Genomic DNA, 138,079 nt, shown 5'->3' on the forward strand with positions numbered 1-138,079 from the left:
GCTCAACAGCTGGAATAGAGGTGTGATGGATGGATCCCAGCAAAGCGAGACAGTGGCACTGCCTCCAGCAGGGAGCGGCTGTGGCTGACGGCACCTTGGGCTCCCGGGAGAAGGACAGAGCTCAACAGCAGCTCTTTCCCCATCTCAGGAAAAGACAAGTGTTACAGCAGCCTGTCCAACCGACAGGGACTTCAGTAAGGAGGTGGTTCCTACTCACCCCAGCTCTTCCCACCCTGAATATTTAAAATGCCGCAGTAAAAAGCATCTGCCCTAATGAGAGAAATCACGTGAACATCCCTGGGCGGCTGACACGGCAGAACAGCTCAGCAGCAGCAGCTGAACTGACTCACACTGAAGCTGACCTCACACTGGCTGCTCCGCCAAGCCAGTTCTCCAAATTCAGTGCATCTGAGGAATTGGTGAAATTCCGTTTTGTGTAACAGGAAAAATGATATTTGAGAAGGTCTGGCTTGTGACATTTTCATACAGACGTGATTCCTGGTTTCCACACCACCTCTTAAAACCACACACACTCAGTAAGGAGACATTTATTCCATTATTTCTGTTTTCAAGTTTTTGGTACAAAGTTTATTTTCAGAAGTTCTCACATGATCCTTTCTTCTACCAGCGTCTTTAGGATTTTTCTATCTCTGATTTATTTTCTTTATCTGTTGAAGCAAAAGCAATAATTGCTACAGAAAGAAATAATGGCAGTATTACAAATATTTTACAGCAGCATCCATTCGTTTCTTTGCCTCAAAAAAATAACAAAAATAAATCCAAAGACAAGATCCATACAGCCACAAAGGCTTAGGTTTGTAATATCCAGAAGTATGCTGCGTTCCCATATACGAGTTGTACAAGTCCAGCACAACTTTCCAAGTTTGTGCAGAGCCTGATAAATAAGACACAGAAATATCAGTTACATTATACTGTTTCTAAGAACTTTTACTCTGTAAAATGTTTGGTCACTCAAAGCTATAAGCTTAATCACATATCAAAGAACACAGGCAATAGAGCCCATCTTACTAAAACATATAGTATTAGGCCAAACAAAATATAAGAGGACAAAATCTAGTGGTCACTGAAGCCTCTTCAAAAAAGGTTTAAAACAGAATGTTTCCATCATGTATCAGAATAAAAACGTACTGTATTAAAATTTGATTTTTTTTTTTAATTACAAGCTGTCTTTTAATCAGTCTTCTATTTACAGTGCAGAACTGCCAACTGCAGTAGTTTAACTTTGGCACAACACTAAGTTCCAATCCTTTTGAGTATTCAAGTCCTGTGTGTGTCCAAAAATTTTTCTTGGTTTCACGAAAGATTAGGCCCATTCACAGTTAACCAGTTATCTTGAAATTTTTCAAGAATTGCTTCCCCTTCACCACACTGGGCAGCTACAAAGGAAAGACATTGTAAGCTATTGCATCATTCAAAAGAAACTCTTCATTCTAAACAGTGACAGTATTGTTGCTTCCTTTAATATCACATACACCAGACAGATCACACAGACAGCTACATACTGGACACCTTTCTAAAAACCTTGCTGGTCGTTAGTGAATCATCTTCCTCATACTTCAAATACATAACAATGCATTAACTTAATTTCATTTCACATGTCAAACAGGACATTTAAATATATTGCAATATATTATAGAAAATTGCAAAGCGCCATCATTTCTGTAAACGAGACTGACACCTGTTAACTCTCCTGTGCACATGAAGAGCAGTACCTAGTGCCACATTTTCTGTACAATATAAAGCCTTCCCAGGTAGGGCAACTCATTTTAGTGCATTTCTGTACAGACTGTAAGCATACATGCAGATAGCCAACTATGCAGGGTTGGAAATACTTTTGTAAGCGGAAACTGGAAGATGGGGGAACATTCTGAAATCACAGCAGAGCTCTTGTGGTTGATCATTTCATAGCATAGATGAGGACTTGACTCTTCTGTCATTCTAGCAGATTCTTTTGGGACAGTTTCATGACAGGTATCTAGTACTGAATACACATAAGGAAATACTTTCATCATCTGGGACACAAATATTATGTGTCCCAACACATTCTAGGTTATGCACAGTCCAATGCTCACACAGTAACCTTATCTCTAAAATACTTGAGAAAACCCAAAGCATTTTTATGCCACAGTATTATAACCAAGGATCAGTTACTTTAGCCACCACTGTTGTGCTACCTGCTCTAAAAAAAAAGAAAAAAAAAAAAGCCTCATTTCCCAACAAGCATCAAGTTGGAAGCAGAGGTCAGTACCACTGCTGAGCACAACACAAAGATCAGTGCTGCAATCCTGTCAGAAGATCCCTCTCTGTAATGTCAGATGTCTGCAGTGCCAGCAGCTGCCTGCAAGTCAGGGTAAGTCAGTGGAGCTGGGGTGCAGTTCCTCTGAGCCACTCCAGGCATGCAGGATGAGCAGGTTTGCATTCCTTGCTGTGCTGACTACCTACAGTGTCTTGCCCCAGTGCAGACATCAACGTGCATCAGACAAATCCCACCTTAATTCATGAAAAGTGCTACAGAATGCTCAGTTATCCCTCTATATTTTATATCCCTCTATGTTGTGTGAGTTGGTTTTGCAACAACTGTTCACTGAAAAGGTGCAGATGCTCTTCACCACAGAAAGAGAAAAATCCCCAAGAACTCCAACCATTAAACTTGGAAATACTGGCTATAACCCACCTGTGCTTCAAAATATCCCTTTTTAGAAGTGGGGAAAAAATGCAGAAATTCGAGTTATTGTGTGTTAGTAGCCATTAAGGGGATTTTTCACTTTCTGTTGAAATTCTTATTTCAAAATATTTTCCTACAGAATTTTAACACATCAGCAAACCTCAAGTTACTTGACCTGATAAGTTTGTGTCATGCTTCTTGGTAAATCTACTTATCCTAGGATATCACAAACTGGATGGAGAATACAGATTTAACCCTGCACTGTTCAGTGTAGGGAACTGAATCCTCTACTAGCCCTTTCCATCTTTAATTTACACCATCATTCCAGGTATTATAAACAATTCTTAAAGTTCTACTGTTCTCTGGTCATTGATACTATCTCTCTATTACTACTAAATGCAAGCAAAATTGTTTTCAAAGCAAAAAATAAATTAAAGAAAATAGCTATATTTAATTGCACTCCAGTTTTGTGCCTTCAGGTTAGGGCAGGGATATTTAACACTACAGAAGCTTAAAGATTATCTTCTCTCCTTGGGAGATATGAATATAGACAGGTATTGGACTCAGGTGGAGGATGCAAATTGGTACGACCATATTTACAGAAGCAAATACTGACATCCAGCCTGAATACACAGTACTCCATTAAGTGCAAAAGGGAAAACACTCCCCACCTTAAACCACAGCCTGGTTACTCAGCAGCCAGAGATCAGTTGTCAGAGTTACTGCTGTGCTCTCATTTCAGAGGAAAACGGAGGAGGAGAATGTCTGCATCTTTGGGCTTTCTGGCCTACGGGGACCGTATACAGCCATGAATCACTTGGTACAGGATCCAGAAATCCTTCCTTTGCTCTGGAGAGGGGAAGGGAGTGCATTTGCCTGCCTCAAGCATTTCTTGGAGAGAAAAATAAAATCTGCTTTTGTTCAAGGTGAGCAAATCGTCCATTAGAAAATTATTTCATGTCATGTGTGGACACTGTATGAGTTTCCCAATAATCAAAGTTACAGTCAGTAACTCTGAATTATGAATTACAGTTCATAATGCAATGAAAAAGCAGTTTTCAACATGGTACCAGACAAGGTTAAAAAAGGCATGGCCTCACTTACTACAGTGTATTAGAGATAATACACTAAATTCTAATAATCAGGTACTAGGCATCTTTCCTTTTCTTTGCTTTCAGACAAAGTGATTTCTATGTGCTAAAAAGGAGTGACTGTAATAATTTACTCCTGTCAGAACAGAAGGAGTTAAACTTGTTTTGCTTATCAACTTCTAGAAAAGTAAATTCTGCAGGGCAAGCAAAACTCAGAGCCTTCAAGCTTTTGTGTTTTCCCTTCTGTTCACTTCTTCCAAGCCAGCACTGTTAGTTCATTCAAACCTCCAGGGGAATATAGGCCTGACTTTCCTTTTTCCAACACTAATTTGGGGCCATTGAGAGGTGATGCTGGGAAGAGAGCACTGTTTAAGATGGAACTGTGCTCCTTCAGTGCACTAGGAAGGAAGGGTGAAACATGCCATGAAGCAGGATGATACTGTGATGGTGGCTGTCCTCCCTGGCTGTAACACTGCTTTCTGTCTTTCAGCTCTTTCCCCTCTCCATTCTGGCACAGAATTATCTGTATTCTCTCTTTAGCTGAATTCCAGAGACAGCACAACTGGCATCATGAGAGCAGGCAGTCCTGGCAGAAACAGCAGATGAAGAGACATGCACTAGCTTAGCTCTAAAGGAACTGATGTTCACAACTGAATTCTGATGTAGTGGTTCCCAATGAAGACTGAGAAATCAGCCACCCAAAGGTAAGATCTAAGCAAGATCAGAGTTCCTCTGTCTCAGTGTCAGTGACAATCACTGAAGCCTGGCTCATAATGAGCTCAAACCTAAGAGGTGAAGCTCCACAGAAATACAGAAAACAATCCACAGGTTCATCTAGCCACAGTCCTTACCATGCAGGAAAATGAGTAAAGTCATGTGGACACTCACTCCTGGGCAGATGTACTTTCTTTCCCCTTCCTTTCCCAGTGCCAGCATAACTCAGTCCAAACAGCTTCCAAAACACCTTGGAAGTGTGTATAAACTATAGGAGGGAGCCAGGCTTGCAGGGGTGCACTGCTGATGAGCACAGAGGTGATCAGAATCATAATAAATTAGGACACTTGCTGATGTGTTTAAGTTCAGGGAGTTTCCTGGGTGTGACTGGCAGAATGAGAAGGTGCCACATCCTTTGCACCCACCAGGCCATCTCTGTTTCTCTTGGTGACTGTACAGTGCCCACAGCAGCCTAAGGGTGGCTGAGATGAATCTGGGCTAAACCACTGTTACCAGCAGCTTTGAGTTCCCACCAGCCACGACCACAAATCACAGGTACAGCTGACCACAGCACTTTCCAACACTTCCCCTGTCATTCCTGACACAGGAGGCCTCTGGAAGAAGTTTGCCTTTCTGCCTGTGCAAATATACACATGCTGTAAACATGAAACACACTGGTAATTAATGGACTCTTCAGCCAGAGATAACTGTCAGACTATGGGCAATAATGAATGCACACAACTTCTGTCTTCAGGCTGAACCCACCCAGATTTTCCTCATCCTTGGCACAACTGAAGGGCTTAAAATGTGCACGTAGCCCAACATGCTATGTGTAGACTCTGCATCTCTCATTAGCTGATCCACAGCACATGGTTTAATTTACATTTTATGTTCTGCAAAGAGATAATTTTCTCACTGGGCTGTAAATACTGGTATAACCAGTGGAATACATGGAACTTTAATATTTACAACAACCAAAAATCTGGCCCAGTGTGCATCAGCCACTGTCTCTGACCATTCAACTGAAAGAAGACCTCCAATCCAACTATATTTAGTCTGATAAACAATGTATTTCCTCTTCCTGTGTTTTTCAGACCAGATGTGCTAAGGCCTACCTTTGTAGCTGAGTGTTATTTAATAGAACACTGCCAAAGTGGAAAATATCCCAGTTCAATCACATAATTAACTTGGATCTTTGTATTTTCCCCCATTTTTTAAATACAGAATTCCTAGCTAAGCTAAATAAGTCTCTGCTAACAAAAATGGAGATATTTATTTGGACAAGCTGCTTGGTTGTTTTAGGTTTTTTTAAAGAAAATTAATTCTGGGTCAACTTCAAGGATTAAGGCAACTCCAGATTTTGCTTGCTAGAGGCATATTCCCAAGGATTTGGTTTAATATTTTTGGAAACTTAAAAATAGCATCTTTTCCTTCTAGCTTTGTTCTTTCCTACTCACAAGCACAGATTTTTGACCCTGTATTCCCAACAGAGCTTGAAGCTAGCATGAGTCTTTCTTGTATCTGCTGGCATCTACAACAGCACACTCTTACCATCATGCACACTATTACCACACAAATGGGGAGAGTCCCTCCCAACCCCATGCTGAAAAGGCCAGATCTTGATCTCTCCTGTACCACCTCACAAGCAGAGTCATAAACACTCCTGTGAAATCTGCTGACAACATGGGGTGGCTTCTGCCCCACTCCAAAGTTAAAATGAGGATTCTTGGCTATTCCTCTCTGGCAAGGCTGGCCACTTTGTGTCTCACCAACCTGAGCCTTGGAAGCCAGGGAATAGTTTCATCATCAAATTCATGACATATATCATAAGCTATTGCCTTTTTCTCCCCAGTAATCTTAAAACAGTAAGAAGAGGTAACCCAGTAAATAGCTTTCCTATGAAACATCCTCCTGGAGCTCAGGGAGCTTATTCAATCTGTGAGCAGAAGGGCAGCTACAAGAGCCCAGAGAGGAAGGTCTGGGAGGTTAACAACATTTTTTGTCAGACATTACTCCCTTTCTTACTTTAGCCTGGGCTTCACCCACAATCAGATATGAAAACCAGATCCAACATGGACTCCTCTGCTTCACAATATCATGACTAAAAGGGTTTTCTTGGTTTTTTTGAGTTATAACAGTCCAGAAGAAAGACTAATTCTAGAATTCTAGCATAGGTTCTTGGAGATGGGGAGACATTAGGTCTCATTTTCTCTGCACTAATCTGTCCTCATTAGTCATCAGATGCAGAAGCCTACAGAGAAGATGCTGTCAGATGTGCAAAAGGAGATTGCTAGTATCCATCAGTGCCAATGTAAAAGCAGACAATGCTGGTGACAGCAGCACCAATTCATCACCATCTTTTGACATCTAAATATAAAGTAACTTATCCCTAAAAATGCAGGCTGGCAGTAGCAAAAATACAAACTACTCTTCCTCAGAGCAACAGTTCTCTAGAATGCCAAACATCTGCCTAAACTAAACCTGCGTGAATTTGGCCCATTGTTTTAAGTTGCTAATTCAAACTGCAGTATAACTTCACAGTATTGAGACTAAATAGCTTTTTTAAAAAATTATTTTATACACACTTATTTAAGATGGGAATGTTTTATATCAGATTAAACTGCTTCTGGAGTTCAGTTCAGATGGATTAAACCACATCCAGAAATAGTGTGTTCACCCAGCAATCCTGTGAGCAATCAGCACAGTGTGAGTTCAATTAGGATGTCTTACAGTTAAACCTGCACACACATCATTCAACTGGGCTACCAGTGAAGAACAATTCAACACTAACGTGTTTGTAATTACTAAGCATCTAAAAGCCATATAGCTTCATTTTGTTTGTGAATTAAACACCATGTCATTGCCACAACTTACTTGAAAACCTTTCTTAATAGTACCAAGAGATGTTTTTCATCTCTGTATCTGTGTATTCTTACAAACCCCTAGGCACCTCTGAACAACTTTCAGGCAGTTTTTGTCTTTTGTTAACCTTAGACTCAGTGTCAGATTTCAAGAAATTCCTCTTTTTTTTTTTTAAAATATAGGTACTTATTTTACGATTTCCAACAAAGGAAAGAATGCACAAGGTAGAAGTGAGTGTTACTATTAACTGCATCGAGTCTGTCAGGCATTTAAATTAGATTGATGTGGGGATACACTGATTACACTGACAAAAAGCATCTTCTAGCATCAGACTCATTCAGTTAGCTCACAATTATCAACAAGGAACACTTCAGTCCAAGTTCTGTAAACCCAAAACACTCCAAAGATATGCAAAAGGTGCAGATATCACCTTATGTTCTGAAACCAATCAATCTTCACCCCTAGGTTCATTGGTTCCTTTTGTCACACTTTTCCCCTTCTCTTTTGTTTTCAACGCTTTCCTTAAGAAATAAACCCAGGCCTTGAAACCTTTCAGATGAAGTGATGTTTGCAAAAAGACATCTAATGTTTTTGTGTTTTCCTCCTTCACAAGCAGGCAATGTTCTCTTACAGCAACAACAACAACAAAAAAAGTGTCTGTGTTTTTTTTGGAATTAAACAACATAAGGCAATTAAATATTGAGAAGCAGTCAGGTGTATGATGAACATGAACCTTCCCATCGGTAGTGTGGAAAAGGAGCTGAACTTGATCTGGTTTGTAACCCCCTGTCCCAGGCCCGGCCTCAGGATGTTCATCTCTTGTAGCAACAAAGCAAACAGTTCTTGCCTGCACAGGTAGCATCTTGCCCATGTACTCTTCCATGTAGGTGGAAGGAAGATGCTGAGCAGCTGCTTGCTAAACTGAAGGCCATGAAAAATCATTTGGCTCTTCACCATAACATCAAACCTAATTCATAGGTTTTTGGCCCCCAAATTCCAAATTGTACATCAGTCTGTTTTCGAAAGTTTACGTTTAACATGTCTGGGGGGTTCCCAAGTATCACTATCATCTGTTTCTTCCTCATCCTCCTGATCATCCAGCATTTCATCTTCCTCCTCATTCTCATCAAACAGCTCTATTCCAAGTTCTAATCTTCTTTGCCTTTCTGCAAACCATTCTCTGACCTGCTCATATCCCATGTGAGATTTGGCTACCAGTTCATCAAGGTCTTGCTCATTAAGGAATTTGTGCTTCATGTAATAGTCCTTCAGGATTGCTGTTCCAGTTTTAAATTTTATGACAGAGACACCTCTGTCCCAGCAATTTAACCTCTTGCTTCCCCGAGGCCTCCCCCGAGGCCTCCCTCTCCCCCTCCCTTTTGGTCTTCCTCTCCCTCTCTTCCTTGCAAAGCCTTGGCCATTCAGGCTGTTTGCACTGGCACTCTGGTAATAGTAATACCATTTCAATCCACCATTTTTCCAGGCATAGCGAGTATCTCCAAACCAGCTCACAATTTCTGATCTTGGAAGCCCAGTTTCTTCTGCCAGCTTGTTGTATTCTTGTGGAGATGGCCACTGAGTACGGACAAAGGAACTTTTGAGCATGTGCAACTGCTCTGGTGATTTTTTGCCTATTTTGCTTGAAGTAGAACACCCTGATTTTGTTCCTGCTGCTCCATCTCCCACAGATGTTTCTCCAGATTCCTCTTTTGAGCTGCCAGCATTGCTTTCATTCATGTCAGCTCCCTCTTCCTTCAAGACATTTGATTTCCGTTTTTCTGCAAACCAGGCATCAATCTCTCTCCTGGTCAGTTTTGTTTGGGCTCTTAATCTATTCATCTCTTCTTCAGTAAGGACTGGGTTATTAAGAAAACTTGCTTGGAGGACTTGCAACTGTTCAGAAGTCTTCTCTTTGAATTTCTGTGGGGTGAAATCAGGAAAAGTACCCCAAGATGGCTTGCTCTGTGGAGTGACTCCTGTTGGAGATTCATTCATTTCATCACTTGAATCAATAACAATGGTGGCACATGAATCACTGTTAAGATGAATCCCATGATTATTCTTTGAGTTTCTCTGATTGTAGCGTGTATCACTGAACCACTTTTTGATCTCTCCTTTAGTGAGGCCTGTTATTTTCATAAGTCTAACAATTTCTGAGTCTTGAGGAAACTGGTTTTTAAGGTAGCTGACTTTCAATTCTGCCAGTTGTTCCTTAGTTTTTTTTGCTCGGATGCCAAAGGAGTCGGGATTCATCAGCGTGGATTCATTTTTGATTAGCTGAGGGGCTGGAATGGCAGCTACTTGTTTGGTTTCTGCAATAGGCTGAGCACTGTGAATCTGACTCTTCTGTAACTGAGTTTGGTTTGGGACTCCTGCTACAGTCAAAGCTATTGGGGCTGTTACTGGTAATGTATTTGTACCTGCAACTTGAGTGAGAACAAGTCCTGGCTGACCAACTATTTGGCATGTCTGTAAAATGGAAGGTAAACCATTGCTAGCGGCCGAAATGTGTGCTGGAATAACAGTAATGGTCTGGGGCACAGTATGCACTGTGCCATTAAATTGTTTCCTCCTTGCTTCCTCCACCTCCTCTGGCGTCCAGCTCACTCCGTGTTTCAGACGCTGAGCAGAAAACCAGATTTTAATCTGCTCTTCTGTGTACTTAGCTTGAGAGGAAAGAACAGTGATTTCTGACATGGTTGGATACGGGAATTTGTTGTAGGTGTTAAGCAAAAGAGGATTGTTATCCAAAGCAGTGTTATAGGCTGGAATGCTATTCACAGGTATTAGGACTTTGGGAATCAGGTTGGAGTTCTGTGGAGCTGTGACAGCTGTTATAACCTGCGCCACCCCAGGCTGAAGCACTGGTGCTGGGGTCACTACTGCCCCGGCCACATCTGCTGCACTGCACACAACTGAATGGCTTGGTTTGGGTTCAGAAACTGCCGCTGGGGGGTTTTCTACTACTTCTTCAGAGTTTGGCTCATTTTCAGTTCCCTTTTCTTCACCAGGAATGTCATCAACTACATTGTGGAAAACAGCAATACGTTTAGCCTCGGGTTTGCTTTTCATCATTTTCATGATAGGAGTTTTGCTAATGGAGATCCCTGATGAGGGGACCTCAGAAGAGTCAGCCTGTCCAGCATTTTCTTCTCTAACAAAACTCCCATCAAAAGTGAGATCATTTACTGTCTGTTCAAAGATTGTCTGGTTATTACGTTTCACCATAGTCAATTTAAAATTCTCCTCTCCAGGGTGGTGCTTCAAATTATGCTCTGAGAGGGCATCATATCTTTTGGTAAGGAAATTACATTCTAAACAAACGTAGGATGAATTTAACACTACGTTGGGGTGTTCTGAATCCACATGAAAGGTAAACATATTGAGATCTGGAGTCTGAAAAGTACAGTATTTACACTCATAACCACCTTCTACTTTATTTGTATTTTTCTTATTGTCTGAATCCACATACTCATGAGCATCCTCATCACTTGTCACACCCTCTGCTGTAGGGTTATCTGCTGGTGTGAGCACAGGTGGTCCTTCCTCCAAGTCTGACACCGTTTCTAGATCTGGATCCTGCTCATTGGCTAAGACCATGCAGGGTGTTGTTGATTTTCGTTTACTTGCCATGACTGTTACTGTGAAAATGATAACGACTGGTCAGATACAGATTAGCTTCAAGCTCTTCTTGATTAATAATAGTAATAATAAAATAATAATAATAATGGCTTTCGGTACTTCAAGTCAGTTCTTGTAAAGTCTCAACATTTCTCCCATTAGCAGCTTTTCTTTCGTAGTGCAATCAGATTAAAAATAGTTGAGGATGAGATGTTGAGACACTGTTTTAAAGTCCACATCCACCACCTGTAGTAAAGAAGAGACAGTGGAATTAGTTTAATTTAAATCATAATTTCTATTTTGCTACAAATTACAGTTTAATGTAATTCAGTCCTTTGGGGTTTAGTGTGCCACTGCTCATCCCCTGAAACCAGCAGACCCATTCCAAGAGATAACTGAAGCTATGATAAGAAAGGGAAAATCCAATCCACTTATTACAGACTGAGATTTGTTTCAGTTCATGTTAATACAGTGACAGACCTAAACAACAGGGTGGTATAAAACAGGTAACTTCCTGATTGTTTCCCTTGCTTCAGAAGCCTTTTTATTTGGCACAGTGCTGAGGTCACTCTTGCCCTTGGACTGCTTTCCCTCAGCTATGACAATGTCTCTCAGCTGTTCTGTGAGCTCAAGTCCTTCCCATCACAAACTTGAGCCCATATGACATATCCACTACTGGCTCTGTCATGTCTTTCATGTCACAGGCTGTGAAGTGTCCCAGAAAAGGCAGGTTTAGAGTATTTCTCTATTGCATTATACATGCAAGCACAATCATGTGCAAGACCTTTCTTCCATGTCTGAAAACAGGCAAAACAATGCCTTTTTAAGGCACTCTGACAGACAAAAGACAACTATCCTTTCTTCCTAGTTTCCCAAATGTCATTCTCCAATTGAAGACCAATCCCAAACCAATAAAAGTTGATTAGTAGCACTTGGCAATCAACTAAAATCTGTTTTCATGCCTCTATGCATGAACAGAGACGTGACCAATTGTGTCAGCTGTAACAGAGAGAGAAAAAGCATTAAAGACTGATATCCCAAGCAGAAGCCTTAGCTTCACATTTTTTCTTCAGGCAGAAGACCAAAGTGATCATCCCAGTTCACCCAGTGCTGCTCTGCAAGCTCTGTTTTTGAAACTGTGTGTCACCTTACTGCTTCATAAATATCCTCCTTGAATGTTTTTAACAGCCACCCTCTGCACTACATCTGTGACTACATCCAAAGTGCAGAGCCTCACATGATATGCTTTTTATGCCAAGGATATGGTTACATGGCATTAAGGACACTGAAAATGCTCAATTAATCTTGGGTAATCATCATTCCAGGATGACAATTATTTAATGGTACTGGAGTAGAAAGATATCCTTCTTCCACAAGTTAATAGTGGCAGTCTGTAAAACTGAGCACAGAAGTGCAAAAGATATTTATTTTCATGTATGTACAAAGTACCTATTGCAGGCCACCTCATTTCTCTTTGCAGAGAGAGAACCATGAAGCAAAGCTGAACAGATCCATTTGTCTCAGTGTCTCAAGGGACAGGAGGTAGAGCATTATTAACTGTGCTGCTTCTCTGTGGGGCTGGAGGGCTCTTGACAAAAGGGAAGACAACTGCCAAGACAACGTTGAGCAATGCTCTGGGGGAAGAGCTGGGTGGTATTACCTAATGTTTCTGCAATTTTGAGTAAAATTTCAGAAATGCCAGAAATGCCTATTTTAAAAAGCAACTTAACAGCTACTTTTGCTGGCTGAAGTTGTGTTTTGAGGAGTGACTGTGGTACTCTGTAGTACCTCATCCCTAGCACAGCACATAGGATCTCTGCACAGGGCAGTCTGAGTGAGCTTAGGTGCTTGCCAAGAGTCCCATTCTGGGATGGCCTGGAGTGCAAGTGAAAGCAACATTTGATCTGACATGCAATATTGAGGCATGCTGAAGGAAAGGCTGGAGATAAGGAATAAAATGGAAAACCTATTCAACAAATCAATAAATGTTCTTCTCCAGTCTCCTTGTGTACCCAACGGTGTTCACAGTGCCTGTAAGCCAAGGGGTCTCTGTGCAACTGCAGCACCTGCAGGCTTTTAGCTAAATCTCTATCACATCTCTGCTGTGCTGCAGTTTTGCTTATGGTGCCTAAGGAGATTATTGTGTCCCTCCTCTGTTTACCAAGATAGCAACACTTTTCTTTGATGCAAACAGGTCTCAGAAAACGAAAGCTCCATCTCTGTTCTTCTGACTACACTGTGTCATTTTTTTTAAAGGATGTTGTGATGTCAAAACCCTGTTTAACTCATGGCTATGAAGAGCTGTGAGATGCTGAAGAAAGTGAGATACCTGCAACCCTTCCCAACCTTCTTTCCTCTACTGACTTTACAGAAACCTCCATTCCCTCCTCCCTGAAGCTATATGTGATTATTCCACCTGTAGCACCCTGCTTGACGTTTTCTCTCAATTTAACAGGGGATTATGAAAACTCACATTTGAGCAGTTTATCCAACCAATTATGCATCATCCTTGGACTCTTCATTTCCTCTAAAATTCCTCTCCAGTTCTGCTTACAGGAATGTGTGGGACCTTGCCACATAGGTCAGCTTCAATAAGGTCTGCAACATTCTGCAGCACGACTCCAACAAAATGAAGTAACAGAGTGGTCTTGCCAAATCCACCTTTCTAGGGACCTTGTTACAATTCTTGAGGCTCTTACAGACTGTTTTTTATTAAGTTCTTCCTGTATTGAGCTGGGAATGAAGATCCCTCTAACTGACCTGAGACTCACTATGTGTTCTCCTCTGCTCAAGCATTTCCCCTGGTTAAGACTGGGCAGTCCTGTGCCAGTCTTGTGCTTGCCTGTCTCTAGGCCACTGAGACCTCCTCCCTCATGTTCCATGGATTCCTGAAGGTCATCACTTCAGTGAAAGGTTCTGCTTGTCCCTTACATACCTTAAAGTCAAATATATGACAAAATATTGCAAAAGATTTTATCTTTTTATTCCTCCTTGTGAAAACTGACATTGTATTGTGTAATTTGGTTTGCAATTAAATAATCCAGGTGTTTATTTTATGTCAAAAGCAGCATTTTTTAATGAAGGAATCTGAAGAAAAACTTTATTTACACTGCATCCCCTTCTGTAATTTCACCTCAGATTTTCACAGAATTGACATTCCTAGCAAATCAGCCCACAAAACAGATGTTTTTCTAGGAACATCAACCAGCAAGTGCAGGCATACTTTTTGAAAGTCCAGAATCTGATACTTAATCTTTCAGCAGGCAATTCCTCAGGACACTGTTCTTCAGAAACATGAACAGTTAGCAATCCCAATTAATGAATAATTATATTAAGACAGATTCATTCCAGAGTGGAATTCAACATTTGAAGTTGTTTAAAGTTGTCTTGATAGCAGATTTGTATGAAGACTTATATAAATATTTTCTAAATGGAGGCAGAAACCTTCTACCCATTTGATTACAGTTTGAGAAGGAAAAGACATAGAACTGACCACAGAAGACACACATGAAAGAACTTGCTTCCAGAAAAAAATTTGTACTCACTTTCTCCCTCCCTCCCCCAAACAGGAGCACCTGATGCAGCAAGAAAAAGAAATGAGTTGACATAAAATGTTCACTGTGTGTTCAGGGTGTATGCTTTCTGAAAAGGCATCGCTCCCTGTCTGCTGTATGACACTTCCATCCAGTGTACAGGAAAAGCATGCCAAAAAAATCCAGCCCCATGTAATGTGATTTTAAGGATATGCAGAGAGTGGCTCAGAAGATGAAGCAATAGAACCTGCTTCTAACTTTTAAATCCCTGGATTACAAATTGCTTGCCACTTCACACAGAAAATGCTGCCTTCTTAGAACCCATGACAATATGCAGTTGTTGATCTTTTGTTAGCCTCCTTCTACTACCCTTTACTCAGAGTAGATGAATCTATGTAAGAAACTATTCTGCAGAGCTCAGTGTAGGCTAATACACTCTGATCTGTGCTGCCTCTCAGGGAGAAGGGTGAAGGACTTTGTTGCAGTGCCATTTTCTTCACTTGTTCCTTATCTGCAAAGTTCAGAGAGCCTTACTGCTTATGACTCCAAAATAAAGCCAGATCTCTGTTAATCATGCAATATTTACATTTAATTCCTCTTTTAAAATAAGGGCTGGTACTAATCCAACATGGGAGTGAAACTTATCAAACTGATTTCAGCAGAAGTCCTCACGTATTACAAAGATAAGGCCCACTTAGGTCCTTGCTGCATTAGACTGGCAATGAGGGAGGCAAGTTCCAAAGGCTGCTGTAGTGCCCACGCAGAGCTGCAGGCTGTGCCAAAGCCAGAGCCGGGATGGAGCACTGGGAAGCTGACACAAAAGCAGGAGAGGCTGAAGGGAGCCTGCCACAGGACATGTGACTGGGCTTTCCCAGTTACCTCCTCTCAGTGCTGGTTTCAATGGGTAACAAACAGCTCCATCACAGTAAATGTCAGAATTCCATGCCAGAAGTGACCGCTCCATGACCGACATTCCCCTTCTCTGTTGCAGCACATTCTGCAGGTACCCCTGCACAGAGCACAGGAACCTGTGCCCCTGCTTTTGATACAGAAAGCCATAACCAGGTTCTGTGTCTGACTATATAAAGGTAATGACCAAACATCTCAGAAACCAGGGTACACTGACCAAGAGGCACCTTTAGCACGAATGGTGCATGTCTCTGCTCCTCAGTCACACAGACAGGTATTTTCTGTATGATACAGACAGGTATTTTCTGTGTGACACAGACCCCTTGGCAGCTACACTCATACAGGCAGACCTTGATTTTATTGACTGAAGTGCCCAATTCAAACTGTGAGCACTCAGTACTTCTAATGTCAGACATCTCTGCATGACTGTTTTTGAAAGTGAGTATCAGACTTGTGTAAATGCTTATCATACCCAATAAAATGGCAGCAGAGTCGGGGATTTTTTTTTTCTTTCCATAGTTACAGCTCTATTTTATTTTAATTGCTGTGCTGTTACATACAAAACAGAAAGGACGAAGAAATAAATTACTGACATGAAGACAAATTTTAATGTGTTCTGCATCGAATAAACATTTAATTCAACCCTCCAAATGTTTCGTGTTGGCTTTAAAAAAATAGAACAGTAAGAAATTATTAATTTTAAAAACTGTTTAACAAAAAAGTTTCTCCTTAAAACACCAAAACAAAAGGTTTTATTATAATGGGATTTCCTTCTTTAAAATCAAACAATCTAGCACACATACAACTTCACAAAATGCTCCTTTCAACTTCATTCTGCCTTTTTTTTTTTCTTCCAGATGAAAAATTTTTAGAGCCATTCCTTTTCCCAGGCCCTAGTCCAGTGCTGCAAGTACAAGCCTTTCCTTCGACTTCCTGGAGTTCGTGTCCCCTGACACCCTCAGCTCCTCCAGAGACCCAAGCTGCAGCCCTGCAGATGTCTCCTCACAGACAGCCCAGCTCATTCCTGAGTCATGGCTGGTGCTGAGCAGGAGCCCCCACGATTCTGAGGTGATTTCACAGCCCAGCACAGATTGTCTCGCTCTCCTCTCCCCTCTCCACCGATTCCAACCAACTGCACGAGCCCTCGTCACACTGGAAACCAGATTTCACACTGGCTGCTTTCTGCTTTCATTAATATTTGGCTGTCACCATTCAAAATGGAGTATTAGTAGTATTCTACCCTTAAAAAGTAGGACTGGGTCTCAGGGCTTACAGCTCCCAATGCTTTTGTACCTTCTGCTAGGCCAGGGGCATTTGCAGAAGCCCAAGGAGCAGCAGCAGGTTAAGGATGACCCTGATGCATGACAATACAAGAACCTAGATAGACAGAGAAGGAGGGTCCATTAAATATAGGTGGTTTAAAGCAGCCTGCAGATGTGCAGGACAGGAATAAAAGCATGATCAAGAGCAGGTGATAAAACATCCTGCAAATTCTACCTTGGATACAAAAAGGTAGTGATACATTATGACTAATAATTCTGCCTTTTTTTTTTTAACAGTGGAATGCACTTCTCAGACCTCAAGGCCAGATCCATGCCAAATTTCAAGTTCCTATGTCAAATCCCTGAGGCACAGAGCTGCTCAGAAAAAGAAAGATAATATGGCTTTTACATGGAGATTGCCTTTCTTCCTCTCCCTGCTTCCCTCCTCACTCTGTTAATTTTACTCTAGAACCAGCTAATGTTCCCCCAAAACTCAATGAACAGGGAATAAAAGCTGCCTCAAGACAGAAACAATGTGAAAATTTCTCATTCCATCTATTGTGAGAAACTGAAAACAGGGACTGGAGTGAACTGACCAGGTGACACTAATACACACTGCTACATGCTCCACACATGCATACACCAGAACACAGACCCATAATTTAAATAACTTGTAAAGGATCCCAAAATACTTGAAACAAATGTATAAACACAGTGTTTGTATGAACCAGTGTTTTATGAATGAGGAAAAAACAAGGACTTGGCAGTGTCAATTGAAAAGCAAAAAAGATCAACTCTACTGCATGAACCTATGTAATCCCATGTCAAGGTGAAGACTGCAAGGCACATTTTCAATGTTTCAACTGCTCTTTAGAATCTTCTCTACCACTTGGTCCACTATGAGCTTTTGCTCAAATGTTCTTGCTCAGAACCTTTCCTGTGTGCTTTGGATCCACCTGCTTGCTTCCTACCCCGTGTCCTCCTTAAAGCCCCCCCCAGCCTTGCAGGTCTGCTTCCACTTTGTGAGAAGGCCAAGGAGTGCAGAGTGCATGAAAACTCCTTTATGTTCAATGGCATGTGATTTGCATCTCCACTTTGGATGCAAAAATTTTTACTTCAGGTCTGGTATTTTATAAGGTTCTTTTTAAGGTGCTCCAGAATGTTTCCAGTATAATACAACAGCTTTACAATTGTAAACCAAATCACACAAGAACAGACACAATAAAGAATTGACCCACTCCCTACTGGCAGACTCCTCCATAGTGGAAAAATGCAGAAGAATCTGATGTCCATGCTTGCAAGCACAGCTGATTTTACAGAAGTTCTCCTGGATGCCATCCTCTGACCTGATCCAAGCAATGCTGGTCGTGGAACAACACATTCGGAAGTCAAAATACAACAGGTAAGCTCCTGTCTCTGTATTCAGAGTACCTGGTGTAAGTGCAAGTATTCTCAGTGCAGCACTAAATTACTGCCAGGACCAGGGTGAGACTATCAAGCTCACTCAGGCCTGTCTTTCCTTGCAACACCAACACACTCTGTGACTGCTGCAGATCCCTTTAGAGGCATAGTGATGGTGGAGCAACAGCACTTCAGCACTGGTGAGGAACTGTAACCAGTTGTCTGGAGAGTTTGTAAAAATCTGCTTGGGATTTTTAAGGAATTTCCATCCTTGCAAGTTTTAAAACTTGGCAAGACCCTGAACAACCCTACCTACCATCACAGATAACTTTGCTTTGAGCAGGATGCCTAACTAGATAATCTTCAAAAATCCCTTCTACTCTAATGCTTCTCCTCAGGATTTTGAGGTGTTCAAGCATATAACAAAGAAAAAAGAGGATAGTCCAAGCTGCCTGCATAAACACTCTCGGCAGGACTCAATTATCTAGCAAAATACCACTGTGTACCAAGTTAACCTTTATGAAAAGCAAAGCATTTTTATTTGCAACATTGATGTGACTCCACGCCCCTGCTGAGTACTGTACTGTACTCCTTAGATACTCCTGCTGATTTCTCTGGGAGATAATGTCTTATTCTGTGTGACAAGACCAATTCCCTCACCCCCACCCCATGCCCCTATCATTCATCCAGAGAGTTATAAACATTGTTTACTGCCTATCAGCCCAGTGACAAGAAAGGTAAAAGACAGGGGACTACAGAGGCTTTCAAGTGCAATATGTGGATTGGAAAGATGAATCTGAAGTACAGTCCCTGCAGAACTCTGAGAGGTGGCTGTGTACTCAGGTTACCACGGGGTAATGAAGAGTCAGCAGATCAGAACAAGGATCTCAGCCTGTGGCACAGGAACAGGAGGTCTGCAGTTCCAGCATTTCCCAGGCACCGCTGGACCTGGCGCCCGGCAGTCCCACGCTGCTCCCAGCTCACCTGAACAAAGGCCTTCAAAGCAGCAGCAGAAATCAACAAGTCTTTCACCAGCCTGGCTCCCTGTTCCACCGCTTCCCAGGCTAATTTCCTAAACTCTGACTGTGAACCTGACCTCTGTGACTTACTCTGTGCCAGACACGTGACCCCTCTCGTCACTCCCAGCGCCCTGGAGAGGACAATCCCCAGTTTGGGAGGCACTGGCTGAGGAAAGCTGGAGGCTGCACCTTCTGCTCTGCTGGAGCTGCCTGTCATGTGAACCACCCCTGCAGGAGAAACACAAACCTCCCATGTTCAGTCCTGGCATGGAGGTACGAGACAGGGTCACCCCAAATGGACTGCCCTCTTTCACTTTGTGTCTCTCAGTATAATGGTGGAAAATTAGCACAACATGATTTAAGTGGTAAATATGGAATTAACTAAAACACTGTACTTTAGTAGCTGTGGAGCTGCTTTTTTCTTTTTTGCATTAGATTTAAACACCATAAGAAAAACAGATTAGTTCTGTTTTAAAAAATACAGGTAGCTTAAAGCTGCATAAATATCCTAGGGTCAAAATCATACTCTCACTGATTTAAATGAGAATGAGCAGTAAAATTTTTAAAGGAATACTGTATGTGTTCATAACACATGTAAGAGGTAACAGAAAAGCCTAAAAAACATTACACAGCACAAAACAGCATGACAGATGGGGGGGAAGGAAGAGAAGAATCAGTATTATGTTTAAAACACCTATTATTTAGACTGTAAGTTTTAAACAGAAAGATTTTGTTAATTTACATTAATGTTTCAAGAACACACTGAACACATTCCCTCATATGAGAAACACCTATCTTATTTACTGACATTAAACCAGACATAATCATTAAAAGCACCAGTTACTGCTGGAAGTTCTGTTCTAATTGCAAACAGCTAAGTTTTTACTAATGGAATAAAAAAAACCAGTAGTATAATGGGTAGTTTTAGTTCATGTCATTACTTTTTTCCTTAACTAAGGTGGAAATTCTCAGTGAAAACACTGAATTATTGGCAGTTAACAACTAACCTTATACACAAAAGTTCACTTTGTAGACATCTGCACTGAGTGAAGGTAGAAATTATTTCCTGAATGACAGAAGTTCCTGCCTCAAACTTTAAAAAGCAGGACAGCTTTTGTTTCTGTAGAAGATCTCCGATTCAGGCTTAAGGATAAACTCTGCCAGGGCTAAAGTCTTAACAGACATGGATACACCATCATAGAAACAATAAATTTACTCTAGGGAGTACTAAAAAAGTACCATAATTTGTCTCACAAATCAGTAGGTTTAAAAAAAAAAAGGTCATGCTTAAATAAATGTACTCTTAGATATGCTACATATTTACAGTAGTTTAATAATACCAATGTTATGCCATTTAGGTGCATATTAAGTTAATATATAATTTTAATTTCCAAATCAAATGTATTTTAGACATAAATTTAGAAAAACAGGAACTAATCATTACCTGAAAAACAAGATATGCATAATTCACTGTTTTCTAGGAAAAGGACAGAAGTAAAACTTAATAATCTGAGTGTATGTATGTTGAGATAAAGTAACAATCCCTGATATAAATTATCCCTTTACAAAAAAATCTCTGCACACAACCACAGTATCAAACAATGAGAATCACTTGTCATTTACAAAGTTATCGAAAGCATAAATTCAACTCAAAATTAGGAGAAATTGTTTATATCAGGGTTCCCTACATTCAGATTCAAGGTATGATCAAATCACCTATTCCATTATTCTGGGTTCCATACATTAGAACTGGTTTTGAATTAATGCATTAGTTAAATAATACCTGAGTAAGACAGGGAAATACAAAGACAGGCCAGGAGAGGTAAGATGAACATGTCTGGTATCATTGTTAAATCAACCAAATCAGAAGAGCCCAGGATACTGGGGTGTGGTACTCAAAGAGAATGTTTATAAGAGTGTCCAAGTTTAGCATAGAAAATAGGCAGGCCCAGAAACCCCATGGGAATAAGATGCATCTGTTGTTGTAAGCAGCCCCAGAAAAATGTTACTGGTTCACTAGCCTGGGGCAAGCTTTTTCTTTTTTTCCCTATTTTCCTTTTTTGACAGCCAAGTACAATATTAGCTTGCTTTTTTTTTTTTTTGTCATCGTCAAGCTGAGGCTGGGTGAGAATATTTTGTGTCTAGACTAATAAATGTTTGTAAGGATTTTGCAAGACTGGTTTATGGGAATAGAACCCTCTTTTTGTTTTTCTGCTGGAAAAGCAGCATTAAAAACAAATGAGCACCATCATGCATTTGTTTTAAATTGCATATTAGAGCACTGCTATTTTGTGTGCAATCAATACATAATTTGGAAGAAAGATGCTTTTAAAATTCAAAGCTATCCCTGAGCAGCTAAGGTTCTCTTGGAAACTGAAGGAGGAGTCTGAAATTATTGTTCTTTTGTTTGCATCCCCCAGTGGGAACGGCAGCACACAACTAGAAACCACTGTGCTTTGAGGCTGCACGAATCATTAAGAATAAAGATCAATCCCCCGTCCATTTAAACATTAGATATTAAAACTGAATCTAGGACAAAGGTAAGCTAATCAGACTCCTTTTCAAGTTGTAATTGGGTTAAATATAATATCAAAGAGATTACATAAATCTTGGAACTCTCTCTATAGAAATGTAAAAAATATACTTATATTTTGCAAAACACAGCCTGTCTAGACTCCAATTACAAGCATCAACTCAAATCAGTGGAAATCACTGGGATATGCACGGACCAAAACCTACATTTTCTTTTTAATATTTGTTTCGGAGGGCGGGGTATCTCAAGATGAAATGGCTGACTGAGCTTTTTATTTCATTGCTTTGGATGGAAATGACTGAATCTTTGCACACAAAGTAGTGCTGAAGAAGCTGCTCTGGTGCAAAGCAATGTTCAGCCCTAACCCTCCCGTGAGCTCTCACCCTCAGCCTCTGTCTCTCGCCTGCTCTCTGCAGCAACAGGGCTTAAACATTGCCTGGCGAAGGAGAGGGCTCCTGTTCAGTAATTCACAGCCAGTAATTAGTATCTGTAATTGAGCATTACATCTGGAAATAGGATAGTCACTCATATAAAGCAGCACACAGCTGCAAATCCTAAACCTAGAGCTACCTTGTGCCCATATGCATCTGGCTTAAACTGCAGCCAAAGTATTCCCCACTCTTTGTCAGTGAATGTGGCATCAGGGTATGGTGCTCACACTGTCATCATCCATGCAAGTATCAATACTGGAAAGCTTTCAACACAAAGGAATCTGAATTTCAGTGTACAGAGTAATGTAAAACTTTTCCCTCTCTGGACTTTATGTACAATGATTAATATATCTTTCTAAGGGTGTGTGCTTGTGATTAATTCTTTACTATGTGTAGAAAGAGTAAACTTACTCTTCCAAACCACTCTTTTCTCCCATCTCTTCCCTCCTCTCCCCCTGAAGAAACAAACAGCTGATATTATCAAGGCCTTATATTTCCTATGGAGGAACCAAGAAAACAGAGAGCTTAAAAAAAAAAAAAAAAGCTACTTGTCAAGAATCAGAGTTAAAATGAATGATTTTGGACTGATAAACACCCAAAGTTGTAGGCATCTCACAAAAAACCTCACCAAAAGTAGTCTCTTTCATGCTAAATTACTGCTTTTAATGCAATAAAAAATTAGTTCTCTATTCACCAATTAATTCCTCCAAAAATTTAAGTAAAATGTATTAGTAAGTCAAATTTGAAAAACACTCATAAGGTACAAGTAGTGAAGCTGTGTGTGTTTGCATCATATTTAAGCAGATACCTAAATACCAGCAGGGACCTTGTATGGGCACCAATTCCTCAAACTGATCCATGAACAAAAACCCAAACTCCCATGACACTCTAAGTGTGGTGAGCCTTTTGTCAGACCAGATCCCCCTGAGAAGTGTGGAGGACACAGAACCATTAAGTATTCAACAGAGCAGACAAGGCTGAACATTGTGCAGTGCTGAACCCTCCAAAAATTCCACTGCATCTACACATGCATTTTACCTTGCTGAAAATCCTGCTGAGAAACAGAAACTCCTGAGCTTTCATGCCTGCTCCATCTAATTCACTTGGCAACTGCTGCCAAGTGCCCAACTCCTCTTCATACAACTTGGATTTGCAGAGCACTCTCAGCTTCCACTGATTTGCTGAGGGCATCTGATCCATGTATAAAAAGGCAGTATCTTTCTACTTTGAAGGTATTCTAAAGATTGACTAGAAATCTGGAGTCTTTGAGGAAGCACACAGCTGTAACTAACATTTTACTTCCAGTCTTCTACACTCAGTAGTTAATAACTCTTCTCTCCTGACTCCTTCCCCACTGCTTCCCCTTTACTCTTTTTCAGACATACAACATTCCTAGATCTCAACGAACATAATTACCAAGACAGAGCCTTACACCCATGCTCAGAGCCAGTAAGAGAGTTTTAAAATCAACAGTATTTTGACGTATAAACCAAGTTCTTCCATTGTAACTCAGGGAGGAAAGTAATCACATTAGTACCATTTTTGTGTACGTTAATCTATTTCATAGCTTTAAGAAAGGCAAGCTCAGAGACCTCTACCAAGATTGCCTTGGACTATACAAACATGCACTTCCATCTATGAAGTCCTTAGCACCTTTCTAAGCTAAAACAATGTTAAAATAATCCCAGTCCTAACCTATAAACAATGATTCAAACCATAAAATCTCTACCCATTCACAGAATTCACTGTGAGCTAACAGCTATTTTCCATCTAATAAACATGGTTTGAAGATGGGTTGAAAAAGGTGGAGCTTTTACCATAACCATCAGAAAGTTCAAAAGCTCATTTGTGTCCTTGTGTCTGGTGAGGTGCATTTGGTGCTCGCAGACTGACAGCAGGGCTGGCGTTACACACTCCTCATTACACAGCTCTGTCTGCCCCCTCCCTAAACACAACTGTCAGCCTTCAAGCCTTGAGCAATGCTTTCACACTGGGGTCCCCTCAAGGCATGTGAAGTTCCTCCAAATCCTAGAGAGACCATTAGACAAGGAAGGTGAGCAGCACACTGCAAAAGGCCACCAGAGAAAACCAAGGTGCATGCAGTGAGCCCAGAATACCAAAGTCACTTTCTTAAGTGGCTCCAAACACGATGCAGAAGCTGTTCTTTTGAAGTAGAATACAGAAAGTTCCTTTAGACCTGTCAGGCACAAGCAGAGATTATACTAAAGAAAGTTTGCAACATTAAGTTCTTTGCTACCTTTCAGATCTTTTAAGAAGTGCAAACAGCAGCAATATTGAAAGTTCTTTACAATTTTTTCCTGAAGGCTCTCCAATCACGCTTTAGTCATCAGCAATTTTCCTGTCTTCTGTGCTTTAGCACGACAATGTGTCTAATAATCTTAACGGTACAATAAGTGTAGGCTATGTTCTGCCCCTTCAGATTATACTCTTTTACAGTGAATTATACTGAACTCTAACATTTCCTATGATCTCAAAGCTCTTAAGAATAAAAGAGTGGTACACACCTTCTAACAAGTGACAATAGCCAACTTTTGCTCAGTTTGGGCTGATCTCTGAAGCTGGTTAGAAAGAATCCACTGGTAGTACAAGCACTGTTCTAAGAAATACATTACAGTTCACTGAACTCTGAAGGATATGATAAAGACCTGAGTGGACCCCCTGAAGTGCCATCCAGTTCCTTGACAGAAAGACCACAGAACTGGAAATGAACCATCAGTGAAAGTGGTGCAAGGCATAGAATTATGAAATGCCATCTGGTTGGTACAGGATAAGGAAATGTATCATTTTGGTGGCTTCCACCTCCACAGAAAAATAAAGAACTGTTTATGCAGCAAAATGGTTTGACTATTTGGGAAAGTCCTCAACTAGCCATGAAAATTAAAAAAACAAGAGAAAAAAGAGAAAAGATGAATTGGAATAAAAGAATAAAAGACAGTAAATTCGAATTAATAGAACTAATAATGCTGAAAACATAAGTAGTCACATGCCTTTAATGCCTAATTTGACAATATTAGAAACTTAAATAATAACAGAAAATTGTATTCTTAGAGGTGTATATTCAGCAAAGGTGACAGGACTGACAGGTAGTGGGGAGCTACACAAGTAGAACACTACACTCACTACTGCTGCCTATTTAGGAAATAGGAAGCAAACAAAAGGGAAAATGGGACTAAACTGAAAATTGCATCACTTGTTTACAAGTCCCTGACAACTCAGAAGCAAACCATCTTGGACATTTATGGATCAATGACCCTGCATCCAAAGCACAAGGAGAGGGAATATTGACCATTTACATACAGAAGAGAACAGCATGTCCATGCACTCAGATAAAAACATTCAGAACACTCCCTCATGCCATGACTCCACAAATGTTATCACACAGGATTTTAACTGATCATTCTGAACAATTTACAGCAAGCTCAGGATTTATAAAAATTAGAAAACATAAAAATTCTGAATTTGATACCATGAAATCTTTACTAGACCTCAGCTTGATGGTAAAGAGAAACTGATCCCCAAAATAAAGGTTAGCCATAGCCTAGCTGCATGTGATTGTCCCTCAGTTGTATTTATTATTCACAAACAAAAAAAATCCACAGGTAATGTGTACTTGGTTCTTTAAAAATTCCAGCTTTATAAAGCTGCAAAAAATCCTGAACTCAGACTTAAGGAAAGAATCTGACTTCAAGGATGAACGACTGTTTTTCAAATAAGACTCTTCTAAAGTTACATACAAACAAACGGGTCACCAATCAAAACTAGATGAAAAAGTTAACCCAAAATTTAAACCTTTCTCTCAGACTACTTATAAACAAATTGTGGGAAACCCAGGGGAAAATCTCAGCCACAGCAATAAGCTTAACTGAAATGCTACAGAGGGCCCAGTGAAGCAAGACACAAGAAACAGCCTTCTGGGTACATGAGGAACAAAAGGAATCCTAGCACTATTACAAAGTCCATTATTTGACAGAAATTCTTCAGTGTGGAGAATCTACAAAAGGGAGAACCGTTCAGCACATAGCTCTACGTCTCCAAAGGTAAGTATCATGACAAACTTTGTGATAAATATTGTCTATTCCTGTAATAAACAACAGTTATAAACAGCAGTTAAGGCTAGATATCAGGACACTGATCCAGCTAAAGCACTCACATCAAGAAAGGTGTTGCAAGAGACGAAATAATCCAGAACAGAGCCATAAGAAACATTAGGAAAGTAGGAAAGTAAGCCTCACAAAGGAAACCTCTACCTCAAAGTACTGTGTTTCCCCAAGCCAAGTTTGGGGACAATCATAGTAAATGTTATCCAAATATCAGAGCAGAGAGAGGGCTGTTCTGTCTAGCCAAGATACAAGAACCACTAGCCTACATTTAAAAGCAAATAATTTCAGTTATACAAAATGGCATCTACTTCTAATCCGCTCAGGGGAATTCATTTAACAGCACCAGCGGAATTGACTGCCTTGCTGGCAATGTTTAAAGAAAGTAACAAAAGGGTTTCTAAATTATGCATTTTGGCTCCAAGAGGTCTTAATTTAGGGCAGTCCTCTAGTCTACATCACACAGGTTGTTTTAAACAGGGTTTCTGTAAGTACTCACAAGCGTTCTTTTTTTTGGCATGAAATCCTTCTGAATCAAAACAAAAAACAAACCGCTGGTGAAAACCAACAGCAAAGCTTTTAAAATTCCCCTCTCATTCCTATGTTTGAGGGAATATTTGTTTTCTTGTACCAAGTTTCATAACAAAATCCACTTTTTATTTACACAATGCTTATATGCACTTTGAAATGCTTAATATACTCTCTGTATATGTCTTATTTTAAGAGTAAGTGGCACCTATGCCAGCTTGCAGACCAAGACATCTCAGACTTTGCTATTTTACATGACACTTTCTACACAGCAAACTTCCCCATCTTTCTATTTAACTATTTAACCTACCAAGCAGCTCAGAAATGAAGTGCAAGTACCTACCAGATAATAATCTCTACTGCAGATACTCAGACCCCTTTCAGAGATCCAGAACTGCCTCCATTACATGGTTTATTGAAGTTGGTGTTGGTTTCCAGTGCTGCACATCCTGGTATAGGGCAGAGCTGAGCATCAGAACGCACCCCAAAACCCAGGCACCCCCAGAGGAGTAAACCAGACATCGTCCCCAACTTTGCCTGCACATACACTGTACTGCTCCTTCATGCTCGCCCCCGCACCGCAACGCCACGGGATGCAAGATAACTCTGGAGCCAGAACTTCATGGCTCGCTGCCTGCCGTCAGTCTGTCAGTCTGTCAGTCCGTCCGTCCTCCGGAACGCCAGCGGTGACAGCGGGCAGGAACTCGCCGGCTCCTCCGGGCGCACCGGGATTGAACTTCTTGATTCTCCTTTCTGACTAACGAGTCAGACGGATTTTCCTCCGCCCTGAGGCGAGCAAAGCCCCGTGCAGGCTCCCGGTACGGGGTGGAGGAAGGAAGAAAGGGGAGAGGAGCTCGTCCTCGGCGGGGTTTGACCCCACTGTGGGTCGGGTCGGGTCGGGTCGGGGGGCACGCACAGTCCGCCTGCACGGGATGCCAGGGCTCTGCCTCCGCAGCCCGCCCGGAGCCCGCCGCCCTCGACGGGCGATGACCCCTGGCCGCGGGGGTAGCGCCTCCGCCAGACAATGGGGAGGCGGGAGGGCGCGGCCGCCCCACCGCGCCCACCCCGCGGGCTCCGTCCCCGCGGGGCCCGGCCCGCCCCCGCCGGCCGGGAGCCGCCCCCGCCCCGGGGCGGCAGCGCTGTCCCGTCCCTACCGGAGGAGCGCCCGGCCCGCTCCCGGGGGAGCGGGGGCGTGCGCAGGGCGCGCCTCTCCGGGCAGCGGGGTCACCCTCCCGCCTCCCGGCGCCGAGAGCCCCCCCGAGCGAGTCCCTACCTGCCGGCGCCGCTCCGCCTCGCCCCCTCAGCCCGCGCCGCCGCCCGCCCGCCGCCTGCGCTCACGGCCGCGCCGCCATCTTGCGCTTCACAAACTACTGCACTTCTTTCGGGGCGGGGGGGCGGCGGATGGGCCGGGAGCTCCCAACGCCGCGGCCGCCCGCGCCCTCGCCTCGCCCCGCGGCGCCCACTCGCATCCTCCCGGCGCGACGCTGCCCCGGGGCGGGAGCGCGGCGAGCGCGGACGGCGCGGCCACTGCCTCAGCCGCCCTGGCAGCGAGCGGGGGCGGAGCCGCTCCCGCCGCCCCGCCCGTCGGGCGGCGGACACCGGGCGCGGGGGCTGCCCCGGCACCGCAGCGCCGCAGCCCGGGGACACCGGCGGCTCCTGGGCGGCCCGGGCAGGAGCGGGGGTGGCGGGGTGGGAGCTCCGGGCAGCAGCCGCGCCCCCGCTGGCAAACTTCGGCTCCGCGCTCGGCCCTCCCGCCGCGGCCGGGACAGGCTGAGGGACAGCGTCGCCCCCAGCCCGGGAAGGGCTTTGCTGCCACTCCCGCCCGGAGCTGCCGCCGAGGGAGGGCACGGCCGCAGGTGAAGACAGAAGGAGCGGCTCTAACGAAAAAGACACTTCCCACACCTTGGGGTGTTGGGGTTTTTTTGTTAGTTAAAGAACTTGGAGAAAGGAGACCTCTCTCCCTTTACTACGTACAAAATCTTTTAATCAATATTTGGGTTTAACTCTCACTGCCCAGTTCTCAAAAATGTTGTTTCCCTACACTATTTTTCTCATCACTGTGTGCTATTTTGGGTCAGACGCTAAAACGTGACACTTTCCTCGAGAAAGAAAAAAGAAATATATGGGGAACGCTTAACTGTTCACAGGTGGACACAAAAGATGGAAGATTTACACAATTAGGAAGCTTTTTAAAAATCTGCCTAGGTACAGGACCCTGTCGCGCCTAGTGACAGGAAGACATGCTCAAAAGAAGAAGTTTTGATCCCAGGAATGTTTCTGGTTCCTCAATTCCACACTGTCAGTTTTCAAAACAGTGCACTTAGGAGATGCACTCAACAGGCTGCCTGCCCCGAGTCACATTGAAATTGGCAATGGCAGCCAAGAAGGAGATCAAGTTAAGGACATTAGTTCATTTATTACATTGCCAATGTCATAAACTGCATTAAAATGTAAATTTTCTTTTTTTTTTCTTCTCCTGATCTTGTCTTTGCTGTATAATCCATACACTGAGTGGAGAGGAAGCTGATCACATGCAGCTCTTATTTTAAAACCATAATATTTGTCCTTGTGTCTTAAATGCAAGATTATCAATGATCAAAATTGTTCTGTGATTAAAACAGAGCAGACAACCCACCACTAAAAAGAGATGAATTTTTTATTAATACCCACCAAACAATACAGAGAAAAAAAATCTACATAGCACATCAATGTTTGAACAAACACAGTAGAAGGACACAAAAAGAGACCACTACTGACAGAGGTAAGAAACCAAACACAAAGAAGGATTGCACAGCTTGGCATTCAGTATTGCCACACATTGTGTACATGAGGTGACAGAAGAAAAGAGTGAACGGTCATGCCACATATTTTATCATGATTTATATAAAATTTTATTTTCATATAGTTAAACTTTGTCTTAATTTTTAAATAACTATCAAATTAACAGATAAATTTTCTCTGCTGGTTTGAAGAGAAATACTTCTTCAAAACAGGGTACTGCTTTGCTTTACTTCAATATATTTATCACCAACAATATATTCACTTTTATGTAATAAACAGATATGATTCTTCCCAGGTGACTAGAAAACTATTTACAACTGAATTCAACTACAAGACATCTGATGAACTAACAATTTGTGTTAAAATTATTTTCTCCAGTATTAAGATTGTCTTTATTACAAGCATGATTAAACTTTACCTTAGAAAGTTACAGTAGTAAATCTTGCTTTGTTTCAAGTTAGGTTTCCTTTTAAAGAGAGGTACTGAAATTATCTATTCAGATCTGCTGAGTTCAAAAGGCAATCACAGCAGTATGTCACATTAAAATATACATATCTGGAAGGGAAATATCAAAGTCATTAAATGACTTTATTTGAACTTTCTTAATAAATTTTAAGATATATCTGTATAAATATATATGTAGACCTAGTATTTATTGAACAATGCAAAGAAAAAACAGCATGCAATAAAAAGAAAACATTAGAGTGTGTCAAGTATGCTGAAATCAAGTATCATGGATAACTGAAGGCTGTAATTTCTTTCTTCATTGCCTAAGAAGAAAAAAAGACAAATGAGGAGTCAGGAGACAAACTTAAGAACCCTTGTTTGCTAATTCATCAAAAGAAGCAAGAATGTGTGCACACAATTGTTAGCAATGACTATGCCAATGCATGTGCTACCACCATCACTGTTCTGTACTCACTGGCTCCAGCACATCCTTATGCACCCAAAATAGAGAGTAGGCTAGGAAAACTGCAGGGATCTGTATCAGGGGACTATGGATCAATGGTGCTTTCAGCAATTAGAGAGGAGACAGTTCCCAAAGAGCCACAGCTAAAAGCTGAACTGTTCTTTTCTGCACTCTGAATAAATAATTGGTAAAGTCTCTATTTTCATACAGTAGAACTTACTCCTGGACCAACTTGTGCAATCTCTCTGAATAGGAAATATTCTTTGGTCAAAGGTCAAAGAAGCAGAAAACAAAGAAATCAAGTTCTGTCACAAAAGCTCACAAGCACCAGGATAACAATCATGCTAAATCATGTAATTTATGATGGATGGGAGAAGGGTGCATTTTTCAGGAATGGCATCCCTGCATCCAAGTAACCCTCACTGTTGCACAATCAGAGCAAGAGCATCTAACTCTCTATCAGATGTGGAAGGAGAGATCAAGATGACCAGGATCCAAGAGAAGAGGCTTCCTGGCTTTTTTAAGGAAAACTGAGACGCATAAAAAAATTTTAGCTATTCTTATGCATGACCACCTGGAAGACAAATGGATTCAAGGACTTTGAAGATGAATATCCAACCTATCTAAATCAACTCAACATTGGGAATGTCAGACTGGGACCATGGGTTACTGTGGAGTATTTCTGCCAAGTTCTGACAACGTGCAAATCCTCTCCTTAGAGGAAGACATTACAGAATTTGACTTGTTAGCATTAAACCTTCATAGGCAGGAAGCTCCCATATATGAAATGAAAGATGCTTGAGCCATTCTAGCTAAAAAGGAAGTCTCTTCTTGTTATGCCTCATACTTAGTTTCTTTTCAGGAATGGAATAACTGCTATACAAGTGTTACCATGTGTGAGTGCCCACAAGAGGAGAACGAGGAAGTGACAGACTGAGAAAAGCCCCCTCCTTTCACAGCCCCCCCAGGACTGAAAAGGTACTGGAGCAGGAGTGGTGACAGACTGAGCTGAACTGCCTTGAGAGGGCTCTGGGGGGACCCATCATCTTCAAACCTTTTCCTGCTCAAACTGCCAGCAGCTAAGCCAACTGCAACAATAGTTTTGCAATATGGAGAAATGTCTTCCAGACTCTAATGAACAAATCTTGTAACACAGGCAACTAAGCAGCAATGAGTAATACTAAATAACCATGACATTCAGGGCACACGTACACATGCATAACACACACACCTGTAATAATGACAGAAAGTGCTACAAGACAAAAAAAATACCTTCACTAATTCGTTTTTGTTACCATCTTCCCGGTGCTGGTAAATGCACTGGCTAAGGACAGCATACAGTTTCTCCATGCGAAATATACTGACGTTCTCAGTTACCACGGCAATAGAATGCAGCACTTGCTGAAGAAAAAAATGGAAAGCAGAGTTCAGAATAGCACAAGATAAGCTGCAAACAGAAAAGGTAGGACAGGTGTATGGCCAACTTCCCATGTGAAACTTTTTAAATGCTGCCAAAGAAGTGACTGCATGCTCTTGTACATGTTCATTGAGTTCTAGGCCTAATATCAAGCAAATAAATGAAAAAACTCAAAACCCCAAACGAAAAAAACCAGCCCAAACAAAAACAAGCAGCTACAGTTTGGAAGGTCACCCAGCTTATTGTCTGCAAGTGAATTCCAAAGAGGCTCTCTAACACAAGCAGCAAGTTCCAGTGCCACCCCTGTTAAGGAGTCAAGTTTTCTAAAAGATGCATTTGATGACTGTAGCTCTGTCCTCACAGCTGAGACCTCTGTAAGGGCTCTGTGGTACCATCTCTGCAGTGGGCAGTACCTTCAGAGCACACACTGCTGGCAACCTGACTCCAGAGAAACCCATGTGCATTGCCTACACAGACATGAGCAACACCTTCCTCACAAGGAAGGGGAGGGGCAGGCACTGATCCATCTCTGCTCTTTGGTGACCACTGACAGGACCCGAGGGAACAGCATGGAGCTGGGTCAGGGGCAATTTAGGCTGGATATAAGGAAGAAGTTCTTCACCCAGAGGGTGGACAGGCTCCTCAGCAAAGTGGCTACAGCACCAAGCTTAACAGATCTCAAGAAACATTTAGACAATGTTCTCAAGCTCATGGCAGGATTGTTGGGGGTGCCCTGTGCAGGGCCAGGAGTTGGATTCTATCTTTCTAGGTCCCTTCCAACTCAGGATATCCTATCATTCTATGAACACAAACCCATAAAATTTGCTTGCTTAGGAAGCCTGTCTTGAAAAGTTAATTTCTCTCTTCTCATTTCATTTCTTATCATGGCAGGTAAACAGCAGCCCCCTCTGGTTTGATCCATCTCCAGGACCTCAACCTGGCAATTTCCTGAATTCTCCTCACTGCAACAACTCCAGAAAAAGGCCAGGTCCATCTATGCTCTCCAATTCATGCAAAGGAACTTCTTTGAGTCCCTGCAGCTAGGCACAATTTTGACCCTTTCACAAACTATATTGTAGGGTAACAACTTCTCTAGGGGACTGGAAAAACCTTGTAACACTGTACCCATATGAATGTAAAATTCTATCACTGGATTTTGAAAGTGTTTGAGAAGATATTAGTATTTTATCCAGAATGACCTTTAAGTCAACCTGCTAACTTCAAAGTCTTAAAGTCATCTCTGCTAAAAATCAATGTACTCTTTCAGTTCCTACTAAATGAAAACATGCAAACAGCAAGCCAAAACAACCCCCTAGTCCATCATAAAAACTGCCAAGACACTAATAACCAACAGCACTACCAGTTTGTCAGTGGGCTATTTTAAAATCTAACAAGCCCTTACATTAACAATAGGAGATAATCCAGTCTCCTAAAATTTTAGTTCACCAAAAGCAAGAACAGCAGCCTACGCTAGCTGTGAAAACAACAGTCATAGTCCATCATGGGCTGAATTATTTCACCAGCTATAGATCCCTCCCATACTTTGTCTGAATTGGCACTGGTTAACAACTGACTTAATTTACAACTCTGTATGTAGCAAGAAAATGTCCTACTTTGGTATTAACAAAATTAAAATTTAAACTTACTTTGAGCTCACAGTAATCCACAAACACTCTCTGTGTGCCAATTTTCACTGCCTTCCCAACACATCCCAGCTGTTTCTCTTCCACCTGAGAAGATCTTGCACGAGTCATACGGTGTACCCACAAATCTGGAACGACACAAATTTCTTAAGTCAGGATTTCTCTGAAACACAGTAAGAGTGAAGTACCCTGTACTTGGAGAAGGGAACCTCTCTGCAACAACAGAGACAACTCTTACGATTTTCCACTGATAAATGCTTGACACTTTTACCTCCTTTCTAGCAAAAATCTCTGCTCCATGAAAACTAGAGACTTGAACACAAAAAACCCCCAACACTAGACAAAAAGGCAGGGGAAAAAAACAGGGAAAAAAATCTGTTGCCATTACAGCACTGTGCTGTCAAACTCCAAAATAAGTTAAGTTAGAAAACACATCTTACACTGCAAACACAAGGACATAACTCTCCTATTCCACACATGACCCAGGGTGCACACTGTTTGAAGTACAGCTTTTTAACTTATGCTTCTTATTGCTGGAAAGATCCTCATGCAATAAAAGAAAGCCTATGTTTGTTTTTCAGTTAGGTACTATTTGAAAAATAAACTGCAGAATCAGAAACTCAGCACCTGCAGAAATACACGAGTTTGGCTGGCACAACTCAAGGGGCAGCACCACTATGCAAGAAACACTGTGCACCAATTTGAGAGACAACTGAGAACAGAAATCAGGCAGGCTAAAACCTGGCAGGTAGTGTAACCCTGCTGGGAGGAATAAGGGGGTGAATGACCTGTTTGATCTCTCACTTACCATCTGAACGTCCATCTTCAGAAGTTCCGGCTTTTTGACAATCTGGCATCTCACTCTGCTCTCTTAGGTCCGAATGTTCTCTCCTTTTTCCAGAAGGAGATTTGCCCACAAGGGGAACTCTCTCTCTTTCATTTTCTGTCCCATTTTTCTGTCGTTCTTGAAGTACATTTTCATGCTCTTCGATAGGAGTATCCTGAGAGGATGCAAATTCAGTGCAATCTGTGCCAGACTCTTCATTGCTCTCCACTTCATTTTGGTCTTCAGGAATTTTATTCTCTTTATTGAACTGAACATTCCTCTTTGCTGCAATACTTGAAGACTCCCTATTCCTTTTGCGTTTTCTTTTTGACCTCTCTATGAAGAGATACAAGCAAAAGTAATCCAAAACAATACCAAAACAAGAAGCATGCTCATCTTACTTGTCTGACAAGGAAAATGACCAAGGGAACTTAAATACCACTGCCCATCTCCCCAGACATGTGTCTAGAGAAAAAAATTGGTATTTATTAGAGTCAGTTAGCTACTAGATTTTAAAAGATCCAGCAACAGAATTTAATTCACAAAACCAACAGCTTCAAGAAGTTATCAAAACAGAAGTCTTACTTTAGACAGAAGTCTTCCTGCTAAGCAAGATTATTAAGTGACTTAGTCATCTAATATATGTGAACATAGAAACGTATTTGGAGATGAAACTTCAGAATCTGTAACCTTCACAAAAGTTAGAGACACATTGGGAAGAGCTGAAGAGGCACTTTAAAGGGAATATTTGCTGGAGAAAAAAATCCTCCATAGAGATTTACGGCTTATAAGCTTTCTGATTCAGTTACCCTTGTTCAATACAAACTTCTCATTTTCCCTTCCACAAAACCCCACCATCCTTTGTACTCACAGAGCACCACACCAGGCCTATGGGTCAAGTCAGTGGCAAAATTCCCAGATATGCCAGCAAGACCAGGATATGTCACATCATGTCATGTGTTTTAAGCCCTTTTTTCCCCCATGTCCTATTCATGGTAAAACTGAAGAAAATAATGATCTTTCCTTTACGTGTCTATGATTATTGCTTATGTGTCTATGATTATTGCTACCCTTTTTTTTAACCCTTTCCCCTTCAATTGGAAATCACAGGAATAGTTTAATGTTTGAGGGCAGGGAAGGGGAAAACAGTGTTGCATATAACTAAAAACTAGGTAAGCATTCAGAAACTGCCATGTACAACTTTTTTGACTTTAAGAGGTATCAATGTAGGAGCCATTAAATAGCAGTTGGGCCACCAAGGGCAGTGCCTTACAATGTCAACCAGCCATTGTACTTGGACTTTACAACCATACTGAATGAATGACCTCTGGATTTATCCCGAGTTTTGCAGCATATTAAAAAATGTAATGCCTCTGGCATGAAGAACCAGGCATCACAGGAACCTGTTAAGTCACAAGAACAGAGGCTTCAGCACCTTCTCCAAGAAAGCCTGAGTAAAACACAACTTGCCTTTAGAGCAGGGGGTACTGACATCCACAGGCACTGCTGGGATCTTCAGTTTTTCATTACACTTTGGATCTGTTTTCTTACACCCAGGAACAGAGTCCTCCTTTGGCATTACACAGAAGGAAGAAGAAGCACAGTCTGAACCTTGCAATAAAGAAGAGAGAGCAAAGAAGGGTGTCTTGCATGGCTGGTTACAAATACTGAGCTAAGTCTTTAATTCCTCAGTGCCAAAAACGTACCTCTCTGCTTACGAGATTCTTTGATTTCTTGGCAGCGTTGTTCGAAATCCTCATCCATTTCCTCCCTCACTATGGAATAGGCAGTGTCTCTCAAAGCACAGGCTCTGTGCCTGAGGAGGCGATCTGAAATTTTACAGTCACAACTGAGTGCTTTCTACCAGCCAATGAACCCCTTTATTTTGTTTACTTAGAAAGTTTTTTCTCTTGTCATAGGTAGGTTCTGAAAGGTTATCTCAGCCAATCTTTTCAGCATGACAACTGATAAATTAATTTATAAAGCAAAAGCAGTAGCTTCCATTCAACATATCTATCACAATTTCATGCCCAAATAAGTTTATTGTTGATACTGCAACATTCACAACCTGGCCAGAAATGCTCTCTGGGGATCTTTTAAATGATCTAATCCCACATCTACTGTGCACAAATGATACTTACCAACTTGTACATTTAAAATTTTTATCAATTAGTGATAAAACCACATCCTCACCTCCGGGATCTTTAGCTGGGTTGTACTCTAAAGCATTGCTACAGATTAGATCAATGTCTTTTAGAAAGTCTCTTGCAGTTGGGTACTGGTGCATGTCAATCTTGGAGAGAACTGTGGAGAGGTCCATGGGTTGTTTAATAACAGCATTGTAATCAGGTACCTACAAAGGAAATATACATGCTCAGACATTTAACACAGCACCCACCAAAAATAATTATTTTCATAAAGTCAAATAAAGGACTTCTTAAAAACCCCAATATGATGCATCCAAAGATGTGGAAATTACCCAATTAGCTTCTTGAAAACAGAAAGGCTATTTCAGCTGGTTTTGAAGAGACAGGCTAGAAGAGGGGAAAACAAAGAAGCAGGGAGGTGAGAAGAATGTGTGGGGCAGAGAAGGGAACCAGCATGCAGAGTGGAACTTGTTTCACTTCCTTTCAGAAAATAACAGCAAAAAAACATTTCTCTGTAAAGTGACCAGAAATTCTTTGGTTTTGGCAGCAAGGAAAAGGATGTAGGAATTGCACCTTTGAAGAACCTGTCCTGGGCACCTAGAATGAGATAGCTGGACCCAGAGGTGCCAATTTCTGTATTCTGACAATAGAAGGAGCCTAATGACTAGTGCAGATGAGGACATCTATGTTTGTTTAGATTATTCCGATCTGGAAATTACAAGGAAAGGAAAGAAGTCAGGGGACATGTGGGGAAACAGGACCTTGTGGAAATGCAAAGCTATCTCAAATTTCCAGTAGACTTGAAAGTATGTGCCCCAGCCTACACTTATTTAATGAACTAAATGAGAAGCATATGGGAGGAAGAAAAAAAAAAATCACACAGCCTTTATGGTTGATCTTATAGCAAGGAAAGCCCCGAGAATGGAGTCTGAAAATCTGACAAATTGCTGCTTTTACTCCTGTTCTTGCAGAAACTATAGACAGACAATGAAAGAGCTTTACACTTTATTAAAACAAGCCTGGAAGTACTGTTTATAATTACAGAGAAAAAGAGAGATCTCTCCTTTTTAGTGCTGTAATACACCTACATACCAAAGCCTTTTCACAAGCAAACTGTGTTGGCATTTGATATAATTGGCACTTGGACTAGATGATCTTTTTCGGAAGACCCTTCTAATGGAAATAATCTCAAGTTTTAAAGAGGTTTTAGAAGAAACACAGGGACTTCAGCAAACACTCAAATAACAGATATTTGAGTGACCCAGAGTCAAAAAAAGTAAAAGCAAAACAAAACTTCACTTCCCATATCCTGGAGATTCATAATACTATGATCCTAAAGACAAAGATAAACCTTCCTAGAAAGAACACACAAACACTGAGGAACACACACACAGAGAAATTGTGAATACACACAGGTATGATATTGCAGATCAACACTAAATTTACCTCCTGTGGGTCAACAGGCTTTGTGAATGCCCTGAAACGTCTGTCAATGACGAGTCTGTGAGTCACATCCCGCAGGTAAATCCTCAGTTCCCGCAGCGTGTCCTCCTCCTGCTCCTCCAGCTGTTTCAGTTCCTCCTCTGACAGCTGGCGAGGCTTTGGGGGCGGCGCTACAGGCAGCACTTCCAGTGGCTGCCGAGCTTAAATGGAAAACTTGAGTCAATTAATGGTACTCAAATACAAGCACATCAAAAATATTTGATAGAAAATTACCCCAAAGGAAACACTGTATTGTATTAGCTGTTAACTTACTGCTAGCAAAGTTTTATGTTTTGAATATCCTCACCTGGGTTGTTTTTTGATGCAGGAGGTTCAGCAGCTTGCTTCATAACTAAGTCCTCAAAAAAACTTCTTCTTTCAGCAGAGGTAGGCCACTGGATTTTGAAGACTTCTTCACAATCATTATTAAATAAAGCTTTTATCTAAAGCATGAGGAGAAAAGATATTTCAGATAAGGCCACGCACATTTTTTGTATTTTTTAATATTCTATTCCAAAAAGCTGAGTACCTTTCTAAACTAAACTGAGTACTCATCTGAGTAAGATAAGCTACGTAAAGTTGTCTTCTTGGCTTTAAAAAGCTTAATTTTCATAGAATGGCAAATTAAAACACCTGCTCTGAGGAATAAAACCATCTAGAGTTTAGGCTCCATGAAAAAAAGACGTGATAAACCACAGAGTGGACAGTCACCACTTCCAAGGTGGTTATTTTGTATTTACCTGCCTTCCTGTTCTTTAGCTCAAATCTTTATGGCAGCTATGGAGGGAATGGGCAAGGTTCAACATATAAGTGACAGCTTTTTGTTAAGCTGGCTTTTAAAATTCTTTTTTCAATTAATTTAAATGAAGTGTCTAAAGTTGCATATTTCCAGGTTGTACTCTGTTTTTCCATCTCTATTACCAAAGGGCATAGAAATAATTTCATTCCTTATTTTAGAAAGCATTTAACAACATCACAGTAAGTTTTGCTACCAAGGCAAAATAATCAGAGCATCATATTTGCGTTTTGAACACCTTCCTTTAACACTCTCTGATGTTTTTCTGAAATCCCAGTGCAGCTTGAGGGGACTGGGGAGGTAATTTTACCACCACAAGTGTCCAGAAAGCTCAGCAGGTAGTCGTACTGAATTTTGTTAAGGAATACAACTAAAAATTGATTTCGAAGTTACTTAAATGGAAGTTGGACTTTATCTTTCCAGTATGTCAAGTTTTCACCTACCAGATGTAAAAAGAAACTGAAATAATAATGAAATTATTGAAATTTGAAATTACATTCCATCAGTAACAGTGTGACCACTGTACTTTTTCAGTAAAAATAGCTTGCACTTTTCAGTAAAACAATCTTTTTCTATCTCAAGCACTGTATATGCTTCACTAAGCACACACCTCACCATCTTGCAGTCACCAAAATGACTGCCTGAAGCAAATTTATACATCTGTCTAATAAGCATCAGTGTATGAGAAGGGTGAAACGTTTGGGTTAAAGTCAATCTTTTTAATCAGAAAACACTTCAGACAAATGCTTTCACACCATTGTTTTGTCTAAGCAAATTTTAAGATACTTTTAAGAGTGTTTGGGTGCCTGAATAGTAACAGCATGAATTTGCTTTAGAGTGGTACAGTACTCCCATGCTTAAAGGAGTTATAAGCTAAACAAAAAAAAAGGAAGAGTAAAAGAAGTGTTGATAAATACCTCTTCTGGGAGATCTCCATGTTTCACATCAGTTGTTGCAAGGAGCAGAACCGGAGCAAACGTTGGAATGTTCTGCAGCAGTGTTGTAAAAACAGCTTTCACTGTAGGTCCAACAGTGTCCCACCACAAAGGGATTTGTGGCACATAAATGATGCTTGGTGCTGTTCTTTGAGCTTCTCGCATCAACTGGCAAAATGAAAGCTCAGGTAAGAAAACAACATCCTGTAGAACAGGATACTAAATAACTACACAAACTGTCTTATGAAATAGGAGTACATGAAGCTAAAGCATCAGGATAAATCAATAAATTCACTACTCCTTACAATAAGGTAAAATTTTCACTTTGATTCAAACATAGACATGGCTACACAGACAGAAACAGACTTGAATCTCTGCCCAATTTCAAAACTTCTTATGTGTAAGAGAACTCCTAAAGAGCCTCAGCACTCAGCCAATCTGGTGGTGCACCCAAAAAAAACACAACCAGTCCTTCAGCAAGATGTATTAGCCTGGAGAAATTGCCACACAAGTGCAACTACACCAATTTCAGTTCAGAGCACACACACAGACTCAAAGACCTATGTGAGAAGCCTGCTTACAATGCATAATTTCAAGCACATTTTGTAAGAGGTGACCATTCTTTTGTCTGCCTGAAGAGCTAAATCACAACTTCTTACTACCAAAGGATCCATCAGAGCAGATGATATGCTTTGGAAGAGCACGAGCCACTGCTTACAGATGGCACCTCAATCACGGGAGACAAAATGCATCTACTGCCAGAGGGAAGTGACAAATTTCTCTATGTGCCCTCTCAGATTAACAATATTCAGAGAGTTCCTGTCAAAAGGTGGGGAAGCACACATGCTATATCCAGGCAGTCACTACACAGGGTAGTTACTCATCCACAGATGCAACCATCACATAACAAAAGGAAAATTGCTCCTCCTGTGTGACAAACAAGCCATGGAATGTGTCTGTCCTTACTCCTACAGCTCTCCAATGCTGCTACTAAATTCTGTGAATTGTGAATTCTGTGAAGGAAAAAATATTTTAATACAGAAATGCCAAACAACAACATGTATTCCCTGCCTAAAACTAAAGAAGAAGGAAACCAGCACTAACCTGGTTATATTTAGTTTTCTTAGGAAAGGAAAGCACACCAGTGTAACAATCTTAGTGTTATATGAATTTTAACTTCTTTACTGCATGTACTGCAGTGCTGCAAGCTGTATATGTAAAAGAAGAAACCCTTTTCCCCCAAACCTTGACTGTCCTATGAATATAATAATAAACAGGGCTTCAGAAAAGTGCATGATGCCATCAGGCTGATGCAGAGCCATCTACTGAGAGCACAGAGGCTTAAGAAGCAATGAAAATTTCCAGGATCCAACACAGACCAGCAGGATTTTTTGCCACAGAGAGTGCTTTATTAGCAGCACCTCCCATCTTCCAGAGCTGCTAGCAACACTCTCACTGCTTCCTTTGAAAAGGAAAACATGACTATGTATACCAGCCTTATACAGTATCATTCCATCTAAAAAAAAAAGTGGATTTCCAGACAGAAGTAAACATAAAAGCCTATTCCAACCAATCCTCCTCCATTAACAATGAATTTTGCTTATTTCACAAGTTTACATACAGTTTATATTCAGTTTATGAGTCATACCAGATTAATGAGAAATAAGATACCTGTGCACATGTTTCTTCTGGGGATGTGATACTAACAAACAAAGCAGGCAGGTCTAGTGTATAAACAGGAAACTTCTCCAGGGCATGGATTACTGCAGGTGCCAGATGAAAAGCCTGCCCACACCCTGGATCTTCAACTAATAAGAACCGTGGCCTGAAAGATGTTGGCTGGCAACGAGGATTTCTACAACAGTAAGAAGAAAACAGGTTTAAAAACAAGTGATAAATAGGCACACAGATGTTGAAGGTTTTTTTTTTTTTTTGTAATTACACTCCCTGTTCCATGAAATAAGCTGGACTGATCAGGAAGACTATCAAAGCCTATTTTCTCAGGAATTGGTACCATGCCTCCACTAAGAAATCCTGCCAGGCCCCAGCATGTCTGCCATTCCTTTAGCTGGGCTAAGTAAGAGCTCTTAAATCCTTCAGGGAAGCTGCCCAGCAAAATATACACACCAAACTGGTCAGTGACCTGATACAGGCAGAACAATAACTCTCTCTTTTCCAAGCACAAACCAATCTGTGTCTCTTCACTCCATGTACACTACTATTTTCAATGGGTCTTGACTTTAGGTAACTGAGATCTCTACACCTGCCAAGTTTAGCTAAAATTTGGCTGTAGTGCCTGGAGATGGTGGTAAGGAAGAAGCATACCAACATTTCCAGGAAAAAGAATTAATGTGGTCAGTGAAACACATTAGCTGTATCTGAAGAAGCACACAATTGGATTGGTTAAATTACTTCTATGGTTTCCTCTCTGAATTGTCTATTAATTTACTAATCATCTTGTTTTATGAAGCATGAAACACTTGTGAAGAGGTTTGTGGGTTTTTCTACCTCAAGACTGTTGTACCTTTACTTGCTGAAGTCAAAGATTTTAGAAGAATAACTGATCCAACAGTGACAACAATAATCTACTGCTTCAGCTGTTGATTTACACAACTTCCACAATAAAACATCTTGTTAAACGATTAACAAACTCTGTAGGTTAAAGGTACAAAATGCAGATGTTATTTTTCTCAGTTTTAACAAGTTATTTCTCAATTTGATTTCTCATTTAACAATCTTGGAAGGCAGGAGGGAAGAAGATGGCTACACAATTCCTAAGGGTTCTTTTAAGCTAAAAGAGCAGACAGCACATTTTTTGGGTCTTGAACCTTTGGATTAAATCAACATGTTCTGATAATCTGTGGATCACTGACTTAGGCAAATAGGGCAGGGCCAGTCAGTTTGATGGGCCAGGGCAGTTTATTCAGTCAGAACATTTGTATCCAGGTGGATTTCACATTTCCTTCTTGCAAATAGTGACCAACCCCCACACACCCATCACTCCCTCATCCAGCACCCCTCACAAGAAAACAGTTTACAGACCCAGCCATCTTAAAAATGTAAACATAAAGGGGACAAACAAAACCTGTTTAAAGTGAGGAATTCTGCCTTTCCACGATCAGGTACTTTCTGAGTTGGATTCTCTTCAAAGATTGATGGTGATTCCTCTTCACTGTCAATCACATCATTTCCTAAAATAGGATTTAAAGATGAGAACTTTGTTGACTTTCCTGAATAGTTCAAATCTCACTCTTGCATTAATACACCTTTGAAATCAGTGCAGGAAATTATTCTCTTCTATTTTGTTTGAGAACATACACTGAATGCTATTTTCTGAAGGGTTAATTCTACCACAGATGTAAGGAGATTGCACAGCTTCTACAAAGCTGTCCTATGTCCCACAGTTTGCATCAGGTTTCCCTGTTGACAAAAACTTGGGAGTTTTTTTTCCCCTTGGAATAAATTTGATTAGGAGCAATGTCTGTACTTCCTAGACACCTGAAAAACCCAATGAGGCCATTGCTTTTTGAAACAGGTTCTCCTACCAGATGTGAGGAATGTAGTGAATGTAATGACCATAGACTTCCATTTGTCCAGAACTAGTCAGAGTACAAAGACCCACACAACTTCTAAGTAAGGCTTCTTGAAGATCACAAAAGGTCGATAATGGGAGGTGGGCAACAGAGAGGGGGTGCAATTATCCATCTCCCAGCCCCAGTGCTGTCATTGTGTTGGTGGGTCTCTGCCTCTGTTTCATCAGCACAAACAATCCCAACTCTACCAGGAGTGATACTGGGAGAACATTCTCCAGAGATTAGCACACTAACTAACTATTCACAGACCTCCATTAATCAAGAGAGAGTGTATCAATATTGATTTGTTCTCACCAACTGACTAAATCTGATTAAGGCTGATGCAGTGAGGAGCATGAGCTCACCTGTTCTATGGAAGACAAGCCCTAAAATACAACTAAAACACTGTGTATTTCAAGTCACTCACAGCTGCCATCCAGCACTCTGCACATCCAGGCTATAAAAGTGAACTGTCATTATGGCTAAGGGGTTTATGTGTGTTATTGCATGTATCGGGAGCTTTTGCATTGGCAGAATTTTAAACACGTTGATGTTGTTATACCTTGCTGTTGGTGTTTCTTCAGTGCAAGCTCTGCGTGGGGAAATACTCTCTGTAAGGCTTGTAAAATTCTTTCCAATGTGTTTTTTAACAGTGGTTTTAAAATAGGTGAGAGTGCTCGTCCAGGTGAAGCCACAGCCCTCTGTGAAGCTGGAACAGTCTTCTGCATGGCCATGACAAAATCCTTTGCTGTTATTTTAATGGAAGCAATGTCCAACTGCAGCTTCTCACTCCTTTCATAGATCTGAGGATAGCGGCGCCGCAAAGCGCAGAGAGCAGCTTCAGCACATAAGGCTTTAATATCAGCACCACAGTACCCTATGAACAAAACAAGAATCAAATGTTGTCATGATCAGGAAACACCAAAGTCAAGGCCAAGAATACTAAAGTGCAACAATGAAAGACTTTGCATGCAGCCAAAAATTAACAGGGTAAGAGATAATTTAAAGAATTACTGCGCTGCAGAGAAGTTTTGATATGTGCCTCACAGCCTGATAGCTTGCACTAAGAAGCAGCCCCCTAGTCAAAACTTTACTCCTGGGAAAGAGGGCCTAAACCCATTCAGTATTCTGAGAAAAAAGAAAACTGAAAGCAGCATCTGTCTTGGTTTGCTCCCAATACATGCCAGATGCATCACTGCCTCGCTCTACAGCAAGGCACAAGAGTCAAGTACTGCCTGGAACAAGCTCTGGACTCAGCCATGCAGAGCCTACAGTGTTTTCAAACTCACCAACACACTTCTCAGCCAGCTCTTCAAGAAACTTGTCCAATGGCTTCAGGGTCCAGTCTCGTGTGTGAATTTTGAAAATCTCTTTTCTTGCCTGAAAACAAAACACTTGCATTTCAGTTTGCCCTAAATTTTCTCTTAAAACAACCACAACACAAAACCCCCAAAACTCTCACACTAATACAAATACTTTTCTTATCTGCTAAACTCTATTTTAAGGGTCAGTTAATATGCTGTTTTTTCAAGCAGGAAATTTCCTAGTTCTAAATTTGTTATATTAAAATCTTGCTGGGGGGCTGCAATGAAGTAAGGCAATTTACATCTTCCATCAAAAAGTGAGTTTTCACAAGTGTGAGATCCAGAAGAAAAGACTGTAGTAAAAAACACCAAACTTGACTTTAAACAGATTTTTTACAGAAAATTCTCTCAAATTCAGCAAAATTTCATGGTTGCAGTCTCATTAGTTCATCAAATTTGCTCTTCTGACAGCTCCTGCAAGGAAAACAGTCCTAGCACTCCATTCCCAGTTGCTGCTGTTACTATCAAGTAGAACAATAATTATGACTGAAATTACTGTCACTCATTCAGAAAATGTAAAATGTTGCCTATCCCAATCTCTGATCTTAGCAGGATTTTCATTGAATTATTTTGTGGCACATGGACTAACTATGGCAGATTTCTAAAATTCTTCCACAGTGGGGAAGAGTGTATTAGATCTGTTTTATGGCACCTCCTCTCCTGTTCCTAACAGCAGATAAAAACTGGAGAAAAATGTTTGTGTTAAATGCACTGTTTAGTGCACTTTTACCAGCATTCAATTCAGCACTTTCCAGAAAGTGCTAAGAATAGTGACAGCCAGAAAGAAAACAAAAAATGCATTCCAGTTTTGCTTGCTACCTCCACCCACAATATTTTTTTTCATTGCCTTTGTCATTGAACTAGAAGCTTCCCTAGCCCTGCACCTGCGCAGTGACTTCACATTTTTGTCCAAGTCCCTATTACTGAGTCCCTATTACTGAGTAAGAACACCAGTTCCTAACATACTTAATTGGTTCCAGCACCAGCCTGGATAAAAGCTTTTGCTACTAAAAAAGAATTCTTGTCTGCACACCATTTCTTTCAACTTCACAATGCTACAGCAGTTCTTCTTAACTAATTCATAAAGTAATTTTTAAACATTTCGGTGAGTAGCAGCACCCCATCTTCTTCAGTGGTTGCAGAGAAACCAAAACTAATAATTAGAGGACTAACTACCTATTACAATCATCTTAATGATATAGTCAATGCTAGGTCTGCCCTCCACAGTACAGCACAGTCTCTCCAGTGAGCCCTCTTTTGTCCAAGCAGTACAATACTGAGGAGACTTTCACTGCTCCACAATCCTGCTGTGTTGCAGGGGTTTGTTACAAAGATGGACTCTGCCACATTAAGCACTGAGGTTGAGGTGAAGTTGAAGTTCTGACCTCTTTGTTTGGCAAGCTGAAGAGAAACTCTCGATCAAAGCGTCCCGGTCTTCGTAAAGCAGGATCTATAGAATCCAGCCTGTTGGTGGCTCCAATTACCACCACCTCTCCTCTGCTGTCTAAGCCATCCATAAGTGCCAGAAGTGTTGATACAACAGAGCTAAGAGAAGAATACAGTTTTTACTCAGCAGTTAATTTTCTTCAGTTCCACACCATCACCAATGCTCACTCAAAGGACAAGCTCTTTTTGATAAAATGCTGACTAGAAAAAGACAAATCATTTTAAAATATAACAAAAGAGATAAGGTAGCACAGACCTTGTGGTGGTACCAAGTTTAGTGAATTGCTTTTAATTACTATTTAAAGATTATCTGAAATTAAGTAGTATTGAATTCCTAATTTTCAGGATAAATGAATGTGTCACATCAAGTTAAATAGGTTGTGGTGTTCTTTTCACAGAGATCAAGCAGCTTCCATGTTGACAGAAAACATGCCCTACCTATGAACTTGGTCTTGTTTACTGGAGCGTACAGGAGCAAGACCATCAATCTCATCAAAGAAAATAATTGAAGGTCGCATCTGGTAGGCCTACAGAGAAAACACAGGAATATTGACATCAGGAAAACAGCACTGTTTGGAGGAGAAATGCACAAACAACACTGTGGCTGCAAAGTCACTGGAAGCAGATTTTTCAGACCAGCATCAGGGATTTCTAGTCATTGATCTAAATTAGTGAAGTGTTGTGAGTAACAGAAGGCAGGAACATAGGTCAACCCACTGAGATGGGTGACAGGAAACAAATCACACCACTGGTTTTTACAGCTAATTGGCAACCATCAAGAACAGAGCCTGGACTTAATTGTATTACAGGCTCTGGAAGCAACCTTTGTTACCAATTTCAAAATAACCATGCTTTCAGCCCACATTTGTTTCCTTCTGATTAAAAGTCACCACTTCTTGAAACGTTTTTTGCAGCTGTTTGGATTTTTCTTTCCTGAGGCAAGAAGTTGGGGTTGTGTGTTTCTTTGCAAGGCTCTCTTGACTGCTTTACTAACTAACTTTTCCTAATTGCTCTCAAGACTTCCAGCCTCTAAAAATGTTACTAAAAAATGAAACACTGACAATCCCCCTTCAATGGAAGGAGTTGAGAAAAAAAAATAATTGCTAGACCACAGAAAATTAGTTACAACTCAGACAGAACATAATGTACGTTTCAACTGTACCTGATCGAATAACAAACGAAGCTGTCGTTCTGATTCCCCAACCCATTTACTGAGGCAGTCAGCACCTTTTCTCATAAAAAAGGCTACTCTCCTGTCACCTTGGCTACATTCATTAGCAAGTGCACGAGCAACCAATGTCTTTCCAGTCCCTGGTGGGCCATAGAAAAGACAGCCTCTGCAATTAAAAAAAAAATTGACATAAGAAAAATATCATAGAAAAGTATCTGTGACCACCCTCATCCCTGAAGCACACAATTGTTCTCTCTTAAACAAAGCTCTCTTCATTGTTTGTTATACTTTTATACCAGTAACTTTTAAAGTTACTGAAGACAAAGAACCTTAAGTCCTATTTCAATATAACATGACTGAGTGTTGATGGCCTAGAATAAATAAATCTAACAATTAAATCTCTAATAATTTCATTTCATAACACAGAACCCATTCAGCTGTGTAAAAAGTGGACAGGTGTATTTTCAGCCCAAGCACAGCCAGCACTGCAAGGTTCTAGTTACAAGTCCACACAACTGTAAAGCTGATACTGGAACTCTTGAAAAAAGAGTTGGTGGGACAGACAATTGGACTTCCCCCAAACAAAACTGCAGTTGACTACCACTTACAGGCTGATCAAGTCCACTTACATGTAGAACTCAAAACGCCTCCACCATCCCCTTTTTGAAGGCAAGACACTCTTAAGACAGTCTCACCACACTGCAAATCTTTGAACCTATGTGTATGCTGGATTCTATCCTTTTTTAAAAAGTTTTTTTTTTCTACTGCTAAAAGAACCCAAAAGCATCAACACTTAAAATTCTGAAGCATGGAAACATAACAATACTTCAGAGTTGAATATTTTCCTGAAAACAGGTGAATTAGAATTTACAGTTTTAAATGGCAACCCTTACCTTGGAGGTTGAATTTTGAACCTCTCAAAGACTTCTGGATACAGCAATGGAAAAACAACCATCTCTTTTAAAGCAGAAATGTGGTCAGCAAGACCACCAACACCATCAAATCGTACCTAAAGATGGAGACAACAGAACACATTTTAGATGTTAAAGCTGCAACCTCGATAAAGTTCCATCAGAAATTAGATGTCAGCAAAAAGGAAACATTCATGCCAATTTTCAAACTGCTTGAAAGAAAACTGTAAGCCAAGGAAGTTACAAACAGCTCATTACTGTGCTGTCTATAAGGTTTCATAATTACTGAAGATGTCTCAGTGAGACAATGAAGTAAGAACACTTACTGAACAATCTATTTGCACTGGATCAACATCAGCCAGACTCGCTCCAACTTTCATGCGGTCTTTGTGAACTCCCTTTAAGTCACTTTTCCGAAAGTTGACAGGAAGAGACCTGATTGGAATTAAGGAGAAAAAGAAAGGTGCTTTCTAACTTACAATGTGGATTTTTGATTTTCTAATAATAGCAAGTGAATGCAGAAGATCTTATAAATGAGTAGAAACTTTCTGAATTATTAAATATTCCTTTCAGCTGTTTTATGTTTAATGTCTGTGAGTAAAGAAAGGAAAATGGTCACTCCAGACATTAAACTGAGTTAATTATTTAAACAGCTCTCAGTACTTATAAATACACATGCCAGTCAACAGATCCTATGTAGGAATACAAGCTTAAAACAAGATATTCCTTGTTTGCAGACCTTGGGCTGACAGTGATTCATGTGAGGAAGAAAACTGCTCCTCCTGACCCCCAGACACACTGATACTTTTCAAATACTTTTAATTCCTATATTCAAGAAGTTACAGCCCAAGCTGATACTTATTTCAGTTGGTTTTAACATTATAAAGGCTGCCTATCACTGCCAGTCCTTCCCAAGGCCCAGGAACCTGTGTGCCAATAGACTACTCTGAAAGACATCTGAGACATCAGGCTGAAAACATAGCTGTTAGACTGTTACTAAAATAGTTTTTCTAGAGCATTTCTTAAGAAACCAAATCCCCATCATTTCCTTTATTTATAACATCCCCTGTTATAGTGGGTTTCTCTCTGAATCAGCTACTGTAAAGCCACAGGAGCAGCAGAATTTTACATTAAGAAATTTCATCAGTGTTGCTACCTCCCCATCCCACCTAGAAATCAAATTGCTTATTAAAATCCATTCTAAAAATCCAGTTGTACAGAGTCCAGTTACAGTTGCATCAACAGACAGGATCACCAGAATTCAGAAACTGAACAAGATTAAGATGGTAACACTACACAGTTAGGAAGACAAAGTCCTCCCAAGTAGTCTCCTTCCTCCCCAGATCTCCAATTGCATTAACCTTCTTATATTTCTGTTCTTCCTCTGCCTCTCAAAATCCTCTTCATCATCAGATGAGGAAGAGGAATCACTGCTAGGGACTGTGTGTCTTCGTCTGCAAACATTCAAACAAACAATAAAAAAATTAAAATAAACAGTAAGTAATATCAAAATTGAAATGAACACTGTCTGTTTACTTTGAGATATAGTAAATTTCCAGATTATTGTACTTCTTATGAATCTGATTCCAAACTACATTACGTGATTTCCCTAGTGACAGCAAAATTTCATTTTTATTAGGAAGGTAAAATGTTGAACCAGTGTGCAAAGAAATTTCTTAAGCAAGTTACTCTTTTTGTCCACATGCTCTCACCCACAAATCAAGTGTCACTTAGCACTTTGTATCTACTCTGTGAAACACCAACCTCTTAATTTCAAAATCAGGTTTCATAACTCCCTCCTTCCATAACTGCCTAATTTCAAGGATGCTAAATAAAGCACTCCTATCTAGCAAGGAATGGCATTCAACACTTGCAGGATGCTAAACCTATTTGTCATTACTATTGAAATTTGTAATTTAGAATTTCACTTATCATTTTTCTTGCTTTAAGTATAGTTTCATACAGAAACTGGAACTGATTCCAGAGAGAAACCAGAATCAGTACCTGAGTGATTAAAAAAAATTCATTAAAACTTCCATCTTCTCTCTAATTAAATTGGTTTTCGTTTTAAGAAAATTATTTGCAACCTTCAAGATAAAACAGTCTGAGATTTTCAGAGGGAGATTTTGGCTTCAATTCCAGAACAAATTAATTCAGTTATACAATCTCAGCCATAACTCTCATCATCACCACAAAAACTTCATTTTCTAATAAAATCTAATGGCCAATGAAACAGATGGGTTTTCCTCCAATATTTGCTTCCTTTATTCCCTCAGACTACCACAGCAATAACCATACTGTTAATATCTAATTACCAAGAGTCCAAAAACCCTTGAAAGTAGTATTCAGTCATGTGACTGACAGCACTACTGAGAAAGAATTATCACTAACCAAACTCATACCTGTTAGTTCCCTTGCATGAATGTCTCTGTCTGACAGGTGAAGACCTGTCTGAAAAATACATCTTACGTGGTCTTGGTTCTGTTCAAAGTAAAAAAAATTGGGACAATGTTACAAACAAGTTTAAGAGAAAGCAGGATACTAAAAGAGGCAGAGAATGGGAAGTGTATCACCCATCTCTAAGTTCTAGGGAAGTTTCAAGGGTGGGGAGGAAGAGGTTGTTTTTTAAAATCAGTGCACAATAAAAGCAAAAACACACACACCTGAGTTTTAAGAACTGAAAACCACAAGAGTAAGGTCATCAAGTCTGTTTGCTTGCTATTCTTTCAAGGATACACAGGTAGAATTTTTATTGAAAAATAACAGTAAGGATGCCAAAAAGCAAAGAAATAGAATGTGCCGAGGATATATGCATTTAACAAAATTGCAGGTAAGATATTTGAATAGAAGTTGAGCGTGTGTACGTACTTTCATTCTTAAAAAACCCCATAATACTCTCACTTCCATGCAAGAAATTAATTCTTAAGAGAAGTTGTGCCTATAACCTACTTTGCAATGGAGCTTGATAGCGCTCGACAGTTTTCCTCTGCCGAAAGGAGTAACGCTTTCGATTGTCTTCACCATCGTCTTCTTTGGCTTCACTTTCCTCTGAGGAACCCCCTGCACATCAACATGACATTGCACTGCTTAAGTACTGTTGCAAATTATATTAAATTCAAAATGCACTATGCCCACAACCTTTCCTGCTGTAAGAGCTTTGGACAAACAACTTTTCTTTTCCTCTGAAAACCTATTTTGAGCTCACTATAGTACAGCCTTAGAGTCTGTGCCTGTGGCTTGTAATGTCAGTAGCAGCACAAATTCTTTTCAATAGATGAAAAATACCCAGTAGTTCATCCCATCTCAATTATTTAAGACAAAGCTTTTGGCTAGAGCATAGTCAAGAAAACTTAAAACAGACTTATCCAACAATGCTACCTTGATTATCAGCTATTTCTTCATCAGTCCTTTCCATATCAAGGCTTTCCTTAAAAAAAAAAAAAAAAAACCAAAAACCATGTAAGACAAATCACAAATAAGCACAAAACCTGTGGGCATATTTGGTGCCTATACAGTATCATTATCAAGGCATTTCATATACACAGAAGATTTAATTGTTGTACAGCAAGAGAGAACAGGAACATCATTCTGGAACCCGGGATTAATAAGATTAATAATAGGGGTTTCCACTCCAAAATAGGAATGCAGATCTAAACAAAAAAAAAAAAATCTATGAAAGCAGGCTATGACAACGTTTAGAAAACAAAGTGACTGCCATTCAAAAGGATAGCAGACTAACTTAATTTAATAAAGCAAAACTAAGAGAGAAGAAATATGATCGCTATCATTAAATCATGAGTTCCTCTTGGGGAAGGGAAATCATCTCCCTATGTTAAACACCCTACTTATACAAAACCAGCAAAATAAATTAGTATCTACTTCTTCTGTGTCGTGGAACTCCTCCAGGTCTCCCATCCTTCGCCGTCTACGCATCTTCTCCATGTCATCCATTTTTTGCAAGACTGCTTCTGCAGTACTAAAATACAAAGTTGACATATGAAAGCAAAAATAGGCAAGTACAGAAAAAGCCCATTTAGAACTGCACACATAACCATCATATTTTAATACAGTGTGCACAATGCAAGGCACTGACACTTAGCCAAATTTTTCAATGCTACTTAAAAATTAGGTCAAATGTTTACTTTTTTATAGAGAAACTTAACAAATGTATGAGTATATGCAAACAAACATTGTTTTCAGGCTTATTTTTCCCCTCTTGATGATCACAGTAAAAAAACCCAATTATTTCAGTAGTTGGAAAAAAGAATTCTGAATATCACAGTAAAGTAACAAAGAAATTATGGCAGTTTTTCATAGCACTTAGGTTGCTCTGCATGATAGCACTGAGTCACTTAGTTCACAGCCTTCTTCAGACAACAGATTGCTTCTCTACACTGCTATTTAAATTTCACATTGATTTTCAATGACTACTTATGCTAGACACAACATCTTACTGCTGTTACACTTTGCAAACCTTTCAGAAAACAAATTTGAGTTTGGGCTTCACCAAGGGAATTAAGCCACAAACAGGCAGAAACACTTGGATTGCCTCACTTTGCCAGTATCCAACTTTTCTTAGTATCTTAAGTTAAATCTACTAAAAGTCACAATGTAAACTGATTGTTTTGGTTCACAACATACAAACCTACCCAGCCCATACATATCAGACCAGGTGGCTCAAAGCCCCAGCCTGACCTTGAACACTTCCAGGGAGGGGGCATTCACAGCTACTCCAGGCAACCTATTAAAGTGCCTCAGCACCCTCACAGTAAATAATTTCTTCCTAACATCTGATCACTCAGATATAGCACATACATAGCAGCTCATAGGAAGTCTCAGCCTGACCAGTGAATGCAAATAGCTCTTGCTGCCAGGAAAAACAATACCTTTTCCTGCTGTCACTAGGAGAGAGTCCCTAGCCAATATTTTGCCATAGTACAAAGGGTTGCTAATAAGGCTCATGGTAGTAGCTTTGCAAGATGGTGAGAAAAACCTCCTTACTTTGTTATAAGTTTGTCAAACAGAACAGATTCATTTGTAGTGGCGTAACGGCTTTGCCGAAGCCTGCAGCTGCGGCGAACCTCCAGATCCCCGTTCTCCTCGTGGACTTGCTCTGCAGCTTTTGCATCAGCTCTGGTCTTCAGTGTTCTGGACACTAAAATGCAATAATACATAAAACTTTCTGCGGTGGAAAATATGTCAGCCCCTTTATTTCACTCTTGCTCTAGGAAAATATAAAAGCCCCACCTTTTATTTTAAACATTTAAACACCGAATTGAAAGTTATTTTTGTGATCACAGCATTCAACTTAAAGTACTTCTGCTTAAACTACATATTTAGAAGTCTGATTTGTAGAGCAGCTTTTTAGTAGACTGGAAAGCCAAGCTAATGAAAACAAACATCCAGCTTTTGTTCCATGTAGGAGGCAAATTTATTCCAGTTAGCTCTCTCAGGGAAAGTGAAAACAACAAATGCCTTCCTCCAAGGTGTTTTCCCTCTATTCATGTAAAATTGTATCTGATAGTTTCTTTCTAAAAATTGCTTATGTTTAAGGTCTGTTCCAAAGATGCCTGGTTTTGTTACACTAAGCATGCATCATTTTCATTTTCTGCACCATGACACAAAAACCCTAGAAGACAAGAAATGCCTCAGGATAAACTCCCAAATATAAAGAACTCAAAACCACACAAACTAAAGCAAGAACTTTGCTTGCTTTGAAAGAGATCTGCCCAATATTGACCAGATAGCATCCTCTGCTATGAGTTCATTATAACTGTTAAAAAAGGTCAGTGAGAGAGTAACAGATGTATCACCATGTCTTTTTAAACACAGGTTGGTTTGATCACATCACCACCAACTATAAAACTAATTTTGAGCTCTGTAAATAATAATTTACATTGCCCAAGAGGAACTTGAGTTGCTACACACAAAGTGCATTTTGGGTCCCTTCCCACGTTCAGCCTGTAGCTGGGACAATACTGCCTGGAGCTAAAGGATTTTCCTGGCTGCCACAAAGTGGCCTCACAGCACCAAGCCTGCTTGTGTACTCAACATGGCAAGCTGGTTCAAAGGTGAAATGCTCAACTTCAGGGACACCTTCCCCATGCCAGTGAGCATCTCATGACTGAATTACTTTATAACTGACTTGTGTACAGTACTGCAACATCCCCTCCTGTAAAGGTAACCAGTTCTGCAGATCCCAGAAAATCAGACACAAAGAAACATGAGCTAAGGAACAGACTCTTTAAGGCCTAAAAATTCAGGAATTCACAGTGCATTCTTCCCAAGCCTGAAAGGAATGAATAGCATCTCCTCCTATTTGCACCCACTTCTTTTCATAAAACTCACTGGAAATTCCTTTCTTTGTTATATCTATTCTCACAATTTCAGGTGATTTTGGCTGATGAGTTCAGAACTTTTTGGGGCCAAGTTAAATGGACAAAGTGACAAATGCAATCCTTCTCAGAAATCTGGCTAAAAAGGAATCCTAAGGGATTATCACTACTTACCTTCTTTATAGTCTTCCTTTTTTGGGCCTGATTTTGGCTTTGGCAACTGTCTACATTAAGAAAGAGAAGAGAAGAAAGGAGAACAGAATTACATTAGAAGTATTGTACAATAGTATTGAATCACATTGCATTGCACATTTCCCCCTCAGCACTGGGGAACTTTAATCTGGTGCTCCATGTCATGCAAAGAAAAGCCTGTAGACTCCAGGGAAGATTTGGATCCTGAGTGTGCTGTGTACCATATGCACACAGCTCTCTAAGGACAGATTATCTCCCAGCATGCTCATCTTGATGTCTCAACAGGGCAGGTAATATCTCAGTAACCAAGTGAAGGAGATATCTCAAAGGACCTGGGAGGAGATACATGCCTTCTGTGGAAGCAGAACACTTTCACTAAAAAGAGTGTTTCTAGTTCTAAGACACTGGCACATTATTAACACAGTCACATTCCCTTGTGGGTTTTTAGCTGTACATTTATCATGATGTGACTCAATGTGCATGCTTTCACTTTTGCTTTTCATTCTATGACTTCAATAGAGATTGAACACCTAGAAATACAATACCTTGAAAAGTGGCGATTGACATTTTCACTTAAGATTTCCATGCTTTTGTCAAAGCTCGACTCTGAGCAGCGTTGCATGTTTTTTCTCATCGATCTTAAACAGTGTCCATTGAAACATTCAATGTTGCCAGAGGAAAATTTCTAGGAAAAGAAGGAAGGATGTATTTATCTGAACCACCTATTCCCTCATTTGATCAAGTTTAGTCTGTTACACTCCTGATTCAATAGAGTTGCAACCAATGGCAGGGAAGCCTCGAACCACTTCTGCACTAAGAAGCAGCTCTGATGAAAAAACCACACCAGACTTCAAAGAAAAAAACTGAAATCTTTTATTTCAAAATGGGTTCAGTGACCCCAATAACCAAAATCTCACCTGTAATGTGCAATTGTTCCACCCCTTTGGGAAGAGCCAAAAATTACACTGCTTTGGGGGTTTGGGACAAAAACCAACAACAACCAAACAAATAAGCAAAACAATAGAGAGGAAAGCCCCTCTGCTTGCTTTGGATCAGCTGATGGACTGTGTCACTCCTTGTCCCTGAAGGAACACCTTTAGGCGAGGTCTGTCCTCCCAACTGTCTTGGAACAGACCTGGGAATATTTACTCAGATCTATTGCTAATAGATCTCTGTCACTATTCCTTTGGTAACAGCACATATGAACACCCTGTAGCTGGTGCATTTACCACCAGCAATTGAGAATCTACTTTCCTTTCACTTCAATTACCTGCACTATTTGTGAATCTGAATCCTCTAGGTTCCTACAGAACTCAGCCAGGCAGGCAGTGTCCAATGGGCTATGGACAGAACTTAGGCCCAGCTGCACCCAGCTCTTCTGATCTCTGAGGAGCAGCTGGAACCTAAGGGGGTTCATTTTCTGCTAGATTTCTATATATTTAATGCAACAGAAAAATTCCTAGTACTGGGATTAAAATCTTTTTGGAAGAGTTTTCCTCCTGTCTCTGTTCCATTTATAATGACATTCAGAGGGATATAAAAAGACTTCCTTCCAGAGGGCAGCATTTATCCACAGAAAACCAAAGGGAACTCAGGATACAGTTCTTCATGGATGTTCATCTTGTTCACATTGGTGTTTCTGCAAGGAGGATGCTATTGACTTTTACTGTGTGAGGAAAGCTGCAATGACCACGGGAAGCACTTGCTCCATTTACAACCCAAGGTCTCACTGCAAGTATGCCAAACTAAATCTCATACTAAGAAGGGCAGAAACCAGACTGGATTACTCTACTCACACTGATGTTACCAAGAGGTAACTCCACTGACTGATGGAGATGATGAGTGAAGAAGGACCATAAGGATGTCGAGAGGTTATGCAGGGAGAAAATTACAAGGGCTACAGCCCAAACAGAATTTAATGTGACTACTGCCATAAAAGATGACACAAAATATTTTTACAAATATCTCAGCAAGAAAAGGAAGACTAAAGAGAATCACCATCCTTCACTTGATGCACAGGCAAATATATGACAATGGATAAGGAAAAGGCAGAAGTACTTTGCCTCAGTCTTCAACAGTGAGACCAGCAGTCCTCATGGTACCCAGACAGGGACAGAGAGCAGAATGAAGCCCCCATAAGCCAGGAGGAAACAGCCAGTGACCTGCTACACCACTTGACACCCACACTTCTACAGACCCCAGCTGGCAGAGGAGCTTGCCAACTCACTTTCATAGAACCATTAAGGCTGGAAAAGAACTCCAAGATCGAGTCCAACCTTTGAATGATTATCACCAAGTGCCACATCCAGTTATTTCTTGAACACTTCCAGGGGTGGTGACTCCACACTTCCCTGCACAGCCTGTTCCAAGACTTAACCACTCTTTTTGTGAAAAATTTCTTCCTGATGTCCAACCTGAACCTTCCCTGGTGCAGCCAGAGGCTACATCCTCTTGGCCTGTCACAGGTTACCTGAGACAAGAGGATGATCACCTACAACCTCCTTTCAGGTAGTTGTTGAGGGTGATAAGGTCTTCCCTGAGTCTCCTTTTCTCCAAGTTAAACGCCCCCAGCTCCCTCATCTTCTCCTCACATTACTTACTTTCTAGACCTTTCCCAGCTCTGCTGTCTTTATCAGGACACATCCTAACACCTCAATATCTTTCTTGTCATGAGAGGCCAGCACTAGACACAGGATTCAAGGTGTGGCCTCACCATTGCTGAGCACAGCAATCACTGCCATGGTCCTGCTGGCCCCATTGTTTCTTATACAGGTCAGAATGCCCAGACAAAAAAGGGAACTCTGGAGCACACTGCCCTCAAATACAGGTCACAAGAAGAAACTTGATCAGCTTTGGGAATTATAACCCTATAACTACGGTTATAGACCTGGAGATACACAGCTTCCAAAGGGACAGCAGCCAATTGGATCTCACTGGGACACTCACTCATGAAACTTACTGGGACTGGAAACCTGGAAGAGAATAAACCAAGCAGATGTTTGTTTACCTTAGATCTCCTGTTGTATGGTTCTTACAGTCTATGGATGAAATGAGCTGTATAACTAAAGATAAACCATATGCTGATATCAGAAAAAAAAAGCAAAAGCTGCCACCACCACGTCCTTGCACATCAACAAGACAGGAAAGAGGCATCAGGACTTGAACATGAAGCTAGCACCAGTTCTCATGATCTCTGTCAGATGGAGCAATTCTACATTATCTCTACAGATAAAACCCCCAGGAGAGCCCAGCATCCTACAAATGAGGTGATGAGCTCATGCTCAATGCACAGGAAAAAGGAAGGGAAAAAACCCCCAAAAAACAAACAAACCCAAACCAAAGAATAACCTTGCAACCAGTTTCATAGCAATGATTCTGCTTTGGTTTCAGGAACGACTTTACATTTAGCTTCCTCATTCCTGTTTTCCACACGGAGAACACATGCCAGCAGGATTATCTGCCTAATGCTTCACAGCCTTCCCTCCTGAGCAAAGGCTGAACTAGCCCCCAACAACCATTTCTAGTGGAGACTGCAAAAACAAAGCAGTGATCTTTAAGAAGATTCCATGACTCTTTGTAAGGGGGGTAAAAAACCCACCACTGCAAGAACTTTTCCCTTTTCAGTTCAGTAGTCTTGAATATAATAGCACAAAATATAAAAATATAAAATTAATTCATACAACTGAGACTCCTGAAAGACTGCTGCTGGAAGGAAACAGAGTCTTTGAGAAGCATCACTCCAGGGCAGGGTGCTCCTGAAGAACAGACCACTTCTGAGTGGGACCTGGTCTGCCTTTATTTGTCACAGAAATGCAAGACAGCCTGCAGAGTAGAGCCTGACTTGGAAATAGCAGAGGAAAGTTTTAGTTTTTCGAAAGCTATGTTAAAAACAATGGAAAGTGTAATGATTCAGTTATTACAGCTGCAATGCTGAGATGCAGAGAGCACAGACCACTTGGTATTTATCCTTTACCATCGTCCAAGTTCTCTCTCTTCTATTAGGGCAGATCAAGATTATAGAAAGCTCAAGTTACATTTTCACCGGTTTAGGTTATGCACTTTAATTAAGTACAAATGAACCCTGATTTCTACACGTTTTCTTTTTTAGAGCATGCAAAATACTATTTGGATACACTTGACTAAGGAGTATTTAGCAGGCCCTTCGGAGCAAGCAGAACGCCCTCAGAGGTCCCATATATTTGGTGTCGCGCCGGTTTTGATGCATTTTTGTCATCTAAACAGAGAGCGCTCCATAAGCATTACTGCAACTAAAGCAAAGAGCTGTCTAAGACCTCCTCAAGGTAACTTTTTCAGATAAGGAACTGAACCAAAATAAACGGGCATGGCGAATGTCATACAACACACCAAACCATGAGGCTATGCAGGTTTGTATTCCCAAAGGCCGGCTCTCAGGTCGCTGCCACGGCTCCAGGACCAGGGCTTGTGCCGAGCCCCCTTTAGCGGGGGGCGGCCGGGAGCGGAGGGCGGACCGGCTGCTTCCTCACACACCCCCAACCGCCGCCGCCTGCCCCAAAACCTCGATTCTCCCCTCTTTTTCTCCTCCACGGAACACCACTCGGCAGCGCTTTCTGCGCTCCTCCCAGCGGCTCCCGGCCAGCCCCGGCTCCCCCCGCCGCCTCTCCGGGCCCGCAGCCCAGCGCTGCCCGCCAGGCCGTGCTCACCCCACCCCCACCCGCCACTCACGGCCTCCTCGGCTCTCCTGGCGCCCCTGGACACCGCGGCCTTGGCGGACCCGGAGCGCGTCCATACGCGGTGGCTTCTGAGCGCGGGGGACTCCAGGGAGATGAACTCGGAGCTGGAGTCCAGGAGGTCGAAGGGGGGCCGCCGGCAGCGGCTGTCGCGGGCAGCCATGCGGGGCGGGCGGGCAGCGCTGCTCCGCAGGACCACCATGGCGAGGGGGACGCGGCCCCGCGCCCGCCGGCCGCGCGCGCCGCCCGGATCCCTCCGCCGCGCTCCCTCCCTCGCGCTCCGCTCGCCCCTGCGGCCGCTACTCGCTACTCCCAGCCCGCGCGCGCTGCGGAAGGGCACGCGGCGCACTGCGGCTCCGCGCGCCGCAGACGTTTGGCGCCCAAAACTCGGAGCGCTGCGCCGGCGGCGCGGGGCGGGGCTGGGTTCGCTCGCGGCTCCGCCCCGTCCTGTCCCGCCCGCCCGCCAGCCAGAGGGGTCCCTGCGCTGCCCGCCGCCGCCCCGGCCGTACCCGCGCAGTGCCCGCGCCCAGCCGGGATGGCCGCGGCTTCCTCGGGGACGGCATAGCGGCTGCTCCCGCCGGGCCCAGCGCTTCCTGCGCCGCCCTCAGCCCCGCTCAGACCGGCCATGGCGCGGCCCGAGGCTGGTTATGAGGCGGCGGTGCCGCCCCGCCCCGCCTGCACCTACACCAGCTGCTACTGGTAAGGGAGACGGGGACGGGCGGGCCGGTGCTCCTCGCACCGCCGTGAGGCGCCGGGACAGCCGGGGCCACCGCGGGAATGGTGCGGCTGCGGGCTGGTCACAATCTTGGGCTCGAGAAATGAAGTTGGAGGAAAACAAAATAAATAACCGATTTTGTGTTTTGCAGCGAAGAAAATGTTTGGAAGCTTTGTGACTACATCAGGAGTCAGGATCGGTACCCTTTAGAAGAATTTTACGCTGTTTTCATATCCAATGATAAGAGGATGGTGAGTCAATGGGATATGATCAGAGACAGCTGTGGAAGGGCTCGGGCCTTCAGACCGCAGCCCAGTGTAGGTGAGAATGGTCCCAGCCCAGTGTTGGGGAGTGAGCCTTTAGCCCAGCCCGTAGGTGAGATTCAGTCCAAACCCGTCCTGTAGCTCGCTTTGGCTCAGAGGTGTGCCAGCCACACCACGTGGGATCTTTTAATTATGCACTGCATTCAGGACGGTGGAATGAGACATGGTGGCCCTGTGAGCTGTGGGAGTAATTCTGGCTGTAATCTGTCAATTTAGGAGAATAGTTGTCTTTGTAAACTGTAATATACTGTAAGGCTGGAGAAGACCTCTAAGACTATCAAGTCCAACTGCTAACCTGACACCACTATGTTCACTACTAAACCATATCCTCAAGTCTTTTGGATCATTCCAGGGATGGTGATTCCATCACACTTCTTTTTAATGTGGCCCAGAATAGTATCTCCAATTTCATCCTCCTGAGAGATAAACTAGAAAAAACTTTCTTACTGCAGTACAGATGTAAGCTGAGGAAACGGATAGGTTAGCAAAAAAAACCAACCAGTTTACCTGCAATTAATCTGTATTAATCTGAAAGATTTTATTCAATTCAGGTTCATATTTAACTTTCAGATTCCACTCTGGAAGCAGAAATCTGGACATGGAGATGAGCCTGTTGTCTGGGTAAGGCATTCATTACTCTCAGTAATTTTGAGTGTGTGCCTCTGTAGTTGATAGCTGCAGGATCACACATGGACATGTAACAATCTGTTCCATCTGAACATAAAGGAACACTTTCTCCTCTGAGGGTGATGGAGCACTGGAGCAGGTTGCTCAGAGGGGTTGTGGAATCTCCATCCTTGGAGATTTTTAGAAGCTATCCAGACACTGTCCTGGGCAGTTGGCTTTAGGATAGTCTTATTGAGCAACAGGTTGGACCAGATGACCTTTTAAAGTCCCTTCCAACTCCACACATTGCATAGTATTGCATTAATATTTATAATTCTTTTACAACACATTTATAAATAGCCTAAATCTAGTGCTCATTTGCACCATCCCTCATAAATTAATAGCAGGACAGTCAGTAAAACCTATAGGTGATAAGTCTTAATTACAGTAAGAATGCATAATAGATTTGTGAAAATTGTTATCTGGGTATTGAGGCTGCCAGCTCTGTAGTGTTCTAGGTAGATGACTGTACTTGTAAGAAGTAGATGGATGAACATATTTATGCCAGAGGATAGAAGAGTGTTAGTTATGTGTGTATTCAGGTGTCAGCAGTTAAACTGACCCATAAACAGTGGCTTTGAAATGTCATTTGATCAGTTAATGTAGTTCAGTAATTGCTGATGCAGAATTCCTTGGTATCATTATAGGGTCCTTTCAGTTATCTGGCACAGAAAAAACTATTTCTTGTGGCAGTTTCTGTTTCTGAAATTCTGCAGAGTAATCTGCAAACTTGTGAAGTTTTCTGATTTCTGAATCATTCACTTTCTTCCAAAGTATTGGTAGCTTTATGGTGCAAAAAAAAAAAAAAAAGTTTGGTTTAAAAAGAGATCCAAGTGCTACAGAGAAGACCTAAAAGGGAATAGCAGAGTCAGGAAAGGCCATGGCAGAATGTGGATTTCTCCTAAAAATTCATAGATTCAAAGGTCTTTTAACTTTGACATTTTAATGGATCATAGGCTGTATAAAGCTTGTAAACTAATTTTTCTTATGCTCTCTAATAGGTTTTTCTAAATATTGTTGAATCTAGTTGTGTATGTATATTGGTCTGGTGAAGTAGATTGCCCAAATCTTTTTCATACAAATGTCTTTGTGGTTTTAATATTGAAAGTGTCAAAAGACATTGCTCAACCCTTTTTGTGAGTGGATTCAATATAAATTTAAGTAATTTGTTAAGGGCTACCTTCAATTTAGTTTTGGAAAACAGCAGTGCACATACCTGACATATAATGTCAGTAATTGCAGTGTCCTCAAATCTCCTCCTGTGTTTCTTACAAGGTAAGGAGTAAAACTGCACTGCATAACCCCTTGATAAAATAAGTAGTTGCCTTGAAAAAGTGTGATGTAGATATCTTTGCCAGCTTCAAGAGCTGCTAGAGGAAATTGTCTCACTCCTGTGGTCCTCCTGATCTGAGCTGTTTGCTGGTTTTTCAGTGGTGTGCTGGTTTTTCAGGTGCTTCTGGCAGCTGAACACTCGACACTCAAATTCACAGACCGTGTTACTGCAACAGGTACAAAATCTCTTATTAGAAGAGATCACTAGGTAAATTTAATGTTAACCTATCATTTTATCTTGTGAGTTTATTTATGACTGAGTCTAATAAAAAGTGATAACCGAGCAACTTTTGTGGTTTGGTGTGGAACATGAGAGAGATTTTCTGTTTTCTTAGGAGTAGTGTAAACTTTAGTTTGCTGTCTTGGCTTAAATCAAAGGAGGCTGCAAAGAAATGGGGAGAATAGCAAGGTTTCTGGAAGAGCAGATGGGCAAGATAGACATTAGGAAATCTCTCTCCTGTTGCCAGAAATGTTACAGGCTTAATTTTCAAGGACAGCAAGCAGGCTTTAAAAACTGGATCTGAACTTATGCTTTTAGAAAGATTTTTTTTTTTTTTTCATTCTCTTTGCCAATTTCTTATTAATTGCTGTTGAACTAATGGCAATTCCCCTTCTTCCCAGGACTACCATGTTATTCTACTTCATCTTTCCAGCCGGGAGCAGAACTTCATTTATGATCTTGACACAGTGTTGCCATTTCCCTGTCCTTTTGATGTGTACAGTGTGGAGGCCTTCAGGTTGGATGACAGCCTTCGGCCAGAGTTTCACAGGTGATGACATGAAATAGAAAGACTATGGATGTTATTTCATGAAATCAAAGTTGAAGTTCTCTTTGTGTATGCATAGTGACAGAGGTTTCTTTACTATACTTCAGTAAAATAAATGCACTGTGTTACTTTTCTAAAGCTTTTTACTTTAGTCATCAAAAGCCCTTTTCTTTCCTACTGTAGCTTCATGTTAACAACTTGGCCCAAAGTTTCTGGTTTGTGTATTTAAAAACATTAGTGTTCCTTGATGAGAGGAAAGTACTCTTATTCTGAGCGATTATTGCAGTATTGTGTACATGCATCTTTTAATACAATTTTGCATTGTGTTTTTAGGAAAATCAGAATGATTCGAGCAGATTTGTACTTGAAGACATTTGCTTCAGACAGATCTCACATGAAGGATGCAAATGGGAAATGGCAGAAACCTCCTCCTCCATACCCTTGCATTGAAACTGCAGGTGAGCTCCCAGGACTCCTTCCTGCTTACAGTGCTGAATGAAGTAGTCCAGGATGCACATGGGAAATAAATAACTTCTATAACATTTGTCCAGCCAGTTTATCACTTCATATGGGAAAAAAATAGGGCTGTGAAGCATTTGGCACTCTCTTTTTTGAACACATAGTCTAACATCCCTTCTGGCCTTTACTGGTATCAAACATTAGTTACTGATATTCACAAACTGAGCAGAGGGTGGAGGTAAGTAATACTATTACAGCAGGGAACTGAAGCAGACAGGCCAAATAACTTGCTTAGGGATCACAAAATTTTTTAGTGATTTCACACAGTGATTATACCACACTCTAGCACACAGATCCCATTCTGGCAAAGTAGTGTTGGCAGGAGGAAGTTTTCACTCTGCTCAGTGTGGTGGGTTTGTCTGCATGAAATGTTTGAAGTTTCTGTACCAGGTGAATGGACCCCAGGATATTTTAAGTCATTGGCAAGTTCTTCCTAAGCCTTAAGCCTTGTGTAAGTGATTACCTCTCTCTGCCTGGCCCAGAGGCTGACTTGCTACCTATTCTGTAGAGCTGCTTAAAGCATTCTTATCACACAGCACTTCAGCTTATTCTAATCATCTGTTTTGCAAGCTGAGTAACATTTGCCATGTGTGTGTTTGTTTATACTCTCATTTTCTTCCAAGGAAAGCATGGTGACATTTTGCCTTGAAAGAGTTTGAAAGAGTTTTCATGTTACTGCTCTGCATGTTTGGTTTTGTTGATTTTTAATAATGCAGTACTGCTATGTGTTTATGTTAGAGAAGGGAGGGTCAATGAAACATAGCTCTGTCTTTAGGTCCAGATGGTTTTAAGTTGCTGGCAAATTAATTCTCAGTCTTTGCTTTGGCTTCTAAGGAAGCTTGGTGTTTCACATGAGAGTAGAAATGAATTATGGGAGTGAGCAGGAACACAGATGTAGTCTTTGTTATGAGGCTTTAGGTGTTTTCTAGACAATCCAGGTTATGAAGCACCTTGAATTCTAGCTCTTGGTTATTATTTTCAGCAGTTTTATGCACAGGTATTGTAGAGAGTGTAGGATTCCTGAACTACAGTGAATGGTTCTCTGTTAGCTGGAGCCTTGTAGGTGCTGAGAACTTTTTTGTCTGTGGAAACCTTGTTGTTTTGATAGCTGAGAGCTAATGAAAGCATGAGAAGTATAGATGAGGTCAGACCAGGAAAGCAAAAAATTCTATTCAAATCAAAAGAGTAAAAAAACCATTACTTGTGGGTAGTGGGTTACATAATGACTCAGTTGCAGATGTGTCCATGTATCTCTAGCTGGAATACATGACTCCATAGCTGCAAGCCCTGTAACTCTCCCCTTGCCTGTTGTGTCTGGCTGAGCTTTACCTCACTGGTGAGCAGCAGCCATGGGTCTCAGCCAGCCTCCAGATTCTCAGTGGTGCTGGTAGATAGTGAAGGATATGTACCTCTTACTTCCTCCTATGCTTTCATTCTTTGCTCTATACTTTGCCATGCTGAATGAAATGTCTGTTGGCTATCCAGTCCAACATCTGCCCAAAAGAGGTATTCCTCAGGGCTCTGTCCAGTCTGGTCTTCAACACCTCCTGAGATGGTGATTCCACCACTTTGTGGACAGTGTTCCAATGTTTGACCACTGGTAAACAACCAATGAATAAAAAATCCTAGTATATAATATGAATTTCAGATGTTCCAACTTGCATTTTTCATTTCTTGTCCTGTTGCCAGGCTCCTCCAAGAAGACTCTGGCTCCACTCTCCTACCTCTGATCAGGTAGATGTAGGGAGTAGTAATGTCTCCCCTTTGTCTTCTCTTTTTAAGACTGAAGAGACCCAGTTCTCTGAGCCTCTCCTTGAATAAATGTTGTCCTGCACCAAACAACTTGATTTTCCTCTTCTGGGCCTATTCCAGTGTGTCCATATTTTGGAGGGTTTTTTTTGGGCTGAGCTCCAAATGGACACAGCACTGTGCTGATGTGCTCTGGTCTCCTGTTCAGTTGGCTGAAAGAAACTTGTTACCTTGTACCCACTGAAGGTAAAAAGTCATTCACTAGGGAGCTTCAAGCTCTGAGTCAAAACAGGACTAGATTGTCTCAGATCTAGGACGTCCAGTTCAAGTTTTGGTTCATTTAGTACCAGTTCCTCCAGCTTTACTCTTTGTCTTCCCTTTGTATTCACTGAGATACTTTGTAATGATGTGTGCTTCAATGTGCACAGTGCTGTGAGTCTGTGAGGAGTCTGGGTCCAACTGTAATGTCTCAGCACAGTTTTATCAGGCATAAAGCTGCCTTATTTTTAACTTGATGTGAAACTGGGTGGCAGACCTTTTGTTATCATAAAAGAGCCTGGGGTATTAATGTTCGTGTCCATGCCAAATTCCATTGCAGATAACTTTTTTCTCCCTGCCGTTTCACTTTGATAGACCAGTCTGCTTTCCGTGTTGATTTGTGTTTGCGTAAGATTAAATTACTTGTATATTTCATGTTAGAGGTGACTGCAATATAATGGCTGACAGAACTGACCCCATATTGTTTTAATACCAATTTATTTGTGAGACAAATTTCTGTCAGAGCAAGTTTGTTTTGCTTTTTGGGTTGTTTTTTTTTTTTTTTTTTTTTTGCTGTTATTTAGAATAACCAAATTCCTAAGCTTTTGAGAAGATGCAAGGTTTTTATATTCCTTCTGTTTCTTATTTGTGTTCTTTGATGTTCGTGGCAGTTTGACCCTGCCTGGATGCCAGGTGCCCACCAAAGTTGCTCAGTCACTCTCACCCACAGCTGTACAGAGGAGAGAAAATGCAATGAAAACTCATGAGCTGAGATAAGGATGGGGGGACATCACTCACCAATTACTGTCATGGGCAAAACAGACTTGACTTAGGGAAATTAGTTCAATTTATTACCAGTCAAAATCAGAGCAGGATAATGAGGAGCAGAACAAATCCTAAAAACACCTTTCCTTCACCCCTCCCTCTTTACCAGTCTTAGCTTTATTCCCAATTCTCTACCTCCTCCCTCCCCCCTCAGTGGGGAATGGTGGTCACAGTTCATCACAGGTTGTTTCTGCCACTGCTGCTCAGGGACAGAAGTCCTTCCCTTGCTCCAGTGTGGGGTTCCTCTCATGCAGTTCTTCATGAACTTCTCCGATGTGAGTCCATCCCATGGGCTGCAGATCTTCATGAACTGCTCCAGTGTGGCTCCCTTTCCCCAGGATGCAGTCCTTCAGGAACAGGCTGTTCCTGCATGGGTCCCCCACAGGGTCACAAGTCCTGCCACCTCTCTCCATAGGTCTGCAGGTTCCTGCCAGCAGCCTCCTCCAGCATGGGCTTCCCACAGGGGTCACAGCCTCCTTTGGGCACCCACCTGCTCCAGCCTGAGGCTCCTCCATGGGCTGCAGGGGCACAGCTGCCTCACCATCATCTTCACCATGGGCTGCAGGGGAATACCTGCTCTGGTGCCTGGAGCACCTCCTGCCCCTTGTCCTTCACTGACCTTGGTGTCTGCAGAGTTGTTTCTCCCACGTATTCTCACTCCTCTCTGGCCACAATTACTTCTGTGCAATAGCTTTTTTAAATTTCTTAAAGGAAGAGGTACTACAGCAATCACTGATGGGTTCAGCCTTTGCCAGAGGTGGGTCTATCCTGGAGCTGGCTGGCACTGGCTCTGTTGGACATGGGGGAAGCTTCTAGAGGAGCCAGTCCTACAGCCCTCCCCTGCTACCAAAACCTTTTGTAGTTGAATTGAGCAATCTTGATCATTAACAAATGAAGCATTTTTCTCCTACTAGTATCTCAAAGGGAATAAATCTTAAACTGTATTTGTCCTGCTCATGGGGTTGCAAAATAAATCATCAAAAATAAGCTTACACGGAGTCATAAATTCCAGTCTATGCCTAAAAAAATTGAAGCTGGCATAAGGTGATTTTTAAAAGCATTTCTCTAAAAGACAAACAGCTCCAGTCCAATCAATAAAACAACACTAAAAAAAACCCCAAACCCTCTCAGACTCCTCAGTATCTCCTCAGAACTCACATGCTAAGCATTAGCCTCTTGGATCTGGCTCTTCTCTAGCTGTTTCCCAGAGTTAGGCCTCTGTGTATTTTACTGGCATTGCTCTGGCCTCTGTTCTGCTCTGCTGCCATGGATTGCAGGAGGGGCTGGCCAGCCTAATTGGCTGCACCAGCTTTCTCACCCTGCCCTGTCCTCAAAGCTGCTCTGCTGGAATAAACATACCTGAGCTGCAGAGCATTCCCCTGGTCCCACCTGTTTGCCAGTGACCTCCTGTTGAAAAAAACAGGATATTTTGTTAAAATAATAAAAAAACGAGATTTGGTGAACAGATTCATTATTCTAGAGCTGGTGAGCCCAACCTTTGGTTTTCTTTTAAATCTTCTTTCCACAAATTAATGAGTTCTGATTCTGTTTAGTTTATGACTTAGGATGAGATCAGCCCTCCTTACTGCAAGCCTGTGTAAAATGCAGCTTGCACAGTGTATTTCAAAATTACTCCAGACAGATGGTTGTGTGGCTTATGTGCAAATGTTAGCAGCAGCTCTAACACTGAAAATCACTGGTTTGAATTTCAGTTCTCCCAAGGTGTTCAGTAACACACTTGCTGGATTGATTTGTAAAAGCTTTTTGTTCTTTTTATTATTAATAAAATTCCTGGTAGTCAATAATGATGAGATTTTACTTGGTTTTTAAATTTATTTTGAAGAGCATGAATAGGACAGCTGAGAAATTCTGGAGACGCTGTGTATCAAACATACATGTAACAGGAAATCTCTCAGACAGAGACCCAGCAGCTGTCTGCAGTTGCTTTCTGTATCTCCTCTCTGAAATGGCAGCAGGATCCTAGTGAAAGTGAAAAGGCACTGATAGGGATACCAGCAGCTCCTATGCACTTCATGGAACCTTCTGCTGCTCTCATTTGAGACTAAGACTCCAGTCTCTAAAGTTAGGTCCTTACTTTGTAAGCTTTTGTGGAAGTAATGAATCAAGTAAGATAGATACAATAAAGACACAACTGGCAAGAAGCATTTAAATTGCCAGAGTGGCTTGTTGAAGTTACACCACTTTCTGCAAAATATAAAGTGGTAAGTTGTGTTTTACAGCCAGGATGGTTTGCACAGTCAGTTTTATCTTAAGGGTGGAGACAGCAGCCCCCCAGCTGAGAGTGGGAAGAGTCCTTCTGACTTATCTCCCTGCTCAGACGAGGGAGGAGGATCTGAAGAGAGCTGTAAACACCTACACAAGTGTGTGAAGAGTCCAGCTTTCGTTTAGTTGCCCCCAAGGTTTTAGGCATCAGCAGAACTGATCTTGGAGGCTTTGTTCCAGACTTCCCTTCCCTGCTTCCAGCAGCCCTTGGGCAGCTGTTGTTACACTGAGTTAGTCCAAGGTCTGTGAGCCAAGCTGAGGCTTGGCTTAAACGCTGCTTTCTAACTATTGTTGGCAGAAGCCACAAGTATCATGGCTAACAATGCCTGAGATAGTGAGTGGCCTTTTATTTGCTTGGGGTAAAAGTGGCAGACGTGATTTAAACAAAAATAAAGTTATGCAGGAATCCCAAAATGGGCCAGACTGGTCTCATTTGGGGGGGTTGTGTGTAACAAAGTTTGGTCAAAGAGGAAGATGGAGCTGTAGACATTGCACAAATGCAAGCTAGTATAGCAGTCACAGCACCTGAGGGGGACTGCAAGGGTAATGTAAATCTTAAAATAAAATAATTCTGTTGCTGTTGGTCTTGTAAAAATGTTGTAGGATACATGCTCTGTGCTTTTGTGGAGAGACCATCTCCATCTTGGTTTGCCAGCTGTAGCATCCAGGTGTATCTTTTTAAAATTCTGATGTTTGTCATTCTTATCTGCTTCGGGAAGAGGACTTTGTGGTATTCTCGTGCATTTTTGCCGAGCTGTTTCCTAACGCTCTAAGGTCTAACACGGCATGCACGGCGTTCAGATAGGAAAGAGCAGCATAGAGGGGCTGTTATTACACGAATAAAACGGGAGAGGTCTCACTAAGGTTTTCCCTACGGACACCTCCCGTGCTGCTCCAGTGCCATCTACCGACAGGTTCTTAGGCCGTCGCTTTTCGCAGGAATGGACTTGTTTGCTTTGGTAAAACAATCTGCCACAATCCTTCCGAAGTTAGAGAAAATTTCATTTCCTGCAGGCATTGTGGCAGCAACTTCCAAGTTGCGAACAGCAGCTGTGTTTGTAACTACTGGAACAATCTCCTTTGGACTGCTTTCCCATTCACAGAACAGTTTTATGAATTGTTTTAGTATGCTCAATTCACATAAAGCAGAGAATTATTTATTTATTTATTTATTTATTTATTTAATCTTAACATATATGAAGAATCACATTAATTTTGAAAAAGCATCTGGGGGGAAAAGAGCAGTTTGAAACTGGAAAACAGATTTAACAGTGGGTAACAGATTTAACAGATTTAACAGTGGGTAACAGCTCCAGCAAGCAAGAGCTGTTACCCACTACTAATTTGTTCTTGAGCTATGACAGCAAATTGCTGAGCTTGTGCTATTTTAAATTCCCACATAGGCAGAAAGGATCCCTGTTCTGCCAGACTCACTTCAGCAGTAGGAGCATGCTTGGCTGGACATAAGGATTTTCTGTATACAGAGTTCAAACAGGTTAGCAAGAAAAGATTTAGGGGCCATACCTCAGAAAGGGTGAAAGCTGGGATTAGGCAAATCACAAAGCTGTGCTTTAGTGTAGATGTGGTGCAAACAGAGGCCTTCAGGGGCTGGATTATGCCTGGCACTCCTGGGTCTGGGGTTCCTGAATATCATCTTCCTTTCCTTGCTTACACTGTCCATAATGGTAAGCCTAGTTAGACAAGCATTTTGCAGCTGAAGCAAATTCCATCCTTTGGATTTTATAATCTATTCATTAGAGCCTCCTCTTGTTTGATTCTTTATCCTTAAATGCATACATTAATCATCCCTGGTAAAGTAAATACTTATTACAGTGGGAGAGCTGTTAATAGTAAATCTGTAAAGTAAAAGTGTAACAGTGGCTTTACCATTCTGTTCCTTAAACTCATTCTCAGCCAGTTTTCTTTAATGGTCATTTTAAAAGATTATTTGTGCACATCATTGGTAAGAAGTCAAAACAACAAGCCCACAGATGTTTGTTATCAGAACTGAACCTCTGATCAGCATGGTTCTGAGTCAACAAAGCTTGTACCAGGCCAACTCTGGAAAAAGGATGTATAAGGCACCTAAACCCAAAACTGCACACCAGCACTTTTCCAGTGAGCTCTCTGGGATCCATGAATGGGACAGAATGGTTTCCACCCCTCCTGCAGGAAACAGAGCAGATTAAATCCTGGCAAAGAGCAGTCATCATTACTTTTCTCTTGAAACCCTGCCAGTTAAACTTTTCCCCCTGACTTAACTCTGTCATTCAGGATTCACAAAAAATAAATATTTGCTTCCAGCCTAGTTTGTGCTCCTCTTCACCTGAGCATCCCTCTAGGCTGGGACTGGCTTAGGTCATACATCTCCTCCTCTCTGCATATTCTGGCCCTGCAGTGGGCCCGTGTTCAGTGAGGAAAAAGTTCAGGGCTGGAGGGAAGATAAATGCTGTAATCTGGAGAGTAACAAACTGCAGGTTTTCCAAGGGACCAATCACTTCTGAGAGACAATGAGCAACTTGCAGTTCTGACTGCTGCTGTCAGCTCCGTGCTCAGTGCAAAAAGTGACTCCATTGACTTTGGTTCAGAACTTAAATGGGTGAATAATATCTCCCCTGCTTTTGAGTCAACCCATTTGTGTGAATGCAGGAAGACTGCATTGCACTTCCCTGTGTTGGTTGTTGTTTGCACTCCAGTTCTCTGACACTACTTGACCCTTCTCGGCTGCTGTTGTAGGGAAAAATCTTACCCACACATGCTGGTTTCTAGTGACTTACTGGATGCTTACTGATCCTGTAATGTGATTATTGCCTTGGGCAGAGAGGGGAATGGGGGCAAAAGTGATGTTTCAGAGACTGGAAATTGATGTTTCTGTACCACCATACAATTTGCAGAATCTTGCTGGAGTGAACAGAACTGTTGAAGAAGGGTTTGGAATGTTTTTTTGAAAGATGTGTACCTGTGCTACAGAACCTGCATCTGGAACTCAAATATTTCCATTTTCTGGTCCTTTTTTAGATTCCAAGATGAACTTGGATGATTTCATCAGTATGAATCCCGAAGTGGGATGGGGCTCAGTGTTCTCCCTTTCAGACTTCGTGCATCGATTTGGCAGTCAGACTGATTACAGCTATTCCTTGGAAGGACAGTAAAGTGAGCAAAGTTCCTCTGGTTCTGAGTGGATATGTTTTGTTTTGCTGCTCTTACATTGTATTTATGGTTTACATTTCTGTACATGCAGTAGGTATTTGGAAAAATAGAACACCCAGACAGAAATATCATGAACTGAATAAAAATCTTTATTTTAATTATGTAAGAATGCACTTAGTTTTTAATGTCAAATCAAAGGCAGACATGCCACCATAAGCATATTGCTTTTCCAGCTACTGTGCTGAAACTGAAAAGAGCTGCATATTTGGAAAAATATGTGCATAAAATACTGAATATTGTAGCCTAAATTGCTACATGTTGTCACATTTTAAAAGTGAGATATGGTTTTCTTCATGTTTTGATTGCTGTCAATTATAGACAGTGCAGCTCAGTTTCCTCACTAGCTTTACTGATTAGTCCATGTTTAGCAGAAGTGTAAAGGGAAAATTGATTTAGTAGTTCAGTTGTGAACTTCCATGCACTGTGTAAAACCAGGTAAGTATCCAGGTTTCTGTGCTGTGCCAGAGGAGAATTAAATCCTTCCATTTCAGTGAAATGTTCCAGTGCTGACAGTTCCTGGAAGATGCAGTTGCTATTTTTTGCTTGTCCTGCTGGCTGTGCATTCTCACCTGCTCCCATTTTCTTGCATTTGGTGTTTGTTTGGCCTTGTGGTAATTCAGGGTAATTCTGACAGAAAGAAGGAAGTTTTGTTGAGGGTTTTTTTTTTTGCTTCTTGGTTCCTTGAGCTGGCCTGCCTTGAGGTCAGACAGCTGCTCCTGCTGGTGTAAGGAAATCAGCAGGGCCATATGGCTGGGGGGAAGGGAGTGAGAAAGCCTCCCTGTTCAGGGCTGTCTGCTGCTGAATATCCTCAGAGGTGATACCAAGCTGCATCCCTGCAGGCATCCCAGGAAAGCCATCGTGCTGACTGAGGGTTTCTCACACTTCTTAGAAGAGTGCACTAAACATGGAATTGCAGAAACAGGCTAAAATGAGGTCTTTAATTCTCAGTTTTGGACCTATTCTACTTTATACTCTAGCACATCACAGGCTCACAGACTGGTAGAAGAATACTGGTTAGAAGGGTCAGGCAGTCCCTGGTCCAATCTCCTGTTCAAATCGCTCAGACCAGGTTGCTCAGGGCTTTAGCCAGTCAGGCCTTGGAAACCTACTGGGATTGAGACTACAGTAAACATTTGTGATATATTTCATTCCTGTGAAGAAAAGCACAATGAAGATTTTAAGGGGTCATTTTATTTGTAAGTAAAGAAAAATATCGAAACTTGTAAGAATCTTGTATGCATTACCTAGGTTTATTGTTACATACATAGTGTATTACATGGGCTAGTTAGGAGTTGTTAGCAGTTGTTGTGACACTCCCCTCTGGAGTGGGACAGTTCATCTGCAGTTTCTGTCACTCTGAATCAGCATCACCAGAAGAAACTGAGTTGAAACTTGGGATTCCTGATAAACTGGTGCATGAACCCTCCCAAGAGGGAACAGCTGGATTTATATATACTCCTTTGTAAAAGGTCTGATGTATCCATGTTTGGATGAAATGGCAGCTCTTGATGCTGATGTTGCAGGCACACTGGGGAATGCAGATGTTGGTGCTGACTGGTTCTGAGTGATGCTAAGGCTGGTTGTGCCACTGCAGAGCAGCAGCAGTTTGCTGGGTTAGACACAGCAGAGGTGAGAATGCCAAGATCCTCGTTTCAGATGAACAGGTTGTGTTAAGCACTTCTTTCCCTTCAAGTGGTTGAGTCTCATAGACACAGAGTTCCTGTGCATTGCTCAACAGGCCCTTTAAGTTGTTACAGAACATGAGGTTCTCATCCCTCCCTACTTGAGTGTGTCATTTGATTTAACCTCAGCTGGTTTCCGGTGCATGAAATCTGTGACACACTCCCTTTAGTGGGGGTCAAGACACAAGAGCCTGCCTGGTTTAATCTAGTTTCAGCATCAAGGCTGTAAAGAAGAACAGTCACAACCATTATTCAGACTATGCAAGTTTAAAAAAAACCAACGTGAAGAGTTAGTCCTTTTTCTCTGTAATCATTCTGAACGGGTGCTTAATTTTACATGTAGCAGGCTGGGTGTGTGTGATTATAGCTTTTCTATAATTAACCATGGCTCTTGTAAAAAGTTGTCATTCCAGAGGGATCAGTAGAAGCCAGAGAATTATTTAATTCAGTGCTGAGGATGGTGATAGTGTGGTGCTGTCTCTCTAGCCCTTCAAGTCTGAGGGCATTTCATCACCTTGCAGGTGGGCATGATATCAGAAGGAAAGAATTTGGGAATATATCAAGTGCTCATTTAGAGCCCAAAATACAAAGAAAATCTTCTCACTTCACTGTAATTATCAGAAACCAGCTCTTTTCTGGTGTTGATTAGTCCTAGTGTCCCATCAGAGGGACTAAGTGACTTTCCTCCCCTCTTTGGTCCTTTCTCCAGGTAACCCTGACTGGAGTTAGTCAAATAGTTCTGACTATTTTGTGGAATTTGCTGTGTTTAACCTCTCCTTTCAACACATATTTGATGAATGAGGTGGCTCCACCAGTGTGGCTTCCCCACTGAACACTACAGTAAGTTGCAGACAGCAAAGCAAAGTTTGCTGAGAACCACTTTGCCATGTACCTGCAGAAGTACAAGCAAAGACCTTCCAGTGTAAATCTGATGGCAAGGAGGCAACTTCATTGCCAGACATCACTAATTGTCAGCTCTGTGACCAGTGATGTATCTAAACAGTTCATGCTGCAGTGATAGGTTCATGTGTGGGGTACATTGTATGGCAGAGCACAGCTGCTGCTCCTCAGGTGCAGCTCCAGGCTGGCCAGTGCAGCCACCCAGCTGAGGTGGTGCTGAGGGAGGGCCTCACTCCTTGATGCAGGGGAACTGGGCTCGTGCCACTGAGAGACAGGAAATAACAGGAAAGCATTGGTGGCTGATTGTCTGGGGTGCACTGGCACAACAGGATCAGCCTGTGCTCACTTACACTCCATGCTGTCCATAGCCCTTGAGACTTTGAATCTTTACTGTGTCCAGATGCTTTCCCACTGCGTCCAGGACAAAGATGTGCTGCTTATGCACTTTCAGTACAGTGATTTCCTAGTGCATCTTACCTTCCCATTCCCTTTCAGCCTTCTTTGCTTTGTCCTTTTCCATAGTGATGTCTTTCTTTTGTCCAGTTATTACAGTTTTTATGAGCTTAGAGCCGTAACCGGTGGCTTTTTGAACTGGATGATCCTTGAGTAAGGCATTGAAGAAAGCAAGGGGAAAACCTCCTGCTCTCAGGTGAGTTACTCACAATCCCATGGTCTCCCAACTTCTGTATTCTGTTGATCACTGGAAATGCTCTAAGCCTTTTATTTCTAGACATCATAGGGTGAGACTCTGATAGCCTTGTAATGGGGGCATATCCCATCTCCCAGGTGGTTCCTCCCATCTCCAGCAGGCTATTGCAGCAGCACAAGATGGAACACCCACATCTTTCCTGCCTTTTTCTGTTCTTTGCTGCTGCTTTTTACCTAAGAATATAGTTTATTTGATAAATAACCTCTTTTATTCAGCTGTTTGTGGCTTTTAGAAAAACAGACACTTTTTTCTGGCACGCATTTCTTTGGTCAGTGCATTCTTGCAAACTTGTATGTGACCAGGTCTGTCTTGAGAAAATCCCATTTCTTGGTTGGCCAGCAGAGAGAGCAGTCAGCCTTCAGTGGAAGTGCAGGTTGGGACACTGACAGAGGTGGTCCCTGCACACTCAGCCCTGCCAGTAGCTGTTACAGTTAGAAATGAATCATTCTGACAGCATTGCAGAGGTGATCTATACTTGCAAGGTTGTGGCTGAAGGCTGAGGTATTGCCCTCAGCTGCCTGAGCCTGTCATGGCAGTGCAAGCCCATCCTGCACACCAGGGGCTGTATGGCAGCATTGTCACACCATGTGCCAGTTCGGGGGACCCGGTCAGCAGATCCCCAAATATATCTGGTCACACTTCCTACCAAAACAGGCCTGTAACACCTTGGGATGTCAGATCAATTGATTAGCTATCAGTTTATATTTAGATACCTGGGGATGCTGCAATCTGACCTGGGCTATTCAGGAAGCAAAGGGGCAATGGGGTGCATTTGTATGAATCAAATTCCAGGATGAGAGCCTTGGTCAGGGCATTTTGACATGTGTGGCCTCCTCTCCTCCTACCCTCATTGTCCAGCCAGAGCCTCATGCATGCTCTGAAGCACCATTGATCTCCAAGCTTCTACTGTAAAATGTCCATCTCTGGCTGGTCAGGTTTTCCTTGTTACAACAAGTTTGATCCAAATTTTCTCATTTTTCACGTTTTTTCCCCCTACCTTTTTAGGAAACAAGGATTGTAGACTAAATGACTTGAGAAAACTGTACCAGGGAGTAAGAATGAGGTGTGAAAATACCACCATGTCCCTTCAGTAGTCCCAGCTACCTTGCACTGGGTGTCTTGCAGAACCGTTACTGAGATACTGTCCCTGACCCAGGTGGTGGCTGTCCCCCACACCTGGCATGAGCCACAGTGCTGGAGGGGAGGACCTGCAGAGCTTCACTTCACATGTCACCCAGCAGAGCAGATGGGTCCAGCTTTGGTGGGCTTGCCCTCCTATGACACTTTGGATTCTCAGGCTTGGAGAATCTCATCTCCTCTCGAGGTGAAACCTGCCCGGACATCTGTCTCTCTTCAGGTAATTACCTTCTCAGAAATTTGAGGGAGAGAATGCTCGTGATTGTCTTCTGCCTTCTGGCTTCCTCCTTATGCAGGACTTAGCCCAGTTGAGGCCAAGGTTAATGGAGCACACCCGAGGAGGGAATGTCTGGAGACATCTGCCCAGGTTTGTGTGCACTTCCCCGTGGAGCTCACCTCTTTTTCTTTATGATCATGGAGTCAGAAGTGAAGCACTCTATACAAATGCAGCCTTTCAGCCAGTTAAATGCAGCTGCAGTAGTTCTGGAAAATCTCTTCAGTTTGACCTAAGATAAACAAATATGGTTGTTTAAGTATCCTCAACGTTTCCTTATGCTTACAGTAGGAAATACTTTGGATCCTGAGGGCAGTTAAAACAAATCTTACTTAGTTATCTAAGGCCTCTGGCAAGTCCCTGAGTTTCTGAGCGAGCTAAGCCACTTCCTAGGCATGAGGTGTACCAAGCTTCATTTTATAGTCATAAAAATAAGCATTAAGGACCTGGGCTGTGAACTGCCACTCACAATGTCCAACTGAAGTGACATTATTCACCTGATACTTGTGACGAATGTCTGCTTCCTGCTCTGGAAGATGAGCAGGATGTTTCCAGTGAGCTGGATTCCTGACATTATATTACTTAAAAGCAGGAAATGCTCATTTTGCTTGGTTCAGCATCATACCAGCCTTCCCATGCAAGGCTATATCTGGAACCCAAACACTGCAATAAGGCAGGAATCATTATATGTTATTTTTTTTCAAACAGCCTACACAGTAAGAAGATGGTAGTTATCTCAGCCTTCCCTTCTTTTTAGTATGCAATTGTGGTGGCGTGCTTCCCCCTGTCTCAGCCTGGCTGCTGAAATGGCAGCACACCAGCTCCACGCTTGGAGCCATCCCGAGAAAATGTTCTGCTGTGGCTTTTAACCATTAAGCTGTAAAGCTCCTGCTGCTTCCACCATTCTAACTGCTGGGGTGAAGCAAGGCTTGCCAGTCCTTGTTTACAGCAAGTGTAATCAGTTCCACTATTTATACTGTACTCATCACAGAGCACTTTGCTGTATGAAATGGTCACAGTTATATTTATACCAGTACAAAAACAAAGGCGTCACAAATCGAGGCGGCGACATTTAGAGTAATTTTTCCTTGCTGTGTGACAATGTTTCTTTGGCAATTCAAACTTCTTTCAGGCAGAAAATGGGAAGAAAATACAGCCCACTGTAAGTCAGGAGCCCACCAGCACACCATCTGCACTTGTGTTTTTGTCTTGAAGGAAATGAAGGAAATGCAACTATTTAGTCATGTAACCTCTACCAGTTGCTACCTCGGTACGAATATGCAGGGCTGCCAGCAAACTCTGTGGAGTTGTGTTAGTACAGCTAAAAGCAGAGTTCAATCTGCTTTGCCAGAAGTACTAAAAATACCTTTTAATATGCTACAGTGTGAGTCTGGCCAGAGTTGTTTTCAAATGCATTGTCCATGGAGTTCCCATAAAGTAAACAGAGATCAATATGCTCGGTCCTGAGATGCAAAATAACCAGTGCTGTGGGGCCCAGCTGTTCTCCTTGCTGGTGTCACCAGCAGGGTGCTCCCCCTGCCTTGCTCCCAGCAGGAGGCTGAGATTTCCAGTGCCCTGCCTGCCATATTTGTCAGAGATCCTTTGCAGGGTAGATTGTTTACTTGTCATTCTCACTTAACTTATTTGATACTTATTAAATAAAACACCCCAGGTTAGGTGCTTTTGAGATCTGAAAGACTAAGTGAGGGACTGTTGCCAGCAAGGAAGACCCGCTCACATTCCCAGCCTCTCCTGCTTGCCAGCCTTTCCATGCTCTCATGGTGCATGGAGGTCAGATCCACACACAGAGGCAAAACTGCAGCCTCCTCTGAGCTGGTGCTGTGTGAGCAGGGGCACCCTTCCGAGACACAGAGCCTGATGGAACCTTTCTGCCAGTGTTCTCTGTGGCCCTATTGCCTTGAACTGCTGTGGACATCCAGGGCTGTGGAACGGCTCAGCCTGGTCCTGGCCACATGGGTGCAGGTCCCAGCCCTTGCCAGGGACCACGGGGTCCCCTCTGCTCACTGCCTGCAGGGGCAATGCAGACAGTGGAGGTTGCAAGACATTACCACCCTACTAATGATCACAGAATCATAGAATGGTTTGGGTTGGAAGGGACTTTAAATCATCTAATCCCTACCCCCCTGCTGTGGGAGAGACACATTCCACTAGACCAGGTTGCTCAGACCCCCATCCAACCTGGCAAGGATGCTTGCTGGGCTTACAGACATCTTCAGAAATGGGGATTATTTGTGGTCATTCAAAAAGTAAATGCCCTGGCTTAGCACAGAGTCCAAAACATCACATGTGGAGACTGCCCAGTGCTGAGGAGCTCTGAAGCCTGACACGTGACAGAAGTACACGTGTGGGTCCAACAGAGGTGTCACCAACTTCACTTGGTTCTCCTCTGAGCTGGAATTGTTGTGTCTCACAGTCAGGTCATCTGCCTGGCCTGCACACTGGAGGAGAGCCTGCTCCCAAATACTGTTACAGCTGCTCCTTGCTGCTGCTTAATGCCATTGGGAGCTCCAGGGCTATGGCCACTGGCACATGGCTGGATTAGCAAGTGGAAGCTTTGTTTTGAGTTTTCTGTAATAAAATACCATGCTGCTGGGGCACACAGCCTAGCTAGGGTTTCACTGCCCACTTAAGAAAATGAGGGCAAAGGGTGATTAAATATTAAGTGGGATGCAGGATCTCAGTGCATGCAGTTCATGTGGTAACCTGAGGATGGGCTGAGGTAAATGTGGATTCCTAGATGCCTGAGAGGGTACTACAGCAACCCATCCTGGCCAGCAAGAGGAGCTTTGGGGTTTGTCCATCCGTCTCCAGAGCCAGCAGACCTCAGGGGTGACCGGTGTGGCCATGGAGAGACACCAAAATGAGGATCCTTGGAATACCTGTATCCTCTTCTATTTAGCTTTCCACCTCTTCTGTAAATCAAACACCATTTCTGGCAGCAGTAGACTGTCAAGCAGGTTACACTGACATCAAGCAGAAGATACTAATGAAAAAAACCAGAAAAGACATTAGTGATTAATGCAGAAACTCCCTCCCAGCCCCCACTCCAGGATGAGCCATGTCCTAAAGCCTCTCCTTCAAGCAAAGCTACTGCTGACAATAAGTTATTGACCTTCCTTACCCTGCAGAGCGAGACTTCTGAAAGGCAGCTTTTACTCTGTGTGTCCATCTGCATGCACGTGCCCCTGGGCCTCCCCAAGCACACAGAGGTACAGACAGCTCCTTCCACAGCAGCTCATTTGGCAGTGGGTGCTGGCTCCTGAGCTTGCTTTGGCATTAGCAATGGGCAACATTGAATTATTTCCTCACCACTCCCCTTAGCAGCTGGCTGTTCTTGGGGAGGATCCACACCTTGGCTGCTGCTGCCCGGTCAGGTGCAAGTGCTGGAAGGCCTCCTGCTCCACCCCCTCCCTCCCTGGCACAAGCCTGGGCAAGTAAATCTGCATAAATGGAGGCTCTTTCCTTGCTGAGACCCTTAGGCCAACATTCTACAGCTCTTCTAGTGAGTTTAACTTCCATAATCCCCCTTACCCCACACCCCCTTGGAAACACTTAAAGATTTTTTTTCTGATATAAGCTGTGCCAAAGCTTGGTTCCTCTATGAAGACAAACTGGCAGTGGAAACATTGACAGCTATACAGGGAAATATTGTATTGCTTAAAGAACTTTATTTAGACTGCTCCATTGCGGGGACAGTTGTTTGCTGGTTGGGTTGGTATTTTTTTTTCCACTTTGGACGGTGCTAAAGACGCCATAAAATTAACTACACTATTATTCCAATGATTTGTACACAGCACGTTCATGTGCCTTCAAAATTAAAAGGAATCATGATAAAACTAAGCAAATAAATAGTCTGGAGAGGACTAATCCCTTTCCTCCATGCTCTCAGCAGCCACCAAAGGCAGCGGGATCCCAGGAGGGCAGGAATGGCAGAGCCCAGGCTGAGCGGCGCAGAGGATCCTTGGGAAGGCTTTGTTGCTCTGCTCTAGGGATATTCATGTTCCTGGCCAGCTGACAGCACATCAGCGAACGTAAACATCTGGCTCCAGCAGAGCCATGGACGAGGGAGGCAAAGCTGTGCTGTGCACACCATGAGAAGGGTCCCTGCGGCAGCTCCGGCTGCTCACAGCCCGCAGGGAGGAGTGGGCAGGGGCAGGGACACAGGGAGATGCCATCCAAGAGGGACAGTGCTCCTGCAGCAGAGCAGGCACGGACACAGGGAGATGCCATTGGGGAGGGACAGCGCTCCTGCAGCAGAGCAGGCACGGGCACAGGGAGATGCCATTGGGGAGGGACAGCAGTTCTGCAGCAGAGCAGGCAGGGGCACAGGGAGATGCCATCCAGGAGGGACAGCGCTCCTGCAGCAGAGCAGGCAGGGGCACAGGGAGATGCCATTGGGGAGGGACAGTGCTCCTGCAGCAGAGCGGGCACGGGCAGGGGCACAGGGAGATGCCATCCAGGAGGGACAGTGCTCCTGCAGCAGAGCAGGCACGGGCAGGGACACAGGGAGATGCCATCCAAGAGGGACAGCACTCCTGCAGCAGAGCAGGCACGGGCAGGGACACAGGGAGATGCCATCCAAGAGGGACAGCACTCCTGCAGCAGAGCAGGCACAGGCAGGGACACAGGGAGATGCCATCCAGGATGGACAGCAGTTCTGCAGCAGAGCAGGCAGGGACACAGGGAGATGCCATCCAGGATGGACAGCAGTTCTGCAGCAGAGCAGGCACGGGCACAGGGAGATGCCATTGGGGAGAGACAGCGCTCCTGCAGCAGAGTGGGCACGGGCAGGGGCACAGGGAGATGCCACTGGGGAGGGACAGCAGTTCTGCAGCAGAGCAGGCAGGGGCACAGGGAGATGCCATTGGGGAGGGACAGCGCTCCTGCAGCAGAGCAGGCACTTGCTCGATGCTTCTGCAGCCTCCCGGGTCCAGGGAGGGTTAAGAAACCACATGAGGGGGCCGGGGAAAGCGCTCAGAGCCTCTGGAAGACGCTGGCAGCGCCGCTCTTGACCGCGGTGTGTTCTGCATTGAACAGTGGCAAATTTGCAGGGAATGGGATAATAAGGGGGTAAGGAGCACCCCGGCCAGCTGTCCACACTGGTTCAGCCATAATTCATGCTCTGGGTTCATTACAGCAAATTTTTAAAGCTTTACCCTTACATGCTCAGCCACTGCAGTATCCCTGTGCTGCTGCTCGGGGCCAATGAGACTTTGGGCTCTTACTTTCCTCAAGGGCCAAGCAAGGGAATTTTGCATTTTTTCGGCGTCTAATCAAAAAAACAAAAAATAACTTCGTAAATCTTCAAAAATACCATGAGGCCTTGGGCTGCCTGAGGAGAAGGGGTGCAAGGTGCTGTTATACCCAGGGGTGTTGCAGAGCTCTCTGCCTGGCTCAGGGTGCTGCAGGATGTTGTGTAGTGGCTGCTCTCTTGCAGCTGCACATGTGCTGGTGCATGTGTGTGAAATGGGCTAACTTGGCTTTTCCTTCTGAATGTTCAGCATAAGCAGGGAATAATAAAATGCAATTTTTCCACAGGGACCAGAGGAAACAAATTACTGCTCGGGTGTAGCTGAGGGCAGAGTCTGGTGCATTATTTTCTGTGTAATAATTCCCACAAGGCCCTGTGGAAACCCAGCTTTTTTTTTTTTCTTCTCATTTTTCTACTTCCTTAAACTTTCCAAAATACTCTGCTGTAACATATTTTCCTCAGTCACATGTGTCAGTGAGGAGAGAAAAGGTTAAATTCTCCTTTCCTACTATAATGTAATTCATTTCCTGTTTTTCACAACTGTCTAGACACAGATCTAACGAGCATTAACCCTGAATCCCACCATTGGGTTAAAAATAGAGGCTTTAAATATAAAAAGTGTGTGGTAAAAGTAAGATTGTAGGTTTCTACCTACCACCAGGAGACAATGTTTTTGAATGAGAACCATTTAATTAGCTATAAGTAACAAAAAAAAATTACTTCAGTTTCAGAGGTTTAAAAAGGCTCCTGGTTGCTTTATATATACCAGCAGTAACACAGGCCCTGCTGAGCTGTGGCATGGACAGGTTGATTCCCCCTCAGGAGTTATATTTGTCTGGATTTACACCTCCAGCTATATTAAAAAAAGAAAGAATAAATTCCACTTCAGTCGGAGAGCTATAAAAAGATTGGGAGAAAGTAATTTAAGAGAGGACCAATACTGAAAACCTTGGTCAGCTTCTGGTGGGAGACCCATAGGCAAAATGTGCCCCAAACTCCAGGGGAAAAAGTGATGGGTCTGGTACCAAGAGACAGCTCCTACTGAGAAAGCAAGGCCACAGAGTGCTGGGTCCCAGGCTGGCACAGCACTGGAATTCCTGCAGCCACGACCAGGCCAGAGGGGCTCCAGCAGCTTAGACTGGATCATGTTTGGGCTGGAGGCTGGCCCCAGGCTGAGCCAGGCAATTGGCCCCCGTGGGTGTGCAGCCTCCTCTGACACTTCCCACCAGCTGGGCTGCCACACTGGAGTGGGAGGAAGGAGAGAAAGAGGTTTCTGGCTTGGAGCATGAGCTAAATCCCTCACAAAAGTGAGTTTTGCTTGTGGAGGGAAAGCAAGAAAAAGCAAAACTGTAGCCCACCCCAGCTTGGCACAGGGTGCAGACAGGGAGTGAGGCAGCTTCTTGGCTGACAGTTTATTACACACACCTTTCACATCAAAGATTACCCACAGAGACATCATATTTTATGAATTTTAAGAATAAAAATAAATGCTGGTAAGAATTAGTTTAACTCAATGCTTAAAAGCCTTGCTAAAATAAGTCAAAATTCCTGGTGTGTTGTGACAAGGAGGAACTCGCATTTCCTGCACTGACTGCGTTTCTCTGTCTACAAACACAAGTCCCATGGGGTGGTTTGTTTATTTATCCTGTGAAGCTGGGAGTGGGTGTCTTTCCTGTCCCACCACCCATCTCCAGCCTCTGCATGAAAGCAGCAGCACCATCAGGACCTCTGGACTGGACCTGGCACCTCAGCTGCAACCTGTGTGTGCTGCTGTCTGTGTTCAAGGTCTATACTGACCAGAACTGAAATTATCCAAGGAAAACATATTAAAAAGACATTTGCTTGTTTTCAACTAAAAAGTGCAGTATGCTGTGCATCAAGAATGGTGAGGAGTGAACTAGTGTCCTTCCAGCCTAGGGAAGGCCTTTGAACCAACATGAGTTATTTATAGAGCCTTTTAGAAAACAGCTCTTTCAAAGTTCTGCAATTTTGATCACAAGAAAAGCTCAGGTTTTGTCAAAAATAAAGCGATCCCCTACATGGCTCACTGGGGTTCATGCCTGTAAAGCAAAGAAGTAGAAATGAGGATTAGGGAAAGCTGGGGCAAAGCAGAGTCACAATTTTAATATTCATTGTATAAGAGGTTTTCAAAATGTTTTTTGGCTGAACTTCTTTTATTAGGCTCTAAGACAGGCAGTGAGGGCACTCCAAGGAAGTGTACAGGGTGACTTGTTACCATTGATCAAGGTAACAAGTAACAAACCCTCATCCAGGTTTCAGGATGCCTCTCCCTCTATCCCTGATTGCACCTAAAAGGGTGGAGGTGGTAGCAGCAATAACATAAAAATGGGGCCCAACATACTCCTAAAAAGGTCTAGTATTCCTCTTAAAGGACTTAGTCTTTGCACATTTAGTCTATTAAAATAAGTAGAGCTGGCTATTAAAAAAACATTGAATCAGAACTATGTCTTAACAAGAGCTTTCTCTTGTTTAAAAGGCTTTGTGATCTTGTCCCATACTATGTTTCCAGAGACTTGTGTCTGGGGGGTGCAACCCTCTAACTGCAGATCTGAGCCACAGCCTCTCTACAGAGACTTAGGAAACCACTCAAACATACCTTATATGACAGTGCAAATGACACTGAAAACAAAACATCTGCATTTTGTGCTTATTTCCATAGCTGGCCGAGCTTTCATGAGACAAGTAATCCTGTTTTATCATAACTTCTGTTCCAACCAGAGGCACGTTTCATTTGCCTTCTCAACTGCTTTTCCCCAACTCATTAGGAGTCACTTCAGTGGGCTCCTACTCACATTCCCTCTGAGCAAGAGCCTGGGCCAGGCTGTTTGCAGTTCTGACACTAACAAGATGCAATCCTTCCCCACCCCCCAAAAAAGATTTAAAAATAATCACTCAAGCGATATGACTGGAAAAACCCCAGTATTTTATAAGCCATAAGGTGGAGCTGAAGGTCTCAGATCAGTGTGAGCACTGCTGATCTCTTTTGGGGCAGGAATCACTCCTGTGCTGTGGGCACAGAATCATGAGCACAAGGCTCCCTGTGAGCACGGGTTCTGTTGGAAGCCAGGGCTCATTTCCCTTTGAGACAGGATGAAGCAATAGCTCTATCTGGGATCTCTTACTGTGACAACGAGCCAAGTTCTGGATGTTCCTGCAGAACAGTCTTTGCTTACAGTCATCAGGAGCTCAAGGCTGATAAGGTCACCACCTTGGAAGCAATGAGACAACCAACTCTGTGGTTCACATTGTTTGAACATTTATTGCAATTCAGTGTCAAAAATGTTTTACAAAAATACTGTCTGCACAGAACAGCTATAAAAATCAGTTGAACATGCAAGGAAAGAGGAAAAAAGTGTGCAAATTTATAATGGAAGGATTTTAACCACACAATAATATTAAACAGAAGTCTAATATAAGGGATGCCTTTCACTTCATATCATCTCTAGTTAAAACTTCAAGGAAAAATAAAACAGAACACACGCTCTCTTCCATATATAAGTATTTATAATTACTGTAGATTAGTTCCTAAAGATGAGCATATTTTCTATTTCAAATTAAAATGTTCTCTTGGTAGCTGACATGTTAGCATTCTGTGCAGCACAGGATGGCTAAAGAAAGGCAAATTCCACCCTCAGTTGCCCTCCCAGGAGGAGAACCACAACACTTGGTCAATAGAGAGGGAATTTCTCTGGTGTCAAGAGTATCTATATACTTCAGACTGCATGTATCAAGGACAAGATGGATTTATTCTCCTGCAAAGCTGATTTGCTACTAACAAAATCACTGGAGGAAGACATTGGATAGAAATTAGGTGCTGGTAAAGACTCAGAGCCAGCAGCCACAGACTGACAGCTGTGTGGAAGGGCTGACCACAGCTTCAGAGCCTGGAACCAGGATCACCACAACCAAAGAGCTGAGAAAGCAGCACAAGCAGAACACCAGAGTCCCAACCCTTGAAGGAGGGAGTGAGTCTGTACCAGCCTGATCAGCCATCAGCTCCACAGGCTTGTGTAAACAGGCCAGCTACAAGAGGGACATTTTAATTTAAAGCTATGTCTTTCTGGCAAGGTGCTGATCTACAGAGAAGATGTGCAACACATTTGTAAGGACAACCGCAGAGGACAACGCTGCTTTGCTGTACCAAGCAGGAGATCAGTGTGAAAAAGCACATCTGGTTTGTTTGCTACACAATAGGATTTGAAATGCTCCTGCTCTAAATGAAATTCTAGCAACTAAGGGCCAAGGAATTTTCTAGGCAAGAAAAGCTGGTTTAGTACCTGTGTATGTTCTAAAAGGTGACAACTTCCCAAAAGTAATTGAAGTCAAACAGAAATGGGAATACAAACAGTTTAAACCTGGGGCAAAGAAAAACAATATAAAATATATTCCCATATACAGAAAGTGGCAGGGTGCAATTAAATGTTTACATACAAAGCAATGTCTTCAGAGCAATATGCATTTTCCTAATCACTTTACATAATTAAGGATCTAGCAACTCCCACAGTTAAAAAAAAAAGAAACCCAAAAAACTTAAGAGGAGGTACACACACTTTATGATCAAACTTCAGCATACCATAGTTAGTGTAAATGGCTTAAGGTATGTACAGCTGAAATCGTGCCTCTTGAAATGGCCACCACATCAAAAACTGGCCTCTTCTGGAAAGCTGAAACAGATCTCCAGGATCTCTCCCTTCCTAAGCCTCCTTCCCTTGCATGGATCTATTTTTCCTCTTCAGAGCAACATGTTCTATGCTGTTGCACTAGTTAATACATCCTCTAAAGACAATGAGATTTCCCTGGAGATGTTGGCAAGAGAAAACCCCAAAGAGAGGAAAAGCTCTCCTTTTCTAGTATAAGAACTGATGCATATCTAATGGAAATGCATCAACTAACTGGAAAGTGAAATGCCATTTGAAAAGAACATTCCATTTCCAAAATACAAGCAAAAGTCTGTTTTTCCCTTCACAACAGCTTTGCCACAATTGTCTTAAAATGAAGAAATCCTTTTTGCCTGAGAGCAGCCTTAAACCATCCCACCTGGAAGCCCCTGACATCACTGTCAGTTCTGTAACTCTGCCACCCTCAGCCAGGCAGGTGCCTTTGCACCCCTAAAATACTGATGGCTTTGTTTGTAAATGAGTAAGGTATTTGGATGCAACAGCATTTTGTTTTAAATACAAACCAAGAGTCTTGAATTCACTGCAACATCTCCCTGTACCAGCCACTCAAGAAACAATGGGTCCCCAAAGTGAGCAAGGCCATCTTTAACAATTGCTGCAGCAGGAGGGTAATGACTGAGGCAGTAACTGAATAAGGCTTATTCTGTTTCTTTTTGTTTAGTCTGTTTTGTTCTGGACAGTAGTTGCTTGGTTTGCTGCTAGTTTGGACACTGACAGCAATATCCCAAGACCTCACACAAGCAACAGACAAGTGTCCATGTATAACAAATCATCTTCAGCACTTTGACCCTTACAGTGCTAAGAAATAAAATACACAGCAATTGAAATAAGTTTTAAAAATAGGAGCCTCAGTTGCACATTAAATCTGTTGTCAGTATGACCCATGGTCTCTGGGTAGAGGAGGCCAGTGAAGGCTTGATAGAGGCAATGGATGGAGCCAAGACCTTCCCAAATCACAGCTCAATGTTGAGAATTCCCATCGTCTTACACAAGGAATGCAGTAGGCCAGATTCAAATCTGAGCTTAAAATGCACTCAGTGTCACAATCTCCCAGAGGGTAAGTGCTAAGCACAGATGCAGAGTAGGCAGAATGCTGCAGCCTTTCATACCAAAATACTGTTGCCTTCCCATCACAACAGGCTGGCTCACCATGGGTGGCAGAGGCAAAACTACAAAACAAACCAACCCCAAGTCAGAGCTGGAAACAAAAGATGCCAAAGGGACAGGTCTTCTCACTGCTGGAAAAAGGAGCTACAGGACTCTCCAAATTCAGTGGCAATGCTTCACTCACTTCACTTGCAAGTTTCACTCCTTAATGTCCTCACTCACTGAAGCCAGATTTCAGCCTTGTCTACCCGCTGCCATCAACGCAGCAAGGAAAACAGAAACTGGCCTCCTTTACTCACAAACATCCCCCCCCAAAGAAGCACAAGTGTTTTTCCAAGGTAGCAGTTTTTAAATCACTTTCAGTTGACATGGGTATGATCAGGAGGCTTATGCTTTCCACCAGCAGTCAAACTGATGAATGGGGCATCAACACCAAGATAAAGCTTGTTATCCTGCATGTGTTTTCCCCTCCTCTCTGGAGAGCGACAAGCTCTGGGCTAAGGGTGGTGCAGGCTCACAGAACTCTCTGGAAGAGCAAAAACTCAGGATTTGCTGTTAGGCGGCTGGAGAAGGGCAGTTCTTGACAGCATTTTCCACGTTTTCTTCCCCTCTTCCCACTGCTCCATCTAGAGGCAGCTTTTTTCCCTTTTCACATCTCTTCCAAGAATATGCAAAGTGACTTAGTTTGCAAAAATGCAAATACTGTCATTTTAAAATACAAACAGCTGCAGAAAAGTGTTCAAAGTCAGTTATAAAAATGTAAAAAAAGGAACAGCATATTTAACAATAATTAACTCAAGTAGTTCTTCCTGAATTGTCCTGAGTACTCCTTTTCCTCGAAATTTTTGTACAAAGTCACACACAACCCACTAAATATTTACCCTTATGAGGTATCCTGCTTACATCATACACAGAGAAAGTGCTATACGGGAAATCTACTAGCAAACAGCAAAATCTTTCCACTGCAGGTTTTCAGACTGCTATGAATGAGCTGGATTCTGAAAATTTAGCTCTGGGTTAGGGTCAGAAGATCCCACCAAGCAGCTCAGCACTGGAAGCAGAAGGGACCAGGGTCCTTGGGTCTTTACCCCTGGCATGGACAAAGAACCAAAGATATCAGTATGTTGGAAATCCCTTGCTTACCCAAGCCCTGACTGCTAAATACCAACCACTCCCTAAACTCCTGGGCTCTGAAACAAAACATTTGCTGCCAGTCTTCCAGTGAATAAAAACCGCATCATTTAATGAGATTCAGTGGCCCAGTTGCCCCTATATTTTACCAGCTCCAAGATGACTGAATTCACTTGACAGCAGTGGGAATACAGAGCAGTGTATATCTTGGAAAACATGGGCTCGAAAAAACAGATTCTAACCTCACTTAGGATTTTAACTAGTGCAATTAACCTAATGAAGCAGATAAGAATTTACCTTGTGAGATTAAATCCAGTCCTTTGTTTCCCTATCATAGAACTTCCTCCCTTATAGATAATGCTCATCCTTTTGTCTTCTCTTGTCACATTTGCATGGTCTTTCATGAAACCAACAAATCAAAAGAGGATGGAGTAAATTCTTAGGTATTCGTATGGTGCCTATTGTCTAGGCATTCAAGCACTGAGTAGAGCAAGAAAACTAATGTAAAGAGGTAAGCATTAATACAGGAAAAGATGCTTACTATCACAAACATTTCCCTTTAAATCATTGTACAAAATACAAAAGTTCACATTGTACACTGGAGTTTTGTTTGAAAGGTACTCAATCTATTGGAGGTAGAAAGTGGTATGTTGCAATTCTGTCCTGCAAGTAGGCTAGATTTCTATCCTAAGTATTTTAGAATGTGTCCTTTTAAAAACACAAAAGTATTATTAAACTTGTCACAGGGATATTTTTCATAAATATTTCTAAAATGTCATACTTATAAATATGTATGCTAAATAAAACCAGATGGAGGAACAGTTCAACAGTCCTAGCCTCATATTGCTTTCTCTCTATTAGAAACAAACCAAAAGAGTTCTCAAATGGATGCGGGGCAAATTCATTTTTAACTTCTAAAAACAAAGAATGAAGGTCTTTTTGCCCTGTATCTTGTACTCTGATGATAAAAAAGGGACTCTGTACAACATGCTGTATTTATACACCATTCCTATGGAAGTCTGTATTCCTTAAGTGCTGCTTGTCAGTGAGCAACTTCACCTTTCTTCTCCGAGATCCTCTTGTTCCTTGACTCAGGAGCTTCAAGCAAACATGAATATTTACACTATTTACAAATGGAGTGTCCAAGCTCTGTGACAGTGTCCTGTAGGAATTGCATAGGCTGCGCTGACCCAAGTTCAGAACCTGAACAAGTTGATAAACTCTTGTGGTGAAAGAGAGGTGGAGCAAGTCTCTGGGTTGTTGGCTGTGCAGGGGTGATCAGTACCCTGGGAAAGAGAAAACAATTCTATTTAGAGAGGCTGCAGAAAGGCTGCCAAAGCATCAGCCAACTTAGCACTGCCCCTCTGCCAGACATCCCATGTGCAAATAGGTAGAGCAGAGCCCAGAATAGTAGACAGCTCAGAACTGGAATTAATATCTTAGGGGCAAGTCATCAAAAAAAGAAGCAGCAAGGATCCAATTAATTCTGTTCCCCTCTTCTGAGGGAAGAGAGGCTAGAGCCTACCATCAGCTACTGGAGTTTAACTCCAGAGACATGCCTTGCATATCACCACAGTGGTCAGCAGATTTTTGTCCCGAGCTGTTTTGCAGCCATCAGCTTTCATTCCAGCTAATCCTGTTGCCAAGACCTCCATTTGCATATAATGGGTAGAGGAAGCTGCTGGCAGTGCTAAAATGATTTCTTGCAGGCAGCCCTAAAACATTCCCCCCCATTTTCCAACCCTCTGGCCCCAATGGGCACTACTCATGTTCACGACAAAGCTGGGATCTCTGAAGCACAGAGAAGCAAGGGTCTCAATAGCTGAGGGAGAATAAAGATTAGGGATTCACTAGGCTATGCAGGCAAATGAACTGCAACACCCTAAGCCAGCTGCACTCAGAGGAAGCACTGGATGCCCTGTGGCTCCTGCCCCAATCAAGTCTGTCCCACCAGCACCTCATACCTTCCAGGAAAGGATGTGGCAGTGTCTGCACAGTTGCAGTGTGTCACCATACTGCTCCTTCCGTGGATAACACCTTATGAGCTTGAAGTACATCTTTTTCCAATCCAGCTGTCCTTTGTCAGATAAGATCAGACGTTTGCGAATCTTAAAGAACAGATGCACCCAATTATAGCAGGTCAAAAAACTGATTTGTTCTGTTCAGCTCATGATGTTCTCTCCCTCACATGTCAACCCTGCCAGCCCCATAACAGTTGCCTTGCAACACTGAGAAAGCTCTTACATTGAAGACTCCCAGCTTCTTTGAGCTAAGAAGCTCTTATTTTCTACTTATAGCTGAAAAAGCTATAAGCATTTTCCTGATGGCAAAGCCTCACTCAGTACCATTGTGAGGGTCTGTTCTGCCTTCATCAACCTCACCGTAGAAAGCCTGAAACCCTGGGAGCTCTTTCATACTACTCTGACCACTGTTTCTGGTAGGCAGCACAGCAAATGGAGTTGCATTTAATAGTTGTAAAAGTTGGAGTATTTTTGTCTAAGAGACAGTAATTTATCATATTAGCTTGGGAGACACCCATTTCTCTTTTAGGGTTCATTAGTTGCAGAGACCGGATTTGAATTTACTTAATAGAAGAAATAACTCCTCCAGAGTCACTTCCCAAGTCAGATGCAGAGTGAGTAAATACAGCCAGGTCAGCAGAGAAATCTGGCACATGGTTCCTGAAGTGCAGAGGTCTAGTATAAACACCCCAGACATTCACCCATAAACAGAGTGATTTTTGTTTGTTTGCTTTTAAGTTTAGATGATCCCAGATGATTCCCAGCCTGCCAGAGATGTTTACACAGGTACAGTGGGGAGCAGCAGGGCTGTTTTCCACATATCATCCCATCACTCACAGAACAGCTCAGAGGGGATTTCTTGCTCTAAAGGGCAAGGGAGTACAGCTCATAGACCACATCCACAAAGACTCTCTGCAAGGGTGTCAGTCCCTGGGACATCAGGGTGATTGCTGGAGCTTGCCTGCACGTTTTCCCTGCACACGTGGGGCAAGGAGCAACTGCAAGTCATGCAGTTGTTCCCACCTGGATTAGGATTGAAATTCAGTGTATGATTAATTCCTCAAGCTCCTATTTCAGGAATCATTGCTGAGGCATGTAAAACCCTCTATATAAATCATCTTCACAGCCATTTCCATGCCAGCTTATATTATCAGCTTGCTGCACAGTCCTCAGATGCAAGAGACAGCCAAGTAAGAGAACAGGCAGGGCAGACACTCTTTCTGGGGAGGGGGTACACCAAAAACTGATGGCATTTTGCACCTCTCCTCATACCTGTCTGTCTGTGAAGTGGTACTGGCACAGTTTCTTCCACAGCAGCCTGTCCTCACTGAGCACTTGGAGGTCAGGAGCCACCTGGCCCAGGCTGACCAGGTCCCTCCCATCGCTCAGCCGCTGCATGATGTTCAGTTGTAAACACAACGGCAGGTCCGTGAGAGTGGTTCCTTTAAAGGCAGGCTGCAAGAGACACACAGAACTGAGCTCCCAGGAAGCTGGAAGCCTAAGAAATCCTAGCTTGCAGCATAGCTACTGCTTTTTTAAAACTTCTTCACACAGAGAACAAAGCAGCAGTTCCCTCTTCTACATAAAGGAGACATTTTACATGGAAATATTGGACCTTCTGCCCCATAACTGTTTGAGATAACCTCAAGGAAGAGGACATGTATCTGTAGTACAATAATTAGGAGAGTTGCAATCCAAGCCTCCTTCTCTCCTTTTTTGTCCACCCTACATCCATACTTGTGAGACTCTGCTCCCTGAAGTATCACCATCAGCTTTCAGTACAGCAGGACACTGGCTGTATTGTGGTATCAGCTATTGTCCATCCATGTCTCTCCATCATCAGGCAGATGGGGATTACTTCTCAAGTTCAGCTCTGGTTACACTGCTGGGAATCCCATGCTCTTCTGACATGTTTTAGCTTATATCATCACAGAGTCTTGCTGCAACCACAGCAGTGGCTGGTGAGTACTCACAGCATGGGTTCCCAGGTCACTGCTGGCAGGGTTAGCTTTTCCTCTAGAAACATTTGAAGGACCTGCCCCTTTCCCACAGCCCTGGTTTTCCAGGCTGTTCAGCCTCACAAAAGCAGATCCTAGCCTAAAGAGACAAAAGGCACCCCCATCCACCTTGGCTTAGCCTCCACAGGGTCCAGGATTATTTTTCAAGTCCACCTGGGGTACAGCTCCAGGGCAAATTGACCACAGGAGATCTGCATGTCCTGCACTCAGGGGAAATCCAAGCTATACACAGGAGCAAGGCATCAGCAAGGACCACAACCTGGGCACCAGCTGCAGCTTCAAAACCAGCCCCAGCCTTATTAAGGCAAACAGCAGCTTCTAGGATTGGGCTCCAACAAAGAAACAATGTTAGACAGATGTGCCAAGTTCATCCTGCACAGAGCTGTTGCTATTTTAAGTTGCAGAGTCACAGCACCCACCTCATCTTTGACAGAGCTATTAACTGTTTCAAACAAGCAGCACACAGCCCACCAGCAGCAGGGAAACACTGCATGAGGCTGCTTTTAATCATGTGGTCCCATCCCCAGCCATCCCACGGCATGGGAGACTCCAAGGAACAATAAGTACGTCTGCACAGCAGCAGCTCCTGCCTTCCCTCAGTGCCGGCCTGCCCAGAGCAGCGACACTGCCCATGACCTGCAAGGACCTGAGCTCCTCAACCAAAACATCCATTTCTGCATCATCACCTGCCAGGCAGACCTGACACAATCACTCCAGGAGGAGTCAAATGTCCCTACAGTGTCTGGAGGACATTCCTTTCCATGACAGCCTGGCACATTTTTTGAGGGAGGACGAACGCACTGGATCCCTGGATCGTGTCCCACTGCCCTTCCTTGCCAGGCTGTATTTTGCATTCTTCTGAACTATGACTGCACATAAGCTTTGCTAGGGCACAACAGGCAAGAGTAAGCTCATAGACTCTTGGGTCAAGAAAAAAAATCCCAAACAAAGCTCACACTTGTATACCTTCTTCTGGAAAAAAAAACCAAAACCAAAACAATTTGTGTGACTCAAGGAAATCCTTACAGGTTTTCTGGATCAGGCCAAAAGCTTATCTGCTACTAGATTTCCCTCAGTACTCTTTTCCAGAACTTTTCAAGCATTATTTTTTTTTTTTTTTGCAAAAAGAACACAGATTAGACCAGAACAGATCAGTAAGTTGTCATTTTCTGGGCAGAAGTTTGTCTTTTTTTTTGAAGCAGCTATAGCACATACAACATTTTTCAAGGTTGGTTTTACATTTTCTGGGTTTTTTAAAAAATTAAGGTCTTGGGTGTTGCAAGACATTTCCCCTTTCAGAAACACCACAAGTTCACTGCACCATAAGTAACTGGCTGCATAGAGCTCAGCTTCTTCCTTTCTCTGAATTCACCTGGTTTTGTTCCAGCTTGAACTGAAGTTATCTTCAGTGGTATGAATTTTTTTTGCATGCTCTACATGTATTTTATTTACTTTAGAAAAAATGTCTGCAAACCTACACAAGTACGTATAAAAGGCAGTTCCTTTCACAAGCAATATTCTGATCATTTTTGCCTGAATAGGCAGAGTTCTTCAAGATTACAAGGAGAACACCAACCCCTATCAGCATGGGGGGAAAGCTTCAGCATTTCAGTGGAGTAAGTATCCATTTGAGACAGAAAATGTATATATAGTCCTGGGCAACTTATTGTTTGTATCCCTGCTTGAGCAGAGGGGTTTGACCAGATGACTTCCAGAGGTCTAGTCCAACATCAAAGCTGCTGTGATTGTGTGACATGAAACAAGTTCAGATTTGATTCCCATGTAAAGCCAGTCTAGAAATTTATCATCTAACACATCTTTCCCATCCCCACAGATACTGTTGGAAAAACAGATGTTGTAAAAGCAGGACTCATCCAGCTGGAACAGGTAACTCCAGACTACTGGAAGAATCATTGGTATTTTCAGCCAGGAAGCATGAAGTTATGCAGCTATTTGAAAATTTGCATTTAATTTACAGATTAAACAAATCTAAAAACTTCAGCTGTCTGGTAAACAAGTTTTGAAGGCAATTGCTCAATTTGAGAAAGCCTAAGTTGACTTTTCACACTGAGGCCTGGCCTCTGAGGACTGAAGAGGGGGAGATCATTTTTTGTCCAGCTCTGTTCACACAGCACTTGACAGCCATTATGGACTCAAGCCACAGTCTGTGACCAGTAACCTCAAGCATGATCCTGGGTTATGTACATTGAGTTTGAATTAAGGGAGTCAAGTAATGCTAGGAAAGCATCCAGTTATTTTGGCAACTCCAGGTCCTTCCAAGTCTGTGCTTGCACTGGGTAGAGTGGGAAGCAGTCACCCAAATGAGAGCCGTTGACAATAAAAACAAAGGTTTCATGATGGAGAAAATATTTTTAGCTTTCAGGATTTGTGCTTACCCTGGTGATCTGAATGTTGTTCAGTTGCTGCTGCCAGTGAAGAATGCTCTCCATCCTGTGCACCCACATGTTGATGTTTCCAACCAGGACAGACTTGCCGACGCGTTGAACTAATGTGCACAGGGATGTGTAGAGGGTCTGCAGTAATTCCCTTATTAGCCTGATGTTCTGCTGGTCCTCAAGGACTTTGGAAGAACAGGAAATGTTAAAAATAGGAATTGTCAAAATCCTTCTCTGAATCGACATGTTTCTCAGGCAAGTTATTTGCTGTAATTTCACAGGCCAAGAGAGCCAGCCTGTGCTTTTCTTTTTAGAGGAAAGCACTTAAACGTTAGCCAGTCACAGCAGGTTAGACAGCAGATGGAAAGAGAGCCTCCCAGGATAAGCAGATGAGATCTGCTGCACTTCCCTTTCCAGCCTCTGGCAACCAGCCAGTTTTCCCCTCTGATACTGTGCAAGAAGTTATCTATGTGCACCTCTTCCCCATCTAATGCACATTTCTCATTATGTATAATAACAGGCTGCTGTCCATGCCCAGGCTTTAGGGACAGCTAAACATCCACAAAGGAAGTTCCACATCTCAACCACAATTCATTCCCCTGAACAGGTGAAGACACCCCTCCAGAGCAGTGGGAGCAGTAGGTACAGCACAATGCCAGCAAGGCAGCAGCAGGGACTGCAGATATGCCTGGCCAAGGGCATGAGCTGCCAGATCTTCTGCAGTCAGAAATAGGACTCAGTAGGATGCAGAAGGGGTGGCAGTGAGCAAAGCTGGGAAAGGAGGAGTCACCTCTCAGATACCTACCAGACTACAGAAATTCCTTCCCATTCCTTCCCCTCCCACCAAGTCCTTCACTGAGGGAAAAGAAAGCAGAACTGCACTACAGAAATAAACAGTGGAGCCCCTCTTCATCCATTTAGCATTGCCTGACTGTTGTTGAGGATGTGGTTCACTAAAGTACATCAGATTAAATCAGACTCCCCCTCACCATTTCCGTTTCTTACCTTTCTGAACCACTTTTTCCAAAATGTTCATGTAGTTTTTCTGGGCAATGCCACTCAGTGACGTCAGCTGAGACTTTGCTATCAGCTCCAACAGCTGTGGATAAAAATAGAAGTTGCAAGCCTTAGAGCACAGAGATACCTTTCTAATCTTGACTCCTAGTCACATGACACAGCAAAACAGTCCAGAGACTTGTTTGCTGCTTGAAAATAAAAAGGAGACAGAACAACAGAGCAAAGTAACGCAAAAAGGGAAGGAGAGCAGAGGCCAAATAATTAAACTCACATCAAAAGAGGTAGGGGGAAAAAAAAGGCATTTTAATTATCTTCACTGTGGGGGGAGAGGGAATTTGATTTCATGGTTCAGAGATGCAGAGAAACCACAGTGGTGCTTGGACTGGCAGCCACTATTCACACCAAGGGAACAGCCTCGGCCAGCGTCACCATCCCACACCGGGGCACAAACAAGCAGTGTCATAAGGGAGCACGAGCAAATGCCTGTGTGCATGGGGACATTATTGACAGACCATTAATGAGAATCAGACTCCACAATTTACGTCACCTCCTGGGTTGCATGGGTTTTGTCAGAGTGCTGTTGCCATGACAGAAAGGTTAAGTACTGTAGAAAGAACAAAAATCCTCCCCACAACAAACCCTTTCCCTCCCAAAGTTTCCTTCCCTGTTTAGCTCTAACAACTACAGTAACAAACCACCTTTCCCTGTCTGCCCTGTTTACTTGTTAATCTCCCCTAATGAAAATCTTGCTTTTACTTTCAATTAGAATTTACTTCCCATCATTGACCTCCTGACTCTTGAGCAAGCTGAGCAGTGAATTTGGGCTGCAGTTGTTAACGGAAGCATTTCCCATAGGGAAGGACACACTCTCTCTTCCCCATCTCTGTGCCACAAGAACAGCTGGGGAAATTTCCTATGGAACACGCTCTGCAGAACATGTGGCCTGTGATCTTACAAGCCTTTCTCCCTTCCCCCAACATTATATAAATGCACAGCCTGCCCACGTGTCAGTCCATTTGTTTTGGATGTACATAGACTTCTGTTTTAATTTAGAAAGGAAAGGAAAAACCTTTTATGCTACAAATCAATCAACACATTGCCACATGACCAGCTTATTAATCCTTTATCATCTGCAGCTCCAGTATCCCGTTGCTGGCACCACAGAGAGTCCAGAGAAGGTGCAACTACTTGTGTCAAGTAACTAAGATGGCTTTTGACTAGACTTGATAAGTCATGAGCTGAACTGTTTGCCCTGCTAGAAGAATGACAGAAATGCATCCAAAAAGTCACCGGCAGTTTGCCATGAAGCAGGAGCTGAGGGAGAGGTATTACTGCAGCCTGCTCTGCTCATCTGGGGCACTGGCATGTGACTGCCACTTAGGAGCAGTGAAGTTGCCTCAGTGACCAATCTCTTCTTCTGTTTAATATCCAGGCCAACACCACCATCAGATGGCTTTGAGTTTACATTCTATTAATATCTTGCACCTCACATGACCAAAAAAAACCCCAAGATGAAAAAAGACCTGCACTAAGTCCTGTCAAGGGCAGGCTGCTTGTTTTCTTGGCTTGTTTGGAGGAAATGAGAGATGCAGGAGAGTTGGGTAATATTTGGTGCACAAGCATCAGTGGATTTTCTGGCTGCATCAGCTAAATGAGACCACAATAACAAAATACAAGGCAGCTTGCAAGATGTTTGAAAAGTTAATAAAAGGTCCTTATTTTTTGAAATATGGATGAATAAGTAGGAAAAAACCCCAACCAATGTCCCACAGTAGTCTGTAATACTCTGTTACCCTAAACTGTTTAGCCTTCAGACCTTTGATTATAGTGATCAATTTGCCAGACTCCATCTGTACACTGGCCACACATGCACCCAGATCAGCTTGTCTGTGCACAAACAACTGCTGTCTCCAGATTGCACTGTTCTGGAGCTGGCACAGAGACAGTTTCCTCCAGGCTGGGTGTTAGCAATATTGTGCCCCTTCCCAAAAACACCAAAATGCATGCAGCAATAAGAATCATGTAATGTAATAGCAGAGGAGTTGGACACCAGGGCCATTCTTTTAGAACAATGAGGATAAAAATCTCAGTTCCTTGAGGAACACTAAATTGGTACAAAATTAATTTAGCCAAAGGAACAGATTCAAATTTGCCCTGTCTGTGTTTACCAAGGTTCAATTTATGTTCCGTGAACCAGCTCAGATATCATGTGTCACCTCCCTTCTCCTACAGCAATAAACACAGGATGAAATTCCATATGAAAACTATGTTGTGAATACTTCTAGGGCTACTCCACTCCCCAGGAAGCACTGACTGAAGCAACTAGCTAGTCCTCCAAACCAAAAGATATTTTATTCTTCTGTGCTCATATAATACACAGAAACCAGGTAAGCAGTACAGTTCATCTGTGCCCCACATGCTCCAGTGCATTGGGGGTCTTTTAGTGTTGGCACAGTCTCCAAGTATGACCTCAGTTAATGGATTGCCAAATTGGGGTCTACAGCAGTATAAAAAAAAATAAATTAAATTGCCACTTGCATAATAACAACTAAAGCAGACAGATGAATTCAGATTAATGCTGAGTAGGGTAAAAAGACCAGAGAGAACTGCAAGCCTGTGTTATGATGTGGCTGCATTAAGTCCAGCCCACGCTCAACTGAGAGGGACAGATGGTAGGAGAGAGTGCACAGGGAAAGGTTAAGAGCAATTTTAAAAGGTCTGCTTTTCAAATACACTAAGTAATTGCATTCCAGCCAGTTTTAACTGGAGCTGGGAAGTCTGAAACACCTCTGGAAAACAGGGCATTAGATCCAAATTCACTCTTCCAGCTCCTCAGAATTTGAGAAAGCTGACCTGGTAGCCCCACAAAAAAAAATCCTTCCCTATTTTATTTGCTATTAGAAGTTTGCCAGAGCTATAGAGAAAAGGCAAGAGATGCAGTAGGCTGTCCCAGAGCCTACCCAGCATGGCAGTAACCTGCTCACTTCCCCTGAGTGCAGTGGAGCTCCTGCTCAAACCCACCAGCCATCCATCTGGAGCAGCAGCACAAAAAAGTCTCTCAGCTTCAGCAGCAGAGCAGATCCTTCTCCTCCCATAAGCACAAGATAAAAAAAAAGCAAACAGAACAGTGCCATGTGGCAGGGAACTAGGGCTCCTGCTTCAGGGCCATGAAAACACTGCTGTGCACCCCTGACTACTGTGTGCAGCATTGCTTAGACCTGATACAGCCAGATGGCACTTTGGCCACAGTCTTGGTTCAACCCAGGGGTGTGCAGGCAATCCACACCCCAAATAACCACTGCTAGGGCTTACAGCACCAAGAGCCAAAAAATCCTGCTGTGCTGAGCAGGACAGTACAACCTTGACTCAAAAAAGGCTTTGTAGTGATTAAAAGTCTCACAAGTCTCAAACTACTGAAGTGTAAATTCCCCACTGAATACCTCAAGCCAGCTATGAAAGCTGGACTGCACCTTGTGGGGATCCATAAGTTCCTGATGGTTAGGGATGCAACTCCTCACATCTGGACTGCTTCGAAAAAATAAAAAATTCCTCCTCTAAGCCCATCTTGCTCTCACAGTCCTTCACTTTTGGTGGCTGAAATGTCACATTGGCTGTCAGCTGACAGGTGGAGCCAGGGCAAGGCGAGTTATAATGATTTACAGTGCAGGTGCTGACAGATCTCCATGAGACAACATCCAGCTGCTATTCTTTCAGGACAGCATAAATCCAGGACTCCTGGAGCTAACTTCTATTAAAACTTAAGAAGCAAATTTAAGAGACTACTTTAGAAGGCTGCACACAACCTAGATAGTGTTATTTTACAAGAGTTGTCCCCAGGCTGCTTAACATGACCTAAGCTTTTATGACCAAAAACAGCACCTTCCCTTGGGACTATACAACCATCATATGAGAAATCCCTTTCTGAAGAAGCACGCTGCTAAACCTGTCTTTGAACATAGTGTTCCTGAAGGAAAACCAACTTCTGGGCTGCAGGCACCTTTGTCTCTGCTCCCACTAATTATGCCTACAGAATGCTTCCAGTCTTTTCATTAAATCTCTTAAGACCAGAGAAACCAGGGCTGCTTCAGACCAAAAACAGTTTGGGTCCTTTGGGTCAATCACATACTTCCTTCTAAGCCCTGAAAAGGGAACACTGACTGTTCTCTAACATGTAAGCAGATGCACTAATTTGAAGGATTAGCAAGGACCAAGTCACAACACCAGTACCTATAACTTGGCACTTCCAGAGCTGCACCAGCAGATCATCAAGATAAGAATGATGTTAGAAGAAAATTTCTTCTGCTTCACTTACATAGACTTACTGGCTCCAGCTGATGGTATTTGCCCATGAAAAATACCTGCCAAGTTTCTTGCAGCTCATACCTCCACCCCACTTGAAGGAGGTGCCCATTTCACCTGTGCACCATTAGAAACTCCAAGAACTTAGTTTGGGTGTATCTAAAGTAGAAACTCCTATGACAAGAAAGCAAGCACTGAAGACACTTAAGGACTGTTCACTTAAGTTTGGAGAAATTCAGAAAGGTGAGCTCATGTTAAGCCTGAGAGCCTATTTTGCTACCAGCAAGTGATGCAGCCTATGTCTCTATAGGGCAAGCTTGGGTGTAGTCAGCAGAACCTCAAACCTGCAGCTGTTTCTCTCCTTTCTTCCCCTACAGACATTGTCATATTCTTTCCCAGCCTCCAATTCCAAACTCCCCTCCTTGAAAAGCATTTGCTTGATGAATTAAGTAGCATGACATTAGTATCAGATACCCTGAGCAAGGAGTGGAACTAGAGAGAACAAGGAGAGGGAAGGAAGGGAAAATTTTTTTCTGCCAATATTCAAGGCATTTTCCCTGTGACAGATTGCCCATCCATGTGCTTTAGGAGGCCTGCGACTTGCAAAGGACCATAAACATGATCCACATCTAGGCAGAGCTTTTCATGAGTAAATCTGGCATTTAAGGCATTTTATGAGCTACTATCCACTGGAGACTTGGCCGATACAAGCCTTTCATTTTAAGAAGTCAATTTTACAGTTTGATCCATGGTACCAGGTTTAATATCTTCTTTAAACTGCCAAACCACAAGTCAACCTCAATTAGAAACCTTCATACTTCTCAGTAGTACTATATCTGCAAAACTACTGGGGGAAAGCTACTCTTAAAAGCTCAGAAGAGAGGTAATTTGTAGAAACAAGGACACATGTCAGCTTCCATAGCTTTCAAAACTGTTGTTTTTGATAAAAGCATCCCAAATGTGCTGTGTATGAAGTCCTCATGAGAAAAAGAGAGAAGGCGGCCCTCACCAGACTGTACTGACTTAACTGAAATTTAAATTTGCTCTTCAAAAAATTTAGTGGGACTTCTGCTCCACCTTTGCAGTCCCATATGAGACATCTATCACATTGGGCCAAGCAGCAGAAGCCCATCATGTGGCACAGCATGACCTGAGGTCATGCTTAGCAGAGGTCTTTGGAGTTCTTCACTGTCCTAACAAAGTCTGCCAAAGGGATATCTGCAGCACTAAACAAGTTTTATTTTACATTCCTTCTTTATATTTGACTAAAGGGTTATGGCCTTGGCATGAACTGTTCCTTCTCCAGTAATCCCCCTGAAGATGACACGGCTGTGTGTGTGTATATATATCTCTCCAATATCAGGAAACTCCAACTACCTCAGCATTGGTGATCACTTCTGCACAGGCAGGAAAACAAGCTGTCCCAAAATCAGCAGAGCTAGGAGAGCCTGAGTTTACATGACTTGGATCCTGCTTTGCCTCCCCCAGAGTCCCCATTCCCTGCCACCACTCCTGTTGTGGGACATCCAAGTGACTGCCCTTCCTATACAGCCAGAGGGTCATCATCCCTAATGCCTGTACCCTTCCCAGGGTGACAGAAGTTTCCACAGGTGACTTGTCACCTGGACAACCTAGGTGGACAAATCAAGGTGAGCCTGCTCAGGTAATTTCTTCCTTAGACACTTTTCATGACACTTGACTCAAAGGGAAAGCAATACCACTGCTGCTTGCTCCAGAACCTAACACCTGAGCAGCTGTTGCCTCACCAGTGATCAGCTGCTCACAAGGCATGAAAAGGAGCTGTTCATAAACAGCCTCAAGTAAATAACTTTTTTTAAACCTTACTGAATTCCAAATCTTGCTAAGCATTCTGAAACTCAAGATCAATTTGCAGATCACATGCAGATAAACATACAAGTATCCACAGCTCTCAGGACAGTGGGTCCCCCAACCACTACCACCTCCTCGGCCACACCAAGCCCTGACCTACTCTGCAAAGCCAGAGCATGGGAAACTTGAAGCTGATGACTCCTTTATTAACTAATGTTGTCAGGACTAAACAAATGTTTCACCCACTGAAACCACGCCCAGTCACAAAGGATTAAGAGCAACTGTTAACCTTAACAGAGAAGATCAGTGCCACCAAGAGGTTCAGCCCATCCCCTCATTCCAAAAATGCTCAGCTCTCCTGAGTCTCCCCTGTATCACATCAATGGAGACAAGGCTCCACAGACCTCAGACTGGAGCTTCTGGAGCAAAGAGGTCTCCAGTGCCCTGTGGCATCTGCAGACAGCCCATGCTCTTTTTCAGAAGCTGAACTGAAAACTCAGGAATTAGAAGCCAAGCCTTTTGGGTTTCAAAAGTGAATGACATAATTGAAAAGTAGTAGGAATTCTAGGGTAAGGACAGCTCATCTTCCACATTATCACCACTTTCCTTTCTTTCCATTTTAATAAACTAAAGACAAGATTTGGGCATCTATCCACACACACAACTTCCATTAATTACTTCATGCAGAAAAGCCTAACACACTCGCATGCTCAGACAGCTCTTCTTTGCCAGTGCTTCCCGTTACCCAACTGGTGCTCAGTTCAGAGCCTCCAGCACCATCACATCACAATAGACCCTGGGCTTGGACTCACCCTGACAACGTAGTTGAATCTCCTGGAGTCCAGGATAGCACTGGAGAAGTCAAGGCGGTTGAAGGCTTCTCCCAGGGTGCAGTAACCATGGCGCTGAGAAGAAAAAACACTCTGGGTCATGTTTTGGCAGACTTGAGTCCAGCCAGCACTAGGTAGACCTGACCCAGAGCAACTCAATTTAGCAAGCTGATGGGTACAAACCATGGGAGCAGCTCACAGCCAGAGGAGGCAGGTCTGGCTCCTGCTGAGCTGCACTTACTGACATCAAGAGTGGGCATGGCCCAGTGTAGATTATGGTAGTTTCCCAAGAGAGACCCATGCTCTGCTCATGACCCACGAATTTACGTGTGAGAATGAGACACACATTCCTGGGGTTCAATACACAGTGTGAGTTCAGAGCAGTCTCCTACAGCAGCTTCTCTCCATGAGTGCAAGCGAGCCCTTGTGATAAATTCCAATGATTTTCCATGTTAGGACTGTACTGGGTGAAAGCCAAGAACAGTATTATGGCTTGGCCTGCAAATGGCTGGTTTTTTTTAAATGAGGGAAGCAAACAAGTCATATTTTAAACACATGTACAAAGCCTTGTACATCAAGCTCTGGATCCCTGATAGGGGCTTAAAATCATTACTGAAATTCCAGCCACAAGCCAGATCTTCCACTTATCTCTTAAGAGCTTCTGCTGATTTATATCAGCACAGGATCTTCCACTGCTTGTAAAAATCAGTAGAAAAGAGAACAAAGAACCTGTAGAGGCACTCACCTCTTTTGTGCTTCCCTTGTGAACATAGATCCACTTCTCCTGGTGGAAATCTGTTTGGACAAAGACATTTCACTCAGTTAATCTTCCACCTCAGAGAGCTGTATCCCTGTTCTGCTCATAACATCCACTATCTTTTACTATAAATTAAATTATTTTGTTTACACCACCACACTTGAAACCAAATCTAGCAACTTGCTGAGCTGCTTTGTTTCTATACAGCTTCATTTGAGACTGTAGCCCTAAGCCTCAGAAAAGGCTTCTGTTTCATTGACACAGCTCAAGACTTTAAATGTTTAATCTGCCAGCCACAGATATACCATAGCACCTCCTCTTTGGTCCCAGACAGTAAGTGTGGCTGACAGCCAGGTTTTGTTGTTATTGATTTTATTAACTATTTATTACCTTGGTTACAGGCTTGGGATTGTATGTCAAATTTGAAGTTGAGCAAAAATGTCACGAGACACCAGGCATGTAAGAGAGAGCTTTCAGCAGTGAGGTCAGGCTCAGAGGAGCATGCTTATGCTTGCAGCTAACTTGCTAAAAAAGAAAAAACTATGTGGGACCTAAATTTTCCTATTTCTAATTGCCCCTCCCTTCCCTCAGAATGGGAGTTGTCCCATCCATTCCCCAAAATAACTTCCCAATACCCAGCACACACTGCTAACTCTGTTTGCAGAAGAGCCTGTACTGTAAGCAGTTATGCTGCTCAGTCCTTCTCCCACTCCATTTTCACATGGGCTTTTGACCCTACTTCTACCACACACTGGCAATTTAACTGCTAGTACAAAAAAAAAAAAAATCTCCTCTCCACCCTGCTAGACTCCTTTCCATAAAGAAAATATTGAACTCCTAAAGCAACCTGTAAATTAATCTGAAGCTATGGAATGTACTCCTGCCTGGTACTGTAAGTCCAAGGACAGACCCAGTCTCAGTTACAGGCATGCTGACCCTGCATCAAGCCCTTTCAATGGTAGGTCACAGCAGAATCCAGCCAAAAACTGTCATGGTAACATTTGTTTGTTCTGAGAACTGAATACACTGAGGGGCCAACTTTTGGCAACGGTTTCCAAAATCCTGGGGGATGCACAATGAGTTAATAGCAGTGTGGGAATTGTAACTCATTTCCTCTGGCTATGTTTACATTTGTAGCCCTCACATGTAACTCCAGTACCTATCTTGCAGTCAGCCCAGCACAGGCTGTGCTGTCCCTGCAGGCTCCCCCGGGTGCTGCCCCAGGGCCCCATCCGAGACCCTGGCTGCTCGCTGTGCACACAGAAAGATTTCAAGCCTTCTATTGTTTTGAGTGAGCTGAAATCTTATTTCATTTTTCATGCACTCCGCACACAGAGATAGGATCAAAGCTTACATTCAGGCTTGTAGCCTCCAGTAATGTAGATTAGTGCTCAACATGCATATGGAAGGAAGAATAAATTTAGCCTGCTGTGCACAAGGAAGTCTACAGGGGGAAAATACTGGAACTGGTTCATTTGAATGTACCATAGGAAAAAATTACCCTCCTGACAAACAAATGACAAAAATCTGAACACAACAAGCACAACTCCTCAGAACAGGGATTACTAACAGGGGCATAAATCTTCACGTTAAACTGTATCCAAGTTCTCTACTTAGGTCAAACATGGGCGCAAAGCCCTTCAAGGCTCTAGAAGGCTCTTCATGCACTGCACAAAAAACATAGATATAGAGCATTTTCCATTCTTCTGCAGCAACTTTTGTTTAAAAAGAAGTCCAAAAAGATGTCTTACATTGAGTCTTGGCTTTGTTATTCAGCAGATCTTTTTTTCTCTTCTTGGCAGCAACATCATAGTTTATGCTGTTGAAGAGATTCTCTTTGTTGTGATCATCTTTTTTACAAAAGCTGTGAATGACACAAAGCAAGGATTCTGTTTAGTTCTGCATTCTGTTGAACACTGTTTCCTGCATGGAGAAAAAAACAGATAGGTTTTTATTGTGGCCTCCAAAGCTGCCTTCTTGCAGGCTGCCTCTGAGAAGTAGTCTTCACACAGTTTCAGCATCCAGTATTGGTATTTTTAAAGAACCTCTGGTGCCTCAATTCTGGGCCAGCCAAGATACCCATGACAGGAGCAGGTAACAGATTACACAGTTCATGCTGGGACGCTGCTGAGCAATGTTCTTTTCCACTCTTTAACCTATTTCTATCCTTAAGTAACACCATATCCTCCCAGTGTAGGTAGCAGATTGCTCTGAGCCAGTCAGACTGCTACAGAAGGACATATTTAGACATCCCTGAAGACATATATATGTACTCAAAATATTTATTAACAAAAGAGTTCCCACAAAATACTATTTCAAGCTTACAGGAAAAGCTTAGCTGAAGTTCAGACTCATCTGATGGTTTTCCAGACCCCACACAGTAGCGACTACACAAGTTAACAGCTAGGATCTCTTGTCCAAGACTGCCCATTGCCTGCTTCTGCTCGAGCTCTGCTGTAACTGTATTATTAGCGAAGGGAGCTATAACCCCTTATTTCCTTCAAGGGCAATGAAAGGCTAGCTGTAAAGAGGCTGTGCATCAACATCCCCACATACTGCAGACCGGCAAATCAGCAGATCCAAGCCACAACTCGAAACTAAGAAGCCCCTGGGCAGCCATGGCACTGCTGCAGAGATCCCTGGGGTGGCAGGGGAGGGCAGCACCAGGGGCTCTCAGCAGAGGTCCAGCACAGCCTGCTGCCCAGGGCTGCTGGGTGCCTCACAGCTGCCAAGGAGAAGACAGGAGAACAAATCAGAGCCATCTCCACTGCTCTAGCAGCTCGCAAGGGATGAACCATGGCTGTGTGCAGACCTAAAATTGAAGAAGGATCCCAGGCATCTCACTGCACCTCTCAGTCACTGTGGCACAGACAGCCCCTGAGCTCTGACAGGTGCCAAAACATGCTGCTGCTGCTTCAGCCCCGGGAAAGCTTCCTCTGAGACAGCCACAAGGACCCTTACACAGCCAGGAAGCTTCCTGTACAGGCCATGCATTTACACTGCTTAATGTCAAACAAAACCCAAACACAAGCACCATACCAAACACACCTCTGACAGCTATTCGGCACAGCCTCCTGCAAAGGAATGAAACCTGTGGGACAAGACTTCTTGTTTCCCCTGTTCACTGGCTGTCTGCATGGCCACACCACCAGCATATGCAAAAGTCAAGTGACCAAGTCAGAGTTTCAGCCCCAGGAGGGATCCAGATCCCCTGTGGCATGATCCAGCTGGATGTTCTGGTTTGGCACCTACACATGGCCCCAGAGGTAGAAGAAACCTCTCCCAGTTTCAGAACACCCTGACCCTCAGGTCCCCCTTCCTACTCTGCATCCCCCTTGCAGGGCATCCGAGCTCTGGGAAGGCACCACTGCCATGGGCTCCACCACAGCACGGCAGAAGGGGAAAAGCAGCAGCATTGAAGGTGAACAATATTCACAGAAACAACCATTTAGGGAACCAGACACTTCTGCCAACTGCAGCTTGCTCAGAACCACCTAAACCTGAGAGCAGAACACCTCAGCTGCTCATCCATGCTGCTTCCTGCTGTGGGGACCAAAACCTGAGAACAGAATATGGCAGCAAGGAAGAAGTTGTTTTGGAATATCCAAGCTCATGTTTTATCAAGGTTGCACAAAATCAATAGGGGGTCAGGTTAACACGCCCCATGCAGTGGCAGAATCTGAGCTCAAGAGCACAAGATGGATCTGCTTTAAATCTCACATGTCAACAGCACACGCTTGCCTGTTGACTTCCTACTGAATGACTCTGTAATCTGAAACCACCATAACAGCAGCAGTGGACGAGCTCCAGCATGGGAGGAAGATTATTACCCTGTTTATGTACTGCCAGGTTTCCACACAATTCTTCACAGCATCTTGACAGGTTGAGTAGTTGGGCAGCTGGACCTGAGCAAGGACCTCAGCCCGGGGTCAATATGTCACCTCCTTGCTTTCAAATGAGAAAAGGGATGTATAAACCCAGACATTTTTCTACCTATTTACAAATTACAAACCTAAACTTGATTTTTACTTACAGCTGACATGAAAGAGAGGAGGAGATACCTGCTACAAAAGCCTCCTTGCATGATAACATCTCAGGAGTGGCTCACAGCAAATGTCCTCTTGCTTTAAGTCCCTTTGTCATGGACATTCCTGACCCTTCCCTAGCAGTGGGAAGGTGGCAGCAACCCCAACCCTAGCAACACACAGCTGAGGAGAAGATGGAGCTCTGTGAGAAAAGTTTGCTTTTGACAGAAGCGATCTTGCCGGAGCCCACGACACCCACGCTCTGCAAAGCTTCCTGCCCGCACCATCTTGGGGGTTTGTTGATGTTTTGCAGCCAGATTAGTCAAGCGGCACGTAAGGTACATTACTCATGGCCTGGGGAGGATTTATGGCTTCAGACACATCATCCTTCCGAGCCCGGGAAGCCCCAAGCAAGGCTGTTTTGGGGGGGAGGGGAGGGTGGGCAGCCACCCCCAGGGCCACCAGGAGACGCCCGGCGATGCTCGCCAGGGCTCCCACAGCCCTGTGGCCAAGGGGCAGGTGAAGGTTTCATCTTCTCCTCGATTTTTCGCTACTCTCCACAGCCATAAGGACAGCCCGGCCGCCTGAGAAGGAACAGCCTCCATAGGGACGTGGGGACCCCGCCGAGGGCTGAGGGACCCCCACTCGGAGCTTCCTATAGGCCCGGAGGGGCCACCGAGCCCTTTGGCCGGCAGGGCCGGGGTCACCCAGACAACGACCCCGCTCCGCCGATACCGGGGCGGCCCCTGAGCCGGCCCGGGGCGAGGGGCCCCGTCCGCCCCTCACAGCCCCCCCGCCCCGGCACCGCGCCCCCTGGCGGCACCGCCCGGCAGCGGGGCCGGACCGCGCCGCCGCCGCTACCTGCTGATGTCGCCCACGAAGCCGCCGCTCTTCTCGTCCAGGAAGCGCGTCCAGCCGTCGGCCGTCTTCACCCAGCTCTGCCCGGGGGAGCGCCAGTCCTGCCCCAGGAACGGCATGGCGACGGCACGGAGCGGGACCAACACCGGGACTGGGAGCGGCGGCGGCGACTGGAGCGGTGCGTGGCAGACCTGGGCAGAACTCGCTGCGGGGCAGAGCAGAACAGTACCCGGAGCGGTGTGGGGCAGACCGGTGCGGGGCGGGTCAGAACCCGGAGCGGCGGCTGGAGCGATGCGGTGGCTGCGGGCGCGCTCCGCGCTATTTATGTGGCGGCGGCGGGCGCGTGTTGCCGGAAGCGCGGGCAGGCCCCGCCCCCCCGCACGTGGCCGTGTTTATCGGGGCAGGCCCCGCCCACGGGGTGGGGGCGGGGCCAGCGGCGCTGCGCGTGCCCGGTTGAGCGCGTCCCCGGTTGAGCGCGTCCCAGAGCCCCGCGCGCGTGCGCGGCGCCTTCGCGCTGTCAGCGTTGCGTGGAAAGCGTCGAGTGCGGAATACAAACAAACGATAAAATAGTGTTTTATGTGTATCTGAATGCCATATATGGCTCCCATATTCGAGTTATTGGTGCAAAAGATAGAAATATTTATGCAGGCATGTTTTCATAGGCTCATAAATATGCTTTAGGTATTTACGTCTTGTAATATTGCACTATATAATGGTATATATTAATGTAATATGTAATATAAGTATTGCAAAGTTCTCTTTATAGAAGCACACGGAATCGAAATCCTGCTCTGCAAAGGGGGTTAAGCCAGGCAGATCCATGTCACTGGAAATACCGTCATCCTTTTAATGAGGATCACTCGGCAGCTCTGCAGCACAGTTGGGTTCGATCTGCAGGAGCAGATAAAGAGAGACAGACATGCTAGGGAAGACAGACACAGAATTTCTTCTGTCTCTTTTAAAAGACATCAATTTAGAACCTTGTGAAAACAAACAGAATAAATATAATGTCACATATTGGTTCTATATAGAGAGCACTATATTTAAAAAATAGGGAATGTTTTCTAAGTATATTTAGAAGCATATAATGTATGCTTTATATGTATTTATATTATACTTGTAATGGTTCATATACATTATCAGTATATGAACAGATATATTTTATGTATCTGTTTTATACATTCATGTAGGCTTATGTGTACTATTTTACATTGTACTATTTTACATTCAGTGCTATTTATTTTCATATTTCATAGATAATTATGTATGACTAAAAGCTATATAAATATATATGACAGTGTTATATGTGAAATATACATGCTGTTTACACATCGTGTATTTGGTGCATGTACCAGCACTTTTTAGTAAAGCTGTTATTTATTGAATGTTAAAAACACAGAGTTTTTTGCATCCAAGTCCAGGCTGAGGGAGTACCTTCCCAGCTAAGAATGTGCTATGGCACAGTCCATAAATATAGGACACTTTGTATTAGGATTATGACCTATTTGCTATGGAACATGTGTCTCAATACATATATTTTGGTTTTGCCAAGTCAGTGTTACTCGGGGACAGCGTGCATGGGGTGTTCTGGGTGGCTGGAGCAGCTCCAGTCCCCGGGAAGGGCTGGGTGGCTGTGGGGACAGGCCTGGCCTGGCTTGGGCTGAGGGCTCAGGGCTGAGGGCTAAAGCTGAGGGCTAAAGCTGAGGCTGAGGGCAGCAGGGCTGAGGGCTAAAGCTGAGGGCTGAGGCTGAGGGCTGAGGGCTCAGGGCTGAGGGCTAAAGCTGAGGGCTGTGGCTGAGGCTGAGGTTGAGGGCTGAGGCTGAGGGCTCAGGGCTGAGGGCTCAGGGCTGAGGCTCAGGGCTGAGGGCTAAAGCTGAGGGCTGAGGCTGAGGTTGAGGGCTAAAGCTGAGGGCTGAGGCTGAGGGCTAAAGCTGAGGCCTGAGGCTGAGGCTGAGGGCAGCAGGGCTGGGGGGATAAGCTCTGCTAATCCTGTCCTGCTGCAGCCGCTCCGGCTGTGCCGCTGCCGCCGCGGGGCCTTCGGCAACATCTGCTGCTCACAAGTGACAGTGTTACATATTTACCCTCAAAAAACCAGAAAAACACCAATAAAAACAGGCTCTGGAGGTGTGGGGAAGGCTGAATCCACTTATGCTGGGAGCTTCACCCCAGGGTGTTGGCTGCCCTGGCCACACCATGCCCCATCCTGCTGTGGCTCACCTGTGTGGGTGTTAAAGAGGTCAGTAGAGGACGAGGGAAAAGCAGCTAAAAGCAGCCATATCTGAAGGATCTGAAGGGTTCTGGCAGCCCCGTGGTACAGAGGCTGTTTGAGAGCAGGGGTGAGCCACAGTGCATGTGGAAGTTAAAATCCAGATATGAGGGCCCTGGGACTGAGGTCTCTTCCTTCTGCCCAGCTAATCCACTCCTATGGAGAAGTGGTCTCACCTTCTCTTTCAGGCAGTGTCAGCTATTTCTTGAGTGTCAGGAGATACCTGAGCTGCAAGAGCACTTTGAGCTGCAAAAATCATCTCTGGCTTTTTTCTTCTGCAATTTAAATGCCCTAAGCATCTTTCAACAGCATCACTGCAGGTCACACCACCCTCTACACATCAGGAGACTCCAGAGGAGACCAGATCTGCAACAGTGGAGGTGCTTGGGGTGAGACCACCTCTTGTGTCCTGAATGTCTGTGGTCATCTGTCACCACGTCCTGCCCTGTGGAGTGGATGTGCTGGTTTTGGCTGGGCTAGAGTTAATTTTCTTCACAGTAGCTGGTCTGGGGCTGTGTTCTGGATTTGTGCTGAACACAGGGTTGATCATGTAGTGATGTTTTTGTTATTGCTGAGCGGGACTTACACAGATCTGAGGCCATTCCAGCTTTTCCTATGGCCATGCTGGTGAGGAAGCTGGGTGTACAGGGGAGGCTGGGAGGAAACACAGCCAGGACAGGTGACCCAAACTGACCAAAGGGATATTCCAAACCATATGCTCATGCTCAATAAATAAAGTGGAGGGAAGAAGGAGGAAGGGGGAGATGTTTAGAGTGATGGTGTTTGTTTTGTGTAACTGTTTTGTGTGATGGAACCATGTTCCTGCTCTCCTGGAGATGGCTGAACACCTGGCTGCCTATTGGAAACAGTGAATTAATTCTTGGTTTTACTTTGCTTGTGTAATTGGCTTTTGCTTTCCATTTAAAATTGTCTCTGTCTCAATCCACAAGTTTTCTGGCTTTTACCCTTCTAATCCTCTCCCTCATGCTGCTGGTGGGGGAGTAGTGAGCAGGTGCCTGGGGCTTGGTTGCCGTCTGGGGTGAAACCATGACAGTGGGTTCAGCCAGGCAGATCCATGTTACTGAAAATATTGTCACATGTCACTGTCACTGAAAATACACATCATAAAAAATGTGGATCACTTGGCAACTCTGAAGTGCAGTTGGGTCTGGTCTGCAGAAGGGGATGAAGAGAGAAATGAGTGCTAGGGAAGGCAGATGCAAGGTTTAATTTCTCCTGTTTCTTAAAAAGCCATTGTGATCTGTCACAATAACCCACAAACACCATCAGCCCTTGTGAGCAGCCAGGGAGCTGCAACAGGCAGTCAGATGCTGACTGAGAGCACTGTGTCAGACCAGGACTCAGTGAGAGCCACAGGTTCAACAGAGCAGGTGGTGTGTTAAAACCCTTAGAGATTTGAACATGCTGTGGCAGGAGAGCTGCCACCACTGGCACTGCAGTGCAGCCTGACTCAATGGTAAAAAAATTTATGACTGAAAAAACCCAACAAAAAAGCCCAGAGTGAAGCTCACTGTGCAGGCATACAGGTGCAGAGCCAGGGTTGGACAGGCTGGACCCACTGCAGGTACTGATGTTGTAGAAATGGTGTCACAGAAAGAAATTGGAGATACTGCTCCAGAGCACAGACCCTTTTCCTGCAGGCCAAAATAGATCCTGTCATGGCTGAGCTCCTCCTCCTGCTGGGCACAGTAGCAATGGTCTGCAAGAAGAAGATCATGGAGGGGTGGCTTTCTTGAGGGCATCTCGAACAGCGTGCTTTCACACTGGTGTGTTGCAGGGCAGCAGCCACCTTTATTTACTTCAGCCTTTACTTAGCAGCTACCATAGGTGCTTGAACACTGCCCTCAGTCCTCCACAGACCATTGGTATGCAGGGGTTAGTGAGCAGGGCCAAACCCATGTGCTGGCCTGAGAAGGTGCAGGGATTTGTAAAGGAACTGGTGGAGGCATCACCCTCAGTTTTTGCCCAAAGCTGGTACACCTGTAACCAATCATGGCTCTGTGTTTACAGACCTGGGAATCAGCAGCAGAGGGATTAAAAGCAGCATGTTTAGCTGTGAAAGAACATCCCCACCCTACACCAATGTGGTGGCTTGTGTGGGTCCCTTGCTGCAGCATGTCCATCACAGCTGGCAACTGCGGAAGCCAGCTGCATGAGCTGCCTGCTGTGCATGTGTGTGTGCAGACATCAAGTGTTGCACAGACATCAAAGCAGCCCTTTACTTGCCCTCCTGGAGTCCAGCACACAACCCACCTCCTCCACCTTGAACCCCTTCAAGGCTGGGCTCCTCTTGCCAAGGAATGAGTTTTATCTCAGGGCACATGGAACAGCTCAGGGTGGCTCTGCCATTGCCCAGTGCTGGTTGAAGCCAGGGGGAATTCACCACACCACAGTTTCAAAAAAACCCCAAACCCCTGTTTTTTGGGCCAAGCTGATGCAGGGTGGCATTGCAAAGTTGCCACAGGTTGCAGCTGTGGTGGTGCACCCAGTCCTGGTGCTGTCACTCTGCATGGGAGGGTGGTGAGAGCTTTATTCCAGCAGTATGTCAACATCAACCTTTTAGACTCATGCTCAGCACGTACTGATACCACAGGGGAAATCTGACCGTGCAAATCAGCTCTGGTTGCAAAAATGGGCACTGAGGCTGGGGGTGAAGGGTGCTGCACTGGGCAGTGCAGAACAAAACCTGGCAGCACTGGTTTGCAGAAGGGCCATGGGTGATGCTGTGACGTGGGTTCCCACAGGTAAGTGGACATCGGCAGAATTATTGATGTGGTCATCAATAATTCATATGTATACAATATCAATACAATACAATATCAATGTATGCATTAAAGGATGCATTTCCCATATGAGAATAAAGACAGAAACCTTTATTCAGAGCAATCTCTGGTCAGCAAACCCTCATTTGCCACACCTCAAAGGATTCTGCCCATGCAGGACTCCAGGTGTGCTCCCACCATCTGACACAGAGAGGTAGGGAACCCATGTTTGGCTGTGGCAGCCTATGCTCTCAAACCTCAGAAACATACCCATTCCTCTTACCTAAAAAGTGATCCAGCTGACAGATACTTCCTGAAAGAGGCAGATCTGGTGGCCTCCATGCCCCTGACATTCCCAGTGTGCTGTGGCTCACAGTGCTGTGGGAGGTTTTGCCATTTGGGAAAGCCATGCAGTGATGATGAATGGCATCTCACCTTGAGGTCAGTGAGTCATGGTAGAGCCCAAGCTTTATTGTACTACACCTCTTGTCCCTGAAAGTAGCAACTCACTGACTGAGAGCAAATGCCAGAAATAAGCTTGGCTCGCTGGCCTGTGTGCTCCAGGGATGACTTAGGGGAACTGGTTTTACCCTGGGACTCTCTGGATGCTTGGAGGTGTCCTGTGGAGCCTCATCTTTCAAAAAATTCAGTAGCTCTACCCTGGATCAGGCCTTCCTTTGTCCTTAGGCATGGGAGGGGACTCTCATGCCCCTGCCCAGTAGCCTCCTGGAGACTTCCTGGTAGATCTGGGTCCTTTGAGGTACCCAACAGTGAATTCCTTTGGGATCCTTTTGGAAGAGGGATGTCACACAGACACCAATGGCACAAATGCCTCTCACCATGGAATCCTGATGTGAGTATTACCCAGGCCTGGACTGAGCACAGGTCTAACAGCAACAGCGGTGCCCGGCGATGTCTGCTCTTCTTCTCATCTTCAAAGCATTTTCTGCCGGGAATTAATCCTCATACCAGGCAGGCAAGTCTCATGACTCTCGCTCCACAGAGAGGCAGAGTAAATGATGTGATGAAGGGTGAATCAGGTCACAGCTGCGATGAAATCACAGCAGTTCCTGCCTGCCCATCCTGTGACCATTAGCCCTTATGTACTCATCCAGGAGGTAGCTGGCATGCAAGGATGTGCAGAAGCCAGCCTCTCCTCTCCAAGCAAGTTGCACAGCCTGCAGGGAGGTGCTGGGCCATGACTCACCTTTGAAAGCAGGTTCCAGTGTTAGATGAGGTCGAGGAGTCGCTGAGTGCATCCTCCAGTGACTCACTCCAAGGGTCTGGCAGTACAAAGACATCCAGTAAAGGATGCTGAAGGGCTGAGGGAGGCAGCTCTGGGCAAGGTCAGAATGCCAAACCTTTTCTTTGTTGCCTTTGAAAGTCTGAGCTTAAAATTTTAACTCTCTGGGTGGGATCTAGGCCGCTGATATTGGGGTGAGAGGGCCATTTGTGTTAGTCACTAGTGGGAACCTAAGCCAGGACACTGGCCCCAAGGGCAGCCTGCTGCTGCTGTACTTTGAGTGAGTTACCTGATCTCAGGGGGAGAAGCCTGCTCCACACTGAAATGGGAGCAGTGCTGAGCAGCAGCTCCTTGGGAACCAGAGGGAGAGGAATACAGTTTCCTGGGCAAATACTTGTAAGAAGGTTTGGTGTGAAAATAAAGAACATTTAGGAGAAGTAAAATGATGCTTCTCTGAACCTCGGTTCACAGGAATGTACTCCTAAACACACGGTGATGTGCTTAGGATAGACAATAGAGAGGAGAAAGCCACAATAGTACTGGCAGTTCCCCATGCACAAAAGACAAACAGTGGGGTGTTGTCTGAGAGCCAACTTCTCTGTTTGTTGTATGCAACGGACCAGCCCATCCTCCCTTTTCCCCGTGCTGTAGGTAGATCTGAAGGAGGCAGGAGGCTGGCAGCAAATTAATGTCACAAAACCAACTGAGAAGAGGAGCAGCCCGAGGGACTTGTATCTTGTCAATCTGGGAATTATTCCTTGCTTATAGTAAACTGTGCATGATGTAGCTGACAACAGGCTTTGGGATATGATTTCATAGAAAATATATATTTTTCCATGTGAAAGAGTGTCTCCACCCCCTGTTCACTGTATTAAGTCCAGAATTTTGCAGTCAGGAGCTGTTAGTAGCGGACATTCAGTTCCACAATGCAGAGGATATGAAGTACAGAGCTCCAGTGGGCAAGAGGCCAGTGGCATCTGAACCAGTGTGGCAACAGTCCTGCAGGATGCAGGTTTCTCTGTGGGACAGCCACAAAGCAAGCCAAGAGCTGGATCAGCATCAGGGCCTCCCCAAGGTCCACAGCAGTGTGTGTGGTGCACTGCCAGTGCTGGGAAAAGCAGAAGGCACTGAAAGGCACTAAGCTTGAGGCTATCACACCTGCAGAGATCAAGTCAGCAGGGGGGTTGGCTTGGCTGGGCTTTGTAGTGCAGGTGAGGGTTGATCTCTTAGAATAAACAATGTAATTATCCTGGGGACATCAAACAGTGACCATGCCTCTTATCTCTTCTGTCCTCTCTGTGGCAGATCAGGGCTGTGGCTCTTACAATAAGTCTGAAGTTTGCTCTTGGTGTTGCAGTGTTTTCTGTGGCTTTTGTGACCCCTGTGTAACAAGCATTGCTGCCTAGTTGGCCACAGCCTCAGTGCACCCAATTTGCTGCACCCGAATTCTCAATTTTTTACCCCAATTGCTTCTATTCTCTGGATGCCTGTTGCAGGGAGGTGGTTAATGTCAAGCACTCCCTTTTGCAGCCTTGTTGCATCTTCATTTTCCTGTCTCTTGAAGTGATTTGGAGCTTTCTCAGGTAGAAAGATGGTGCAAACCAAGGGCAAGCCTGCTACAGAGGACAGATGTCCCTGGAAGGGAAGGTAGGAACACAGATGGAGGGAATGGAGTGTGAAATTTCCACCCTTCTGTCCCTCCAGCAGCTTGCAGAAAGCAGCTGTTTCCATCGTGGGAAGATGCATCCCTGGGCAGGGCAGTTTCTGAAGGTGAGAGGTGGCCCCAGGTGAGGCCTGGGAAGGTGCCAGGGCATTACAGGCATGCTGCCTGTTCCAGGCCTCCATTTAACATCATGAGGGAGAAAATCCAAAATCCCCTTTCTGTTAGACCACACAGCACATTTACCCTCCCTCACAGGCTCTGGAAAGAGCTGTTTCTCTCACTGTGCAAGTGCACATTTCGTGGTCATGCTACAGAAAGCGGTGTGGGGGAAGCAGCCCAAGAAGCTGTTCCTGGCTGGCTTTGAAGGTGCCCCTTAGCTGACCCTCTTGCCCCTTAGATGTTTCTAACCCAGAACTACCTGTTTTACAGACCAGGTCATTTTCCATGTGTGAGAAAGCCCTCTCCTGCACCAGCAGGTGCTTCCATGAAAGCCAGAGTGTAACTGCTAAGTCTCAATGAAGACCCCACAGGAGTTTCTCTGGATGCTCACCTCCATTTTGGCAGAAAGTTCCAGCCTGGGTTGCTCTACATTTTGCTTGTCTCAACACCAGCTGGGCAGTGTCAGTGGGACACAGTGAGCATCCCTGCATGAGAGAGGAGCTCTGAATAAAGCTGCTCTGAGGTAGCTGCATCTCATGGGTGGCCAGTGCCCGGTGCAGCCTCAGGAGCTGGTTGCAAGGAGCAGCAGGGTGATTTGCTGTGTAAAAACCCTACGGTTATTAGAGAGTTCCGATCCTCCACGCTGTTGGTAGGATACACAACTTTTCCTAAACACAGCCTGTCCAGCCACATTCCTGAAGAACACATTCCTTGCCAGCAAAGCTCACCCAGAGTGTGTCCAGGAATAGCACTGCAGCTTCATGTGGGACCTCTCCCAAATACATCTTTAATTGAATGGGGCCACTTGGCCCATGTGCTTGAACTCAGACCAGGACCAGTATTGTAATTACTGGTCTTCTTGCCATTTCCTACCCAAGGCCATCTATTTTTTATCTCTCACATCTATGACTTATAAGCACCACTATTTCAGCTTTGTTTTCTGTATCACTGCCCTGTTTTGGGCTGCCCCTTGGGCAGCATGGGTGCCAGTGACCAGGGACACTGGTGGAGTCACCTTCTTGAGTTTGTATAGTTAAGGCTTGTTGTTGTGCAGCCAGAGGTACTAATTTCTGTCTCTGAAGCCACATAGCTGAGATTCAGTTGGCTGTTCGTAGCCACAAAGAATGCTTTGCTGGAAGGAGAGTTGCTGGCTCTCTGATTTTTATCATAAGCCCTGTGATAGCTGGCTTTCTCTTGACAGCACCAATATCTGGAGGATAGTTTTGGGGTGAGAAGCTCAGCTTTCAGTTAAATCCAGAATGCACATTTGGAGCCCTGACAATTGCAGAGAAAATACAAAGTAACTTCCAGGCATGCTCCCATGACTCAGAAAACGCAAATTACCCCGTATTTTGGTTAAGAAGACAATCAAGAAGGAATACTATGTTTTTTAAGGCTGCACAGTGATCCTAGACTATTTGGCACTGGCAATCTCAGGGAAAGATGCCAGTGTATCAAGCTTTTTTGTTATGGAGAAGTTCTGGCATAATTTTGAGACCCAGGACCGCAGGGATTTAGGTGTCCTGGAACAGGTGACAAAGTCTTCCTTTCACTACTAGGCCATGCTTAGCAGGGCACAGCTGCTCAGTGGGCTACCTCTCATGCCCAGGACCTTTCAGAGGAGCAGGTAGCAGGCAGCATACTAGTCTGGGTCCTTTCTCTTGCTCTGCTTATCACTGCCCACAGACAGCCTTAATGCCAGCACTCTTAATCTGAATATATACAAGTAAGATATTTTTGTAATACTTTTCTTTTTTTATGAGCAATTTTCATGAAAACTGAGCTTTTTCTTACCAGAGCTCCTGCTGAAGGCCCACTGCACATTTGAGTTTTCCCCTTCCAGTAGGTACTGAAGACATTAGTTATGGGCTTTGGCTTCATCTCTCTCAGACTTGGTATTGCTCCAGTGCAGGCAAAGACTTTAGGGCTCAGCAGCAACAGTTTTAAATACTTATTTTGTGCTTCTCTGTGCTGTGTGCAGACATAACCACAGTGGTCAACCCCTGCTTTCAACTTCCCCTTTGGTGCCTTGTGATGTTTACATGGCATGCAGTGTTCTGCAAGCATCAAACAAACAGAAATAAAAATCAGTGTTGGTTTGCTTTTTAGGAGCAACCCCTGGAGTCAACAGCCATTCACTCCTTGTAACCTTTAACTCTCACAACATGAAGGGGCTTTACAGAAGAAATAAATAGAATATCAGCTTAGGGTTCCCATGTGTCTTCTTATGAAAGCATTAAAAATCTCAACGCAGCATGAGAATGAAGCAATAAAGCATCTGGACTTTCTTGGCCAGGCACAGAGTTGAGCATGCCTGATTTTTCCACAAAGCAAGTGGATTTGCAGAGAAAAGTGCCAAGTAGTCACAGCAGTGTCACTGTTATTACAAGGATGGATTTTTCAGCACACACTGTGCTGAAGTGATGATGGGTGGCTACTGCATTTTTGAGAGCTCCTTGATTTTCTGCATGCAATGGGAACTCAATTTCTAGAAGACACTGGCAAGGGGGAGGCAGTCCAGAGATAACCCAAGAGAGATACTCTGCACGTTTTTCATCAGTCCACAGCTGGTAGCTGCAAAGAAAGGGCACAATACTGATACCTGCAAAAGGAGGAATGAAATCAGAGTAAGTATTTCTTTGGCTGCAAAATCTTTTCCAAGACTTAGCTAAGAAAGAGGAAGTCTTCTTGTAAAATAGAAGGAAGATTTTAGTACCAGATATATCTTTATAAATACATATCTAGTGGCTTGTTTTTTTAAATTTGAAAATATCACTAAAACTGCAGGAAATAAAAAAAAACCTCTGCTGCTTTGAGGGTCTTCCCATTCAGGAGACAAGAATTATATAGCCTTGTGCTCATCTCAACACTTGAGTGATAGGCAGAAGCTTTTTTTAGAGAATATCACAGGTTCCTTTCACAAAGATCAAGGAACAAGCCGTGATAATACCTCAAGGTCACAAAAAGGCCCCTTTATATTCTGCAGTGGTTCAGATGGTTGAAGTTGATGGAAAAAATTATTAATCTGGGCCATAAGAAAATTGTGATACAAGACTGCAGGACTCTGAATAACTCAGCAAATTCAGTGGGTTTGTAAGTCAGTTGTCCAAACAGGCCACCTGCATAGCTGGAACATCGATTTTGGCTTTTTACTTTGGCAAGAGCTGCTGCCCACTAAGAGCCCCTGAGCTCTGCAGAAGCAGTTAGGTGCTTTACCCAGCCATTGCAAACCGATCTCAAAGGGGAAAAAAAGTTACCTGTCATTCTTTGTTGGCTCATGGTAAGGTATGTGAGCTGCCACATTACAATTAAAGGCCAGTTGAGGAGAAAATTTTGTTTCTCTGATCCAAAATGCATCACCTGGCCTAGAAGAGGACTTTTCTTCTGTTTTATGATAGCCAAGGTGCAAAATGGCCTGGGTTTAACTAGTCCTTGGGCACAAGGAGAGCTGGAGGAATGCTGTGGCTCCATGCTTCTTGTGTGCACCAGCTGTAGAGTGATGGAGTCAGCCTTCCACTCAATCAGAGCACCTTGGTTCCTGGAGTCAGAAGTCTGCTCTTAGGACATTTATCTTGAATCAGCTCACAGGATGGAGATTCTTACATTTCACTAACTCCAAGAAAAAAATTATCAGCTGAGTCTGTCCCAGCCTGCTCTTTAGGTTACAGGTTCCTGGGAGCAGGAGTAGCTTTTTTTTCAGAGCAATATTCTCTAATTGGATTTCCCACTCATATTGTATCAAAAAAGGTGAGTTCTCATAAGTTTGCATTTAATTTTATGGTTCTCCTGCTCTAACTCATGAGGCATTTGCCCAGGCTAGGTGGGACACAATATCTGTATCTATCTGAGAGTTCAAAACACTCTCCTCTTCAGCTGCCAGAACAGCTAATGTGGCATCTGCAGCTGCTGTTGGCAACTTTCCCACTGATATCAGTGCAGCAGGTTTTGATCTTAAATTTGCTCTGTGTGTCCCTAAAGAATACTCCAGCTTGAAACTCTGTGGTGGTTCAAATGAGGCTTTATTGCTGATGGCTGCAGTCCCCTTCCTCCAACCCTGCTGCCTGGGGCAGAGCTGGTGGTCAAGAAAAAAGATTTCCCAGAAGATATTGTGCTGTGTATTGGAGGGTGCTGAGCACTGTGCAGTGTGTGCTGACTTTTAAAGCGTGACCACTGTAAGTTCACCAGCTGGAGCACAGGGAAGGGAAACGCTTCTGGATCCAAGTTTAGTGATCAGCTATTCCATTGAACATGAAACTCCTGTGAGTTCTTATAGCATTCATCTTTTGGTTGAATATCTGGCAAGAATTTCAGCAAAATTAATTTCAGATAATACAACTGAGGTTAACTTAATGGAGAAAAAGCCTGGAAAACTTTTCTGGAAGGGGATGTGTTGCATGTATCTTTATATCTATATCCATTATGGGAAGGACATTAGCTCTGGTGTGGGAGGGTAATGACAGACACATGGGCCCTGACAGAGCTCCTGTCATGTGTCTGTGGAAAATACGTATCATCCAAGGCAGTGTGTAACGTAGGAGAATTAGGAAACCTTGAAGAGGTGACAGCTGATTAAACAGCTGAAGTTTTAGATCTCTCTGAGCTATTTGATCTGCAAAGATACATCATAAGACAGCTACCTTAAGCTGCCTGATACCAGTTCCCCCCCCCCCCCCCCCCGTTCTCAGGCACTGCCTTTTACCTTGTACAAAGCTGTTACTGTTTAGTCTGTGCAGAAACAGCCTTTGTCATCATATCTTCCAGCTAAATTAGATCATTGTAGCAGTGTAGACCATATACAACCCTGCAAGCCAGAACATAAATTTAATAATTTTCCCATAAAACTAATTTAATAATGTCTTTGGAGCAAGCATCCTTGTTGTCTTTGATACAGACCATTTAAGTTGAAGAAAGAGAGGGAAGGTAAGTTCAACTTAAAATCTTCAATCCCAAGATTAGCCCCAAAGCATTCATGTCATCAGAGTAGGAAACCACCTTATCTTCTAGTGTGGTTTCACTGTAGCTGAATGCTTAAAGAATGACTGATACCATGAGAACATTTGATCCCTATTCAGCCTTCCCCAGTGCTGGGATTTGTGCAAGATCACAGTCAAATGTATTTCTCAGGAAAAGTCAACTGGGGATACCACTCAACTCCCTTATCTTGATGGACCTTCAAAGCCATTCTCCATCCCAATACTCAGCTTTATCTGGATATAAACAGATATGCTCAGTGCATCTCTGGGCCATCTTCCCCACATGGTCACACTGTACCATCATCAGCTGTTTCAGCAGAAGTCAGTGTAAAACCAAAATGGCTGAAAGATTTGTAGGCTGTAAAGAAGGGACAAAATGCAAAGCACAGATGGATGCTATTCCCGGAGAGGAGGGGAGTGCCTGGGGGGGAATTTGTGCTCCGTGTTGATCCTTCTTTACTGAGGTGTATGGGGTCTGGATGGACCTTCCTGAGAGAGCCTTGGGTAAAGACTTGAGGATTTTGATGATATCAATTGTGCTGTGAATTTGTGAGCCACTGCACACTGTTAGGAAAGCCACAGTGCCTCTAGAAAGTGGAGCCCATTTTCTGTCCTGGCAGGGGCTGAGGTATGGAGAGCAGAGGATCCTGCCTGATTTATCTGACTAAGCCCACATAATAGGCTTCACATCAGAGGCAGACAGTAATTGCAGTAACATGGGCTTAGTGGTGAAAGCACAGATTGCCACAGGTACACCCCAGCTGTGGAAAAGAGCATTGTCTCTTCTTATTGCTCCTCACCACATAGGACTTCATTTTATAATTTAAAATTGTAGAAATTGTAATTGGCATGACAGATCAGAACCAACAGATGAAATGAAACCTGATAGCCCCTCCCTGCTTTTTAAAATAATATTCCAAAAATATCCCCCTGTTTCTCAGGCACGGATATCACAAAGGGCAGAAGAGGACATCGTCTCCTAGACTTTCTCTTTCCTCCATCTGTAGCCTATGTGTTGTCTATACCATGTGCCTAAATATTTCCATCATTGACAACAGAAAGGAAAAAGGGGCATTCTCTCAGCAGGCAAAATGTCTGGCTGCAGTATTTCCACCAGGAAAAGGTTAAATTCAACTGTATGACTTTTTTCATGAAGTTCCTGCTTTCCAGGGAAACTCTGGGGTTAGAAACATTAAGAGGTTGCTACAATTGTGATGTTACCTCAGTGTGCCCCAGGAGACAGGTTTTTTTATTTCTCTGCCTTTCTGTCCTTTTCTATGGGCTGTCCTTATGAGACACTTAAAGTCTTCTGTGATGCACCAGCATCAATGACTCTCATAATACACCATCTTTTTTCTCTGGGAGGACAACTCCAGTGCTTCCTGGGGATTTTGTTCCTAACCTGTGAAATGGTTCATACAACTGGCAGCATAAAATGCATTAACAACAGGTTCCATAATGTTTACTGGGGATACTGAAAGGTAGCCCTGGAATTATGCCTCTTCATATGGAAATCTAATTTTCTGACCAACTACCTTCATGGTTTTAATTTACTTCATCCTGCACATGCTATCAGCAGCAGTCAGTCTGGTAGCAAGCTGTAGGTATTTCCCTAAAAAAAGCCAGACAGAGATTACATACAGGACTGGAACAAACTAACCTGATGCAAAAGACATGCAAAAGAGCAAAAAAATGAGCCTGCACATAAGCCTGCACACATCAGGATGCAACTGATTCCTGCAAATAAACTGTATCAGTCAGACCATTATTCTGGTTTGCTGGACTAACAGAGTGAGATAAAAACTCAAGTGGCAGATACCACATTTGTAGCCTAGAATGTACTTCTTGGACTAAATTCAAAGACTAAAGTACAGTGTCAAAGGTAGGAGCTTATCCAGTAACAGGTTGGTATGTTCTTCTGGAAAGACATTGCTTTTACCAGTGAACCAGAAGGACATCTTTTCTCAGAAAACACTGCTGTGAACTTTAGAGACATTGTGTTATATCCAGTGCTCATCTCTCTGACATGTTGGACAAAAAGACTCTATCCAGAATAATAAGGTAATTGTCTGCAATTTAGCATATTAAGCAATCTGGTCTTAAAAGCCGTCAGAGGACGGGAGGACTTAGCCCCTATCACAGGCAAACATGGTGTGTGTTTTAGTGGTGCAGGTAGCACTAGAACTGCCCCCTCTCAAAGAGATGATATTATGCCCAATACAAAATTGGCATCAATTTTCTGAGACCAATTGTCTCAGTATTTAGTATTTGGAGAAGAATCCTGCTGGTCCTCCATTATATGTTCCAGACATTTTTCATTCCCTCTCAGATAAAATGCCCTGCTGATCTAATGGTAGAATTTGGCTCTCAAAGCTAGAAAGCTCCAACTGTAGCCAAAATAATATCCTAAAATAGACAGAAAAATGAGAAAGCAGAAATGTTATTTTCCTCTTTCAAAAGTTTCAGCAGGAAGCTAGCAGTGAGAAACCACTAAAATGGCTCTCTCCCAACTACCTCTCCCAGTCTGGGCATTGCCTGAAACGCTCAAAAGATCCCTTATCCTAAGGTCCAAAGGCACCTTGGTTTCATGCCTGTGTCTCCGGTGTCACTGGAAACCACCTTAAGTTAATTGAGCTCAGGATTTGGTCTTTCTGTGTGAATCAGTTCTAGGGAAGCTGACAGCTACAAATCCCCGTGTTTTTGTTCTGATGAAAACAGCCTGAAGATCTAAATTTAACATTTGGTTTCACAATGCTCATTTTTGACTGTAAGTAAAATCACCCTGGAAAAATAGCTTAGAATAGGAAGAGATATGTTTTCCGGATGCTGGAAAAGTGAATGAAAAAAAAGCAAGCATGACAAATTTATCCTCATTCACAATTTAGGTTGCTTTTTACTCTCTGCTTGGTATCGTTGGATAAATACAGTGAATAAAAATTGCACTAGTTACAGAAGGTATTCATCATTTCTGACCCCATTTCAGAGGAAGATGTAGCACATATCTGTGGTGTTTGGGTCACAGGAAACAATGCCTGCAGATCAAATCTGTGTTGTGAATGGGTTTTTTCACATGAGGAAACCAGGCAGAATATTTTCCAAGATGAAGAAGATTCTTCTTCATGCAAACATTTGTTCTGATTAATTTCTTCTTGTAGACAAATTATCCCTTTCACTTACCCTATGGTCACATTACTACACTTTAGCAATATAAAGAGACCATGGAGTGGATGTAAATATAATTTATAGTTGAAGAATGGCATAAATCACCTGCACATTATGAGGCAATCTAATGTAAATAAGACTGGGGCCTCTACAATGAAAATCTGCTCCCAAGAGTGATAAATGGCATTTTCTACTCAGCTTTTTGTATTTGAAACAATGTCTGCTTCCAAATAAGCCCAGATGGATTCCAGAGGATGACCTGATCCTGCTCTTCCTAGTGCGTTGTCAGCAGTTCACCAGGCTCTAGCCATTCAAATTCATGGAAGATGTTCATATGCCCTTGGAAACAGGATTTTTATTTGGGAACATCCTGAACCTTGGATGCCAGCAGCATTTTCTCAGTCTAGCATTAGGGAAAAAGGCATTGCACCTACAAACTGAGAGCAGCAGAGACCTTGAGCTACTTGAGAAATTACACACAGACTTTCATAACACAGTGCCACAGCCCCCCCAAAACAGGGGATGTGGAGAATGGACCCTCTGTGGCTCAGGGCCTGCCTTTGGCCATGTCCTGGTGATCCAGGGGGTGACAAGTGTCCCCTCTGCCTGTGCAGGTGCACATCGGCATGGACACCTTTGGGGACCTGGATGGGAAGTGGGTGCCAAGGGCACAGGTATGGTCCAGGCTGCTGTCCTGGGCTGAGTCCTGGGCCTCCCCTGTCCTGGGTTTTTGGGGGTGTCTCCCAGGCTGGTAGATGCTCGCGCATGAGTCATCCTCATCTTGCAATTCCTTGGAAGCAGCTGTCCCAAAACCATCTGCCCACAGATGGGGAGCGACACCACCTGTGAGCACCTTCTCTCCTGGAGGAGCCCCTCCTGCATTGCCCAGCAGGAGAGCTGCTGGTGGGAGGGCTGGCACTGGGACATGAGTGCCTTGGCAGGAGCTGGGTGCGGCCGGAAGAGCGGCACTCACAGCAGAGGAATGCAGAGGAATGCGAGGCACCTCCCTGGGCTGCCAGGTTGCTGGGCAGGCTCAGCACTGCTGCTGCACTGCCAGTGCATTGCTCTGCCTGCATGTGACAGGTGAGCAGGCAGTGTGGCATGAGGCTGCTCTCTGCCACTGGTGTGTCCCATTGGAGCAGCCATGGGCTGCTGCCGCCAAGCAGGATGTCAGGATGGACAGCCCAGTGGTCAGGTCCTTGTAGCAGTCCCACCATTTGCCCCACCCCCTGTTGCTCTGCTCTGACCTGCCCTCTTACATCACATTTCTGCTTTAGTTAAGTGTTTGGTTCTCAAGACGAATACAGGAATAAAAATAACTCTTTTTCCATTGCTTCTTTACCACAATTGTGCCAATCCCTTGGACCTTTAGTTGAGAGCAGACTGCAGCTTGTCTGGTCAGCCTTGTGGCTGCCTTGAGTGTCAACCTCCTAATCCTGCCTGGCTCAATCCTGGCCCTGCTCTTTGAGCTTCACTCTGCTTTGAAAGACCTAAAAAGAGAAGGTCTTTCTCTGTTGGGCCATGGCTCTTTCCTTGGAAGACAAATTGTTCCCACTCTGAGGACTTGGTATCTCCCTTGGAGAACCCACAGGCTCAGGTTGGAGCTCCAGCCACTGGCAGCCCCAGTCTGCCAAGGACTGCAGAATTTATAGGGCCAGGAAGTCCAGAGACACTCAGCAGTGGACCTGTTGTCTTGGGTATTTCTCAGGCCATGTTGTCTACTCCTTGTTCTAGAGCTACAGTTTGATTCCTCTGAACAATCTAAAGTGAGGCTGTTAATGAAAATTTTAAAATATAATTTGCCATGAGGGACTCCTTACAGTACAAGAACTGGTTTCGATGACAAAGGCCAGCTCATCAGCAGAATTAATCAGTGCAGCATCAATTTAGCATCAGTAAGGCTTTGTTGATTTGCAGATGCAGAGGATTTGGCCCCAGTGCCTGGTCTATATTATTTTACAGCAGATAATGAATGCAGCATGCCATGCTTGCTTTTCTTACCCTTCTCGGAAATTGCAGTTTTACTGACCTGAAAGTATTTTCCCACTATTAAACTTTCAGTCAGGACATAAGTCTTTTTTAAGATGCTGAACCACAGGGTGCCCTCTCCTTGTGTGGGAACAACTCTGCTGTACCAAGAGGAGGTGTGATCTTGACTTAGGGGATAGAGATTCCTTGTGGCACTGACTCATACACTGTAAATTTGTGCTCATTTTCACATCTTCCTCCTGATCCTGTTTTAGGCTGCGTTTCCATTACTCCTCCACCCTGGGGGAGGAATCCTCAGCCAACACAGCTCTAACCCGGAAACCACAGGGGATGAAAAGACCTTTCATAGCAATAATGATGCCATGTTCCTCTCCTCTGCAGCTGCATTTTGAAAACAAAGGATCAGGAGGCAAAGTCACCACCCACAAGCAGAATTTGCAGCTCTGCAGCCATCGGGGACTGGTGCAAACGGGCCTGATGCAGATGCCAGAGAACATACTTCCTATTGACAGCAGGGAACAACAAGAACTGAAAGTATAACCTAATCTAGGGTGAGAACAATGTCTACTTTTGCATATTTAGCAGGGATAGCCTTGGGCCATGAGCTGAGGCTTAACTTTGCCCACACCATAATTTATCTTTCATATTTTTGCAATCAGCTGTTTGGATCAATCTATTGTAAAGACCATGTAATGTCTGCAAAATAAGGTGGTGGATGCACTTCCAGCTTGATGCCCCATAGTAGATACCCATGCCTGTGCACATTCCAGCTCCAGTGTCCATGAAAGATTTCCCATAAAACAGATAGGAAGACACTTGGAAGTACCTCCAGTAGTTTGGTGAGTCTGTAGTTCAACACAAAGTGTAGGAAAACAGGTTGAAGGCTTTGGATTATGACCTCTTTCTACTACAGCATATTGCTAGGCCAGGTTTATCTGCATGCTCTGGGCTGAAGCACTCCTTGGGACTTGCCTTTCCAGCATGGATAGCACTTTTGAACTGGCAAGGGGTAGGTGATTTACATCAGACAGAAGGCCTGATTTCATCAAGGCTTTGGCATGCCACTTGCTGGAAAATGTATTCCAATAAGAGCAACGCAGAGTTATTAAATGTGGCACCGAAAGGTGAACAAAGTTCCTGCCAAGGAACTCCACTCTGGACTGGTTTGGTCTCTGCTCCTACAGGCAGGTCTGATGTTAGTCATCAATAAGAAAAGGTCAGTGGGACTAGGGAGGGTCTGGCTGCACATTTTGAAAGCCCTGGGCACATGGCAGCAGTGTAATCTTGTAAGCTTAGTATGTTAAAATACAGCTCTTCCTTCTCTTGGGCAGCCTTCAGAACATGAATTGGAGGTAAATGATGACTGTAGTATTTTGTGGTTACTTTACGTGCCAGTGCTCACATGAGGGGTGGAATGGTGGAGAACCCAGCTCAGTGTCCATATGAGACACTGAAATGCCTATGGGAAGTCTTTCTGAGCTTCCCCAGAGACTGTTTCAAACCTTGTGCTAATTGTTTTCTTCTTGACTGCTCTGAGTTCACTCCCATAGCTGCCAGGGCTTGATAATCTCTGCTTGGGTTTCTATCACAGTTTCTGTGTGACCTGTCCTCTGCTGGGCAGAAACTTGCAGGGTCACATGAGGTGCCTCTGCTGGGCTGGAAATGGGGATGGGTTGTTTTTTCTGAGTTGAGTGGGCCCCTAAAATACGAATCTCATTTCAAATAGCATTTGACACAGCTGAGTGCATTTGTCTTCTCCAACATGCAAACTAGAGACCAGCTATTTTCTGCTCAGCATGGAAAGGAAACAGGAGAACTGAGACAGCAACACCCACGTCTGTGAAGGTATTTAAGCACTTGCTGGGATCCATGCATTGTGGCCAAGCTGTTTGTTGATAGTAAGACATAGTCTGGGCAGCAGGTGCCTAAATCATGTTTTTCCAAAGTCCTAAGGTACAGTCTTTATCACTGGGTCAGATTTCTCCCAAGTTCCTTGCAGGACCAATTATAGGAAAGGGCTGATGCTACATGTGCAGGTTCCTCTGTTTATTTTCCATGGTGCCCCATCCCTGCAGACACTTTTCCACCCCGTGTTGTGCAGGCGTCTCAGCAGAGGTTGCTCTCAGCACCCTGCACCACTCGTTCCTTGTGGATGCCACAGAGGAGCCACCTGTTACTCTAAATCTGGCAGTGTTTCCTCATCTTCCCTGCATCCCCATTTCAACTTCTGTAACTACATCTGTGTGACCTGTTTTCTCCTGCTATGTAGAAACTTGGGCAGTCACATGGGGATATGTGGGGTCACTCGTACTCCCCTGACCCCGTAAATGGAGAAGGGTTAGTTTATTTCCAGAAAGTATGATTTACATATGGTTTTCCTTTCATTATTTTAGATGTCAGCTAGAAGGGTTCTGCTTGTTCCCTTCTGTAACAGCAAGTAAATAGCCGACCTGTTTAGAAAAACTTAACACTGGAGACCTGGAGAAATCCTTGGATGCAAGATGCATGCTGAACTGTGTGTGACCCTCTGTAGAGAAACATTAGCTTAATATATTAGTAACTGTTTTTTAGTGAAGATAAAAGAATATTAGAGAAAATATACAAGGCTTGAGGTCCAAGTTCCCTGTGCAGTCCATTTCCCATTGAAATCAAATGGCCAAAATGAAGAGGTCAGCAAAAGTTTGCTTGAATTCTGACTGAGGAAAACAAGGAAAGCTCTTTGCTCACTCCAGGCAGTGCTGTTATCAGGGGGATCTGGTCACAAAGACCAAGGCCAGAGTTTTCAAAGGCAGTTGCTTGATTTGCTAGCCCCTCTTGAAGCACACTGACTGGAGCTGCTTTTGGGAAGTTGTGAAAAACGGGGAGATCCAGGGACCCTCATGCTAATTCTGGGAAACTTAGTCAAGGCCACAAGGCTGCTTTGAAGCCTTTGACCTATCTACTGTCAGGTCAAGCTGCAGGGCAAAAAGTAGGAATTCTGGCTTGCACAAGTGCTGATGAAGTTTATGCTGTTGAGCCTCCTGGGCTTCCAGCTTTGGCATCTTCACCCTTTTGTGACTGAGACACACTTGCAGAGGCCAAAGAATGAAGATGTCTCATGTTAACTGTAAGATTTCAGGCTGAGTTGAGCTTACCAAGACAGGTGGTGAGTGCAGGCACCCAAGGAATCATACTTGGAAGACAAGATTGAAGGACTCCTGCAGTTCACAAATGCTACTTGGGAACCGGATAGTCGAGTACTGCCAGTTCCTAGGATCAGCTTAAAGTTAATAGAGTGATGGCAGGTGCCCAAACATCTTTGCAATCCTACATTTGCAGAGATGTTTTCATCACAGAGCAGACAAAATAAAATGGTTTTTAAAACAACACACCCTGCTGGTCTCTGTCTTTGCCACTGAGTATATGAAATTTAAACTAAAAAAAAAAAAATCCTAACAAAAAAAGGGAATGAATTCATATAAATAATGTAATTAGAGAAGCTTGAAAGCAGCAAGAATGTGTGAGACTTCAATGCATTTTTATCCTTATAAAATAAAACAGAGGCTGAGAGGATGTTACAAGAAGGCGTCTCAGAAAGGCTGGTGTAAAAACATTGAAAGAACAGAGAAACTTGATTTTTTCTAGGAAGACAAGCAGGGACCTGGTTCTCCAGACCTGGGATGTAGAAATGGATGTTATGGAAATGCTGTGTTTTGGTATGATCTGAAATTGCAGACTTGGGAATTAATTGAGTGTGTGGAGTGCTCCATACATCCATACATCATTATGCTGAATTTGGAAAAAAGTTTCAGATGACCTCAGAGGGTTGATTTTCAAATCTTCAAGCTTACTTGGAGATTGCCTCCAAGCAAGAAAGCCTTTGCTTAAGTGAAAGCATCACTAGCCCATGGGCCCAATCCACCTCCAAATCCTGCTTGTGTTTGTGTCCTTTTGATAAGGTCCTGTTTTCCCTATGGGTCTGCAAGTCCATAGTCAGTACATCCTTGACTTCTTTGGAAAGCAGTGTTAAAACCTGCTACATCTTAGGAAAAGGAGATGGGGGCTAACTTCAGCACTCCAGCCCTGTTACCTTTCCTTTTTTTTTTTCCTGGGGGGGTGGGTAGCCTCAGTCAAAATCAGTCCCATTTTTTTTCATAAGTCTTTATGCTTATCCAGATGAATTAATGTAAGATCATAATTGTATTAATTAAGAGCACTGTTTCTACAGGTGTAGTTAGTTCTTAAAGAGCAAGTAGCTGCAGTAGGATTGTACAAAAGCAATTTTTGACAATTCACAAAAGGCAGAGTTTTTTTAGGCTTTTGCAAATTCATTTGAAATGCCCTTATGGGCTTGGTATAATTGTTATTTTAATGATGTGGCATTGGAGACATGAAAGAAACAATGTTTTACCCACAATCACTCAGCAAGTCACATCCTTTCTCATTTACTGGTGATGCCACATAACTGCACTGCTGATACCCACTAGCAAACTAACTCTCATTTCACCATTAGTGATAACCAAGAGGGTTTCCTCAAGTTAGACTTTAGACAAAATTCAAAGTAGGCTTTGAGCTGATTCTGTTGTGAGACATCCTCCACAGGCAAATGACATGACCAGAATGAGAAGGGGTGTGATCTACCACAGGACTGTAAGGCTAATAGTTCATAATTTGTCTGTTCAAGAATGTTTACTTCATTTCATGCCACTAAAAGAGCAAAATGCTGTCCCCTTTTAATAATAAACATTATATTTCACTAAAGAAGAAGTAAGATAAGAAGTGATAACAGAAATGCCTCTGAAAATAAGCTATTTGTTTCCTGGCAGATGCAAATCTATTCTGTCTCTCCCTGTTTCCCTGTTCAAATGCACTTGTGTGGGTCCCACCTATGCACCAGGCAGGGAGATCAAGATCTGGCTCCACAGGGATGCTTTGTACTGTCCTGAAAGCAAAACTTAATCCAGGGAGAGGATAATGCACTCTTGAGTTACTGGCTCCTTCATCCTTGTCTTGGACAAACTTCCTCTCATCTCCAAAGAGTTATCTGAGTACAGATCTCAGTATTCTCCTCCCTAGAGTTTATTATGAATTTATTTTAAAAAAATACAATCCCTTCAGCTATGAAAATTACCCTCATTTGTCTATAAATAGGCTTAACCTCTTAAACTGTGTCAGATGCTGCAGATTCACCAATTTGATCTAGATCTCCAGATCTTTTCTGCTCCTACAGCTCCAGGGCAAATGAGTCATGCTGTTTGCAAGTGCCTATCCCACTAAGCCTGGCAGTATCAGTGTGGCTGAAGGCTTCTACTAAAACCTGGGCAGGGATTTTCTCCTCATCAAGCTAAGCTCACCAACATACTGCAGCCACAAATCAGTGCGTTGTACTTACATGAAAATCCATGCATTTGCAATAGTTCAGCCACAAATCAGTAAAGGAAAATGTGTTCTAGAGTCAAACAAATATGATAAAGGCAAAATCCTATTGATCCATGTAATCATTTTCCCAGCTGCATTTTCCTTCACCAGTGGCAGTCCTAGGAAGATTGATCTGCACTACCTATTACCTTAGCCTTGAAATTGCTTTGGAAATATGAAAGGGAAATGTCAAAGTATTTTCAGAAAATCTAAATAGCTTTTATAGCTTGTTCCTGGAAATCATAGTTCCCTGAGCTGTCTGAATGTTTGGTCCTTACTCTATAAATCACTTGTTTTTAGAAGCAGAAGGGATCCAATTTCCCAGGTGTGTGCCCATTCCTAGAGTTGTCCCACCCCTTCTGCTACTTTTCCTGGAGAAGGGAAAAATCTTGATATGGAAAATCAGGGAAAAAAAACTCTTCTTCCAGCTACCTGGGGATAGAAAGGTTGGTGCAGCCAGTTTTGTCCAAGTTTCCAGAAAGTCCTGGGCCTTGGCACTTATTTGATCGTATTTGTGCGTTGATCTGTGGACCAGGGAGACACATGGAAGAGCTGAATTTTATTTTATTTTATTTTATTTTATTTTATTTTATTTTATTTTATTTTATTTCATTTCATTTCATTTCACTTCTACTTCAGTTATGCAGGTTATAGCATAAGGTGTTGCTCTTGCCTAATGAATGAGCTGGATGCTTTGGAAGTCCAGCTGATGGTGCTCTGAGGGCCATCTGTGTCCTCAGCTCCCAGTTTCTCATAAGCTCTTTGGAGTGAGGGCCTGTGTGTTTTATGCTGCCATCACAAATAACAGACTCTCAGCTTGATATCCGTGGTCGACTGTGCATGTCACATTTCATGCCATAAAAAACATGTGCACAAGGTTGGAAGGGCAAACATGCTTTTGGCTTCTCTGCCAGTTGTAGTTCAGTTTGCCTGCAACCCTTCTTTCATTGTGTGTTGCTACTTTTCCCCTGAAAAAATTTCCAGAGCCCCTGGAAAAAGAAACAGGCTCTATTTACTGACATTTGTTCCAAGTTATTATGAGCAGACAACTCTTGTAGGCTGTAAACAGCATCTCTCAGCCAGAGGTTTCAGTCAGAACCTACCAAGCCCAAAGACTTCCTTCATTTAAAAAGGTCTGAATTAGCCATTAAATAGCAGAGCATCTTGAAGAACATCCATAGGACCTCTCTGCTTTCCTCCTTGGTCAAGGTTTGAGCTGGCACTCGGTTAAATCGCTGGGAGTCTTCTCCGTTGGATGCCGTGGCCCTGCGTGCACACACATGGGTTAGTCCACACTGTGAATTAATTCATTAGTTAATGAATTAATTCAGCTGCAAGTTCCACTGCAAGGGAGTGCCAGGGCTGAAATGTGGCCTGAAGCACACTGAGGCATTGTTGACACAGCCTGGGTGATGAGGAGCCTTTCCGTGTTTCTGCACAGGATGAACCCAGGGTCAGTGGGATGGGGAGGAATCATTCTGTGCCATCTGCTCCCTCTCTGACAAACCTCAGTGCATGGCAGGGAGTGTCCTCCCGTGGCTCACCCCCCCTGTGTGTCTCCAAGGGACACAGCCCTGACAGGCTGTGGGACACAGTCATGTATGCCCTGACACGCTGGCTTCCCATTTCACATTTGCTGATGGTCCTCATGCCAGAGGCCAAGTTTACTTCACAGAGGCTATATTCTGCAGTGCTCAGGCTGTCTCTAAGATCCTACCCAGGGAATAGATAAACAGAACAATGTTTGAGCCTCTGGTACATTTTAATGTCATTTTCAGGGAAATATATGTGTCATAACAACACAAAGCAGGCATAGTTCCCTTGCTTTCAATCTGCCTGGTGCCAGGGTCCACGTCATTTCAACATTGAAACAGATCCAGCAAGATCATGGTAACTTTGCTTTCTGAAGTGCCTCTTTTGCCCCTTGGTCTGTACTTGTCTCTTGTCTTCCAGCAGTGTTCCTTACTCCTGTCAGGGAATGTCACGTACTGTTATGTTAACATCTGATTTTCACTGGAAACCCTAGGGAACTGGGCCCTTATCTCCACATACCATGCACATCAAAATAGTTTAATCAAGCCTATTAATTCCAGGGCTTGCTGCTGATCTGGATAAAACACTGCCCTTTCCCAGCACTGAAGCTTTGTAGCCAAGTTTCACATTGCAGCATTCTGTATTAAGTTTGTTCTCTGCTCCTTGGGGCTGAACACATCCCCCTAGAGTCTCCCAGGTCTTACAGAGAGGTGCCAGGGTTCAGCTCTAAGGCTCAGATTGATTTGGGCTGATTTTCCAGACCAGAAGCATCCCATCAGTTTGAAAATTTGGACTTGAGAATCCTTGGTGTCACTTCCTGGTGCTCTGGGCAGTCATTGCCGCATCCAAATGTTTGTTCAGAGCAACTGCAGAGCCTAGGAAGGCATCCAAGAACAGAGAGAAAACTCAAAAATGTGCCAAGACCGGGACAAAACTCAGGGCATGTCATTACAGATGTGGCACTGGGGATCTGAGGAGGCAGACATGCCTTTGTCCTTGTCCCAGCATGCTTGCTTTAGGGAGGGGTGGTGGGACATGGCTTATTCATCAGAAGGCACAGCCTGGTCAAGAAAAAAATGTCAGAGAACTGGACATGGGAAGGTGAGATATAGGAGGATGGTTACAGGCATCTTCCTGACCAGATGAAGAAGTGGACCACATTATTCTGCCTTTTCCCACCTCCAGCAGGGTTTTACCTTGTGGCTCACCCCTGACTCTCAAGGGAGAATTCTCCAGCAGCTGTGGAGATGCCTTGTGTTTAAAGCAGCCACGAGACATGTGCCTGTTGGGCCAGGGCTGCTCGAGATGTGCTGCTGCTTGCTTTTCTGGGAAAGGGTTCTTGCAACATGAAAGAAGTGCAGGCAAACAAAGAGCTCTGGGGAGAGAAGTGACAGGCAGCAGCTGGAGCCAGTGGGTGACTTGCAGAGTGACAGAGCAGTTGGGCTCCTCGCTACCCTGCTACTATTTTGGAAACATCAATAAACAGAAAAGGCCAGATCAATCTCTCAGGGCTCCAACACGAACCCTGAGGAGGCCTGTGGACACTGGTAGCACCAGCAGCCTGAGACATCAGCTTGTCCATAGGAACTCTGCTTCATTTGGGCTGTGGGAAAACTCATTGAATTTAGCCACTGCAAACATCATTAACAGTCCACTAATTAGCAGATCTCAGCTCCTTTGCAGGTGCAACCTTGCACTGAGGAATTCGTGCTCATTGTGCCATGGAGAATATGACTTCAACTTCTGCTGCGGGAGCATTCAAGCTGCTGGAAAAAAGTATGGATGTTTATGTTTTTAAAAAGGGATTGTTTTTGCTGCTGTCAATTATTAATGGCTCTCAGGTCAGGCTGAGGAACAATGCCAGGGATAAATTACCCTGTATGCTATTCATATATGCTCTACCAATTGTTTCCTTCTCAACTAGAGGATTCACCTCACAATGAACTCCTTGGCATTTGGAAAAAGAGGACTGACGAAGCAATGAACTTGGTGTGCCCATTTGTTTATGCATTGACATCTTTCCTACTTTGTCAGGTGTGTTTAATCAGAAAGAAGCAGGAAATGCATTATAATTATAAACATATTACTGCAGAAGAAAAAGGCTGCCCTTGGAAAGGATTGCATTGTTTGATAAATGGTTACAGTGAAAAAACACAAGCTTAACCTACGCCTCTTTGCTGAGATCAAAGCAAAGTTGCTGCCACAGGCTCCCTGTGCAGCAGGACTCAGCTCTGGGTTTGCAGCAAGGCAAGGGGAAGAAAGTTGAAAAGAAAATGCAATCTCCTCCCTTCCTTTTCTTTTTTGCCTGAAACTTTTCCCCTAGTTAAAAAAAAAAAAAAGAATAAAAATGACTCAACCATTAAATATTTGCTGTTAAAATTAATAGAATTAGTGAAGAACCCAGCTGTGAACACAATAACTAGGGTCATGTCCAAAGCCCCTTGTTGAAGCCATGGAGAAACATTGTTTTCGACAGGTTCTGACTTGGGATCCTGATGAGCCAAAGCAAAGATGAAGTTAGGGAATAACCCTGGGAGATTCTGGACGTCCTGCAGTCTTTCCATGTGACCTTGCCCAAACTTGCAAACATTCCTTAACAGCTGAACCCCAGTCAGTATTGTGCTGCTGCTGTGAAAAGCAAAATCCTGGGCTCTGACACCAGGAATGCTGTAGGTAAGATGCAGAAAGGGTTTATTGCCCTTCTCAGCGCTGCAAGGCTGAGCCACGGCCCTGCACTTAAATAAATATAAAAACCACCAACAGACAAACTGAAAATTGTCCAGAGGAGAGCAACAAAAATGATCAGAGGTCTAGAAAACATGACTTATGAGGAAAGATTGAAAGGGCTGGGTTTGTTTAGTCTACAGACTTTGAAAAATCCCAATAAACGCTAAAGATGTAAAAAATACACAGCATCTAAAAGGGGTAATCGATTGCCCTTTATCTCTGTGGCAGAAGGTACCTCACAAAGAAGATAGTATTAAAAGCTCTGAGGCCAAAACACCTCAAGTATGTTACTTGGGGAGTGATCAGAGCATCTTATGGCAGATTTTCAGTGTTTTGGACAAGTACCATGAGGGACTGGGTAAATCACTGTCCCATGGAACAGACAGGTTTCAGCCATGTGGTCCTATGGTTTTTCCTTGATCTAAAGACTGTGTCAGGGCTCCTGAGGACAAGGCCTTGGAGGCGATGAACTTTTAGAGCACTCCCTGATTTGAAAAAATGTGTCAGGTGCTCAATCTTTATAGAAGTTGCAAGAAGAAATCTTTTTTAAAAGCCTCTTTTCCATGGCTTCCATGGTTATTAAATGAAGAGCAACAAATGCCCACCTTTTCATAGGGCCATCATAGCATTGTGAAGAACCTTGCTGCTCTTCCATGGGGGATTCCCATCTAGCTGAGTACTCAAATGCTTGAATATTTAGATGATCAGACCTCTGAAAAAGCATGTAAAAGTGCATCAGGTGGTGACAGCCTTGCAGATCCTGCTCTAAAAATTCCCCTTCTGACAATGGGGAACGAGGCACCTTGGCCAACCCTTGCTAGGAGTGCTCTTACAACTGTAGAGCAGTGAGGATGGTATTAGGTACTGGTCCAGGTGGTGCTCAGCACCTGATTAGAAAGGCAGCATCCCTTCTCCCCCTCGTGCCCACTCAGAGGTTCCTGGAGCTGTGTGTGCTGCTCCCTACCTATGACTGAGCAACTTTGCTGTCCCTCATCTGTCTTGGAAAGGCTCAACACTGTTTTCTGATTTCAACCCCTCTTCTTCAAAGGGCCCCAAAAGTTTTGTCAGAGTTTGCATCAAAACTCACCACAAGACAAAAGCCTATTAGAAACCAGGTTTTGAATTTAATGCCCAGCAATCCCAAATTCCTTGAATTATGGGCATGAGGTGAGAGGTTTGTGAAGAAAAGGAGCACAAGGCTGCAGCCAGAGCAGAGCTGATCATATCCC

The 138,079-nt window shown here is 43.5% G+C and overlaps 4 protein-coding genes across 13 annotated transcripts; 1 reads left to right on the forward strand and 3 right to left on the reverse strand.

Annotated features, from left to right (window-relative positions):
- Nucleotides 1-532: 532 nt before the first annotated feature.
- On the reverse strand, nucleotides 533-28,295 carry ZHX1 (zinc fingers and homeoboxes 1). 4 transcript variants are annotated; one of them, XM_077188682.1, is made up of 4 exons: nucleotides 27,982-28,295; nucleotides 27,052-27,157; nucleotides 7,784-11,220; nucleotides 533-1,397 (listed from the first exon to the last, which is right to left on the reverse strand). In XM_077188682.1, exon 3 carries the CDS (start codon nucleotides 10,984-10,986, stop codon nucleotides 8,362-8,364), a length of 2,625 nt encoding a protein of 874 aa, XP_077044797.1. In that variant the 5' UTR covers nucleotides 10,987-11,220; nucleotides 27,052-27,157; nucleotides 27,982-28,295; the 3' UTR covers nucleotides 533-1,397; nucleotides 7,784-8,361. The 4 variants fall into 4 exon arrangements, with proteins under 4 accessions (XP_077044797.1, XP_077044800.1, XP_077044803.1 ...); XM_077188685.1 differs by lacking the exon at nucleotides 27,982-28,295 and adding an exon at nucleotides 27,256-27,494; XM_077188688.1 differs by lacking the exon at nucleotides 27,052-27,157 and having other exon boundaries at nucleotides 8,201-11,220.
- A 1,051-nt stretch (nucleotides 28,296-29,346) lies between these two features.
- Nucleotides 29,347-59,992, reverse strand: ATAD2 (ATPase family AAA domain containing 2). Of its 2 annotated transcripts, none has more exons than XM_077188676.1 (28): nucleotides 59,855-59,992; nucleotides 55,182-55,321; nucleotides 54,619-54,668; nucleotides 53,111-53,264; nucleotides 51,989-52,085; nucleotides 51,488-51,536; nucleotides 51,059-51,169; nucleotides 50,512-50,590; nucleotides 49,471-49,563; nucleotides 48,436-48,544; nucleotides 48,092-48,207; nucleotides 47,190-47,364; nucleotides 46,466-46,554; nucleotides 45,967-46,126; nucleotides 44,507-44,597; nucleotides 43,780-44,094; nucleotides 42,731-42,836; nucleotides 41,317-41,500; nucleotides 39,628-39,813; nucleotides 38,222-38,357; nucleotides 37,879-38,075; nucleotides 36,479-36,638; nucleotides 35,992-36,114; nucleotides 35,756-35,896; nucleotides 34,268-34,621; nucleotides 33,463-33,587; nucleotides 31,672-31,800; nucleotides 29,347-30,259 (listed from the first exon to the last, which is right to left on the reverse strand). In XM_077188676.1, exons 1-28 carry the CDS (start codon nucleotides 59,906-59,908, stop codon nucleotides 30,221-30,223), a joined length of 3,762 nt encoding a protein of 1,253 aa, XP_077044791.1. In that variant the 5' UTR covers nucleotides 59,909-59,992; the 3' UTR covers nucleotides 29,347-30,220. The 2 variants fall into 2 exon arrangements, with proteins under 2 accessions (XP_077044791.1, XP_077044788.1); XM_077188673.1 differs by lacking the exon at nucleotides 59,855-59,992 and adding an exon at nucleotides 59,341-59,680.
- NTAQ1 (N-terminal glutamine amidase 1) lies at nucleotides 59,904-94,944 on the forward strand. 6 transcript variants are annotated; one of them, XM_077188716.1, is made up of 7 exons: nucleotides 59,904-60,044; nucleotides 60,212-60,311; nucleotides 60,954-61,004; nucleotides 63,003-63,151; nucleotides 63,482-63,606; nucleotides 71,801-71,935; nucleotides 94,778-94,944. In XM_077188716.1, the coding sequence occupies exons 1-6, from the start codon at nucleotides 59,971-59,973 to the stop codon at nucleotides 71,932-71,934; spliced, it is 633 nt and encodes a 210-aa protein (XP_077044831.1). In that variant the 5' UTR covers nucleotides 59,904-59,970; the 3' UTR covers nucleotide 71,935; nucleotides 94,778-94,944. The 6 variants fall into 6 exon arrangements, with proteins under 6 accessions (XP_077044831.1, XP_077044821.1, XP_054507711.2 ...); XM_077188706.1 differs by lacking the exon at nucleotides 71,801-71,935; XM_054651736.2 differs by lacking the exon at nucleotides 94,778-94,944 and having other exon boundaries at nucleotides 71,801-72,093.
- Nucleotides 85,227-109,315, reverse strand: FBXO32 (F-box protein 32). The gene is made up of 9 exons (XM_054651568.2): nucleotides 108,959-109,315; nucleotides 105,824-105,936; nucleotides 104,061-104,110; nucleotides 103,298-103,390; nucleotides 96,345-96,438; nucleotides 95,340-95,524; nucleotides 92,198-92,380; nucleotides 90,869-91,012; nucleotides 85,227-90,190 (listed from the first exon to the last, which is right to left on the reverse strand). The coding sequence occupies exons 1-9, from the start codon at nucleotides 109,072-109,074 to the stop codon at nucleotides 90,101-90,103; spliced, it is 1,068 nt and encodes a 355-aa protein (XP_054507543.1). The 5' UTR covers nucleotides 109,075-109,315; the 3' UTR covers nucleotides 85,227-90,100.
- Nucleotides 109,316-138,079: the final 28,764 nt, after the last annotated feature.

Source organism: Agelaius phoeniceus, chromosome 1, assembly GCF_051311805.1.
Source record: "Agelaius phoeniceus isolate bAgePho1 chromosome 1, bAgePho1.hap1, whole genome shotgun sequence".
Lineage (NCBI taxonomy): Eukaryota > Metazoa > Chordata > Aves > Passeriformes > Icteridae > Agelaius > Agelaius phoeniceus.

Excerpts from the sequence above, each read along its gene's own strand:
- ZHX1 (XM_077188688.1), bottom strand. The coding sequence starts at position 10,986 with ATGGCAAGTAAACGAAAATCAACAACACCCTGCATGGTCTTAGCCAAT.
- ATAD2 (XM_077188673.1), bottom strand. The coding sequence starts at position 59,547 with ATGGTGGTCCTGCGGAGCAGCGCTGCCCGCCCGCCCCGCATGGCTGCC. Across the intron at positions 44,095-44,506 it reads GCTGGCTGAGAAGTGTGTTG|GGTACTGTGGTGCTGATATT; the intron begins GTGAGTTTGAAA and ends TTTTGTTCATAG. Across the intron at positions 39,814-41,316 it reads CAGAAGAAACATGTGCACAG|TTGATGCGAGAAGCTCAAAG; the intron begins GTATCTTATTTC and ends TCATTTTGCCAG.
- NTAQ1 (XM_054651869.2), top strand. The coding sequence starts at position 59,971 with ATGGCGCGGCCCGAGGCTGGTTATGAGGCGGCGGTGCCGCCCCGCCCC. Across the intron at positions 60,312-60,953 it reads TATCCAATGATAAGAGGATG|ATTCCACTCTGGAAGCAGAA; the intron begins GTGAGTCAATGG and ends TTTAACTTTCAG. Across the intron at positions 61,005-63,002 it reads GAGATGAGCCTGTTGTCTGG|GACTACCATGTTATTCTACT; the intron begins GTAAGGCATTCA and ends CCTTCTTCCCAG.
- FBXO32 (XM_054651568.2), bottom strand. The coding sequence starts at position 109,074 with ATGCCGTTCCTGGGGCAGGACTGGCGCTCCCCCGGGCAGAGCTGGGTG. Across the intron at positions 105,937-108,958 it reads TTCGTGGGCGACATCAGCAG|CTTTTGTAAAAAAGATGATC; the intron begins GTAGCGGCGGCG and ends TGTCATTCACAG. Across the intron at positions 96,439-103,297 it reads GATTCAACTACGTTGTCAGG|CTGTTGGAGCTGATAGCAAA; the intron begins GTGAGTCCAAGC and ends TTTTATCCACAG.